The 144,179-nt window shown below is 38.5% G+C and overlaps 1 protein-coding gene across 2 annotated transcripts; it reads right to left on the minus strand.

The window, feature by feature from the left end:
• Window positions 1-47,165: 47,165 nt before the first annotated feature.
• LOC124721255 (alpha-soluble NSF attachment protein) lies at window positions 47,166-112,105 on the minus strand. Of its 2 annotated transcripts, XR_007006305.1 has the most exons (7): window positions 111,945-112,105; window positions 111,599-111,795; window positions 80,016-80,281; window positions 75,234-75,407; window positions 71,789-71,911; window positions 49,021-49,171; window positions 47,166-47,296 (listed from the first exon to the last, which is right to left on the minus strand). XR_007006305.1 is itself a non-coding variant. In XM_047246127.1 (5 exons), exons 1-5 carry the CDS (start codon window positions 112,034-112,036, stop codon window positions 71,762-71,764), a joined length of 879 nt encoding a protein of 292 aa, XP_047102083.1. In that variant the 5' UTR covers window positions 112,037-112,105; the 3' UTR covers window positions 65,472-71,761. The 2 variants fall into 2 exon arrangements, 1 of the variants encoding a protein (XP_047102083.1); XM_047246127.1 differs by lacking the exons at window positions 47,166-47,296; window positions 49,021-49,171 and having other exon boundaries at window positions 65,472-71,911.
• Window positions 112,106-144,179: the final 32,074 nt, after the last annotated feature.

The following is a 144,179-nucleotide window of genomic DNA, read 5'->3' on the forward strand; positions in this document are numbered from 1 at the left end:
TAAAAGAGGGCAGACAAGTGTAGTGTAGGCAGTCTCTCTAGTAGATATGTTACATTTTCTAAGTGTCCTGTCAATAAAACACAGTCTTTGGCTAGCCTTGCCCACAACATTTTCTCTGTGTTTCTTCCAATTTGGAGTTGTTTGTAATTCCTGGATATTTTGTTGAATTTATGGCCTTTAGATTTGACTGATTTATCATGTAACTGAAGTTTAATGGATTCCTTTTAGCAATAATGTTACGTTTTAGAACATATATTACTGCAAGTGAAATATAGCTAAAAACATGTAATAGTTATTTAATTGGTAGTGGCACTTCTTTCAAAAGTCAATGATTTGGATTCTCTGCCCATCCTGAGTATTAATTTGGATGAGAAGTCAGGGGTACTCAGGTTTTGTTAGCATAGTCTTAATCTGTTCCCGCAGAGCGTGCCACTGATGCTGCAGGCACATCACGTGGGCCTGTCAACTGATTTGAGAGCACCAGTAAATACCATGGCCCTGCACTTGGCACTCAGTTCCTCGCTATTCTCTGTTCCTCGCTATTCTCTGAAGCTGTCAGTATGTAGTATTGATTGTAGAATGATTGACCTTGCCTTTGGCTACTTTTCATGATTCAGATTGCTCCCTGGGCTGTTTAGTGCATGCTCACAACTAATTCCACTACTCTATGGACTGCTTTTGGCTAGCCTGTCACTTTGTAAATTCTGCCATCATTGGGCACAGCAACCGACTGTTTGTCCATCAGACTCTTTTTTTGTCACTCTGTACCACCACCAGTGCAAGTGATCATGAACTGTGTTCTACTGATGCATAGTAGGGCAGAAAAGTGATGATAATGGCTTCCTCACATTGCAAATATTCAGTTAGAAACATGAAGCCCAAGTTTTTGAGGTTGTGGAGGTGGCAGTGGCAGTGGCAGCAGCACGAAAAACAGTCACAATTCCAATGACAAAACAGGAATTTCTGTTACAATTACCACAAAACTGCTGTCACAGCATGACTGCCTCCCCCTCAGCCATTTGCTTGGTTTGACAAGCGTGGGGAGGTTTATTTACATTGTTATGTTCTTCACTGAATGGTAAGTCAAATAACTGACCCTGAACAAAAGTCTGCTCTTTCACTATCTACTAGTAATAAATTGTACAAAGTCATGCAAAAACTATGCCCACATTCACTCTCCATAAGTTTGAGTTTTTCTGAACTGACTATTACAGTCACCAAGCCCACATTATTGGGACTAGGCTCAAATTTAATCAATGCCTTCATCAACATAAGCAAACATAGACAGCATGGGCTACGGATGTACAAGGCTTAGCACCCAAGTGTGTTTTTTCCTGCAGTGACATATCATATGTGGAGCCATTAATTCATAATGTTGATGCATTGCTGTTTGTTTACATGCCGATTGTGGAACATGACTACCAAATTAATTAGTACAATGTGAATGAGTGCACATTTATTGCAACACACACAACTGTAACATCCAGTTCATGTTAAACACAAAATGGATGTACCTTGGCAGAGACTAAGTCCAATACACTATATACTTTCTCAAAATAAACACTGTCCAGAGCTAAGTCTGTTACCAACATCAGTGGGTGATAGTGGTAGCGGTAGCTGCTACCCTCGTGAACTGTTTAGTCTGGACTGCTGATTCCAGACTGGCTGCTGCCGATTAGCACCCAAACTTGATGCAAACTGCATATGAACTCCATATGAGCTAGCACTAATTTGATGGGGTGCAAGTTAAATATCCAAGCGGACTAATGGTGACAATCCATGTGATTGGCTGTAGCCATACATCTACATCTACATCTACATTGATACTCCGCAAGCCACCCAACGGTGTGTGGCGGAGGGCACTTTACGTGCCACTGTCATTACCTCCCTTTCCTGTTCCAGTCGCGTATGGTTCGCGGGAAGAACGACTGTCTGAAAGCCTCCGTGCGCGCTCTAATCTCTCTAATTTTACTTTCGTGATCTCCTCGAGAGTCATAAGTAGGAGGAAGCAATATATTCGATACCTCATCCAGAAACGCACCCTCTCGAAACCTGGACAGCAAGCTACACCGCGATGCAGAGCACCTCTCTTGCAGAGTCTGCCACTTGAGTTTATTAAACATCTCCGTAACGCTATCACGGTTACCAAATAACCCTGTGACGAAACACGCCGCTATTCTTTGGATCTTCTCTATCTCCTCCGTCAACCCGATCTGGTACAGATCCCACACTGATGAGCAATACTCAAGTATAGGTTGAACGAGTGTTTTGTAAGCCACCTCCTTTGTTGATGGACTACATTTTCTAAGGGCTCTCCCAATGAATCTCAACCTGGTACCCACCTTACCAACAATTAATTTTATATGATCATTCCACTTCAAATCATTCCGCACGCATACTCCCAGATATTTTACAGAAGTAACTGCTACCAGTGTTTGTTCCGCTATCATATAATCATACAATAAAGGATCCTTCTTTCTATGTATTCGCAATACATTACATTTGTCTATGTTAAGGGTCAGTTGCCACTCCCTGCACCAAGTGCCTATCCGCTGCAGATCTTCCTGCATTTCGCTACAATTTTCTAACGCTGCAACTTCTCTGTATACTACAGCATCATCCGCGAAAAGCCGCATGGAACTTCCGACACTATCTACTAGGACATTTATATATATTGTGAAAAGCAATGGTCCCATAACACTCCCCTGTGGCACGCCAGAGGTTACTTTAACGTCTGTAGACGTCTCTCCATTGATAACAACTTGCTGTGTTCGGTTTGCTAAAAACTCTTCAATCCAGCCACACAGCTGGTCTGATATTCCGTAGGCTCTTACTTTGTTTATCAGGCGACAGTGCGGAACTGTATCGAACGCCTTCCGGAAGTCAAGAAAAATAGCATCTACCTGGGAGCCTGTATCTAATATTTTCTGGGTCTCATGAACAAATAAAGCGAGTTGGGTCTCACACGATCGCTGTTTCCGGAATCCATGTTGATTCCTACATAGTAGATTCTGGGTTTCCAAAAACGACATGATACTCGAGCAAAAAACATGTTCTAAAATTCTACAACAGATCGACGTCAGAGATATAGGTCTAAAGTTTTGCGCATCTGCTCGACGACCCTTCTTGAAGACTGGGACTACCTGTGCTCTTTTCCAATCATTTGGAACCTTCCGTTCCTCTAGAGACTTGCGGTACACGGCTGTTAGAAGGGGGGCAAGTTCTTTCGCGTACTCTGTGTAGAATCGAATTGGTATCCCGTCAGGTCCAGTGGACTTTCCTCTTTTGAGTGATTCCAGTTGCTTTTCTATTCCTTGGACACTTATTTCGATGTCAGCCATTTTTTCGTTTGTGCGAGGATTTAGAGAAGGAACTGCAGTGCGGTCTTCCTCTGTGAAACAGCTTTGGAAAAGGGTGTTTAGTATTTCAGCTTTACGCGTGTCATCCTCTGTTTCAATGCCATCATCATCCCAGAGTGTCCGGATATGCTGTTTCGAGCCACTTACTGATTTAACGTAAGACCAGAACTTCCTAGAATTTTCTGTCAAGTCGGTACATAGAATTTTACTTTCGAATTCACTGACCGCTTCACGCATAGCCCTCCTTACGCTAACTTTGACATCGTTTAGCTTCTGTTTGTCTGAGAGGTTTTGGCTGCGTTTAAACTTGGAGTGAAGCTCTCTTTGCTTTCGCAGTAGTTTCCTAACTTTGTTGTTGTACCACGGCGGGTTTTTCCCGTCCCTCACAGTTTTACTCGGCACGTACCTGTCTAAAACGCATTTTACGATTGCCTTGAACTTTCTCCATAAACACTCAACATTGTCAGTGTCGAAACAGAAATTTTCGTTTTGATCTGTTAGGTAGTCTGAAATCTGCCTTCTATTACTCTTGCTAAACAGATAAACCTTCCTCCCTTTTTTTATATTCCTATTAACTTCCATATTCAGGGATGCTGCAACGGCCTTATGACCACTGATTCCCTGTTCTGCACTTACAGAGTCGAAAAGTTCGGGTCTGTTTGTTATCAGTAGGTCCAAGATGTTATCTCCATGAGTCGGTTCTCTGTTTAATTGCTCGAGGTAATTTTCGGATAGTGCACTCAGTATAATGTCACTTGATGCTCTGTCCCTACCACCCGTCCTAAACATCTGAGTGTCCCAGTCTATATCTGGTAAATTGATATCTCCACCTAACACTATAACATGCTGAGAAAATTTATGTGAAATGTATTCCAAATTTTCTCTCAGTTGTTCTGCCACTAATGCTGCTGAGTCGGGAGGTCGGTAAAAGGAGCCAATTATTAACCCAGCTCGGTTGTTGAGTGTAACCTCCACCCATAATAATTCACAGGAACTATCCACTTCTACTTCACTACAGGATAAACTACTACTAACAGCGACGAACACTCCACCACCGTTTGCATGCAATCTATCCTTTCTAAACACCGTCTGTACCTTTGTAAAAATTTCGGCAGAATTTATCTCTGGCTTCAGCCAGCTTTCTGTACTATAACGATTTCAGCTTCAGTGCTTTCTATCAGCGCTTGAAGTTCCAGTACTTTACCAACGCAGCTTCGACAGTTTACAATTACAATACCGATTGCTGCTTGGTCCCCGCATGTCCTGACTTTGCCCCGCACCCGTTGAGGCTGTTGCCCTTTCTGTACTTGCCCAAGGCCATCTAACCTAAAAAACCGCCCAGCCCACGCCACACAACCCCTGCTACCCGTGTAGCCGCTTGTTGCGTGTAGTGGACTCCTGACCTATCCAGCAGAACCCGAAACCCCACCACCCTATGGCGCAAGTCGAGGAATCTGCAGCCCACACGGTCGCAGAACCGTCTCAGCCTCTGTTTCAGACCCTCCACTCGGCTCTGTACCAAAGGTCCACAGTCAGTCCTGTCGACGATGCTTCAGATGGTGAGCTCTGCTTTCATCCCGCTAGCGAGACTGGCAGTCTTCACCAAATCAGATAGCCGCCGGAAGCCAGAGAGGATTTCCTCCGATCCATAGCGACACACATCATTGGTGCCGACATGAGCAACCACCTGCAGATGGGTGCACCCTGTGCCCTTCATGGCATCCGGAAGGACCCTTTCCACATCTGGAATGACTCCCCCCCGGTATGGACACGGAGTGCACATTGGTTTTCTTCCCCTCTCTTGCTGCCATATCCCTAAGGGGCCCCATTACGCGCCTGACATTGGAGCTCCCAACTACCAGTAAGCCCACCCTCTGCGACCGCCCAGATCTTGCAGACTGAGGGAACAGGACAAGCAGCCATGTCAGGCCGAAGATCAGTATCAGCCTGAGACAGAGCCTGAAACCAGTTCGTCAGACAAACAGGAGAGGCCTTCTGTTCAGCCCTCCGGAATGTCTTTCGCCCCCTGCCACACCTTGAGACGACCTCCCACTCTACCACAGGTGAGGGATCAGCCTCAATGCGGGCAGTATCCCGGGCAACTAGAGTCGTAGTCCGATCGGGGGATGCGTGGGACGAGCTGGCCATCCCCGACAAACCCCCATCCGGACCCGCACAGTGATGTCCATTGGCAACAGCTTCAAGCTGTGTAACTGAAGCCAACACTGCCTGAAGCCGGGAGCGAAGGGATGCCAACTCAGCCTGTATCTGAACACAGCAGTTGCAGTCCCTATCCATGCTAAAAACTGTTGTGCAAAGAACGTCTGAACTAATCTACAGAGAGCGCAAACAAATCGCACAAAATTTAAACGGTTATTAAAATACAAGATTGCCTAGTAACTGCAGTAATGCTGCTACTTGCGCACTGCTGACACACTGCTCGGCGGCGGAAGGAGACTACGCGATTTTACATTATTCAGGTACTAAAACGCGATGCTACAACTCTCAAATACTACAATACGCCCGAAATTTATAAATTAGACAATGAAAGTACCAAAAACACGCAAAGAAATTAAGAATTAAACTATGTAACAAATGAGTGAGCTAGGAGTATACGACTTGCTGCTGCAGCTGCTTATCCAATGGCGGCAGGGAGCACACTGACTGACCAACCGACACTGGCCGTTCAAAACAAAAACAGAAGACAAACGACTAGGCGAATTTACACTATTCAGGTACTAAAACGCGATGCTACAACTCTCAAATACTATAATACGCCCGAAATTTATGAATTAAACAATGCAAGTACCAAAAACACGCAAAGAAATTAAGAATTAAACTATGTAACAAATGAGTGAGCTAGGAGTATACGACTACACATAGAGTAACAACACACATAACTGGATTCCCAGAAGGAGTGATATCATCCCTCTCCCCAAATGGTGCACATAGCAAGGCATGCAAAGTAGTATGGTCACTGCTGGTGGCCTATGTGGAAGACCACAGAAGTACTTGCTGCACTAGTTTTGCCTTGACATAGGCCGAGCTCACACACAACCACAACGGAAGGGCAGACTATACAGCAGCAGCAGCAGCAGTAGTAGTGTGGGACCCGACATACCCGTCCACCCCCCCCCCCCCAAAAAAGAAGAGGCAAATACTCTTCTTCTTCAGCTGATACTATGGTTAGTGGATAATTTCCATCTCCATCCTGGCCTCCATGCTGTTGCTGCTGAGCTCTGTGTGTAGTTTTGTAGTTCCCTCCTCCTCACCCCTACCAGGGGAGCAGCACTGTCATCAACTGGAAAAGGGCTGCTATTCCTGGAAAGAAGAATGTATCAACTCATGGGTGGAGCTGATCTAGAAGTTAGTATTGCATAGCCATGCCAGCCATCAGTATGACATACATTGTGCAGCCCACGTGACATACCATTAAGCCAGGATACTTCCTTCTTGCCATGCCATAACCCAGAATGGGAGATCTTGGTATAAGGTCATTGGTCCCATGATCGAGGATGGTGGAAATCAGGGGAGGAACAACACAAACAGCAAAGTCCAGTCAAAGGGAAGGGATAACATGCAAACAAAGAGGGAAAAGGGATGTCATGGCAACAGGAAGAGGACAGAACAAGAGGGAGGTGGGTGGGAACAGGGAGAGCAGAGGTGTCCCAAAAATGTTATGACAGTGAAGCACCAGCTCTGCCACTGAACAGTCCCAACACCCACACCATAACATTAGCATGATTCAAAGGGGACAAACAAAATGTCAGGAGAAGGCAGGGGCAGGCGAGATCAAGGCTTCCACAACCAATCCTCATGCTAACTGAGGGTCACAAATGCCAGAGGAAAATTCAGAGACGTCAATCAGACGATACAAACCACTTTCGCAAAGAATACTGAGGGCAGACATAAACAAACAAGGGTTGTACTAATACCTGAGACAAGGAAGGTGGGAGGGCATATTTAGCGTGAAGGACCAAAAGGCAGGGACACACTAGCAAAATAGGGATCACGGTGAGTGGAGCCCCACAACCACAAAGAGGTGGGCATCTCACTGCGGAGTGAAAAACCATGAATGAACCTAGTTTGGTCAATGCAAAGATGGCAGAGGATTGTAGATTCCTGCAGGGAGAGGCACAAGGAAGAATGTCACATGGTGGCAGTCTCCTTGATGGCATGAAGTTTATTAGACAGAGTCACCCTACGATTGCAAAAAAGGTTGTAGTCAGCAAGTTCATTACCCAGAATACCTACTTGTCCAGGAAATCAACTGAACAAGTGAAATCACAAAGATCAGTGAGAAGTTCACATTCAATAAACTGTTCACACAGGAGAATCATACAAACATACCATCATTTGGCCATTGGACTGACTGCCATATGGGTGACATAGTAATAAGCATGCCTGGCATAGAAAAACAACTGAATAATTTGGAAGCAAATAAATCACCATGTCCAGATGGAATCCCAGTGTGATTTTACAGTGGCATTGGACCCTTGCATAGCTTGCATGTAACATGAATCACTCACCCAGCGCCAACTCCCAAGAGACTACAGAAAAGTGCAGGTGACTCCAGTATAAGAGAAAGGTAAAAGAACGGACCCACAAAAGTACAGACCAATATCCCTAACTTCTGTTTGCTGTAGAATTCTTGAACATATTCTCAGTTCTTGAGACTGAGAAACTTATGTGCATGAATCAGCAGGGTTTTAGAAAGCATCACTCATGCGAAACTCAGTTTGCTCTTTCCTCACATGATATATTAAGAAGTATAGGTGAAGAGCAACAGGCAGATTCCATATTTCTAGATTTCTAGAAATCATTTGACATGGTGCCCCATTGTAGGCTGTTAACAAAACTATGAACATATGGAATTAGACTGCAGATATTGGAGTGGCTCCAAGACTTCTTAAATAATAGAACCCAGAATGTTGCCCTTGACTGCGAGTGTTCACCAGAGATGAGGATATCATCAGGAGTACCCCAGGGAAGTATGATAGGACCACTATCGTTCTCTAACACAAATTATTTGGTGGACAGGGTGGGCAGCAATCTCCAGTTGCTACATACATACGTACATTAATACTTGTTCCATAGAGCATGAATACGACATTTCATAATGATGTAAAAGGTGTCATTTTAACATATGTTTTCTTTACACAAAATAACTATTTGTTTTTCAGTTAGTACTTTATGTATAAGAATTCATCTATTGAGTAGAAGGAGTTGTCATTCAGAAATTCTTTTAATTTGTTTTTAAATGTTGGTTGGCTATCTGTCAGATTTTTAATACCATTTGACAAATGACCAAAGACTTTTGTGTCAGCATAACTGAACCCTTTCTGTGCCAGAGTCAGATTTAATCCAGAATAGTAAAGATCATACTTTCTTCTAATGTTGTAGCTATGCACTTTGTTGTTATTTTTGAAATGGGATGGGTTATTAATAACAAATTTCATAAGTGAACATATTTATTGTGAGGGTACTGTGAATATCTCGAGTTCCTTAAATAAATGTCTGCAAGGCAATCTTAGATAAGCTCCAGCTATTATTCTGATTACACACTTTTGTGCAATGAATACTTTTTCTCTCAATGATGAATTACCCCAAAATATGATGCCATATGAAAGCAGTGAATGAAAATAGGCAAAGTAGGCTAATTTACTGATATGTTTATCACCAAACTTTGCAATAACCCTAATAGTATAAGTAGCTGAACGTAACAGTTTCACCAGATCATCAAAGTGTTCCTTCCAGTTCAATTCCTCATCAGTGCACACACTCAGAATTTTTCAATATTCTGCCTTAGCAACAGACTTCTGTTCATAGTCTTCATTTATCAATAGTGTTACACCATTTACTGTAGATAATTGCATACTCTGTGTTTTCTCAAAATTTAGTAAGAGTCAGTTTTCACAGAACTACTTAATAATTTTCTGAAAAACATTATTTACAATTTCCTCAGCTGATTTTTGTTTGTTGGCATGATTACTATACTTCTATCATCAGCAAAATGAACTAGATTTGCATCTTCATGAATATAGACTGGAAAGTCCATTAATATATGAGGGTTGGAACAGTAACTGTGCCAACTATTTATTTACAGCTCGTACAAAATAGATACATGTTTCATAGTTTTACTGACCTTCAAAGCAGTCACCAGCATTGTGTATAACCCATTGCCAGCGATGTGGAAGTCACAGGATACTATTAGCAGTGCCAGTTGTGTTGACAGTTCGAGCAAAGTCGTCTATTGCCCGACGAATTTGTATAAGTTCTGAAGTGAATTCCATGAAGTGTTTCCATCAGTTTAGAAATCGAGTTGAACTTACAAGAGCTTAAATCAGGGGTCTGCTGTAAGTGGTATAGCATTTAGCAGCCCCATCAGTCAAACAAATCAGTAACAGCTTGCACTGCACATACTTGAGCATTGTCCTGCAAAATGATGATCAGGTCCTGCAGACAGCATCGTTACTTCTATCTCTATGCTGTTCATTTTTGGAACACAACCTATGACCAGCTTAGAGACAGAAGAGATGACACTTTCTGCAGGACCTGACCATCATTTTGCAGGACAATGCTCAAGCATGTACAGTGCACGCTGTTACTGATTTGTTTGACTGATGGGGCTGCTAAATGCTGTACCACCTAGTGCACTCCCCTAACTTAAGCCCTCGTGAGTTCAACTCGATTTCTAAACTGAAGGAAAAACTTCACGCCATTAGCTTCAGAACTGCTACAAATTTGTCGGGCAGTAGACCACACTGCTCGAACTGTCAACACAACTGCCACTCCTAAAAGTATCCTATGACTTTCACATCACTGGCAACGGGTTATACACAATGCTGGTGACTACTTTCAAGGTCAGTAAAACTTTGAAACACGTATCTATTTTATATGAGCTGTAAATAATAAATAATTGCCACTATTAAATTTCCAACCCTCGTATATTAAGAACAATAAGGGACCCAAGACTGAACCCAGTGGGACACCATTGTTGATACCTCCCCAGTTAGAGGACTCTGCTGATTTTGCAGACTATCTGTATTGTTAATTTCAACCTTCTGTACTCTTCCAGTCAAATGAGAAATAAATCATTTGTGCACTGTCCCACTCATACCACAATACTTAAGGTTATCTAGAAGAATTTCATTATTCACAAAATCAAAAGCCTTTGAGAGACCACAAAATATCCCAATGGGTGATATTCAGTTACTCAATGCATTTAATATTTGATCAGTGAAAGCATATATAGCATTTTCTGTGGAAATGCCTATCTGAAAAACAACTTGACATTTTGTTAATACGTAATTTTTTTCAAATATGTTGTGTTACTGTTGAATACACTACTTTTTCAAGAATTTTGGATTAAGCTGTCAGAAGTTAGATTGGGTGGTAGTTGTTAGCATCAGACTTATCCCCTTTTTTTATGCAGTGGTTTAACAATTTCAGTCTATCTGGTAAAATGCCCTGTTTCAGTGAGCAACTACACATGTGGCTGAGAATCCTAGTTATCTGTTGGGAAAAAGCTTTTAGCACTCTGTTGGAAATGCCATCAATACCATGTGAGCTTTTACTTTGGAGTGAATTTATTATTTTCCAAATTTCAGTAGACGAGGTGGGGTGAATTTCAGTTTTATCAAATTGCATGGGTAGTGACTGTTCCATATACTGCCTTGCATTTTCTAATGAATAACTGGATCCTATTTTCTCCACAACACTTAAAAATGATTATTAAAAATGTTTTCTATTTCTGACTTCTTGTTAACAAACTTTGCATTGAGTTTGATAGAAATACAGTCTTCCTGTACTCTCGGTTGCCCTGTTTCCCTTTTAAGAATAGTCCAAATCATTTTAATTTTATTATCAGATGTGCTAATCTCAGACATAATGCACATACTTCTGGGCTCTTTTATAACTTTCATAATACAGTACAGCAGTTTTTTAATGTTTCACTGTTTCTGGATCATTACTTCCCCTAGGTATAAGATATATTTCCCTTTTCTGTTTACAAGACATGGCTTTTTAAATGGTTTCTCACAATTACATTTCACCATTTTCTTAGGGAAACTGTTTTCTAATATACTCACAAGGATATCATGAAATAGGTTAAATTTTAAATTAGCATCAGGTTCCCTGTGTACCTCATCCCAGTCTAACTGTTACAGGCTTTCCCCAGAATTTTCAATTGTTAAATCATTAACTGAATGCACTATTTTGGAGGGCTGTTTTGCATTAACATATGGAGCTATGTCATATACTGTAAATAGCTGTGCATCATCATCAGACAGACAATTCTTAACGGGAAAAGTTTTTATTTGACTACATTTATCTTTGTCTATAAAAGCATTATCTATTAGTGTGGTGCTTTCCTGTACCACCCGAGTAGGAAAAATCAATAACTGATGACAAATTGAAAGAACCAAGTAATACCTCAAGGTCAAGCTTTCTATTGGACTCTTTCAAAAAGTTTCCCAGTGGGGACCTATACATGGCTACAACTATAAAAGTACCACTACTTAGTTTAAACTCACATGCACATGCTTCTGTATGTTTTGTTGTTGTTGTGGTCTTCAGTCCTGAGACTGGTTTGATGCAGCTCTCCATGCTACTCTATCCTGTGCAAGCTCCTTCATCTCCCAGTACCTACTGCAACCTACATCCTTCTGAATCTGCTTAGTGTATTCATCTCTTGGTCTCCCTCTACCATTTTTACCCTCCACGGTGCCCTCCAATGCTAAATTTGTGATCCCTTGATGCCTCAAAACATGTCCTACCAACCGATCCCTTCTTCTAGTCAAGTTGTGCCACAAACTTCTCTTCTCCCCAATTCTATTCAATACCTCCTCATTAGTTACGTGATCTACCCACCTTATCTTCAGCATTCTTCTGTAGCACCACATTTCGAAAGCTTCTATTCTCTTCTTGTCCAAACTAGTTATCGTCCATGTTTCACTTCCATACATGGCTACACTCCACACAAATACTTTCAGAAACGACTTCCTGACGCTTAAATCTATACTCGATGTTAACAAATTTCTCTTCTTCAGAAACGCTTTCCTTCCCATTGCCAGTCTACATTTTATATCCTCTCTACTTCGACCATCATCAGTTATTTTGCTCCCTAAATAGCAAAACTCCTTTACTACTTTAAGTGTCTCATTTCCTAATCTAATTCCCTCAGCGTCACCTGATTTAGTTTGACTACATTCCATTATCCTCGTTTTGCTTTTGTTGATGTTCATCTTATATCCTCCTTTCAAGACACTGTCCATTCCGTTCAACTGCTCTTCCAAGTCCTTTGCTGTCTCTGACAGAATTACAATGTCATCGGCGAACCTCAAAGTTTTTACTTCTTCTCCATGAATTTTAATAACTACTCCAAATTTTTCTTTTGTTTCCTTTACTGCTTGCTCAATATACAGATTGAATAACATCAGGGAGAGGCTACAACCCTGTCTCACTCCTTTCCCAACCACTGCTTCCCTTTCATGCCCGTGATCAAATGTATCTGGACACCTGGCTGAAAATGACTTAAAAGTTCATGGGGCCCTCCACTGGTAACGCTGGAGTTCAATATGGTATTGGTCCACCCTTAGGATTAATGATAGCTTCCACTCTTGCAGCCATACACTGAATCAGGTGCTGGAGGGTTTCTTGGGGAATGGCAGCCCATTTTTCATAGAGTGCTGCACTGAGGACAGGTATCAGTGTCAGTCGATGAGACCTGGCATGAAGTCGGCATTCCAAAACATCCCAAAGGTGTTCTACAGGATTCAGGTCTAGACTCTGTGTAGGCCAGTCCATCACAAGGATGTTATTATCATGTAACCACTCCACCAAAGGCTGTGCATTGTGAACAGGTGGTCAATTGTGTTGAAAGATGCACTGGCAACACTGAATCGCTCTTCGACAATCGGAAGCAACAAGGTGCTTAAAACATCAATGTAGGCCTGTGCTGCGATAGTACCATGCAAAACAACAATGGGTGCAAGCCCCCTCCATGAAAAACACAACCACACCATAACACCATCACCTCTGAATTTTACTGTTGGCACTACACACGCTAGCATATGACATTCACCAGGCATTTGCCATTCCCACACCCTGCTACTGGATTTCCACATTGTGTACCATGATTAATCACTTGACACAACGTTTTTCCACTGTTCAAGCATCCAATGTTTATGCTCCTTGCACCAGGCGAGTCTTCATTTGGCATTTACCGACATGATGTGTGGCTTACGAGCAGCCACTCAACCATGAAATCCAAGTTTTCTCACCTGCCGCCTAACTGTCATAGTACTTGCAGTGGATCCTGATGCAGTTTGGAATTCCTGTGTGATGATCTGGATAGATGTATGCCTATTACACATTACAACCCTCTTCAACTGTCGGCTGTCTCTGTCAGTCGACAGACAAGGTCAGCCTGTACGCTTTTGTGCAGTACGTGTCCCTTCACATTTCCGCTTCACTATCACATCGTAAACAGTGGACCTAGGGATGTTTATGAGTGTGGAAATCTTGCATACAGATGTATGACACAAGTGACACCCAATCACCTGATCACGTTGGAATTTGGTGAGTTCCACAGAGCACACCAGTCTGCTCTCTCATAATGTCTAATGACTACTGAGGCCACTGATGCGGGATACCTGGCAGTAGGTGGCAGCACAATGCACCTTATATGAAAAATGTATGTTTTTTGGCGTGTGCGGATACTTTTGATCACACAGTGTATATGGCAACTCCTCCTCTCTCCATAGTGTCTCTACTTACATGTGCTGAAAGCTTATATCCACCTACATTTACCATTTCTATACCTGTGACTACATGATGATCAGACAGGATAGTACATCTATTCCACTCTCAGTTTCTAAATCTTCTAAACAAACATGTTTTTTCATCCCCTGATATTCTGATGCAATACACTAACATTATTTTTCACTGAGCTTTTGTGAGAATCTTGTGACATTCTAACATTATTTTTCACTATACTGTTGTGAGATATTTGAACATCTCTAGTACCTGCCTGTCTGAGCATCTCATTAAGCTTAATTTCAATCAATGCTTGATGATTGGACAATGATATTAGCCTAAAAAAGAGGTACTTCCATGAGATGCAGTGCTCCCCATTAAAGATTTTCCTATCATCCCAGCCAATTTACCCTTCCCTTACCTACTGAGATGCAGTCCATGTCTTGTGAAGTACCCCCTACTAATGCCATCAACAGGAATCAAACCTACGCCTGACAAAGTAGCCGCCAGAAGCAGCTAATCTAGCCCCATACTGACCATCCTGACAGAACTGTTCAATTGGGGCTGATCATAGCACATGAGAGCAGGAACCAAGCCAACATTTTTATGGTTCTTTGCAGATGCTATTTTTACTAGGTCACACTCAATATTGTTTGTAAAACTGTTACACAATGATCCTACATCCTCTATCACTTGGCTAAGACATGCACTGGGCTTGAAAATAATTGTTACCTAGTACCTGTCACCCTATTTTTTCTACAAGATCTGGCCCACACCTCTTCCATGGCTACTACCTAAAAACTCAAGTTTCCTCCTACTTTCTACTTTTTTGAAGCAGTTGGTTTCCTAGTGAAAGCATGTTTAGAGTTGACTACACTTACATCCACTTGAGCCCTTTCCTTAGTTGACTGAGGTAGCAAGGCAAATCTATTGTTTGTGCAAATGATGAAACTGTCAGATATTGATCTCTTTCTGTGGCCCCTGTTCCTTGCTACCACTTCCCACCTGTCTTCACCCTTCTCTCCCCTTAACCTCATCAGTTACTGACTAGCACTATCCATTTCAGCCTTAAGGGCTCTAATCTTCCCTCCCTGTCCAGCTATTTTCCTATCCCTTGAACATACTCTGCAATACCATGGAAGAGACCCATTTACTTCCCCAATTCCCATGCCACTAAATTTCCCCCACTGTAACTATCTGTCACAACAACTGCACAGAACCCCAGAACTAACTTTCCTACAACAGCTCAAACACTTCTCGCTCATGGTTGTTTACAATAGTTTTACAAAATTTATCTAGGCAATAACAGTAATATTCTATTAACTACAGATCACAAGAGTCACTAAAGTTATGTGGAACACTAATATACATATATACTACTAATATAGTAATATAATGCGATTAAACTAATGTTAAAAATCAGAACCTGTGTACCTGAAAAATTAGGCCTAAGATCGCGTATGCGCGATATGTACTTCACATGTTTTGAAAGGAAATAAAAGATAAAACTTAAAACCTTAATTCCCCAAGTAGACACAGCTCTACTAAATACATGTGTAATGAAAACAACCTAAATTCTTCACTTAATACTAGTTGATGATGCCTTGGTGTACGGTAAGGTGACAAAGTTGAGTGACTGTAGGAAGATACAGGACAACTTACACAAAATTTCCGGTTGATGTGATTAATGACAGCTAGGCCTAAGTGTGGAAAAATCTAAGTTAATGCAGATGAGTCAGAAGATCAAACCTTTAATGTTCGGATACAACATTACTAGTATCCTGCTTGACACAGTCAAGTCATTTAAATATCTGGGCATAATGTTGCAAAGCGATAGGAGCTAGAACGAGCATGTGAAAACTGTGATAGGGAAGGCAAATGGTCAACTTTGGTTGATTGGGAGAATTTTAGGAAAGAGTGGTTCACCTGTAAAGGAGACCACATAGAGGATGCTGATGCAACCTATTCTTGAGTGCTGCTTGAGTGTTTTGGATCCATACCAGGTCAGATTGAAGGAAGATGTCAAAGTAATTCAGAGACTGGCTGCTAGATATGTTAGCGGTAGGTTTGAACAACACGTAAGTGTTACGCAGATGCTATGGAAACTTAAATGGGAATCCCTGAAGGTAAGGCGACCTTCTTTTCGAGAAACACTATTGAGAAAATTTCGAGAACCGGCATTTGAAGCTGAATGCAGAATGATTCTACTGCTGTCAACATACATTGCACGTAAGGACTACGAAGATAAGAAACGAGAAATCAGGGATCATACAGAGGCATACAGACAGTCAATTTTCCCTCACCCTATTTGCAAAAGGAACAGTACAGGAAACGACAAGTAATGGTACAGGGTACCCTCCACCATGCACCGTAAGGTGGCTTGTGGAGTATCTATGTAGATGAAGATGGCAGAGACAAAGGTGTGATGGGAAAAACACAGAGAGATACACTGAAGGCCACTCATTCAGTCCATACATAACAAAATTCAGGTGATGGGGGACCATTTGTTATAACAGAGGGCCCGATAGACGGCCATCAATTCTGCAGTAAACACTCCACATACAGGAGACATGAGATGGTGTTCTGTGCCTACAGAAGATATGGAGGCATATCCCATATGATCAGTGGATTTAGAGCCATCAATGTAAAATAAAAACAATGACATCCTGAAACTGCTGTGAGAGTGTTCGGAACAAACCACAGAACACTACTGGGGTGATTGAGGCTTTTGGTCCCTGGAAGAGATCCATCCAAATCTGTCACCAAGGAACTAACAAAAGAAGAGGGGGGGGGCACTATTTGGGAGGTAATGTGGGTAAGAAGGCAAGGAGGAGAAATGGAAGTCATGGTGGAGAGAAGGGAAGTGTAACCCAATCGGTAAACCCACCTGGGGGCAGACAGTAGGTGGGCAATGGCCTGAAGATGTGAAAAGGATAAAATAGGAAGGGTGAGCAGGGCAAGAGCAGATAGTGATGGCATATCCCAGGAGCTGGGACCACTGAATCGAAAGGGAAGGGAGCCCAGCATCAATCAGAAGACTATCAACAGGGCTAGTGCAAAAGGCACCAATGGCAACATGGATACCACAATGGTGAACCAGGTCCAAGAGGAACAGTATGGAAGGGGAACCTGGTCCATAAAATTGGCAACCATAGTCGAGACAGGACAGAACTAATGCCCAGTAAAGAGGCAGAAGGGTCGAATGATCTGCACCCCAAGAGATGTGGGCAAGGAAGCAAAGAACATTGAGTTTATGAAAACAGCCAAACTTCAGATGAGGGATTTGGGACATCCAAGTAAGCTTGTTGTCAAAAAGCAGACCTAAGAAATGGAACTGGGGGACCATGGTCAAGTGTTAGGCATTGAAGCAGAGCTCCAGATCAGGATGGGCTGTAGTACAGAGACAGAAATGAAAGGGGAGAGAACTGAAAACAGTGTTAGAGTGTCCACATCGAAGCACACCAGAGGGCAACATGGAGCTGCAGCTCCAGAGGCCACCAAGTGGGAGCTAGCCCAAATACAGGAATCATCCACAAACAGAGCAGGGGTGACCAACGGTCCAGCAGAGGCCACAAGTCCATTAATGGTGGTTAGTAAAAGGAGGACACTTAACATGGAGCGAATGCCATTCTCCTGGGTCTGTGAAGAGCTGAGAACAGTGCCTACCTGGACTCTGGACGACCATTGGGACAGGAACTGGCGAATAAGAATTGGGAAGGGTCCTGAAGACCCCACCCATGGAGTGTAAGGAGTATGTGATGGTGCCAACATGTGTCGCAGGCCTTATGAAGACCAAACAAAACTGCAACAAGATGGCAGTGATGAGAAAAGGCCTATTGAACAGTGGTTTCTAATCACAGCAGATGCTCAATCAGAGACCGACCATCTCGAAAACCATGCAGGCAAGGAGATAAAAGTCTCCAAGGTTCAAGGACTCAATGGAACTGACAAGCCACCATCCATTCTATTAACTTGAAGGGGACATTTGTCAGGCTGATGGGTTGGTAACTATCAAGGGATGACAAATCCTTGCCACGCTTAAGGACAGAAACCACAATATTGTCTCTCCATTGAGATGGGAAAATGCCTTGTACATAAATATGGTTAAACACCTTGGAGGACATATTGCCGTTGTGGAGGACTGAAGGGTTGAAGCAATTGGTTATGGATGGAGTCAGTGCCAGGAGCTGAATCATGAGAAGAAGAGAGGGCCAGAAGCAGCTCCCATTAGGTAAAAAGTCCACTGTAGGATTCCACCTGACAAAGGGTAAAACATAAGCCAGGAGAGGGAGACAGATGGATAGGAGGCTGTCACCGATGCCATTGTAAAATGGGTTGAATGGGTTGTGAAGTGTTCCATAAGAACTGATGGATCTGTACAAAGGCCACTTGGAAGATCAAGTCCCAGAATGGAAGACTGTCACTGACAACCTTGGAGGGTGTGGAGTGTAGCCCACACCCATGAGAAAGGGACAGAAGCACCTAGAGAGGATACAAAGTGATCCCAACTCACCTGTTTGCTCTGTCTGATAAAGTAACAGACTTTGGCACGAAAATGTTTAAAGGTAACATGACCAGCAAAGGACAGGTGCCACTTAAGATGTTGCGAGGCGCGACAGTAGTCACAGATAGTAGTAGCAATAGCAGTGCTCCACCGTCGAACTGGCTGACGTTGAACGGGGCCTGTCATGCGCAGAACGGCAATGCTTGCAGCGCAGATTATCTTATCGGACAGATCACAGATGACTTCATCAATAGCCGGCCGTAGTGGCCGAATGGTTCTAGGCACTACAGTCTGGAACCGTGCGACCGCTATGGTTGCAGGTTTGAATCCTGCCTCAGGCAGGGATGTGTGTGATGTCCTTAGGTTAGTTAGGTTTAAGTAGCTTTAAGTTCTAGGGGACTGATGACCTCAGAAGTTAAGTCCCATAGTGCTCAGAGCCATTTTTTGTACTTCATCAATACAATCTGACAAAGAATGTGGAAACACGGGAACATGACCTTGAAGGTATAAATAATAGCTGGATCCTTTTACCAGCTTCTCAACTCAGGCGATATAATTGCTGAAAGGTTAAAAGATAACTTGAGTTTAATTTCAAACATGTACCTGACTCACACAGTATAGGTTGATGGTGATTATAATTTACCCTCGATATGTTGGCGAAAATACATGTTTAAATCCAGAGGTACGCATAAAATATCATCCAAAATTATGCTAAACGCATTCTCTGAAAATTATTTCAAGCAGTTAGTTCATGAGCCCACGTGAATAGTAAACCACGAATTAACAACGAGCATCAAAACGGCTACAGAGATTAGCGACCACAGTGTTGTCGTAGAGTAATTCAATGCTGTAACCCTTGAATCCTCCAAAAATAAACGAAAAAACACCTACTCAACACAGCACATAAAAATTCACTTGGCGCCTTCCTGAGAGACAATCTCCATTCCTTCCAAATTAACAATGTAATTGTAGACCAGATGGGGCCAGTATTCAAAGTAATAGTGTGATAGCAGTTGAGAGATTTATACCAAATAAATTAACAAACGACGGAGATGATCCCGATGTTGCAGAAACAACGAAAAAAGCGTGCCAAATTTAAATGAATGCAAAATCTCCATGATTGGCGATATTTTGCAGAAGCTCGAAATTTAGCGCGGACTTCAATTCGAGATGCTTATAACAGTTTCCACAACAGAACTTTGTCTCGAAACTTGGCAGAAAATCCAAAGAGATTCTGGTCGTATGTAAACTATTCTAGCGGCCAGATACCATCAATGCCTTCTCCGCGCGATAGCAACGGAAATACTATTGGCCACAGTGCTGCCAAAGCGGAGTTACAAAACACAGTCTTCCAAAATTCCTTCACCAAATAAGGCGAAGTAAATATTACAGAACTCGAATCAAGAACAGCTACCAACATGAGTAACTTAGAAATAGATATCTTCGGAGTAGTGAAGCAACTTAAATCACTTAATTAAAGCAAGTCTTCCGGTCCAAACTGTATACCAATTAGGGTCCTTCCAGAGTAAGCTGATGCAATACCTCCATATTTGACAATCATATACAAGCGCTCGGTCGACGAAAGATCAATACTCAAAGGCGGGAAAGTTGGAAAGGTAGCACCAATATTCAAGAAAAGTAATAGGAGTAGTCCACTTACAGGCCCATATCACTGATGTCGAAATGCAGTAGGATTTTAGAACATAATTGTGTTCGAATATTATGAATTACCTCGACAGGAATGGTCTATTGACACACAGTCAACACGGATTTAGAAAACATCGTTCTTGTGAAACACAACTAGCTGTTTTCACACAAGAAGCGTTGACTGCTATTGACGAGGGATTTCAAATTAATTCCGTATTCCTAGATTTCTAGAAGGCTTTTGACACTGTACCTCACTAGCGGCTTGTAGTACAGGTCGCAGTTAATATTAACTGATGGAAGGTCATCGAGTAAAACAAAAGTGATTTCTGGCGTTCCCCAAGGCAGCTTTACGGGCCCTCTGCTGTTCCTTATCGATATAAACGATTTACGAGACAATCTGAAGAGCCGTCTTAGGTTGTTTGGAGATGATGCTGTCATTTATCGTCTAGTAAAGTCATCAGAGGATCAAAACAAATTACAAAACTATACAGAAAATACATCTGTATTGTGCGAAAATTGGCAATTGATCTTCAATAATGAAACGTGTGAGGTCATACACATGAGTGCTAAAACGAACCTGGTAAACTTCAGTTAGACGATAAATCAGTCAAATACAAAGGCTGTAAATTCAACTACATACCTGGGAATTACAATTCCGAACAAGTTAAATTGGAAAGAACACATAGAAAATGTTGTGGGGAAGACACCCAGAGTAGAGGGCATGGGAACTGCAGGGGAGTGGGAGCGGAGAGGAGAGGAGAGGAGAGGAGAGGAGAAGAGGACAGGATTGGAGTAAGGAAGAGGGAGAATGGGGTAAGAACGTCATTCAGAGGTTAAAGTGGAAGTCATCGACACAGGGTGGAGTCGGTCATATTTTTGATGAGCCTTAGTGTAAGACAGATGATCTAGAAACTTATACACTTTTATCTTCTTTTCTTTCTTGTAAGATGGGCAATCTGGTGAACATGAAACCTCTCATGGAGGTGGGTGTCCACATTCACCTTACAGAGGGTCTCCCGGCCATCAGCAAGACATGTGCCCAAAATGCAAGCACCGAGAATACCTCATGGGTGGAGGGATGTATGGCTTCACATCACACTGTTAACACATAACCTTGACTTTCTCTGGGAGGGTATCTGACTCAAACGCCAGAATAAAGGCACTGCACATCAGCCAGTTGTTCTTAGGATCTTTCTGCACATGTCAAATAAAATGAAAGCCCCTTCATTCCAGATTAGCCCAGAGTTCCTCATCAGTTTGAAGGATGAAATCCCGATGAAATGTGACTCCCTGGACCATATTCAGAGACTTGTGAGATGTAATAGACACCAGGACGTCGCCAAGACGATCACAAACATGAAGAGCTGCAGATTGTGCAGCAGATGAAGCTTTGATGAGCAGGGAACCCAACCACATCTTAATGAAACTTGTCTTCGATATTTTTCACAAAAAATAGTGGCTTTGTGGCATTAAAAGTTCCCCTATCAATCTTAGTACAGACCACGTAGGAGGGAAAGTGTTTCACTCCAAGCTGGCGAGCCTGGCCCTCCTCCCAAGGTGCAGCCAGAGTAGGGAAAACTGTAGGGCCATAAGAGACAGCATTCAATGATCCGTTACAACTGGAAGAGATGGATGCAGGACAATGGCCAGATTGTTCGAGTTTGATATGCTTCATGCATGAAGCATCCACCCTGATGCCACCTACTCCAATTAGGGGCTCCCCCCATGGGTGCCACCCACCAACAGCAAGGGCAGCCTTCAAGGAGGAGAGGAATCCATGCCGTAGACACTAGGGATGGAGTTCTTCACCAAATGGCTCACACTACAGACAGAAAATTTAGAAATGGAAGTCAAATACCAAAGAGAGACCAAAGTGCCAAAAAGGATGAAAGAGAAAAGCAAAGGGAAATAAAACCACAAGTAATACAGGAAACCATGTGAACAGTCAGGTGGACGTAAATAAGAACTGTAGTACCTCCCGCCGCGGAGGTCGAACACGCGCCAGAACAAATGGACGTGGTCAGCCCATAGAGGGCTCCGCATCCACAGCGGCTATTCCGCGCAGCGGCTATTCCGCACAGTGGCTCTTGCACAGAGAGTGCGCCACCGCTACGCCACGTGCAGACAGTGGCCAATAGCCGCTCCCTCCCGTTTCGTATATAGGGACCCGCTCTGCCCTAGTCCAATCAGTCTGGTACTCGCTCTGGATTGCGTTTCTATCTCAGCGGTACTCCGTTCTGGTCGTTGCTCGTTGTTGACATTTGCCTGGCTCTGGTTCCGAGTGGATATACTGTTGGCGTTTGGTGTTGTGGTTTCTACAAGCCTCCGCTGTTTATCTCTTCCTTGTTGTGTCGGTCATAGTCGGTCATGGTCGGTTGTCGTCGGCTGTCATTGGTCTGTCGCCGACTCGTCCTTGTGTTTACCCGGTGGTGAGTGCTTCCCCGCCTGGTGGCTCCGATCCGCAGCCCAAGGCATTCCCACTGTTGGTTTTGGTTACTACAAGAACACTGAAAGGTGGGGAGAGGTGGGAAGGGGGGGCGCAGCCCAGGAAGGAAGAATGCACTGCAATAGCTTAGGGCCCCGTGAGCGCCACAGACAAACTCACGAAAGAACTGAGAGCCCCTGGGGATGTCAGAATGTTCCTCATCCTTCCATCGTGCAGCATCTCTGTAAGAGATATATCCTTGTGGGGAGAGCCTCTGTAAGACGCGAGAAACATTATCAAGTCATCCTCTGATGCATAATCAGAAGTGAGACTTTTCATTTGGGCCTCAGATGTCTGAATGGAAGGTCCTGCAACCCCGTTTGACTCCAGATGAAACGGCGCTCTGTGAAAGTGCCATATCCCACGAGTTGTGCAGAAAGACTCAAATTATTGACTTGTGAACTTTGTGGCAACAGCCATGATAATAGCCACTGGGGGACCCTCCACAGACAAAATCTGTTTCAGAGTACAGACTGTTTGGAGTGCCCTTGTATTGCACATCTTGATGACATACCGATAGCTTGTGTGATAAGTATTATCCAATTAGCCTCCAGGAAAATTCTGGCATCATCAAGGTAGAGCTGACTCCCAGATTCCAAGCCAGGGAAAGCACGATTTTGGGGTACTGCTTGGTACTTGGCACAGAGTTGCCTTGAACACATTCGACATTCCCATCCTGGATTTGTTTGGCTGAACCCTGAACTATGAATCCAATCTGCTGAAAAAGATCCAGTTCCATGATGGTGGCAGATGTTTCTGACTGTCACCAACAGTGGTACTAGCACCTGTTTGTGTTCATACCTAGTAGCCACAACAAAATGACCTTCGATTTGGATTGGCTGATCAGTACAACTCTTTAGAGTGGCTTGAAATTTGGAAAAGGGTGGAGACTCAAGAAAATCATACATACCACTGTTTATGAACTTGTATTGTATATTTTGACCACTGAGCCCAACACCCACTAAAACAGCGCTGTCACCTAGAAAAAGAATAACACAAACACTATTTTCAAAGCCACCCTCCTTGTGTTCAGCATCACATGTGCAGTTACGGCACTAGACAGTGTGACACTGTTTCTGTAAACAATCCTCTGCCTTAGCTCCCTCTTTTTGACAGTATAAGCATTTCATGTTTTTGTAACATCATATCTATTTATCATATGTAACAAAGCATTGAGCAAAAGATTTATCTTTAGAGGTCTGATTTCCAATTAATTTAGACTTACACCCATTTGATGGGGTATGAATACCCCCAGGATTTCCATGGGTGTTACCATTCCATTTACCCCTGTGATTGACAGATTTGTCACCATTATTAAAGTCCTTCTTAAAAATCATGGTTTCTCCATGATCAAGACCTCACACTGTTTGATTTTTTTGTTCAGAAACTTGAATAACAGATAAACAGTCTTCCAATGAGGGATTATTTACACGACTAAGATCATTACACAGTCCTGAGTCTGGTGCATGAATGGTAAGCATGTACCTGACTGCTATATCAGCTTAAAAAACATTACAGTCCTGACTTTCTCACTTGAATTTACAGTCTCAGATGAGACACAAGAACATGGCTACCTATTTCTTAAAAGATTGTCCATTTTTATAATATGCCCTATTGAAGTTATGCCATGGAGCCACCACTAGAATCTTACATTAAAAATATTCAGTTGCAGCATTGAATAATAAGAACAAATGTTTGGCAATTCACCTACTGTCTTGTGTGCTGTGAAGTGTTAGTAGTGAACTCTGGATGACAACAAACATTTTTGGCTTTGATGCTTTTGAGCATTTTGGTTTCCAAATTCAAGACGAAGTGAATCTAATTACAACCACAATTCCATTCAAAGAACTTGATATTTTATGTATGCAATATAAGCAGCTATTTGAACCTGCTGTAGGTTGTGCAACAAGGTTTCAAGCCCATGTACAAGGGCCACTCCAAAAGAAATGCACACTATTTTTTTTAATCTATCTTTTATTCTACATGTTTGAAAGTTTTACAGTGTTTAGATACATCCTTTAGGAACAATATTTTCATTTCTCCACATAATTTCCATCCCTCTCAACTGCATTATGCCATCTTGGAACCAGCACCTGTATGCCTGCACGGTAAAATTTTGGACCAACCTGTTGGAGCCACTGTTTGGCAGCGTGCACAAGGGAGTCATCATCTTCAAACCTTGTTCCACGAAGGGTGTCTTTCAGTTTCCCAAAGAGATGATAGTCACATGGAGCCAGGTCAGCATTATACAGCAGGTTGTTTCAGTGCTGTCCATCCGAGTTTTGTGATCGGTTCCATCGTTTTTAGACTGACATGTAGCTGTGCATTGTCATGCAACAGCAAAACATCCTGCTTTTGCTGATATGGTCGAACATGACTCAGTCGAGCTTGAATTTTTTTCAATGTCGTCACATATACATCAGAATTAGTGGTTGCACTTGGCATGATGTCCACAAGCAAGAGTCTTTCGGAATCGAAAAACACCGTAGCCAGAACTTTTCCAGCAGAAGGTATGGTTTTGAATTTTTTTTTCTTGGGTGAATTTGCATGATGCCACTCCATTGATTGCCTCTTCGTCTCTGGTGAAAAATGATGGAGCCATGTTTCATCACCTGTCACAATTCTTCCAAGAAATTCATCTCCATCATTCTCGGACTGTTCCAAAAGTTCACTGCATACCATTTTTCTTGTTTCTTTGTGAGCCACTGTCAACATCCTGGGAACCCACCTGGCACAAACCTTTTTTAACGTCAACACTTTCAGTATTCTGCAAACACTTCCTTCCCCTATCCCAACGTAGCGTGACAATTCGTTCACTATGATGTGTCTGTCATCAGTCACCAATTCGTTAATTCTTTGCACATTGTCTGGAGTGTGTGCAGTACGAGGCCTGCCACTGCGAGGACAATCCTCAATATTGCCATGCCCGCTTTCACCACGTAACCTGCTTGCCCACCGACTAATTGTATTGCGATCGACAGCAGCATCTCCATACTCCTTTTTCAACCTCTTGTGGATGTTTCCCTCTGTCTCGTTTTCACAGCACAGGAATTCTGTGGCAGCACGTTGCTTCTGACGAACGTTAAGTGTAGCAGCCATCTTGAAGACATGCTGTGATGGCGCCACTCACGAGAACAGGTTGAACTAAAATTGAAAACAAGTGGGAAGGATGTATATACACACTGTAAAACTTTCACACACACAGAATGAAAACTGTATTTTTACAAAAATAGTGTGCATTTCTTTTGCAGTGACCCTCATATCTGTAAAGCAACCTGCAATGCCTAAGTTTTGTAGAGCATGCCCATGTGTGATTGGGTTTAAGTATAACAAAATGATTTATAAAGTATGGGAACAATATCCCCAATATCATCTACTCAGTGGCCCATGCTATTAGTAAAGATACCAAATGAATCACTTAGAATACCATTATGTGACAGTTTTAAGTCTGTCATTAATGCTCAAGCTAACACAGATTTGCGTAAAATTCTTTGGTGAAATGTGTAACGTGTTTTATTCATCTCATAACGTACATAATTTCAGAACATTTGTCTGAAGTACAGGAGACATGTCAAGGTTACAATTTGCTAATTTAAAATTTTGTCACACTTACAATAATACGTTGCGAAGAATTTACTTACTTAAAATATGTCAAACTTACAGTATTTTAATCTACTGTAACTCTCATAAATTTTTATTCCATTTTAGGGATCCAGCTTAAAGTATCACTTCATCCTTCTTGAAATCTTCCAGAGTATTATCATCGTTTAATTAGAAAATCATGTAACTTGATTTTTAAACTATTTACCTTCATATTCATTACGTCATAACCTTTTATTGTGTTGTGAATTTTCATGGCTACATACTGAGGAGTCTGAGCATGCAGTTTTAAGTGATGAGAGGTGAGCATAAAGTTTTCTTTATGTCTTGTGTTGTATGAGCGTTCAAAATGATTTTTTTTTAATAGATCAGCTCTGCAGCATAGGAAAAGCTGTATAAAGAGGGAACAGTTAATATTTTTAGGTCTTTCAATAATGTTCAACATAATGCCCTCGACCATGCTGACATGTTGTGAATGATCTTTTTTGCAACTTTAAAATTCGTGTAATGCTTCCCAAGTTTACCCAAAAAATTATGCCATATTGAATAACTGATTCAAAGTAGCTATAATATGCTATTTTCCTGGTTGCCCTGTCAGTGGCACAGGCTAAAATTTCCATTGCAAATGCAAGGCTGTTTAATTTATTTGCTAGATATTCTACATGAGAATTCCAACTCAAAGTTCTGTCTAAGTTTGGTCCCAGGAACCTGACTGAGTCAAGTTCTTCCAGTTTTTGATTGTTGTGAGTGATACAGATTTCTTCAGTTGTTGCCTGTTTGGTTTTAAAACTCATCATATGAGTTTTTTAAATGTTTAGCCTTAAGCCACTTGACTGAACCATGTTTCCAGGTTACTTAAAGTATTCATGACACACTGTGGTATATTGTAAGAGTTTTTGTTTTCTATTATGGCAGAAGCATCATCCGCAAACAAAGCTAAATGAGTATTTATATTGAGAGGCAAGTCATTTACATAAACAGGAATAAAATGGTTCCAAGGATTGAGCCTTGAGGAACAACTTGTCTCACAGTTTTCCACTCTGAGAAATAATTTGCTCCATTTTCTGTGATTACTACCCTTTGTTTCATCTCCGAGAAATATGACTCAAACCATTTAAAAGCAATATCACTTATTCCATACCCGTTGAATTTGAAAAGCATCAGGGCACGGATTACAGAGTCGAATGTTTTTGTAAGATCACAGAATATTCCTGTAACCTTAGCTTTCCTATCTAGTGAAGAAGCAATTTTCTCAATAAACTCATTTATCACATCTACTGTGTTTTTGACTTGTAGGAAGCCAAATTGGTTTTGTGAAATGATATCATTCTGCATGATGAAGCTTTGTATCTGTAAAGTAGCAATTTTTTCAAATATTTTGGATATGGCAAGGAGTATAGAGATGGAGCGATAATTTCCCATATGACCTACTGATAACAAACAGACCCGAACTTTTCGACTCTGTATGTACAGAACAGGGAATCAGTGATCATAAGGCCGTTGCAGCATCCCTGAATATGGAAGTTAATAGGAATATAAAAAAAGGGAGGAAGGTTTATCCGTTTAGCAAGAGTAATAGAAGGCAGATTTCAGACTACCTAACAGATCAAAACGAAAATTTCTGTTCCGACACTGACAATGTTGAGTGTATATGGAAAAAGTTCAAGGCAATCGTAAAATGCGTTTTAGACAGGTACGTGCCGAGTAAAACTGTGAGGGACGGGAAAAACCCACCGTGGTACAACAACAAAGTTAGGAAACTACTGCGAAAGCAAAGAGAGCTCCACTCCAAGTTTAAACGCAGCCAAAACCTCTCAGACAAACAGAAGCTAAACGATGTCAAAGTTAGCGTAAGGAGGGCTATGCGTGAAGTGTTCATTGAATTCGAAAGTGAAGTTCTATGTAACGACTTGACAGAAAATCCTAGGAAGTTCTGGTCTTACGTTAAATCAGTAAGTGGCTCGAAACAGCATATCCAGACACTACGGGATGATGATGGCATTGAAACAGAGGATGACACGCGTAAAGCTGAAATACTAAACACCCTTTTCCAAAGCTGTTTCACAGAGGAAGACCGCACTGCAGTTCCTTCTCTAAATCCTCGCACAAACGAAAAAATGGCTGACATCGAAATAAGTGTCCAAGGAATAGAAAAGCAACTGGAATCACTCAATAGAGGAAAGTCCACTGGACCTGATGGGATACCAATTCGATTCTACACAGAGTACGCGAAAGAACTTGCACCCCTTCTAACAGCCGTGTACCGCAAGTCTCTAGAGGAACGGAGGGTTCCAAATGATTGGAAAAGAGCACAGGTAGTCCCAGTCTTCAAGAAGAGTCGTCGAGCAGATGCGCAAAACTATAGACCTATATTTCTTACGTCGATCTCTTGTAGAATTTTAGAACATGTTTTTTGCTCGCGTATCATGTCATTTCTGGAAACCCAGAATCTACTATGTAGGAATCAACATGGATTCTGGAAACAGCGATCGTGTGAGACCCAACTCGCCTTATTTGTTCATGAGACCCAGAAAATATTAGATACAGGCTCCCAGGTAGATGCTATTTTTCTTGACTTCCGGAAGGCGTTCGATACAGTTCCGCACTGTCACCTGATAAACAAAGTAAGAGCCTACGGAATATCAGACCAGCTGTGTGGCTGGATTGAAGAGTTTTTAGCAAACAGAACACAGCATGTTGTTATCAATGGAGAGACATCTACAGACGTTAAAGTAACCTCTGGCGTGCCACAGGGGAGTGTTATGGGACCATTGCTTTTCACAATATATATAAATGACTTAGTAGATAGTGTCGGAAGTTCCATGCAGCTTTTCGCGGATGAGGCTGTAGTATACAGAGAAGTTGCAGCATTAGAAAATTGTAGCGAAATGCAGGAAGATCTGCAGCGGATAGGCACTTGGTGCAGGGAGTGGCAACTGACCCTTAACATAGACAAATGTAATGTATTGCGAATACATAGAAAGAAGGATCCTTTATTGTATGATTATATGATAGTGGAACAAACACTGGTAGCAGTTACTTCTGTAAAATATCTGGGAGTATGCGTGCGGAACGATTTGAAGTGGAATGATCATATAAAATTAATTGTTGGTAAGGCGGGTACCAGGTTGAGATTCATTGGGAGAGTGCTTAGAAAATGTAGTCCATCAACAAAGGAGGTGGCTTACAAAACACTCGTTCGACCTATACTTGAGTATTGCTCATCAGTGTGGGATCCGTACCAGATCGGTCTGACGGAGGAGATAGAGAAGATCCAAAGAAGAGCGGCGCGTTTCGTCACAAGGTTATTTGGTAATCGTGATAGCGTTACGGAGATGTTTAATAAACTCAAGTGGCAGACTCTGCAAGAGAGGCGCTCTGCATCGCGGTGTAGCTTGCTCGCCAGGTTACGAGAGGGTGCGTTTCTGGATGAGGTATCGAATATATTGCTTCCCCCTACTTATACCTCCCGAGGAGATCACGAATGTAAAATTAGAGAGATTAGAGCGCGCACGGAGGCTTTCAGACAGTCGTTCTTCCCGCGAACCATACGCGACTGGAACAGGAAAGGGAGGTAATGACAGTGGCACGTAAAGTGCCCTCCGCCACACACCGTTGGGTGGCTTGCGGAGTATCAATGTAGATGTAGATGTAGATGATCTTTTTAACCTTTTTTAAACAATGATTTTACTTCTGCATATTTCAGGAGATCAGGGAAGTAACCTTCTTCAAAGGATTTGTTTATTATGAGAGAGAGAGAGAGAGAGAGAGAGGAGGAGCTATTATGTTGTAAACTTTTTTAATTATTTTGGTGCGTATCCCAGACAGCAGAGTTTTTGTCTTTTAAGGAGAGTATGACATTTTCAACAAATTTTGCTGAGACTGTGTTGAATGTTTTAAGACATTCAGTGGCACTGTCTTTTAATCCAAAACTATTTATTTTCTGCTCATAATTTGCTATGTCTAAATCAGATTTTGCTACATTTATGAAGTACTCATTGAAGCACTCAGATATTTGAGCTGAATTTACAACTGATTTTTCCTTAAGTTTGCCTTTTGACATGTCTTCTTTGTGATTTTGGACACCTAAATCAGACTTAACTACAGATCATACTGCCCATGTTTTATTTTTCTGCCCTAGGATGAATTTGTTATTTGCCATTTGTTTTGCAGCTTTCACAACTTTTGAAAAAATAGTTTTATAGTTTCTAACATATTTTACAAAATCAGGATCTGTGCTGTATTTCAGCTGATTGTGTAGCTTCCTTTTCTCTCACTGGATATTTTTATTCCTGATGTGATCCATCTTATCTTACTTGATGTTTTGTTGCAATATGGTCTTGATGGGAAATTTTAATTAAATACTTCAAGAAAACTGTTTAAGAATATATTACAGTTTTCATTTGTTGAATCACCATCCCCGAAACACCACTTAACTTTACTTAGTTTCTCATAGAATATTTGTTTTATTGAAACTTCTTTTGATAAAAATTTTCCTTATATTATGTTCATCAGTTTTTGGCAGTGAGGGAAACAAGGCTGAGTGATCAGTCCCAAATCTTGACAGAATTTATATACATTATCAAAGTATTAATTTGTTACAATTTTGTCGATGCATGTTGCTGAGTGAACATTTTCTCTGGTGAACTCCAAAAAATTTATTTTAAAACCAGACTTTTTAATTGAAACAATAAATTTTGTTGACTTTCTGTTGTCATTTGCAGTGTTTATATTAAAATCTGTTGCTATTACAATTTTTTTCTTCTCTTCATTCTTTAGTTTATCTAGCAAGCACTGGAATTTAGAGAGGAATGGTGTGGCTAAAGCCCTTTCTGGAATTCTATAAATTGAAATGATTAACATATTACGGTCTTTAAGCTCTACACAACAACTTTCAAATATGCAATCTTCATTTAAACAATTAAAATCTCTTTTCACTTCATAGCTTATGGAAGATTCCAGGAGTATGCAGCAACCTCCATGAGATTTTTTCCTCCATGCAATAGCCACTTGCAACATTGAAATTTTCAATTTTATTTAAAATATTTATTGTATTAGAGCTAAGCCAATGTTCATTTAAACAAATAATTTTTATGTTTTTACATTCTGAGAGAAGAATTTGTAACTCACCGAGTTTGTAGCTTAGGCTCCTGGAAGATTTTGTATTTAAGCCATTTATATAACAGTGCATCAAATAAGAATTTTCATTTGTTTTAATGGTATTAAGCACACACTTTCATTGACACTCTTCAACAGGTTTTTTTTTTTTTTTTGTTTTTTCAACAGGCATTTTTCTTTTATATCCCCTCCAGTAAACATTAATTTCCCTTAGTTTTAATGATTTTACAAACATCCGTAAACATCGATCCTAGTCTGTTTGGATGCAGTCCATCCTTGGCCAAAAGCTTATCTGAGTATATAAATATAGCACCTAGTCTGTCAAAATTAATTCTGCAGTTAATTCAATTGATATAACTGTCACTCACTGACCTCCTGTTTACGATTTCACTGATTACTATTCTGGAAGTGGGGTAAATTTTTCTGGCAGATCGGATTATATTTTTTGATTCGTTAATAATGACCTCTTTGCTGTATCCTCAGAGGGAATTTGTCCCAACATGGGTGAAAACGGATTTGTAATTTTTGTTCACTTCTTTTTTGATGTTTTCTCTTGAATTTGTATTGTTTTAAAATAGGTACTAAGCTGATGGGACCTAATTCCTGGGTGCACTTCAGCTTCACAGGTTGGTACTATAACATTTTTCAACATATTGCCAATTATGAGAAATTCCTTTTCAGCTACACTTTTATTACTATGACGTCTTTTGTTCTCGAACTTTTCACTTGTCCATTTATATGTAGTGTTTATACCTATTGAGTCTGCACTTTGTTTTAATTCACGTGACGTGAAGCACTCGTCTTGCAGGGAGCTCATATCTGCATCCCTCCACAAATGGCGTACTTCATTGTTTGCATCGATCATGTTTTTGGAGTTGTTTGGGTCACAGTTTTCTTCATGAATGAGATCCACATATTCATTTCTAGGTGTCAATAATTCTGAGGGATTGTTAGCAAAATTGGCTGGGGGCTTTATTTTCCTAAAAAAATTTGCTGATTTCTACTTTCAATTACGTGGAGATGATTGAACTATTTTTAGTAATTGATACACCATTTGGCATGAAATGTTATAACAAATTATCATTTGGGGGTTGCAAGTAGTCCCACAGTTTTTCAGAGGCACCTCGAGTAACTCATCCAATGTATCCTCAATTGTGCCAGTTATTCTAATGACCTGATAATTAGCAGTGCCACATGAAAGCAGCACATGCAAAACTTACAGATGATGTTTGAGTGGCTTCAAGCCAATGGTTTGTGTTACTGGCTTGACAAGTGTAGTTCCCTTGAGCCAAGTGTAAAATACCTAGGACATATACAGCATGCAGAAAAACAAAATGATCAAAACTGTAGGGCAGAAAGAAGACATTAAACAAAAGAATTTGAGCATACGAACTACAGGTTGCAGCTGAATGTTTACGGTGCTACATCGGTGTGAAAACAGTCGTCAGTTTGAACAGTTGTGATGGCACACTTATGTTGGTTAAGTGGTGGCAAGTCTGTGTACAAGAGCATATTCACTTTCATTTACTTTGACTGTTTTTGGACATACTGAAATATGGAACATGGACATGTGATTGTTTTCCTTTCCAAAGAAATGCTGTATAGTACGTCAGCTAAGTATGAAACACGTGTGTGATACTTTAAGTTTTTCTTGTTCTCATCATGGGACTTGGTTAGTGCAAACATTTTGTTTATGTATACATTTTCTGTGAATTATATTTCATTTGGAGTAAAGCTGTCCATATGTCAAATTTCAATTATGTTCCTGTAGTGCCAAAATATACAACTTCGACCCCTAGTTCCTATACTCAAATTCCTTTGTTTGATTCCTTCTTTCTGCCCTACACTTTTGGCCAAATTGTTTTTCCACAACCTGTATAGAGTACAGAAGGAATTATGCCCACAAAGAATCGTGAATGAAGTCAGTAACTTACCAGCTCCCAAGAACCTCAAAGAACTGCAGTTATTCTTGGACAAAGTTAATTATTATGCCAAATTCATTTCCAATGTACATAAATTTCCTACCTGATTAATCAATTCCATAAAAAATGAGTTAAATTCATGTAATTGGAGGCATTCCATACAGCACAGCCCATTGCATTTGAATTTAAAACATTAAATGCGGCACAGAAAACATACACACATATAGAGAAAGACATGTTGGCTATCATATATGACATCAAGAAGTTTCATATAAATCTCTGCAGTAGAGTGTTTCATCTGATCATTGATCCCTGGCCCCTCATTTTGCTATTCATTTCCCCTTTAAACTTCCCAATAAGACAGCACAGTGGCTGCAAGAGTGGGAATGGTTCCTTAGTAATTATAGCTATGAGATCCAATTCAGGCCTGCCATGCAATACTCAAACATGGGTCCTCTTTGTTACTTGGTATGCAGCTCAGATACAAAGTTTGACAGGCACAAAGCAAACTGTTTTGACTTGTACTCCAATCAGCAACAGGCCCTTGATGAATCCCCAATTACAGCACATAAAGTAGCAGTAGGAACAGTTCATGAACCACTATACACGTGTTTGAGGGCATAGACCTAACACGGCAAACCTAATTTTTGTTATGAGAGTAATGGTGTCATATTATTAGCCACAACAATCTGTGTCCTCTTCATCATATTTGCTACAGAGGGGGCACCATCCACCTTGGTTTTTGCCTATTCATGGCATCTGTGTTTCAGAGTTCTTGTTATCATAACAGCACTGAGCACCTGACCACCATGTCATTTCATCCAGCCTCTAATTCTGAGAATGAGTTGACTGTCAGGACCTTCAAAATGCAAGTCAGCAAGATAAGGGCAGCCAACTCCAGGGAAGCAATCACCAAGTTCCTTGCAACATACTGGTCCATCCCTTTGTCTGGATGTAGTCCAGCTGAAATTTTACACGTGTAGACCCAGTGCCCTCTTTGACCTGCTGTGCCCGACTGAGCAAACACACTGAACATGCACATAGCCTTATTACCACATGAGCTCCCATACCTGGGCTCATTTTCAAACAGAATCCCAGGCAGACACAAAGCTCCACTGACAGCTATAGGGAGCACCAAATGTTTGAGGTTGCAGCTGGATAGGAGCAAATAGCCAGACGTCAAATTCAGTGCCAGCCACAACCAGAGCGAGAAATAATGCCTCCTTTCTGCCCCCCTTCCGCAGTCAACTGGGTGTGACTGATGCAACTAGGTGTGAGACAAGCCTGACTAATAGACTGTCTGCCATTGCTACCACCTCTGACTTTGTTTTAGGTGCCCACAGGGGGTCAACAATGACACCAATTCCACAGACCCCCACACTAAACTATTGGTGGAAGTTGAACATATCCAGACTGAAGTGCACATGGAAGCTGAACCATTGTTACAATCTGGACCATTACCAGCACCCACTCCCCTGCAGGAAAAACCAAACAGCATCCCAGAAACTGTTGATTGGCCAGGCATTCCAAAGACAGTACCAAAATTCAACCCATCTGAACATGATGAGGTAATGCCACAGGAGATTTCAACAGGAATTACAGCACCATTCTCTCTCCATCCTCAATGAAGTCAGTACAGACCAAGCCATTTCTGGTAATATATGCCAATTAAGGGGGGATGGGTCTAGTACCCAACACTGATACAGATTTCCCACCCAGCCTGAGTACCAATTTGGAGGAATAGTCAGAGATACTCAGGCATCTTGGTAGCAAGGAGGGTGTCACCACCACACACACAGCCTCTGGTTTGAAGAGGGTAGCTTTGGCTGAGACTGGTTAGTACAATTAATTAATAAATTGTTTTGCAATTTGGACTGGCTGTTTCTGTTATTCTGTCATTTCACTATGACATCAAAAATTATTAGCTTATTGCCTAGTCAGACATTTGGAAGATTTAAGAAGTTTGTTTTGCTAATAATTCAGTCTATCAACAATTTCCATCTTCAGAATCCAGTATACTAAATAACGACAGTCATCACTGACTACCAAATAATTACTTGATTACTAAAGTTTTCTGGTCCATTAATGTATTTACAGTAAAATAAATATTTCCTGGTTTTATGTGGAATCTTACTGCAAATATGTAGCAATTTATGGATTTAAGAAATTTCTGTGGGCAGGGAAAATAATAAAGCATAATATGAAAAGTAGCAAACAATGTCTTGCAGTAAATGTTATTCCAAGATATGCAAGAGTTAACATTAATGTTAATTCACCTGCAGCCACATTTGTTCAACAGAGGAGCAGTTTGCATTGACTTAAAAGCAAACTTAGGTAAGCACATTATTTAAAAGAATATTTAAATAGGGAAAGTAGGGATTGCATTTACTCTTTAGTAGTCAACTATCATCTTTGACTTCTTCAAAGCAAAAGCAAATCAAAACTCTGCACTGATCACCATGTCATCCTCTTCCAATGACATCATTTGGATGTGATATGAAGGAGCATGAGATCAACAAACCACTCTCCAAGTCATTGTCACATTTCTTGACCTTGGAGCCACAACCTCTCTTTCAACTAGGTCCTCAACTGGCATCAAGAGGCCGAGTCCACCCCGTTCTGGTCCTCCCACCAAGGACAAATCCCTGACAGTAATGGATATAACCCAGGTTCTCTGTGTAATACTGATCACAAAGTTATGGAGGTGTACTTGATTTTTGTCAGTGGTGCTCAATTTCATAGATATTAAGATATATAAAATTCAGGACTTCAAAGAGATAAGCATCTTAAGAAAATTAATTCCTTGATTAGTAGTGATGATAAAAAGCACAGGTTGAGGCGTGGCACCATATAATGATCCTGCCTTGGAGGTGGTTAAGTGGGAGATGTGTCTCAGAGCTGGATAGTGACAGATGGTGATGCGAGACTGGACGTGTACGTAGTTTCTGTGTCAGCCAATAGAGGACGATACTGGATAGGGGGACTGTGATTTTAGTTTCAATTGTGCCCACTAGAGTGCACTAAAGTAATAGAATGTTTTTCATAAACTGTTCTAGTATTTTAATAAAGTGTTGTTATGTCTTTTTGTGTATGGTTACAATTTTACTGATAATTAAAAAACATCCTGTGGTGACAAAGGTCTACAGACAAGACATATTATTGCCATATTACACTGATAAGCAAAATTTCCTAATACAACAAAGTACTCTCTTTTATCTTTATAATGGTACAGGCTTGGCATGTCACAAAATCTGCATAATGCTAAGCAACTGCACTGGTCCAACACTGCTCAATCTCTGCATCATGTTTGTCAATGGACAGCTGTCAAGAACATTTCCAAAGACAAACAAACATGAGAACACACACTATTAGCAGGTCCCTAATACTAATTCCTTGTGAAAAAATGGGATAGATGAAATGAGAGCTCCAACTCTTATTGTATAAATGTTCTGCAGATAAAGATTTGATCATCAATCTGAACTGTCCCCAACAATGTAACATGTACTAGTCTGGTTAGATAATAGAGGAGAAATTAGATTACTTGCTGAGTTGTAAACTTCAACATGATTTACACATATGAATGGAACAAATCATAGTACTCAAATGCTAAATTTCAAAGGATGGTTTCCATTAATTTAATTTTTTTGTCCATTCTTCACTAAACAATGCAAAAACCAAGATTAAATACAAGGAGATGAAGAGGCAGTTGTTTGACCTCAGTCTTGGTAGAAATACACAGGATAACAGAGTAATAATTATTAACTTACACATATCTTAAAATTAAATTTCGCATGCAGAAAAGTTATGTGAACCTATCTCTCTCTCTCTCTCTCTCTCTCTCTCTCTCTAGAAATCGGATAATAAGGTGGACTGTGTAGCAATAAAAGAAAATAACAGTTTATTCAAAAGAAAATAACAGTTTATTCTTCAGCTTCAATTTGCAAAGTTGAAAACATGGTTGGAATATTTATAAGAAATTGTCCTGCACTATTAAGCAGAATCATGTTGCATTTAATGTAAAAGCTCACTGCAGGAAGCATTATATGTAACCAGAACGGCAGGTGTTAAAATCCTTTCAGTTTTTAAAATTTGTAACTTTTCTTAAAGAAAAGGTAAATAATAAGTTACACATGATCTTATACAGACAAGTAGTTCTTTTTTTCTTTTCATGCTGTTTTAAAAGTAAATTCTTATTCTTTCTGCGTGCATTATGACAAAAATCACAATGATTGTATTATAATATTACAGAACATTTTAATAGTTATAGTACCAGCATTAGATATCTGTAAAATATCCTGAATTTGTAATGTCTCAATTGTAGTAGATACAACAGGCAAATGGAATCATATTCACCAGCAAGAGAGAAGCTATCATAAACACAAAACTGCATAGTGTTAAACTGACTAGACTACTACAGGCTGATGTACACAACTTGCTAGTCATTTTTCTGCTGTGTTTGCTGGCTATGCCTGTAACTAGCACACTGCATAAAATCTGTTACACAATTGCGATACATATCTATATGAGCATTGGAGGGGTAGGGGGTGGCAGGTAGGTAGATAGATAGATAGATAGATAGATAGATAGGGAGAGAGAGAGAAAGAGAGAGAGAGAGAGAGAGAGAGAGAGAGAGAGAGAGACAAAATCTGAGATCTCCCAGCAAGCTGTCAGGTACTGGGCCACTAATCACATCACAAGCATAGATTTTTGTCAGCACTTTTTGTAGCTCTATCTGAACAGATATGAGAAAATTCAATTTTTGTGGTCATTCTGCAATTGAAAATATGGCAGAGATGCATCCGGCCATATAAACTAAGAAATCTCTTGATAAAGAAGCCAGACTTTGTATGTTGAGCAAACACTATTGAGTGACTGAAATATGGTGTGTATAAATGATGAAGTTGTTCTTTCACTTTTTTGTATTTTACACTATGTGGAATATTTGCAAAAGGAAAAACACAATTTTAATTTGTCACAAAGACCACAATACAAAGAAGTCTAAAGATTTTATTTGTGATGAAGATGAGTCTTTGAGATTTATTTGTAAGGTGTAACATGTTGAGCATATTTGTGCATCGATTCAAATGGTAACAAAGTACAGGGCAAGGATGGTGAACTCCTGATACTTTGCCAATTGGTACACTCCACATGTCACTAAAAGTGCTAAAAAGTGTTTCAGTACAGTGAGAAAAACTGTAACTCACAAAAGACATGGACTTCAGTTCAGTTCTGTGGCTGCACTGATGGACACAAATAACTACCTAACAACTAGGTGAAATGCCACTGTGTTGCGAGCCGTGGGGCATGCAGTGTGGTGCAGTAGTTAGCATTGCTGGAAGGCATGCTGCAAGTCACCATTTCAAACCTGAGCACCAGCAGTTATTTTTTATTTAGTATTTATCATTATTGGAAGGTTCTTGAAAGATCTTATGTTTGTAATGTGAGTATATCCTGGAATATTTTATGTTTTATGAATACTAACTTTCTGGGTTATCCTACGTTCATACAAATTGCTTCACTCGCTGTCCAGGAGTTCAGTTCTCTTCTGTCAGTGTGTTGGTGTCAGTAGTAAGTGTGCTTTCAGCGCTAAGTGTTATATCTCATTGATAAGCCAGGCTTGGGATTTGGATTTGATTCTGATTATGATGTTATACTGTTTGGTGGAGACAATAGATATTTCAAAAGATATACATCACTGTGGCTCCAATTAAGTAATGTAAAAGCCATCACCTGCATGTAAAAGCACCAGAATATAAACAGTACACCACTCTTAAGATTTATACACTCAGGCAACCAATGGATTCCAAAACAGCAGTAAGTCAGCTGTACATCAGGCATCCATAAGTGTTTTCCAGAGATGGTGGTCAGGATCTGATGAAATCGCTGAAAGGATTTGACCAAGTCACAAAATACAACAGGAGGAATGACATGATATTTTTGGAAAGTGTGACTTTCTTGGAGGGTACAGCCCAGCGTTGGTTCGAGAACAACAAAGAGAAGCTCAGTAGGTGAGAGAACACCTAGCTCCTACCTAAACTAAGGAAAACTTTTGGCAACAATCAGCAGCAAGTCCACTTAGCAGACAAACAATTGAGGAACACTGACTAATGTCATGGTGAAATGAGACACTCATACATACTGAATGTTTTGGCTCTATATCACATCCTGAATATGACAGAAGGTGACAAAATCTCACACTTGATGAAAGAAATCATAGAAGATATGTATGAAGCTCTTCTGGTAAAGGATGTCACTACAAAAGAGGAATTTATCAAATGATGCCAGAAAATTGAGCAAATGCAACAGAAAAGTGTTGGACAAAAGAAGTATGACTGACTGCCGAAATTTGTCCCTATAGCAACTGTAGAACTACCATGGGCTTTGTTTCAGCGTAAAAGTCAAGTTCCAGCATGACGGTCAGGAATGGCAGAGCAGAGAGGGCTGTGAAGACAATGTCAGCCAATAGTATGCTGACCGAGCCCTCTCTAGGACGACACCGAGGCAGCAGCAGCTTCCAGGCAAAGAGAACATAAGTGCTGCACTGGCTGGCTATGGCCCAGTTGAATACTAGCCGTTCTACGAGCTCTACAGCAGTGACTTAATAACTGTATCCCTTCTCTTGTATTATGAGTTGTATATACTGAAGAGATTTCTTATTTGTCCATCACCATTTGCTTGCGACTCATCTTCACAAATCCTCAAAGTTAAGTGTTGTCATTTAATTTTCTGAAATAAAACAATTTGCTTGAACTGTTGTCTAGCAATCTGAGAAAGCAGTTTTCCTAGGTGCCCTATATTAGACAAGTGGGCAGGACACAACAAACTTGCCTCTCTCATAGCCCAAATAGTAAACAAAAAGGTACAATAGTGTACGGCCGCCTGAAATGTCAAACCGTGTACCCAAGAGATAGCAGTCATGAATGTCAATCCCATACTACAGGAGGTAGTAGCGAATGTCAGAGACAGGTGTATTGATCTTTCACATCAACCTCCACCACAGTTAAACATGCCATGAAGAATAGACTCTGCCAACTTGGACTTATACTGACTAACTACGAAACAACCACCCAGCATAGGACCAACACAGGTACAATCAACTCCTCCATCAAGAATAACACCTAGTGGAAAAACAGACATCTGGATGCAGGAGAACAACACACCAGTATGTTTTCACTGTGAATGTCCTAAACATGTGCTCTACTCCAGAGAGAGAAGACAACTGTATCACGACTATTGCACTACAAAAGTCAACCATCATAATAGTTCTACCACTGCCACTCAACTGCAGACAATTGTAGTCAACCTGTAGGACAAAGCAGATCACTGCACCCTCAATGAGGTTGTTCCTCAACACACACTAGCCATTCCCCTGTCTCCCTAAAGAGGCACTAGCTGCTCACCCAGTCACTGAATTTAGGAAAACTACATGAGGAGACTATCTATAGAGGTGTGGCCACTACAGATGAAAATTCTCCATGGATGACAGTCACCAAGACATCACAATCTCACTGATGGCCAACCTGTCTGGACACTAATCAACTCAGTGGATTCTTTTTCTGTTAGGTCCAATGCTTGTTGACGTGAGCTAAAGACTGTGTTCTGTGATACAAAAATGATTGTGCTGAATACTGCAAATGGGAAATTTGCTTAACTGACATGAACATGTATAACAAGAATAACTGTCAATGACAGAATATAGCCCTTCAAGTTTGTTATCTTAGTATAATGTAGTCATAATGTACTCAAATGGGACTCTTTGGAAGCATCACAAGAAACCATAGACTGCGAAGATCAGAGCTCCAGACTGATACAGTTATTCCAACTAGCACACACAACGCAGATTGCACTGGGAGGCTGCTTGCCATTGAAGATGATGTTATCTAGCCATCATCAATGAGATAAGGGTCAGCCATTATTTGAGATGCTCAGTTACACTGTGAAGATTTTGTTGAGTGCAAAAAGCTGCTGAGGCTTACAAAAGAAATTTAGACACCTGTGATTATAATAAGTTCTGTAGGTGGGCAAGGAGAACTTTAGTTTACTAATTTTCATGAGCAGCCAAAACTCATCCCTAAAGGTATGTGCATATGGACAACTGAACCAGTCCAGGAAGTGTTGCTTAGGGCCATGGATAAAGAATTGTGCTCTACTATTGATGCAAGGGAGCAAGCTACAATTGAATTGTCAATAGGTTCTGGACTGACGAAGAAACATCAACATATTACAGTCATTCTGTGTCAATTTTCAGAAGCTCTCAAATCCAGAGTGGAGAAAGGACAGATCAAGCAAGCAATGTTAAAGCACCAGACTAACATCATCCACTAATTAGCAGTGCTCATATAGAGTGTTGCCGGCGAACAACAGGCAATGCAGGAGGAAGTGGAGAAGATGCTGCAAGATGACAGCATTGAATCTTTAGAGTGTCCTTGGCTCTCTCCTGTGGTCCTAGGGGAGAAGAAGGATTGCACATGGCATTTCTGAGTCAACTACTGATGAGTCAACCAAATTAGGAAGAAAGATTTCTATCCATTGTCATACGTAGATAACACCCTAGAAAATTATAAAGGAGCAAACTATTTCTCAACTATGGTCATGTAGGGAGGCTAATGGGAAATTGACGTAGATGAGTCCGACTGGGAAATGACTGCCTTCATGACTCCTGTTCCCCTCTGTGAGTTTAAAGTCATGCCATTTGGACTGTGCAATTTTCCAGACAGCTTCAAATGATTGATGGACAATTTGTCTCTGCACTCTGGCTGACACAATCATTTTTTTTAAGATGTTTGAAAAATGTGTAAAGCCACTTGAGAATCATGTTAACGTGTGTTCAGACTGCAGGCTTTCACCTAAATGTGAAAAAGTGCCCCGTTGCTGCTCAAGAAATAAAAATCTTGGATCATCTAGTGAATGGCATTGTAGTCCACCCCAGTCCAGAGAAAATAAGGGAATTACACATTTTCCAACTCCTCCACACATTTGTGATGTGAGAAGTTTTCTTGGAATATGTTCATACTACCAGCAGTTCATAAAGAACTTCTGCACCAAGGCACATCCTTTCAAAGAATTCCTGCAAGGACAGGCCAAATTTTCCTGGAAGAAAGTGCAGGGAAGGTCTTTCTTTGCCCTTAGAGATGCCCTCCCACCCTAGCATTGTACAACAAGAATGATGAGACAGAACTGCACACTGGTGCTAGAGGTGATGGGATAGGTACAACTCTAGTGCAAATTTAGAAAAGCACCGAAAAAGTGATAGCTTATGCCTCCAGAGTATTCTCCAAATCTGAGAGGAGCTATCCTACAACTGAGAATAAGTGCCTTGCAGTTTTTTGGGCCAAAACACAGTACATACAGTTCCACACAGTAAATGGAATGACACCATTAATAAAAATAGACTTCGATCAGAAATGGGTAGCTAAGGTAGAACATTCAAAATTTCTAGATGTACGCATTGATGAGGGGTTGAATTGGAAAAAAACACACTGAAGATCTGCTGAAACGTTTGAGTTCAGCTACTTATGCTATTAGGGTCATTGCTAATTTTTGAGATATACATCTCAGTAAATTAGCTTACTACGCCTATTTTCATTCTCTGCTTTTGTATGGCAACATATTCTGAGGTAACTCCGCATTGAGTAAAAGAGAGTTCATTGCACAAAAGTGTGTAATCAGAATAATTGCAAGAGCTCATCCAAGATCATCCTGCAGACACTTATTTAAAGAGCTAGAGCGCTTCACTGTAGCCTCACAATATATATATTCACTTATGAAATTTTTTTTTAACAATCCGAACAAATTCAAAAGTAATAGCAGTGTCTATGGCTACAACACTAGGAGAAAGGATGATCTTCACTACTCAAGCTTAAATCTAACTTTGGCTCAGAAGGGGGGTAAATGATGCTGCCACAAAAGTCTTTGGTCACTTACCTAATAGCATCAAAAGTCTGACAGATAGCCATATAGCATTAAAAGGAAATTAAAAGAATTTCTTAATGGCAACTCCTTCTACTCATTCGATGAATTTTTGGATATAGTAAGTGGGTAATTTCCGCAATCCCCACAAAAAAAAATTAAAAATATTCAGTGTCATGTAATATTTTGTGTAATGTAATATCTTGTATAGACACTTTAATTAACCTGACACATTCCACATTATTAGGAAGTGTCGTACTCATGATCTATGGAACAAGTACTAATCTAATCTAATCTAATCTAATCAACAGGTTTCAACCATATTTATTCAGAAAACCATTCACTGTTGTGATGGATCACAATTCGCTATGGTGGTTGGCTAGCTTAAAGGATCCATCAGGTCTAATGGTGAGATGAGCACCAAGGCTTCAGGGATATGAGATCACAATGGTATACAAATGCAAGGATACTGTCTGTCTTTCAACAAATCTTTTGGCAGAACACAGCAGTATGGATGAAATCTCTGTCATTACTGCATTAAATAACATTGCTAATGAACAGAGGAAAGATACAGCACTGCTGTAAACCATATAAATCTTGAAGGAGGAGGAACAAACGAAAGAAGAAGTCTAATTAATAACTGGAACATTGTGTAAGAGGAACTAGGATTCAATGAGGTGGAAATCGTCACAAGTTATACCAGCTCATCTGCAGCCAGCTATTCTAAACTATTTCCATGACACTCCAGCATCTGGTCACATGGAATTCATGAAGACTGTAAACAGAATAATACGCAGGCATCGCTGACCAGGTCTCTTCTGATCCATTAGACACTGTGAGCCAATGTGACGAATTCCAATGACAGTAGCAGATGCCACAGTTACCACCAGAACATTTGATAACAATTCCATCTGAAGCAGTGCCATTCCACCAGATGTGAATCAACCTCTTTGGGAGATTCCCAGAGCCAATAAATGGAGTCCATGGATAACAATCTGCAATGACAGCCTCACCTGCTAGACTCTAAATCTGTGTCAAGAGATGATGCCCCAGAAATTGCGAAGTTCCTTGCAGAAAACGTCATTTTCAAGTATGAAGCACCCAGTGGGAAGATCTCTGATCATATAAAAGTTTTCCAGCGAAGATTAAAGTGCGCGTCATTTACGACAGCAGCCGAGTTTAGGTTCATTCTGCACATCTGGCATCACAAAACACAATCAGCCAATGAACAGAGAACGACGTTGCCAGAGCTCGACTGCAGTGCAGAGCATGGATGAGTGTCGTCAGTTTTAGAAACGTTCAGTCATAAATAAAGTAATTGAACAAAAGCAATGTCTTGATAGCAGACTTTCTTTTATAGAAAGTTTGGAAAAAGCATTTTTTATACCAATTGCTTCATATTCTGTTAATTAATTAACCCAAACAAGCAATAAGCCTCCTAATCCAGGTGATACCAAGGAAACGTGTTTGTATCATTCTCACTAACCGCTTTTTAGCAATAAAGAACAGCGGTAATTGTTTCTTTCCTATTGTACTTCAACGAAACGTGAGTAAATCATAATCATATCAACAGTGTTTGCCGGTATTTTGCGTGCTCTTTTAAAGTCCTTCGAATGGTTCATTGATTGACGAGATGTGTTTGCGTAATGGTTAAAATGATTTGCTGGAAAGCGAATGGTTCGGAGTTCAAACCTTGTTAAGTGCTTAATATTTTCTTTATTTAAAAACAATATTGAAGTGTCTTATTTCATGAATTTTATTCATTTGAATGTAATTTTTTGAAATTTCTACTGGCAACTAAAATCGACCATACGGAAAGTATACACTATGGACTTTTACCTCTGCAAACTCTTCAAAATTTCATGCAATTGTTTACTACAACTAATGCTGCACAATAACTGTGTTGAACATCGAAACAAAATTAAGTCATTTATGGGTGGAAGGTATCAGTCAAGAAGATGTGTAAAAATCAAATTATTGGGCCAAATAGTTTTTGTGAAATTGAATGATAAAGTGTGTCAAAGCAGTCGAAACACCATGTGTCTGCACAGGCGAGCAGTGCAGTGATGACAAAATCGTGCACAGCGCGGAATGCGGGGAGCACGTCTCTGTAGCAGCGAAAGGGTTAATGCGGCCCTGGTGGATTTAAATCATAAACTGCGCGCTCCCCCCCTAAACGTAAATTTGCAAACTGTACTATGGCGCTGCTTCTCTTGGTGCGTGCAACTGGCAACGCAGCAATCTCCCGCGTCTGGGCGGGCATGCGTGAACCGCCAAGATAAAAGAATTGAACTATAGTATTAGAGGTAATTTCATATTTCAACATCACACACAGGATCATAACTGCCTACCACTCATAGACAAATGGCCTTACAGAATGCTTTAATAAGACAATGGAAAGATGTTCTTAATGTGTGTTGATGTAGAACAGAAACAATGAGATATAATACTGCCTGTTATAACATTTGCATACAACAGAGAGAAGCAAGTCACTACAAGAATCACTCTGTTCTTTGTGCTCGATGGTCATAAGACTGACATGACCATGGATATGCTGTCTGTGTTTCAGTGGGATGATACTTGAGATGACTGTGTGAAACACCTCATCACCAGGATCACAGAACGAAGGCAGCTGGGCTCCATACGGATACCAGATACCCAGAAGAAAGACTGAGAGCACTGCAATGGCAAGCACCAGCCAGTGAGATACAGCTTGGGAGTGGAAAACTAACTACTGGAAAAGTTACTAAAGCAGTACTTCATGCTGTATCATGCCCTTCATCACTTGTCAGATTTCACATATGAATAATAATAATAATAATAATAATAATAATAATAATAATAATAATAATAATGAACCTTTGTCAAGAATACAAAATCACACAGAAGTTGTCCATGTACTCCGTAAGAAGCCCTACTACAGTCCAGAGTTGCTGATTAACAATGGAAAGTTCCAGGAAACTGAAGACCCATTCAGTGATCATGAAGCTTAAACAAGAAGGGCTATCTCTGATACTGATCACAGTTGCTGATTAACAATGGGAAGTTCAGGGAAACTCAAGACCCATTTAATGGTCATGAAGTGTTGACAGGAAGAGCTATCCTTGATGCTGACCACAGTGAAGAGGATGCAACAAGACAACCTGAACATAAGGATCCATAAGTGTCACTGTACACAGGACGACTGACAAGATCCAGATCCAGGATGCTGTAGTTGGCTTTGATAAGAGCCTCTCAAACAGTAGGCTGCTGTTTCTCCACAAGAGGGAGCAATGTCATAAGATGTGGTGCATACAGTGTGGCATAATGGTTAGCATTACTGGTAGGCATGCTGTGAGTCACTAGTTCAAACCCGACCACAGTTAATTATTTGTTACTTAACATTTATCATTTCTGGGAGGTTCTTAAAAAGTTGTATGTTTGTATCGTGTGTATATTTTGCAGTGTACAATGTTTGTATAAATACCAGCATTCTGGAATATTTGATGTACATATAAATAGTTGTAATATCCATCCAGGAGTTCACTTCTGTCCTGGTTTTACATTGGTGTCAGTAATAAACATGATTTCAATTCTAAGTGGTGTACTTCACTAATAATGCTGCCTTCGTATTTGGCTTGCTTCTGTTTACAATCCGACAGTATATTTCCAATTGATCATATCAACTGATTACTTATTAAGAAATTTAAGATGCTTTACTTTATTGTTACAAATATCAGAGGCAAAAGTGCAATGATTCATGATGTGAATATGACACCAATGAATACTAATGTTTTTCTCTGTTTTACACAAATTTATTATTTACAAACAAACGAAATAGTACCTGTACGTAAATTTTGTACATTGTCAATGCCCTTAAATTGCACTATTAAGCTGTGAACCCTCAAATCTCCTTTGTAGTTTGCTCCCATTCAACTTGCTCTCATTTGTTCAATTCAAAATGACAATTTAGGCCGGCAAAGTCCAAAGTATCTTCGGAGCCATTCAACACCTCCTGTAACAAGACTTTCAACTGAGTGCATTTTACCATTAACAAAGCTGATGATCAGGAGATCACATATGTATTGAACATTTTAGTGGGATCCTTTACTGTAAAACAAGTAATACCCATGATTTTTTTTTCTTTTTGTTCCTAAAATAAACAATGACATTACGATGCAAAGTTTCGGTAGCATAGACTCACAGCAAAAAAAAATTGCGACACCAAGATGGAGTTGTGCGACATAAACAAAAGTTGGTACACATGTTTCTACATCTGAAAGACGATGTATATTCAAATTTCACATTAGTCGCATAAAAGTGGCGTTAGCAGTGCCACTATGAGGAAGCAAATCAACTTTGCTTTAAATACACACTGTAATGGTCATGAGTGTCAGTTACCTTTGAGACTGGAAGTAGTGAGTTTCAATAATGCCTTTAAGGTGAAAAAGGTGCCACTGAGTTTGAACGAGGTTGTGGAATAGAGCTACAAGAAGCTTAATATTCCTTCTGCTGTACTGGAAAAAGACTTTGCACGAATCAGTGTACATTATTGCTGGTAGCAGTGGTCACAAGAATGTACGGTTGCAAGAAGACCAGACTCGGGATGGCCACGTTGCACCATAATGTTTGGCGTATACCTCTGGCACATCATACTGCATCTGCAGCACCAAATTGAGCAACAGCTGGCACAAGAGCACCACAACGAACTGTTACACATTGGTTACTTCAAGGACAGCTCCGAGCCAGAGGCCCTGTAGTATGCATTCCATTGACCCCAAACCACCACCATTTGCAATTTCAGTGGTGTCCAGCAAGAGCTCAATGGAGGCAGGGTGGAGGTCTGTTGTTTTCCAATGAAAGTTGGTTCTTCCTTGGTGCCGGTGATAGCTGTGTGTTGGTTAGGAGGTGGTCAGTTAAAGCTCTGCAACCAACCTATCTGCATGCTAAATACACTGGACCTACACCTTGAGTTATCATCTGGGACAGCAGGAGCACTCTCATGGTTACCCCTGCCCCCTGAATGCAAATTTGGTCATCAGCTTGACGATTTGACCTGCTGCCATTCATGAACAGCATTCCAGGGGGTGTTTTTCAACAGGTAACACTTGCCCACATACCGCTGTTGTAACCCAACATACTCTAAAGGATGTTGACATGTTGCCTTGGCCTGCTTGATCACCTGATCTGTCCCCAATCGAGCACATATGGGACCTCATTAGACAACAACTCCAACGTCATCCACAAACAGCACTAACCATCCCTGTATTGACCAACCACATGCAACACCCATGGACCTTCATCCAACAAACTGATAACTGCCACCTGTAAAACACAATGCATGCACATTTGCATGCTTGCGCTCAACATTCTGGCAGTTACACCAGTTACTAATATACCAGCATTTCACATTTGCAATGGCTTATCTTGTGCTTACATTAACCTGTGATCTTGCAATGTTAATCACTTACATATGTTACCTAGACAAATGTATTCCCAAAATTTCATTACCCTAAATTAATTATTTTTGGTGTTGCAATTTTTTTCCACCACCGTATATTGTGTACTGGGAGTTGATGGAATGAACTATGACTGAATAGGGCTATTGCTTGTAGTCTAAACATATGACATGGCACAAATGTTTTTGGACCTAAAGTCAATGAGCTGTAACTTAGAAAAAGTGACTTGAATTATGCATGTCTTGCATTGCATTTTTGAGGCATTAAAATGAATACTCACATGTAAATGAATTAATATCTTGGTGCATTGAAGGAAAAAGCTTCAAATAAGCTCTTGCCAGAACACAAAATTTACAGGGTTTACTTTCCCAGATTCTCCTAACAGCACCTCAAAATGGAATACTCAGCTGCTGTTACAAACTCTCCAAAAGCTGTAAAAAAATTACAAGATACTTAGCAGGTAAAAAGGAACAAAAAATGAACTTGACTAACAACACAGCCATGACAAAATTGAGGATGTGAAAGAATCTCAGTATCCTACATTGACCAATGTCAATGAAGCGCTGACAAGAATTGAAAAACTTAGGCTCAAGCAAAGTTCAGTCAATAACATCAGCACATAGGCCATTACAATAAACAAATACTGAAATTATAATTCAGAAAAAGAACATTCAGTCTTATGTTTACTGATGTGGAACATTACATTATTCCTTCCCTATTAGTAAATACAAAGCTGGCCATTAAAATTGCAACAAAGGTCATAGCAGCATAAAATGATCTACATGCTTGTATATGCAAATGATTAGCATTTCAGGACAAGTGCACAAAGTAGAAAGGGAGAATGGTATTAACGTTCTGTATATAACAAAAGATCACACAGCAGGTTTCTCATTCAGAAGTCACATTTGTATGTAGTTGTTTGTGAGAAGATTATATTATGCCTCAGGTACAGGAAAATGTCTACCAGCATGTGTCAGAAATACGACAGTGACAGGATCATGGCCAATAAGACTGCTGTTTAGCATTCAGTGAGACAGCTGCTCTCATTGATTGGAATCATATGATTGTTTTGCAAGTACATATTGGCAAGTTCAGGAGGATGATAGTGTCATGCAGGATCTCAATAGACCCACATGATTACTGCCTAAGAGGAGAGAGATAATGGTTGCCCCAGCCATGCAGGGTAGCAGAGCCACAGCATGTACCTTCAGTCAGGAAATGGACATATTTGCAGCTGCTCAGTCTATATGCCGCAAGCCACCGTATTGTACATGGCAGAGGGTACCCTGTACCACTACTAGCCATTTTCTTTCCTGTTCTACTGACAAAGCATGGGAAAAATGGACTTTCTACATGCCTCTCCTATCTTATCCTTACACGAAATGTATGCTGGCAGCAGTAGAATCATTCTGAAGTCAGCTTTAAATGCCAGTTCTCTAAATTTTCTCAATAGGATTCCTCAAAAAGATTATCGTCTTCCCTCCAGAGATTCCCATTTGAGTTCACACAGCATCGCCATAATACTTGCATGTCGTTCAGACCTAGAAACCTGCGTCTGAATTGCTTCATTGTCTTCCTCTAATCCAACCTGGTGTGGATCCCAAACAATCAAATAGTACTCAAGAACAGGTTGCACCAGCATCCTATATGTGATCTCCGTTACAGATGAACCACACTTTCTTAAAATTCTCCCAGTAAACTGGAGTTGACTATTCCCTTCCCAACTGCAGTCCTCACATGTTCATTCCATTTCATATAGCTTTTCAACATCATGCCCAGATATTTAAATGACATGATAGTGTTGAGCAGGACACCACTAACACTGTATCCAAATATTATGGGTTTGTTTTCCTTCCCTGCATTAACTTACATTTTGCTACATTTAGAGATAGCTGCCATTCATGTATGATCCTACAGTTTCTCAACTTCAACACCTTCCCGTACACCACAGTATCGTCAGCGATCAGTCACAGATTGCTGCCCACCCTGTCCACCAGATCATTTACGTATACAGAAAATAACAGTGATCCTATCATGTTTCTCTTGGGCATTTCTGATGATACCCTTGTCTCTGATGAACACTCGTCATCAAGAACAACATACTAGATTCTATTACTTAAGAAGTCTTTGAGCCACTCACATATCTAATAACCTATTCCATATGCTGATACCTTTGTTTGAGGATGTTGCTGAAGGAAAATGTTTAACATCTGCTCCATTTCCCTTAGTGCCATACAAGCCCAACAGCAAATGCACAGAGCAGAGAAAATGATTCAGGGCTGACTGTCCCTTCAACACCAAGGGAAACAAGTATGGTTCTACTGGATTTCCTGGACATGTAAAAATTCAGAGGGATGAGACAGCAGATGTAGCAGCAAAGCAAGCCTCCAGGAAACTTAATGTGGCTCTATTTACCCAACCCCTGCAGGCTATCATCTCACTGTTAGGTCAAAAAGTCATGCAACGATGGAAGAAGGAGTGATAACACATGTGGGACAATAACCTGAGATCGGTGACATCAACCATTTCTGACACACCTCATACTGGTCACTCCAATGGGATGAACTCACCGTGACAGACCTCTGAATAACTTCCTTCTTTGGCAAGGATATCCTCCAGTCTGTCATATCTGTGGTGTAAAACTGACTGTAACTTATTTTGTAATAAAATGTATTTTATATTCAGACAACAGGGCAGCAGATATTTCAAGTCCAAACCTGCTCTCTGTTTTAGCTACAAGATGTGTGTTACAAAGATTTTGACATTTTGTGCACTGTCCAGAATGCAGCCTAAGGTCTCAGGTAAAACATTGATAAAACATTGTGTGCTGTTGATTAAAGGAGTCTGTAACTGCCTCCTGCACATCCTTGTCTGACACAAATCGCGAACCCTTCGAGGCCTTTTTTAAGGGACTGGAAGCATGATAGTTACCAGGGGAGGGATCAGGACTACTGGGCGTGTGCTCTAGTCTCTCCCACTTGACTTGGCCTAAGTTCTGCATTACGACATTTGCAATATGGGGACATTGATAATCATGAAGCAACAGCACTCCTAGTCACAGTTTTCCTGGACGTTTCATCTTAATTTCACACATTCTCTGATGCACATACACCAGTGTTTGTCTTTCAACAGCCAAGAAAAGAGTAACAGCACATATGTCCTGTATGAATGCATTTGTCAATGTCACCATAGTTCATGTTTTCGCATTTACTGCACATTAGAAAGACATGAATGCCACGCATTCCTTGTCTACACGCCTGTGCTTATGTAACCGCATTGGAGTCACAGTACATTGCATATATGCTGCAACAATGCCCTCAAATGGGAACTTTTTGACTGCCCCTTATAGATCATGACTCAGTATGTATCACTTTGCAAGAACAGGTACTCTGTTTCAAGAAAAATGGAAGTGAGTGAGTGCTGTTGATTATATCAAGATCTGTGGCTGAGTACAGACCACATTTAACACCCTACAAGAGCCACAGAAAAGGTTATCTCTATATACATATCACGGCCCAGTAAAATGTGTCATTCTACTAGAATGTTTGTCATACACCATCTCCTGCAACATCTCATTTGACCAGTGAACAGGCCCCAGAATATGATGAATTTCCGTGGAAAATAAATTCTCTCTAATCCACAAGAAGGTGAAACAGATCAGATGCATACCATCACACTAATCTGACAGTCTCCAAACAGTCTCTGTATACACCCAGGAAATCTTTGATATTCCATTCCATTCTCTGCTGGCCTTGGTAGACTGTCATTGTCTCTACAACATATGCTATGGCTCAGATTTCTTGTCTTCCATGTCACTGTTGCTTTTTTTCCTACTGCAGTGTTCATGTTAGGTGCCAATATAATTGCATCTGCTTTGGTTGAAATGGACACTTCATGGAGTAGAGCATACAGCATCCCTTGCAGCTACAGTCAATTTTCTTACTGGTCTGACGTGGCCTGACTCAAATGCCTCTCCTGCGCAAAGCTTTTTCATCAAGAAGCAGCACTTGCAACTTACACCAGTTACTTACTGGATGTTTTCCAATCTTTCTTCCCTTACAGCTTTTACCCTCTACAGTTCACTTGAATGTGTACATTTCCTGCCATCAAGTCCCTTCTTCTTGTCAGTGTTTTTCATATATTCCTTTCCTCACAGATTTTATAGACTATCTCCTCATTTGTTACCATATCAGTCCACCTAATTTCCATCACTCTTATGTAGCATCACTTCTCAAATGCTTCAATTCTCTTCTGTTCCTGTTTTCACTACCATACAAAGCTGTTCTCCAAACACACATTCTTGGCAATGAACACGGATAACAACACAGATTAGCATTAATACTCAACTTCTGGTTTAAAGCTCAGAGAAAGCAAACATCACACCACCAAGAACTCTCATTAGATGTGTATCAAAGGCAATGCATAATTACAATGCTCACTTTTTACCACAAATTTAGAAAAAAGGTTGCAATATTTTAGATAATACAATAAGCAAATGATGTGAAAGTTATGCACGCTATTACCCCAACAGTGCTGTGGGGGGAAAAAAAAGCTTATCACGCACAAACCAAAGCCACAGCAGTAAGTTTGCATCACTTTTTCATACACAACTAAATGTTTTAACATGTTGACAACCATAAAGACGCTCATGGCCAGTCATACAACATGCAGGATACAATGTGATTACATTCTGTGCATATTTAGACAGATGTTGAAAGTAACTTTGCCAGGAGGTACGATTCAACGAAATATAGCACCAACGTGTGAACTGTTCTCACAATTACTTTCAATGCTGCAACCTCACCTTCAACATGTGCAATGGTGTGCCTCTAGATGCTTGAAACCTCCAACTGTAGCACACCACAAAAATAACCAGCTAATATTTTGAAAGCTGGCTGTCTCTAAACTAGCTGGTTACCTACAAATTCCTAAATTAACCCAGACATGCCCTCTATTCCATAAAAACAATTGCCTATTCACATATACACAGGTTACTAAAAAAGTTACATGGAATGCACAAAATGTAATGAACTCTGCAAAACACGACACGCACAATAGTACAGCTTATGTATTAATTTCACAGAAATGTTTCACTTACTATAGAGAGTTGAAAAGTATTATCGCATACTATGAATCGCTATTGTCTAATACTAGCTGGAACATCAGTTAGTGAAAAACATTTACCAACAACTTAAAAACGTATATGTGCTAACTGTTCTGAAGACACACTGCACACGTGCAGTAAACTATATCGTTTTCACTGTATCAATACAGAAATAGAATGCAAATTCACATATGTACCCTCACTGCAATAACATTGCTGTCTGCTCAAACTGTATAGAATATTTATGACAATTAAGGTGGAACTACTCTGATGTTATGTCATGAATAAGCAAAAGAAAAGCACCTGCTAGTATGTCATTTGTAATCAGAGTATAACTTCATTGTGTTACCATGGCATAATTTCTTCCAAACAACTGCGAGGCACCTCGCTGACTACGTACCTAATATTTTTCAATCTATTCCGGTGGGCATAATGGTTTGAAAGTGTCGGTGAATATTCAGTGTGTGTCTTGTTGGAGCATAAACAAATTAGTGCCTCTAACAGATGGATGGCTTTTTATGGGGAATGCATTGTTAGAGCATTTCTGTACTGACTCCAGAAACACATGATACAAAAGTACACACATTCACAAGGAACCACTTGACTGGAATACATGAAATTTCCCACTTACTGTGAGTGGTTGTCTTACTATTTGGCTCACGGTCAGGCCCAAACTCCCATATGTTGACAACCATGTGTCTACAACCTGCACTCGTACATCCATTATGTATAATCCTTTACATGGGAGACATTTTACTTGACACTCGCTTGCCCGGTGTCAGCAGATAAATATGATATTGCAGTGCGCGTGTTATTTCGAATTACGAATTCACAATCATACAGATACTTTAGTATCATACTTTAGTATCATACTTGAGTGCAAGGTTGCAAAAGGCAATGATGTTTATTGTATTCAGTGTCCCACATGTTGTCTAACACACAACCACAATATTGACTGCTAATGGTAACAGGGGCTGGAACTGGAGGTATCCAATGGTGACTGCAGTATGAGGCTACGGAGTGTACTTGCACTCCTTAGTTGACAAGGGACTCTTAACAGCTCTACAGTGGTGTCGATACAAAGCAGAGCGACAGCAACGATAAACAAAGCAAATCTTGCATTATATTTACAACGGGTGCCAAAGTTGAAGTTTCATCAGTAAGTAACCCAAGGAATATCGCAGAGTGAGAAAGAAGTGGCAGACAAAATCAACATTACAGTAAAATGAGTCAGTGGAGTGTGTTGTGTCATATGAGCACAACTGTGCGGACAATGTACGTGAGGAGTACAATGACTACACACACTTACAAAGTGAAGGTGATTTTGGAACAGGTGTTGAATCACGTAGTCCATCATCCTCGTCAGACAGGGAGAGAGAAATCCCCGTTTCCAGTGAAAGGTAGTAAAGGACAATCATCATCCAAAGAGCGGGTACAAAACATAATTAGGAACATCAAAGATCATCCACAGCATAGTAAAAAATTATGAACAGATTTTGAATAATTCCACAGAAATACGGCTATGTAAAACATAATAAAAACTAAGGATACTCAAGGGGGACAAGGCGCACTGGTTACAAAAACGTGTTTCAAGGATGCTCTACAAAATATATAGGACATACATGACAGTGGTCTTCTACCTTATGCACATCAAATAGCGTGTGACATAGGTTACAGTGATTTCCAGGGAAACAGTGGATGGTTGCGTAACTTCAAAGAGTGCTACAGAATTGTAAGACTTAGGATATCAGAATTTCAGACAAAGCAATCAATCTGATGATGCACAGAAAACTACAGAATGTGTCCAAAAATTTGTAAATGGGATAAACAAACTTATCCCATTGTCCAGTAAGGAATTTGTTTTCAACTCCAAAAAAATTGGGATTTGAAAAGGAAATGCATATGAAAGGGAACCTCAAGAGATTCTTCCTCATGTGTGAGATATAGCAAGGGCATTAGAAAATATTTACATCACAGGAAGCAAGAGTGGGTAAATGGGTGTAACAGAACTACAACTATAGTATGAGTACTGCTTTTGGCCAAAGAAATGGTCAAAATAACTTCCTTTTGCTCAGTTCCTGGTCTGCGTGTAAAAATCTTACTCCTTTAGAGCAAACTACACCTCCTGAAAAGCGTGTTACATTGCATTTCTTACCACCTGGAAGCACTGGACAAATTCAGCATATGGGTGTTTGTTTTTCACTGCACATAAAACATATTGTCGCAGAAGAAGCTGAATAGCACTGTAGTGCAGTGGTTATGAAACTGTTGCATGGAGGGTCGTGAGTTCAAAACTCACCTGGACTGTACAATTTTAATTTCTATTTTCGGCTCGAGTACATTCTAGAAGTATCCACGAATGTCAAGAATCATTGTACTGGAATGTTCTGTAGGTGTGTGTGTGTATATATATACTGTATGTGTTCTGGCCGGAGGCAGTTCGCCCCGTGCACTTGTATGTGCAAGTGCTGAATAAACCTTCGTTAAATGAAGTTAGTGTTTGTTATTCATCCAAGTACACCTTCTTCTACGTGACATTATTATGGTGGAGGCACCAGGTACTGGAACTTGTGATAGTGCACATTATCGATGACACAGTGGCTCCCACCACGCCACGACAGAGCCGCCGTTTACGTGGCGAGAAACCCGAGTTCAAGCCATATTCAACAGATCACAATCTATCGGAGACAGAAGAAGAGGATGTTATGATGACAGCAACTGTGTGCCATCACATGAGACATCCTTCCAAGTTTTCTGGTAACAATGGCCAAGATCCAAACAAGTGGCTGAAGGTATATGATGGGTATAGCCAAATTTAACAAATGGTATGACACCGTGTGTTTGGCTAATATATTTTTCTACTTGGAGGGCACTGCCTGGCAATGGTATGAGAGCAACGAGGAGAAGTTCACACACTGGGAAGTATTCCAGGCAGAACTACGCAAGTATTTTGGCGACCCACAACAACTGATGTGCAAGGCTGAAGATACATTCAAGTGCAGGGCACAGTGTCCAGGAGAAACTACAGCATCGTGCTTTCAAGATGTCTTGGAGCTGTGTAAAATAGTGGATACTAGAATGAAGGAGGCAGATAAGGTTGCACATCTCAGGTAGGGTGTTGCTGAGGACATGTATCAAGCCCTACTCTCGAAGGAGGTTTCGACAGCAGACGACTTCACAAAATGGTGCCAGTATACCGAAACAATGCACCAAAGAAGAATTACATGCAAGAAGTTTGAACAGTTTCCAAACGTAGTATCGATGTCTGTGATGGAGGAAGCAACTGATTTCACGAGTGGTGTTCCTCAGATAGTGAGAGAGGAAGTTCCGAAGGCACTAGGATTGCACGGCGAGCAAAAAACTGAGACGCTTCAAGAGGTCATAAGGGAGGAAGTGGAACAAACATTGAACCCAATCTCTCATCCATCACTTCCCTTTAAAATCGTGAAAAAGTCAAGACCCAGGTGGAGTTACGTTCCTACAATGCCGCATGAGGAACCTGTTTGGGCACCAAGGAAGACTGACGTCTGGAGGACACAGGATAACCAACCAGTATGTTTCCACAGTGGACGACCAGGACACGTTGTGCACTATTGTCAAGAAAGGCAGCGGATATTTGATGATGCCTGCGCCAGAAGACGGCAGACAGCAGACCGATTTTAGCTGACGCCAACTCCGGAACGACGAAGATGAACAAGATGTGGGTGCAGGACAATGTAGGTCACCAGCGTCGCAAGCTAGCTGCTGGAAAGGATGCTCCGCAACATGCTGATCAAGGTCTCCATCACCGTTTAGAAGCTAGAGCCGATCACCTAGCCACTGCAACCTGGAAAACTTCCTTGGAGGTGAGGCTGCCGAAGAGAAAAATCCTCCACCGTCTATCACTACAAAAATGATAGGAAACTACGTTGATATTCTCATGGATGGCCAACCAGCCCAAGCTCTTGTGGACTCTGGAGCATCATATTCAGTCATTTCAGAGAAGTACCACCGCCAGTTGCAGAAACCGTACTCGTCGACAACAAAACATGTCTGCTGAAGATAGTTAATTGGAAATATGTAAAAGCTACAGGAAGATGTACCATTCATGTGGGTATAAGTGGCCATACACGGCCCTTAGAATTCGCCGTGTTACATGAGTGTAGTCATGACGTCATTCACGGATGGGACTTTTTGAAAGCTTCTCAGGCAATTCTAGATTGTGGTCGCTCGAAGATTATGCTAGACGAGATGAGATACTGTGGACAGGAAGATGTGCATGCAAGCATGTGGAGACTATGTGTGCTGGATGAAGTGATCATTCCTGCAGTGAGCACTAGAAAGGTAACTGTCACGTGTCATGCCATGCATCAACCCATGGATCTTGTAGTGGAATGTAAGAGAAGCATACCACTGAAGAATAATTTGGTCATCCCAGCCTCTGTCATCTCGTTTAAGAACGGATTCGGTGAATTGTGGATAGTTAACTGTCACCGAGAACCGCAGATCTTTCCAAGATGCATGTGCATAGCAAACGCTGAGCCATTAATTGAAGAACAGCTGAGCATCATAGAAACCACCTATGCCGAGTCTGTGGGTGAAATTAGTGCTACCACAACGAGACAAGATCTTCTCAGAAGAAGCTACTTGCCATTCTTCAAGAGTTCTCTGAATGCTTTAGTCCATAGGTGAAGAGCAAATTAGACAAATCGAGAGTGAAGCACCAGATTAGCACTGGAGACCATCAACCAACTAGCCAGAGACCATACCGTGTGTCAGCAATGTAACATCAAATCGTTCGCGATGAGGTAGAGAAAATGAGGAATAGCAACATCACTCAGCCTTCACAGAGCCCATGGTTGTCACCAGTGGTCATTGTCAGGAAGAAGGATGGCAGTCAAGCGCTTTTGTGTTGATTATAGGAAGCTTAATAAGATAACTAAAAAGGACATTTACCGTCTTCCACGAATTGATAAGACACTAGATTGTCTGAAGTGGGCTAAGTTTTTCTCAACCACGGACATGTACTCCGGATACTGGCAAATCGAAGTGGATGAGGCTGATTGTGAGAAACCTGCATTCATCACCCCTGAGGGCCTGTATGAGTTTAAGGTGATGCCCTTTTTGTTTGTGTAATGCACCAGCAACTTTTGAATGGATGATGGATAATCTTCTAAGGCATCTGAAGTGGACAATGTGTCTTTGAGAACACTGTAATGTCATCTAAATAACAGAGACATTTGATGAACATATAAAAAGACTGAGGGCCATTCTGAAGTGTCTCCAACAAGGCGGACTGAAACTTAATCCAAGAAAGTGTCTCTTTGGAGCAAAAGAAGTCAAAATACTTGGACACCTTGTGTCAAACAAAGGCGTGCGGCCACATGCAGCAAAGGTGATATCTATAATGGAATTTCCTATTCCTATAAGCATTGGAGATGTGAGAAGCTTCCTCGGATTATGTTATTATTACTGTTGTTTTACCAAACACCTATGTATCAAAGCCAGGCCACTCCAAGAGTTGTTAAAAAGCTGATGCTAAATTTATCTGGGGTGGTGCTCAACAAGTTTCTTTCGATGTGCTGTGAAAAGCTCTGGCAACTGACCCTGTACTTAGTCTGTATGATGAGAGAGCAGCTACAGAACTACATACAGATGTCAGCGGGTATGGGACCCGTGCTGTTCTGGTGCAAATTTTGGATGGAAAAGAGGTTATAGCCTATGCCTCTAGGACACTTACAAAAGCTGATAGAAACTACTCAACTACAGAAAGAGAACGTCTTGCTGTGATCTGGGCCATGTGCAGATTTTGACAGTATCTCCACGGAAGGCCATTCACAGTTTTTACAGACCATCATTCACTTTGTCGGTTGAGAGGTCTTAAGGATCCAACAGGACGACTCGCCAGGTGGGCACTGCGTCTTCAAGAGTATGACATTATCATAGTGTACAAAAGTGGAAGAAAACACCAAGATGTTGACTCTCTCTCAAGAAACCCTGTGCAAGACAATCAATACTTTGAATAATATATTGACTGTCTCGCTGCACTCCAAGGTCTCTCTGCTGAGCCGAAGGAGGACGCCAAGGTGTCTCAAATTATTCTTGCCTTAAATCGGTCAGAGGATGTGAAAGGACAATTTAAGGTAGTTAATGGATTACTTTGCAAGAAAAACTTCGATCCGTTTGGGAAGAGGTGGCTACCAGTGATTCCTTAACACATGAGCTTGGTTGTTTTACAGAAATCCCACGACACACCTGAGGCCGGACTTTTAGGATTTATTAAGATATATGATAGAATCCGCAAGAGATTTTTCTGGTCAGGTTTATTTATGAATGTCCATCACGATGTGTAGCACTGTTGAGAGTGCCAGAGGAGAAAGGCAGTCCCTCATAAACTACCTGGCCAACTCATGCCAATCCCACCAGCTGAAACACCTTTCCAGCACGTTGGGATTGACCTCCTCGGATGATTTCCAACATCTGCTAGTGGCAGTAGATGGATTATTGTTTGCACTGATTATCTGACACACTATGCCATTAAAAAAGCCATGAAAACAGCCCAAGCACCCGAGGTTGCCAAATTCATCATGATAGACATTGTATTAAAACACAGTGCCCCAAGGCCATTAATTACAGATTGAAGGAAAGTTTTTTCGTTCAAATCTTGTGACAGAGATAAACCGTCGGTGCAACATTACTTATCACATGACAACTGCCTACCATCCACAAACTAACAGGCTTACTGAACGCCTTAATAAGACCTTGGCTAACATGCCATCAATGTTGGTCAATGTTGAGCAGAGGAACTGGGATGATGTGCTACCTTTCATGACATTTGCCTGCAACACCGCCAAACAAGGCACCAAATGATTTACGCCATTATTTCTGGTGCATGGGCGTGACGGGACGACGCTGGACACTGTGTTTCCATTACATCCTGATGACTTGGGCGACAACTACATTGGCCAGATGTTAACCAGACCTGAGGAAGCTCGGCAGTCAGTTCAACTCCACACACCGCAGGCTCAAGAAAACGATTGCCGAAGGTATGACGTGAGCGACCGCCCTGTTGTCTACCAGCCTGGTTACCTCTTCTGGATCTTAAACTCCTGTTCGGAAGGTTGGCCTCCCTGAGAAGCTCCTCATGCGCTACTTTGGACCTTGTAAGGTTGTAAGACAGTTGTCTGATGTTACTTATGAAGTTGAAGATATTGACCCCGACACAAGACGACGAAAGATCAAAGATACGGTCCATGTCCTTCGAATGAAGCCCTATAAGGATGCTGCAACCCAAGGTAAATTCAAAGCTCCAGTGACAGGCAACTAGCGGACAGGTGGCAAAGAGCGAAGTGGCAAAAGAAGTTCTAAGAAGATCACCGCCAGGGCAAGAATCAGTAATCGGGAGTTGGAGTATGCAAGACCGATGACTCGTTCCCGGACTAGGAGGACATAACACTGAGACGCTATTGTCTTAAGGAGGGAGCAATGTTGCAGAAGAAGTTGAGCAGCACTGTGGTGTAGTGGTTACGATACTAAACTGTTGTATGGTGGGTCATGAGTTCAACACTCACCTTGGCTGTACAAATTTGATTTCTATATTCAGTTCGAGTTCATTCTATGAGTATCCACAAATGTCAAGAATCATTGTGCTGGAATGTTCTGTAGCTGTATATATGCTGTATGTGTTCTGGCCGGACGCAGTTTGCTACATGCTCTTGTATGTGCAAGTGCAGAATAAACCTTTGTTAAGTGAAGTTAGTGTTCATCATTCATGTAAGTACACCTTCTTATACATGACAATATTATCACACTACGCCTTAAAGAATAGCCAGTTCACAATAAGAACCACAACAGACTGTTTCACATTCAGTTGCGAGCCATCACATTCCATCAGTTTTCATCACCCCATTACACCAGTATAATTCTAACATGCTTTCTTGAAGAGTGGATACCTAGCTGGATATCCCACACAGTTTCTAACACCCCAGGAGTTCATCTACAATCTGTGTGGTGCAAATATTTTTGATCACTGTGCGCACCATTTTCACTCAGTGTTCACAGTGCAAGTTCATCATTTGTTTTGAACATTTCTCGACTGTTATATACCACAGAAAGTATCTCCATACATTTTCTGCTGCCCTCCAGATGCACATGGTGAGGCATGAGCATCTAATATATTTCCTGCTGTAACTGCTAATGCAACACTTTCAAGTGAGCCCTACTGATGCACTCAAGGGGCTCCTTGTCAGATTGCTGTGGTAGTATTGGCAACTTGTTTATGTTTGAGGCATTACACAATTGTAAAATAATATTTTAAAACTACAACATATTGTACCCAAATGTTCGCTATCTCTTTAACCTCACCAGACATTTATGAGTTAAGCAACTGCCTTGACTACACAAAACATTAAATCCAGCTTACCTTTCATACAAAGATGTGCTTCGGGCATCAGTTGAAGAAAAGATTCAACATAATAAAGTCAAGTGCAGGTAAGTGGCTGAGGAGCACACAGTGAAAGGTTTATGTTTATTTCCCCTAATTCATTATAAGCTCATTATGATAGTATCCACATGGTTTTGGTTACAGATTACAGATGGCATTATGTGAACACATACTTTTATAAATCATGTAAATTACCAGTGTTAAAATTCCAACACACAATAAATTGTGTGTGTTCACCAAAATCCCTCCAACCACTTTGATACATTTTTATAAGGATTCATAATGTAAGACCTGGTACAACAGGACCACATATTGATGAGATTGTGACAGAATGGGCTGTTACTGATACCTGAAGAAGTCAAATAAGTGAGTCTTGGTAAAAACACGACGACATCCATAACTATACAGGAATACCACAGGAAAAATAAAATCTAATCCATTTTAGATGTTGACCCTCTTAAAAACACGTCTGACTTGCCAATGTCAGGCGACAATTATCACTTCAGGAATTCTACTTCCCTTTTAACACCTTTCAACCAATTTTAGGACAGACTGGTTCTCGTGTCAGGACTATTCATGTCATCATTTTGTAATCACACAGTATGGTACACAGTCCTTTCTTTTGATTTTAAGCTATTATTCATAACACAGAGCAAACTCAAATTACCAAACCTTAGCAAATACTACAGTGTTCTCATTTTTAATATGGAAAATCTAAGTTACAAGTTCACTTTCTTTTGCTTATCACTGGTGAATTTTTCATGCTCCATGCTCTACTGATAAATATATTTATACTCCGTAAGTGGAGTGTATACAGTGCTTTACCAGTCACACAGGGTAATAAAAGTGAACCACAGTGTATACTCCACTTGCAGAGTATAAATATACAGGTCAGTAGAGCACATGGCATGAAAATTCTCCAGTGATAAGCAAACGATAGTAAACTTGTAACTTACATTGTCAGGATTAAAAATAAAATTGCATAAACTCAACTTCTGAATTTATCACTTTTGTCATTATGTTGAGATCTAAACGAGTGGATGTTGCTTGAATCCTCTTTGAAAGGGCACTCTAAAAATTGGAACATTAACCCTCTAATCACGTGCAATTTTTCAATTTATTCACACGAAATTGTGGGCGTTGTTATTTCATAATTAGAAAAGCTGGAAGGATAAAACTGAAGGAATTTAACAATACCAAAAAATTAATTTACAATTACTTTTTACCTGACATTTAATGTAAATAATACGTGAAATGCAAAAATCGTGTTCAGCATTACAAAAATACATTACACTTTGTCATTAATTTTTCTGAATGTTGTAATTGTTGAAACAACATTCCATACAGAATATGGTTGCAAAGTTGCTGGTGCAAGAACATATACTTGTAAGTATGTGAATGACAAAGGAGAATTACACAAACGCGACTCCCAATGTTTTAGAACAAAAGAAAAAGATCTGATGGGAAAACTGCAATCTCCAATGTTCTGGAGTAGCACAAATATATTTGAGGGGACAATAGCATCCTATGATGCTCCAGAGCAACAGAAAAGTACTCCCTATGCAAATCATGACTTCTGACATGAAAACAATAGAGAAATTATGTCTGACGCAAAAACAATGGAGTCCATGAAATTTTCCGGAAAGAGCTGAACTCAAACGTTCACACTTCCCATGATTGGAAGGTGAAGTCTCTCCATATGCAAACAGTGTTATGTGTACTATCTGCCAATGAAATTGGGTGAGTATGTCTGTTACACAATTACATAGTTTACATCATCCTGCACTTTTTTCACTAATCAAGAAACTTTGTTCCTCCTCAAACTACAATAAATGTTAGATGTAAGGGTAGTAGGTACGTTCTTTTGTATAATTTATATATTATTAAATCAGCACTAAATCAGTCCCATTTGTCTTTCCTCTTTTGCATGACTTTATGGGGGGGCAGAGGGGGGGCAGTGGGGGAGAGGAGAGAGGGGGGAGGGGGGAGGGGGGAGGGGGGAGGGGGGAGAGGGGGGAGGGGGTAGGGGGGGAGGGGGATAGGGGGTAGGGGGGTAGGGGGTAGGGGGGAGGGGGGGGAGGAGGGGAGTGGGTTCAACTTAGCATTTCATTCTCATTCCTCTCAACTTTGTGTGGCACATATCTTTGTTGTACAATGTTATTGAATGCCTTCCATTCATACATCACATTTGCAGGCCCGAAGATAGAATGTTTGCTGCTTAATTAACCAACTATCATTTGATGTTGCACTTGCCAAACATGTTTTCTGTCATATTTAAATATCTGTCTCAACTCACATAGCCAATGACAACTGCGGTAGCTGTGTTTTACTAATTCCCTTTGATATCTAATGTGTTATCTTAAAACTGAATTTCTCAAACCAACTGTTCAAGGCAATATATGATTATGTATTTTCTATTGCTGGTAAATGCAAAACCATTACCATAACACAACCAACAAATTTATGCCCAAGTTCCTCCATATTTTTCCTGAAACAGCTCAACAACTGCACCTAAGGCATATGGGCCTACATAAGCAGCAATGCGCTACAATGTTTGACCCCATTTATCACCATCTCTACTACATGACATGTTATTTCTGACAATGCAACATTATCCTATGTGCTATGATGTGAACACCTACACACTGTAGCATGTGATCAGTAAGGACCTACGTATATTCCTCGCGAATCACCCCTATAATTTTTATGCAAGTCCACAGAACAAAATGTGGTTGCTAGATTACGACAAATGGCTTTACCACATTCCTGACATATTTGATGGATAACATGGTGAGCAAACATGCATGCTAGGGAAGCTCGGGTACGGAAAAGAATTGCATATTCTCCACCACATGCAACGACCTTCTGGAATATAGTATGTGGTATTGCCAAAAGGAGTAGTAGTTTCACAGAAACCAGTGGTTTCATTCAAATAACCTATCCAATTATGTTTCAAGTACCAGCCTAAGAAATCCTTCAGACAACTGCTGCTTTCAGCCCAAAATCACAAAAGTGTATGAATTCTTCACAAAAATAAAACAGGAGCACTGTCATCATGGGTACCTAAAAGATATTACTGCATCACCATTACTATATGTAATTACCTTTGGAGGCAGACCAGGAATGTGTGCCTAAGCCTGACGAAAAATATTGTTTTGCATGTATCTGTCATTTTTATATTTCATGAGAACACTGACAATGTCCATAAGATTTCACAAAGTATTTAATTTTAAAGGCATTATGATACAGTACCACATTGTAAAATAAATATTTCTCCTCATTAAATCAAAAATTCTACAAGCATAAATAAATACAAAATGCTAAGCTTATACATCATCTAATATTTCACAATATTCACAGTATCTACATTGTCTCACAGTCTTCAATGACACTTTAACAATTTGCAATAACAAATACATTGTTACATTATTATAAATAAGTGTCAAATAACCTACATTATATGTGCATATCAATATAGGCTGAAAAAATTCTTATCACTTGGTTTTTTTTTTTTTCAGGAAACCTGTAAACTGTATTATATGTTATTTGCTTTAAATCTTTGTCAGAGATCTGAGAAATGGTCACAAAATTTCATTACATGGCAATCACACACCAGAAGCTGCACTGAATCTCACATGCTAATTTAAAGGTTATCAGTACATAAAGCATGTAATTCATGAAGACAGTATAAAAATTAACAACGAAAAATCAGTCCACCAAAGTGTAATTTTTCAGTCGTGCCTTAACTATACTGAAATGTGCTTTGCGATTAGATTTATAAATGTCAAAAAGAACAAAGATATGATTTCAGCAACAGTTTACAAAACATGTATAATCTCATGTTTATGGAAAAAATACAATGGAACAGAAATGCAGCCTTTTGCTAGACTATATTTTTACGAAACCCATAGGATCGTGATGACCAACTGCCATGCTGGATACACAACAGCAAAGAGAGAAAGTAAAATAAAAAATCCTCCCACTCATGTGTCCTATCAAATTTCATAATTTACCATGTCACTATGTGCTCAACTTAAAATAAGAATATGACAGTTAATTCTAACTTACAATGTTTTAAAATTTTTAATTTTAGCATATCCTGGGTGTATTTTGAACTCTACCACACTTTTTCAGTGGTTAGATCTCCCTTTTTCTATCCTCACTGAAGACACTTACTCAGAAAATTCTTTCCTTAATTACAGAAGCACAACAAAAATACTGCAGGTGACAATACTTTTGTGCAAGATAATGGACATTCAAGGCACAAAGGTTCATGGAGAATTTCATGTAACTACATTAAGTGAACACAGGCTCATGAAGGATTTCATAAAACTACAATACGTGAACACTTAAGTGTGTGAACTTCGCAGCACACTGACAAAATTGCTTTCTATGAATTAAGTATATGATGAGTCCAAAACAAACATTCTGGCAGTGAAATTGCTAACAGATCTGTAACAGCACCTACAGCAGTCTATGAAATATTGTCCTCTGACATCTAAAAAAGGGGAGACAAAAACCAAACATTGATACAGTTTCCCCAAAATATCTACCAACTATGCACTGCTCTGCATAGAAATGGGAAACGAAACTGCTTAAGTTCTAAGGAAGTATTTCAGGATACATAAGGAATGTTAAAGTTATTCACTCAACATTAAAAATATGGCTTAAGATATACAGTACTGAAAAATTAAAAAAATATACATCGAGTTTGGGCATTAAGCATTGAATGAACAATGAAAATGCAAGACCAGCTTAATAATTTGAATTACAAATGGAGGACAGGACAAAAATTGGATGTGGTTAGGGAAAGATTATTTAATGGATTCTCTGCAAGGACCACAGAAATATGTAAAATTTGACAGTTATCTCTGTGCACCTGAATGCAATGCTCATGCTCATGACTGATTAGCTAACCATCATGAATGCTACTTTACCCATACTTTTAAGAGCTCTTAAAGGTAGCAATATACTCTTATAAAATGTCTGCTACCTGGATTATTATCCAACGTCAATATGTCCAACTACTAGAAACAATGAAGTTTATATATTTAACACGATAGCAGCTTAATACCATCAACCCAAAAAAAAAAAAAGGTTTGTTTTTCCAATAAAATAAAACACTAGCTACATGACCGGTTCCTCCAATTATGCTTCATATAAAACAGAACTAAGATACCCCATTACGAAAACTTACGTACAGATGGAAAACACACATAGGATGTTATATAAACATCCATCTTTTAGAGTCTTGTGTTTAATGGTGAAGTAAAGTGTTTGAGAGCTAGAACACACTACAGTAAATAATGCATTGCTGAAGAATACAGTCCAATATAAATGTTGATAAACACTTCCCCCATACACAATATGTAAAGACAACACCCAACATCTATCCCGACACCAAATTAAAAAACCACACACACAGTTTAACTATTTCTGAGCAGAAAGTAACTGCAAACACTGCCCAGACCAACATATTTGCAATATCAAATAGTTCACACTCTTTGAAGTTTTATCAGTGCCATAGTACAAGTGGCAGAATTTCCGAATGTTTAATGTGTGCCATAAATTAAAATTATTCTCAATTTGCATTGCTTCCTTAAAATACAAATCATACTGGTATGCAAATATGAAAGAAATAAAGCAATGAGATATCAAAATCTGCTTGGTCTAAATACAAGAAACCCTTCTAGTCATAGTTGTAGGAAGAGAGCAATCATTTTAAAATGTTTCTAACTGCATAGGAAGAAATCAGAAAGAGAGAAATTACATTTGTAAATTTCATCGTTAGTGACTCTTGTGCCTTCCAAGAATGAAAACTGAATATGCTTGAGTAGTGACTGAAGTGCTAGGAAGGTCACAATCAATCTTATATTGTGTGACAAACTAGGAATTTCTTTAGTGGTTATCCATCAAGACTACATCTTAACAGTTAAGAGAGGAAAAGTGATGCCGAGAAATCTAAAAAACAGCAATGAGAAACACTAATCCTCCTACCTCACACAATCATTTATGTGGCCATGTACCAGATAGTAAAAACATAAAATGAATCATTGTAAAAGTAACCTTACTTTGGAAGCTGTTCTCACGACATGAAGTCTTATCATTCTAACAGCTCAGTATAATTTCAAATTCCATTACATGTTCTGAAAGGGAGATGGAAAAGGGATCATGACTTGTGCACTCACACTTCTTACAAGTCAGTAGCCCAAATCGCGTGTGCATTGGGTTGGTTAGGGGAAGTTATTTAGTACCCCTCCAAGATCAGGAGTTACAGGGGAAAATGCTGTAACTGTTTTCCCAAAACTCAATGGTCACATTCATTTGGAGAAACATCTGTGCTACATTTATGTGCACTGCAATTTTCAACATTTTAAAGTCAAAATAATAGTTAACTACCTCTGTAATGCTAGAAGTTTATAAGGTAAAGCACATGGTCTAGATATTCAAGGTAATAATCATGGTGATCGTTTCCCTTCTGCCACAAATTACACATTCTGACAATTCTCCACATCTAGTCAAATCTTTGTGTGGTGCAACTTATGTGATAAACTTCCCCCACAATGAATTAAAAGAACCAATACCTAAATAATATAATCTTAAAATAACATTCAGTTTGTAAGATACTTGATGAGACTTCAATAATACTAAATTATCATATGAGGATTAAGAATCTTCTATTTTCAAAGATGTTTTTTCCAAGCATAATTATTTTTTTTTATAGAACCATTCATTTCCACAATGGTGGTTAATATAAAAGAGCTTTGCATCAAATATGTGCACAAAAAAGAGAATCTCATTACAGTAATAAACACTGTCAACCAACTTTTCCTGAATAATAGGCACAATCAACATAAATGGCAACAATATTATTATTATTATTATTATTATTATTATTAAATCTATTTACACTGATACAGGAGTAAACAGATGATCAGACAGTGCTACTTTGGTGCATAATAATCACATCCTTCTCATTCCACAATGTGTGTTCACAGTCATGGATTCTTATAATGGAACTGCTATTTAAAGAATCACATAACACCTTCTGTCTACATACACAATATAAACTTAATTTTCAGAAAGAAACAGTGGGATTACTGTTGCAGACTACATAGGAACAAAGAAATATTCTGCCTGTATTGTATACAGCTGAGGAACAACGAGCCGTGCAGGGTAGCCGTGCAGTCTAAGGCACCTCGCCACAGTTCGCGCTGCCCCCATCGGAGGCTCAAGTCCTCCCTCGGGCGTGTGTGTGTGTGTGTGTGTGTGTGTGTGTGTGTGTGTGTGTGTGTGTGTGTGTTGTCCTTAGCGTAAGTCAGTTTAAGTTAGATTAAGTAGTGTGTAAGCCTAGGGACCGGTGACCTCAGTAGTTTGGTCCCATAGAACTTACTACAAATTTCCAATTTTTGAGGAACAACTCACAATAAGAGTAAATATAATGAACAAGTAATAGAATACATGCAGAGAACAAGAAGCTCTTCCCAAATGAAGAGAGAGAGAGAGAGAGAGAGAGAGAGAGAGAGAGAGAGAGAGAGAGAGAGAGAAAGAACACAAATCTAAAACTATAAATAAGATGTAACAAGGAGGAAGACACTGGGTTGCAATACAAAGAATGATTAATTTCTGCCATTCGTTTTACTTCAGAAATCTTTCCTCATATACCATACCACATACTCTGTTGTGTGTTTACTATCATGCTTCTATAGAATTATCTGATTTTCCTGAACTGTGTATCTGGGTTCCCCCCTCCCAAATTTTCCCCTCCCTCTTCTGTGATCTGTGATCATGTCCCCCATCTATGCACTCATTGGTTTGGATCCAGTTATCCTTTATATTTTATAAATTATACACCTCTGCAGCTTCCTATACCAAACTCTAAAATCCAACTCCAAAATATAATTATGTGACTAGTGAACTGTGGAGAGCCATGGGTTCAAACCTTTGAATGCCACAAACAAAACTTGTGTTATGAAAACACAAGTACACCACCACCATCATTAGTGTAAGGAAGAGATGTGGCACCCCAAGCCAGTAACTAGTGATGAATGGGCACTTTACATAATTATTGCTTCCAAAAGTAGGTGACTGCAAGTGACATTACCGATGCACTAACCCAAAACTACAGTCTGCACACATTACTAAAAATTATCTAAAAAAAAAAAAACAAAAAATAATAAGTAACTGTGCCTCCATCTCACATAAAACATCCACATAAATACATTTTATCAAAATATTACAGAATAACAACATGATAATTTAGAAAAAGGAAAAAAATACATGATCAGATTTTTCAATGAACTTTGGAAATGTATGTGAGCACACATTTGTCACAATGCATGTAGAAAACAATCAGTGATGACTATCAATAAAATGATAATACCTGTCAGTATTACAACTCCACTACAAAAAGAAATTAACATACACAATATGCTTTCCAATCAATGTCTACTTCAGCATTTGCCACCTTGTATATATTATGCAAAAAGATCTAATATTCTGGGAATCTAACCACTGCAGGCTCAATTTACAACATTTATAAAGACTAAAAACATTAATAGACAATGCTTGTTTAATTCAGCACAGTGCTCAGTCAGAACATGTACTGAATACACTTCTTTTCTTATACTTAAATTATTGATTGTGAAGTGTTAATTTGTTGATCACTGGTTCTTTGTGGCAGTAATAGTACAAGGCCATTTTTCTATGAATTCATTAACAATAAAAGTGCAAAAAACCAACTTCACTACTAGACAATATTTTATATTATTTTCACCTGCAACATTCAACAACTTTCTCAAAGCCAACATCATAGTAGTACACAAAGTGTAGTTTCACTACAAGCTTTCCAGAAATGTATCAATAATTAATATTAGAAACAAAAACTACTGCTTTACGGGTATGGAGAAGGATCAACCATAGTTAAAATGAAATTAAGATACTACACATGCACTGTTTAACTACAGTAAACTTTTGACAGAAACCTCTGCCCTTACTGGAATAAAAATGAAGGAATGGTACTAGCTACAAGAAACTAACAAACACAGGCAGGTAGTGTGTGTGTGTGTGTGTGTGTGTGTGTGTGTGTGTGTGTGTGTGTGTGTGTTTTATTAAACTGCTTCTGGAAAGCTTGTGACACCTCTACAGTTTATCATACATGAATTCATGTATCAAGATAAATGTGTTTCGGAAAAATATTGTCTGTTTATTGCATGGTGTAAAAAGTGGCCATCCATTATTTTAGAACAAAAGATTTCCTTTGTCTATAGTGTCTTTGGTATTCTGAAATTTCATTAAAAATGAGGAGAAATAAGACATGCTTAACTGTACTTGTAAATAAAGTTCAGTTAATACCAACTCCATAAAACAGCAGCTCTTTCTGGCTTTTTAATAGTCTCTTCTATATTTAAGTTGTTTGCACCCTAAAAAATTACTGTGGGAAGTGCCAAAAGACAGTTCAAGTACAAAGGATGCACACAAATAGAAAGCTCTGACTCAGCGAAGATCTGGGTTGTCATTAACCTGTTTCTTTATGCGTAGCAGAATAGTGGTGTACCACTGATCAAGTCGTGAAATTGAATCATAATCTTTCACTGCTTCTGTGAAACCATCAACATTCTGCTCCTCCATGTGATCAATTAAAACCTGAAATTTAAAAATTTCTGGCATTAATGATCAATTTAAACCACACTTATTAATAGTCTACAAATAAAAAGCCCCACTTTTTCTCGGACATACATCTATACTCAGGAAGTTGGACTATCCAGAATTAATTATTCCCTTGGGCACAAAATGCAAGGTAAGGAAAATAAACATGCAGAGAAAGTATTTACAGGAAGACACAAACATTGTTTTCTGGCATGCAAACTCTTTTACGAGAGTTACAGTTTTTATTCCCTATAGAGCACATTTTACACCATTTTGTCGCTAAGTTTTGCATTGCTGACTTCGCTGCAGATTCAGCCAAATCACTTCCAGTCCTTAACTCTTGCACAAACAGGTCTGTACACGTTTTCCACAAACTGAGCTTCGTGTACCACTGGACAATGAAGATGCACTGTTTTACTGTGAGCACGAATTTATGTTGCCTTCAACTGGTCACTAAACATGTCTGCTCCTCTCAATTGCTTAAACCTAATGACACGTCAAAGTATTCTATACAGAGCGTGCGGCCGACGTGCGCATGCAGACATGTGATAGCCGACTGGTGAATTGAATCAACGGTTTCCAGCATTATCTAGGATGGGCAGCTCTGTTTATTAACAAGGGTCAATTCCATATCTTTCTTATAAATATTCTCCAGGCCAGCGTTATTTTGCCCACCCTGTATACAGAAGTAGCAAGGGTAAAGTCACACACAATTCCTGAATCATTTTCCAAATGTGATTACTGCATCTAAGATAATACATGGAAGATAAAGAAGAAGCGACAAGAACGTATGGCACAGAGTCATGAATACTCTCAATCAAAAACAACTTTTCCTGGCTCAATGATTTGTACATTATATGAAACACCTTTGAAACCTGAACTGCTGAATTAATTTCTAAAACTTTCTTAAACATAAAAGCTGGGTTGTTAATGTGTAGACAAAGCATTTAGAGATGTCCAACATTGAAGTACATGTCATTCATTTAATAAAGCAGGGAAGTTATTAGAAGACAGCAAGCTTCCAAAATTTAATAGTTTTGCTGAACAATGCCAAGAAACACATTTAAATTATGTAGCATTCCCCACAGTTCATTGTAACAGTAACAAAATAAAGAAAAGTGTCTGTAAGAATGGCTGACATGCAAATGGGATGTCTTTTAAAACAATCTCTTTCTTAGCAAAAACTCCACATCCATTATTTAAGAATTTTTTATAGCCTGACATCATGATGTACTTTTAGTTAACACTTTGGCATCTAAGTATGGGCACAGCACAGGCCACAGCATTTGGTTAATAGGTCTACGCCCGAGTATATCTTGCAATGCAATGTTTTCCGATATGCAAGGCCTCTATAGTTTTAAAACTGCAATGGCTTTGTATGAGAACATTATACTGACATCTCACATGCTGTACCTTGACAGGTGCTGCCCTCTGTTGTCAGCTTATAAAATTCCTCTGATAGAAACAGTGCAAACATAAGAATGCCTGCCACAATGGAGTCAATGCGTGCTAGTGGAGTCGTGAGATTTTTGCATGTATTTATTAGAATTTTAAGCTTGCTGTAATTTTGCGACAAATAAGTCAGATTTACTTAACATATAAGAAATTCTGGAAACTGCAGAGAAAGAATCAAACGATTCTGCACTGGAAGGAGAAATATATGCGTGGGAACAGTCTGAAGAACCTGGTGAAGGACTCTTCCACAAAGGCACAACAATGGCTCCAGAAATTGTTCCTAGTGCAACTATCAGCTGGTTGGATGACACTTCCCTCATAAAATTCTTGGAACTGAGATGAAGTAACATCCGACATGGATTTGCAAGAATTGTTCACAGAAGAATGAACAGTCTGCTGGCCAATCAAGCAGGAAAGAAAGAAGCTGGTACTGCCCTGACTGCGACATACTTCTCTGCACACTAGAATGTTTCTGTCTCTTCCATACAAAAGTCAACTGTGTGTGGAATTTCTCAACAACTCACCTCACACTATTCTTTTTATCTGAAGTTTAGTTATACAGTAGTTTAATCATTACCATAAAATTTGTAATCTACCATTGATCCAAAATAAAAGATAAAAAATAAACCTTGCAACTGTCTTTAGTATTATTACCCTTAAATATACCTCAAAAATAGATGTGCCAGTAACATTTTAAGTAAGGGCATAAATGGCTGGTTTTCTGGGCCCCAAATGTTTCAAGCGATTAGACTCAAAAACAAACTAGCTCTGTCCGAACAGGCCATGAAGGCCCAACGGTACAGACAGGCCACTGGATGTAGATATGGAGGGGCATGTGGTCAGCACACCGCTCTCATGGCTGTATGTTGGTTTATGAGACCAAACCCACTACTTCTCCAGCTCCTCAGTTTGCCTCACAATGGCTGAATGTACCCTGCTTGCCAACAGCGCTAGACAGACCGGATTGTCACCCATCCAAGTGCTGGCCAAACCTGAAAGCACTTAACTTCGTTGATCTGACAGGAACCGGTGTTACCACTGCGGCAAGGCTGTTGGCAATTAGACTCAAAATGTTAACAAAAATTTAGAAACCTTATTTCTACACTCCTCCAGCACCACTTAATTAGAGAAGCTGAATTGTGAAGATTACTTATAAGGTTTTTTTTAGTACCACACTTAGACATCAACTTAGATTATGTATCCCATAGTATCACCAACACTCACCCATTTAGAGATTTTTTATTCACACAATTGTGTTACAAGAGGAACTGTGAAACACAGGAAAACCTACAGAAATTACATATGTAAATAGCTATTTCAGCTTATAAAAACTAAATTATGTTAATGACCAATATAAAGGTCTGGGTTTTCAAGTGTGATTCAATAAGAGGTTCTAAGACTGACTGCAAATTTTTGATAATTGGCAGTCTCGAGTTCTAGCTATGTGACATGTACCGTGGGGAGCTAAATTAGTACGCAGAATGTCTATTAAGTGTCCACTACTGAAATGTGAAGAGTTCATTCAGTATGGAAGCAACCTTTGCATTTGTTCAGCCTGATTTATTCATGTCAGACAGACCATATAGAATTAAATGAGAGAAGTGTGTTGGACAAACAACTAATGAGTCTGCGAAAGAGTGTCACTGATACATAAAATGAATTTCAATGGGGAAAATTCTTGTAAAAAAGATGACACTAAATATTCCTTACAAATACTTGTGTAAAGCCCAAAGGAAGCATAAAAAATACTTAAAGAATGCATAAGGCAGCATTATACTAAAAATATTGCTGACACGTTAAGTATTTTTTTTAAACAGAAAAAGTTTTCGTACTTTTATTATAAAGATTAATCTGGGGTGCCTACCTTGATAAGTTTATATTCCCTAGAATCCTGGAAGCCCGGATACATGGACTGGTAACGTTCCAAAGCATGCTGTGCATTGAGCACATCAACACAGAGATGACAAAGTGCAGCACGGAAAAAGTATTCTTTTGCACTGTATTTCAGCAGTGAACTATCGAGTGATGTGGCTGCAACCTATACAGAAACATACAAAACAATCCACATGCACAAAATAAAACTTAAGGATATGTACAGGAACAAATACAGGAACAAATACAGGAACAAAAACTCACATAGCACCAATTTTATGATACCCCACTGATTGAATACTCTTATATTAGTTTGCTTTTTCAACTAGCGAAACGGCAACTATTCTCACCATGTTGAGGCCATAGAGATAATTAAATCAAAATATGGTTGAAACATGAGGTAGTACAGAGTAGTTACAATGTAACTTTTCCTATTTAACAAATTATAACACTGCAATTAATTACCGTATGAGTACCAAACTTGGTAGCATTAATGTCAAAGACACGGGAAAGAGAAATAATGCAGAATCAATTCAACTGAAACATTTTTAATGTACTGCTATAATGCATCATACCATTACACACAGGCACCATTACTGCTCCAAAAGGCACTAATATGGTGCCCATCAGCGTCCAAGGGAGTCTGAAAGAGCACAATTGAATTCTTCACATCAGAATGAAGAATGTCTGTAGGTATGCTGGCTACCTCTCTTGATCTGCTGCACTTCAGATCAGCACATGTGTGAATGTTTCCCTGGTAAACCCTGTCCTTCATGTAGCCCCACAACAAAAAACCACAGGGAGTGGGATCAGGTGACCTTGCCAACCAAGCATTTGGACTTGATTGGCTGATAATTTGACGTTTCCAAACGTGTTTCATAGAAAAGGGTGAACTTCACATGCGATGTGCAGTAGGGTGCCGTCTTGCATGAAAAATGTTGAGTTCAATTCTTCTCTCTCCTGTAGGGCAGGTATGACATGCTGGAGAACCGTATCACAGTAACAATGACCAGTCACACTGCACTTCTTTGATCCTTGAGTGCCAAAAAAGAGTGGGCCAATGATGAATTTAACCATGAAGCCACATCATACAGTGCCACATTCACCATGCAGAAGAACTTTATGCACAGTGACTGGTGGTGAAGATCTACATGCTCAGCAATTCTGTGTGTTCACCTCACCCCTCGGAGAAAAAAAGAGCTTCGTCTGTCCATAAAATGATCCAGGGCCAGCCCTCGTCAATTTCAATCCTTGTGAGAAAGTGGAGAGAGAAGTCAACACGTTGTCATGTGCCCTGGGGTGCAAGCTGCTGTACAATATGGATCTTGTACGGATACCATTTAAGAATGGTTCGAAGCACCTTCCATGCAGGGGACCACGGGATGTTCAACTGTCATGAAACAGCGAGCACACTGCCTGACAATTGGAAATTGCATGTAGCATTGTCCACCATAGCAACAGCGGTTTCATCACTCATCTGTGGTGCAACTTGTCAACCGCCTCTTCCTGGAGCGACACCCAGTTCCCCATTTGATTCAAACTGCTCCATAATGCTCCGCACAGCAGGTGGAGAAAGAGGACCCTTCCGTAAGCCCTTCAGTTGACGAGATTCTCGAACTGCAGCTGCAGCATTACTCTTGTTTTAGTAATAGAGCTTTACCAATAATGCCCTGGTCCTTTTGTCCATGTTCATGTTGACAAGTCAACAAGTAAACAGCGGCTGGTCAGGTGTGTGAGACCATGAATCACGATGACTGATCACGCACCCGGTGGCCATAATTGGAACTGGATGGAGGGGGCTAGAATGCATGGAAATCATGCACCCTATACTCTGGACATAAATGCTACCAAGTTTGGTACTCTTACAGTAAGTACTTTCCAAGTTATAACATGTTAAATAGGGAAAGTTTAATTACAACCACTCGGTACTTGATCACAGCAAGTTACACTGCACATTTACTCCCTTTTCAACTAACATCATATTTTTAAAAACCTGTATGAGTTATTTTCAATTATGACATGCTTTGCTCTGCTTCCTCTTATAATCAGACTGGAGAAGAAATTATCGAACATTTCTAAATCTGTGCCAAATCATTTTTCATTTCATGCACAATTTCACACAACTGCTGACACTATACAACCTATATTCCAGGAATTTGGATTCAGAAACAATGGAATGATGCGCATAGGTTATCATCATTGATATATACAGGGTGTTTCAAAAATGACCGGTATATTTGAAACGGCAATAAAAACTAAACGAGCAGCGATAGAAATACACCGTTTGTTGCAATATGCTTGGGACAACAGTACATTTTCAGGCGGACAAACTTTCGAAACCACAGTAGTTACAATTTTCAACAACAGATGGCGCTGCAAGTGATGTGAAAGATATAGAAGACAACGCAGTCTGTGGGTGCGCCATTCAGTACGTCGTCTTTCTGCTGTAAGCATGTGCTGTTCACAACGTGCAAGTGTGCTGTAGACAACATGGTTTATTCCTTAGAACAGAGGATTTTTCTGGTGTTGGAATTCCACCGCCTAGAACACAGTGTTGTTGCAACAAGACGAAGTTTTCAACGGAGGTTTAATGTAACCAAAGGACCGAAAAGCGATACAATAAAGGATCTGTTTGAAAAATTTCAACGGACTGGGAACGTGACGGATGAACGTGCTGGAAAGGTAGGGCGACCGCGTACGGCAACCACAGAGGGCAACGCGCAGCTAGTGCAGCAGGTGATCCAACAGTGGCCTCGGGTTTCCGTTCGCCATGTTGCAGCTGCAGTCCAAATGACGCCAACGTCCACGTATCGTCTCATGCGCCAGAGTTTACACCTCTATCCATACAAAATTCAAACACGGCAACCCCTCAGCGCCGCTACCATTGCTGCACGAGAGACATTCGCTAACGATATAGTGCACAGGATTGATGACGGCAATATGCATGTGGGCAGCATTTGGTTTACTGACGAAGCTTATTTTTACCTGGACGGCTTCGTCAATAAACAGAACTGGCGCATATGGCGAACCAAAAAGCCCCATGTTGCAGTCCCATCGTCCCTGCATCCTCAAAAAGTACTGGTCTGGGCCGCCATTTCTTCCAAAGGAATTATTGGCCCATTTTTCAGATCCGAAACGATTACTGCATCACGCTATCTGGACATTCTTCGTGAATTTGTGGCGGTACAAACTGCCTTAGACGACACTGCGAACACCTCGTGGTTTATGCAAGATGGTGCCCGGCCACATCGCACGGCCGACGTCTTTAATTTCCTGAATGAATATTTCGATGCTCGTGTGATTGCTTTGGGCTATCCGAAACATACAGGAGGCGGCGTGGATTGGCCTCCCTATTCGCCAGACATGAACCCCTGCGACTTCTTTCTGTGGGGACACTTGAAAGACCAGGTGTACCGCCAGAATCCAGAAACAATTGAACAGCTGAAGCAGTACATCTCATCTGCATGTGAAGCCATTCCGCCAGACACGTTGTCAAAGGTTTGGGGTAATTTCATTCAGAGACTACGCCATATTATTGCTACGCATGGTGGATATGTGGAAAATATCGTACTATAGAGTTTCCCAGACCGCAGCGCCATCTGTTGTTGAAAATTGTAACTACTGTAATTTCGAAAGTTTGTCTGCCTGAAAATGTACTGTTGTCCCAAGTATATTGCAACAAACAGTGTATTTCTATCGCTGCTTGTTTAGTTTTTATTGCCTTTTCAAATATACCGGTCATTTTTGAAACACCCTGTATGTTCCAGTAACTGATGTAACACTGGTACTGACAATGTGGTAGCATTCATACTTCTCCAAGCTGCCACATAGTTCTTGAATGGGAACTGATGCTTTTTGCAAATTTTGCAAATTTTGCAAGTAGCACAGATAAAGGTGGGTGATAGCAGATTAATGCACACTTCTATTTTGCAGCTAACAATGGAAGGATACAAAAGGATCACAAACGGCTCTTCGTGGTGGGAAAGAAACCAAGCAGCATGAGACTTCTCCAACACATCTGAACAACAGAATAAACTGAATATTAATGCATAACAGGATCAAATTAACTGCAACAATATGCTCAAAGAATGAAAACTTGTAGTCACAAATTATGAAGAAGTCCATTATGTTCATTTATGCAACACACAAATGAAATGACTGTCTGGTGTGACAGCATTGATTAGGATGACAAACATTTTGCTGGAAGTTAGAACTGTGATTCCAACTAACTACACAATAACTACCTAACTATACAAAAAATTGAAAGACAAATTGCAAACTGGAAATCAGTAAATATTCTTTACATATCCAGCAGCATCTTTCGGCTCATTGATAGCTAAATTTTGTATTTCATGTGTAATCTGCTTTACTTTCCCACAGTTGTCATAAAAAAATTAAATACTTTCCCAAGAATTTAACAGGAAGTTTATGAATGGCTATTTTGGTACTTTAAATTAATGTCTGATTATTAAACTTTACACTTACAAGTGCGCACGTGCACATAAGCATGCGGTTACTAGTCTTAAATTAAATAACTTAGGTATAATTTAGTATTTTCAGTATGAGAAACACTATGCTTTTAAAATTGATTATTCCACTTCAGTGGCAATCTAAGTTGAAACTGGATATTTCTAATCATCATATTTCCCCTGGTGATTGATGATGTGAACTACGGAAGACACAGGAACACAAAGATAGATAGCTGGATGGATGGATGGATGGATGAAAAGAAGAGAGAGTATATAATACATTGGCAGTGGGTGTCAAGTATTACCTGTTCATATATTTTAATTGCTTTTTCATAATCTTCTAACTGGGCTGCATAATGAGCAACTTTCAAGAGGCATTTGTTGGCTGAAGAGTTACTTTCTTCTCCTTTGAAATAGTCTGCAGCTTGTTCATAGTGTTGTACAGCACGTTCCAGGTCAACATTTTCTGTTTCATATAATTCTGCAATTGACTGATGGTGTTTTGCAGCCATTGTAAATCGTCCCATATCAGTGTAAATTTCAATGGCCCTCAATAGACTTGCAACAGCACCTGCGTACAAAATCATATACAATGCATGTGTTACGCTGTTCATATACAACAAATCATTTCCCACACATTTTCTACAAGTATTTTTTGTGTCTATAGAGTTTGGAGGCAGTAAGCAGCTTAATGAAACACAATAAAGTTTTAGATGGCACCAGTATTCACACAAATCTCTGCAAGAAACATTATTAATAAGTCCTTCTGTCAAATAATTAACACACACAAATTCAGTTTCCCATGAAAGGTACAGACTATCTACACAGGATGATTCCGAAATGGTGGTTGGAGAAATGAACAAAACATATTATCCACTTTCAACTAACTAGGCACTTCAAAATTTTCCCCTACAGATGATGTTCCATACAAAAATTATTCGTACATATTGTAGCTACTGATTTATATGGTAATAAAAGACCAACTGTACAGCATATAATTCAACATACAATATTTTTGCTGGGTAATTACAGATCTCAGTTTCTCTCAACTATACAATGGGCAGAATGTTTCTATTCTTTACAGTTAACGTACAACAAAAACAAACTTTGCATTATACCTTTACAACAGTCACACATTCTGCTGCACTTCATGTGATAAATTGTGTGACTAATGAGCCTAACAGAGAACAACAACAGTTAGATGGTTGAGTGTGTTCTCATCAATGAAAGTGAATTACAATACTCACAAACTCTGTTCGCCCAAATTTTATGGAAGGAGCAAACAATTGCCAAGCTCACTTCCAATTACTTTCAAACTGTGTTATGCTACTTATAACAGTGCCAAAACTGAGTTCAAAAGAGCCAAACTAATAAGACACAGATTTCTTAATGTAATATTTACACTGATCGGCCAGAACATTATGATCACCAAACTACTACAGATATAAACCAGACCAGGCAATAGCGTGTCACCTGGCAAGAAATGACTGCTAGTCTCTCTCTCTCTCTCTCTCTCTCTCTCTCTCTCTCTCTCTCTCTCTCTCTCTCTCCCCCCCCCCCCCCCCCCCCCACACACACACACACACACACACACACACACACACACACACACACACACACACACGGCGCATGTAGTATCAGTGAGCTTTCTGTCCAAGTGTAGAATGGAAAAGCTGCGAAATATATCCAAGTTTGACCAATGACAGATTTTACAGGTGTTCAAGAAGTGCTGTGGCAAGTGTCTTCAACACATGGCGAAACCAAGGTGAAACCACATCCAGACGTCATGGGGTTGGGCGGCCACACCTCATTACAGTGGTTGGACATCACAGGCTGGGCAGACTGGTAGAACAGGACAGGTGTCGAACTGTGGTGGAACTAGCCTCAGACTTTAATACTGGGCAGAGTTCGAGTGTGTCTAAGCATACAGTGCACCAAACACTTCTGACGAATGGCCTCCACAGTCAACGACCAATGCATGTGCCACTGTTAATGGCAACTATGACTGAAATGGACACATGACCATCGGCGTTGGACACTGACACAGTGGATAGCATTCCATGGTCTGATGTAATACCAATACCCTCCTCATCGTGCCAATGGGACTGCGCAAATCCGTCGTCTGCCAGGGTAACAATTCCTTGACACCCGTACCGCAGGATGGAGACAAGAAGGAGACAAGATGGCGGCAGCTCCATTATGCTCTGGGGAACATTCACGTGGACACCTATGGGTCCAGTGGAGCTTGTGTAAGGCACCATGATGGACAAGGAGTATTGTACACTGGTGGCAGACCACATACACCCCTTTGTGATGATCCTGTTCCCCGACAGCAGTGGCATTCTTTAACAAGATAAAGCATCATGTCACGAGGCCAGGAGTTGATGGAGTGCTTCATGGAACACACTGGCAAGTTCCAATTGATGTGATGCCGCCCCCCCCCCCCCCCCCAAACTCAAGATCTGAATGAACCTGACTGAACACATCTGAGATGTGACTGAACATGGCGTCAGAGCTAATTACCCCCCCAACCCCCTTCCCAGAATTTCAGAATTTACAAGAATTTGGTTACGCGCGCGCACGTGTGTGATTTGGAAAAAGATGGTATCAGTGCGGAGTTTTGGAAGAACAGGCTTATAGTTTACATACTTATGCTGTACACATAAGATAAAAGTCAGTCTACTTGCAATTACTTTTAAATACTCAATGAACAATATAACTGCTTCGAAATGTGTGAAGAGGTGGATTTAATGAGCTCTGGTTGTGTACTACACAGAGTTGTAATATGCCGTTGTGAGGCACAATGGTGGCACTAAATAAGATTTGGCTAGTTTTTGAACTCAACAGGGTGAAGAGTTTGTAAGTTTTGTTTCTACGCATGATTTTTAAGCACTTCACTGTTGGTAGTTATTAGAGTAGATAATGTACTCCGTTTGTTCCACAGACCCACAGAGAGTAGGTCCTTGGGGAGGTGGAACATGATAAAAACAAAATTACAAAACATCCACAGATCAGAAGTGAAATGTTACTGTAACACGTGAAATAAAAATGTTTTCCTTCTGTACAGGAGTTACCCCACAGTACTTTGGAGTCCCATATTACTGCCTATTATTTATTGTATACACTACTTTAAATGTTTCTGTGTTTCTTTTAGTTCTTATATTCTTCTGTAGAGCATTTTAAATTTTCTTATCACCTTTCTGTGACTTATTTAATGACTCGTTCAATTACAAAGTGGCCTTGGCTCACACTGTTCCACTGAACCTGATGAATTGTAACTAAAATTTACAAATTAATATTAAAATTGTCATAATTCCTAAGCTATTGTGGCCAAACATTATTAAATAAGACCATGGATGGATGGATGGATGGATGGATGGATGCTTACACAGATCTCACTACTTTGATGATGAAACTGGAGTCAGGTATTACATGTAACTCATGCTTTGTGATACAAGTAACATACGCCCCAATTGGTTTTGCTACGAAAATTGTCACTGGAGCAGGAGTTGCCATAAACAAATCATTTAGCTTATCTTGGAATTGGGCTTTAACAGTGACCTAAATTTCTTACAGTTGCTAACAAATAATTGAAAACTGGTGTTCCCAAGTAGGTGACACCTTTATCGACAAAAGAAAGAGGTTTTTGTCTTTATTTAGGTTGTTTTTATCTATAGTATCGATCTGTGAAGTGAGTAGTTTATTTTAAAAGACAAATTTCATTAAATAATAAATGTACTGAGAAGCAGTAGTAAGTTAAGCACACCCAGTTCATTAAACAAGCTTCCACAGAATGTTCTTTGATTCATACCGTGACACACACTTTGAACATCTGGGTTTAAAACTTTGGTTTGGTCTGGTGGATAACGACAAAATTTTATACCACATGGCATAATTAAATGACAGTAAGCAAATTATGTCATCCATAGTGTTTCAGTATCTATCACCTATGTCTGCCAACATTCAGTCCATATTATTTGCTTTGACATTTCAAGAATTCTGTACTATTCTTGTGCTTACAAAATCTATGAACATGCAATCACAATAATTCACCATTCTCGACCTCTTCTGTATGCAATTCCTCATTTTGTGCATATGCCGGGTGAAAACATCTTGAGTGTTCTGAACTGCATGTAGTGAGTTTTTAGGTGTGTAACAACAACAAACTGACTAAAAAATAATTATTAATTTATATGAAAATTAATTACTAGTTCTTTCTACAACTACACTTGATTGAATACAAACCACAATGTCTATATTATCTTCAAACAAGACAAACCTGGCATCAGATGACATTGCAGATGTCAGGTTGTTAAATATACACAAGGAAAAGCAAAGACCCCAGTATAGAACCTTGTGGATACTACATGTAATTGGTTTTTTTCATGAATACCAATAATTTGCCACAGAACTTGCCCTCATTACACCTTTTGTTTCCTTGTTGAGAGGTGATTTTAATCATTTCAAAGAATTTGTCACACCTAAATAGTCTCATTTACTTAAAAGAGAGTTGCGACATACACAGTCAAATTTCCTTGATGAATCTTAGAATATTTATTAACTACCAAATTAAATATACACTCACTGCATGCATAAACAGCCTCCTGAACATCAAAAATCTTTATAGAACCCAACTTTGACAATATGTCATTTGCAGAACTGTTCCTGGCTGGCAAGTATGGGTTCCTCTTAAGTTATAAGACATTTCATTTATTGAGTAATCCAGTACTGTTTGTAGACATCAGTCTAAATTGAGTTACATCTGGAGGAATGCAATTTCCATACAATGTGATGTCTTATTAATGTATGAATTGTATAGTTCATTAATTTCATAAGGACCATCATGAATTCACATGTTTTAAATTTTTATCCTGATAAGCACCAGTACTTATCACAAGGAACATCATGTCAGGGTCTGAGGTGCCACTTGATTTTCTAACATGATTTTGTTCGTAAGACCTGTCCAGAAATCCACAACCAAGAAGAAAAGAGAGAAATACCAATAAACTTCAGTTTACTTTCATGTCAGGCAGCATTCACAAAATTTTAGAAATGGTAACATACAATCAGCTTCTTAACCACCCGACAGCAAATAATGTATTGTCGAAGTCACACTTTGGATTTCTAAATCTACATACATACTCTGCAATCCACCATACGGTGCGTGGCGGAGGGTACCTCGTACCACAACTAGCATCTTCTCTCCCTGTTCCACTCCCAAACAGAATGAGGGGAAAAATGACTGCCTATATGCCTCTGTACGAGCCCTAATCTCTCTTATCTCATCTTTGTGGTCTTTCCGCGAAACGTAAGTTAGCGGCAGTAAAATTGTACTGCAGTCAGCATCAAGTGCTGGTTCTCTAAATTTTCTCAGTAGCGATTCACAAAAAGAATGTCTCCTTTCCTCCAGAGACTCCTACCTGAGTTCCTGAGGCATTTCCTTAACACTCGCGTAATGATCAAACCTACCAGTAACAAATCTAGCAGCCCGCCTCTGAATTGCTTCTATGTCCTCCCTCAATCCGACCTGATAGGGATCCCAAATGCTCGAGCAGTACTCAAGAATAGGTCATTAGTGTTTTATAAGTGGTCTCCTTTACACATAAACCACATCTTCCTAAAATTCTACCCATGAACCGCCTTCCCCACAACTGCCATTACATGCTTGTCCCACTTCATATCGACGTGACTGTGTCAAGCACTACACTACTAATGGAGTATTCAAACATTACAGGATTCTTTTTCCTATTCATCTGCATTAATTTACATTTATCTATATTTAGAGTTAGCTGCAATTCCTTACACCAATCACAAATCCTGTCCAAGTCATCTTGTATCCTCCTACACCACAGCATCACCAGCAAACAGCCGCACATTGCTATCCACCCTACCCAAAAGATCATTTATGTAGATAGAAAACTACAGCGGACCTACCACACTTCCCTGTGTGACTCCAGATGATACCCTCACCTCCAATGAACACTCAACATCGAGGACAAGATACTGGCTTCTATTACTTAAGAAGTCTTCAAGCCACTCACATACTTAGGAACCAACCCCATATGCTCGTACCTTAGTTAGGAGTCTGCAGTGGGGCATCGAGTCAAACGCTTTCCGGAAGTCAAGGAATATGGCATCCATCTGATACCCTTCATCCATGGTTCGCAAGATATCATGTGAAAATATGGTGAGTTGCGTTTCGCAGGAGTGATGCTTTCTAAAGCCATGCTGATGCATGGACAGTAACTTCTCTGTCTCAAGGAAATTCATCCCACAAGATTTCTAAAGGGTTCTGACACTGAGAAGGCTATCTACATACACAGTGAAAAAGTACTTCACTCATCAAACAATGAATTACAGGCTAATGATATATTTTGTAATCTGTTGAAGGCATCTGACACTGTAAATCACAATAGCCTTTTAAATAAATTAATTATTGTGGTGCATCAACAGGAAAGCTACAAAATGGTTTAAATCCTGTACCTGACAGGAACCAAAGAGTGTTGTTAGGAAATAGACATGTATTAAGTTACAAGGCATCATTAATCTGAGAACTAATTACATGTGGTGTCCCACAAGATCTTAATATCCTTAGTTTTTCTTGTGTGTCAATGACCTTTCATCAATAACATTACAAGATGGCAAGTTTGTTTTGTTTGCAGACAATACAAACATTGCAATAAATAGCAAATCAAGTGTAGTCTTCAAAAGATCAGGTGATGGTTGCTAGCCAATTCTTCATCACTGAACTTTGGAAAGACATACTACATGTAGTTCAGAGTTTTCAAGAGGTTTCCCACCACTATACGCCTAAAATACGATAAACATATAGAGAAAGTGGGGACAGTGTTAAATTCTTGGAATTACAGCCTGACAATAGATCCAAATGGGAGGAATATGCGAAAGCACCTACACCAATCCCCATTTCCATGTTGTCAGCTATAGGGGTTATTAAAATAAAAAGTTGGCATACTGTGCTTACTTTTATTCCATACTGTCTCACAGGTTTTTTTTTTTTTTTTGGTGGCTCACCAAGCCCAGTTTAAGTTTTCTGTGTACAATAACATGTAATAAGAATTATTTGTGGTGAGACTCAAGAAGATGCTGCACAGGCCTGTTTAGGGAACTAGATAGTAACTACTGCTTCCCAATATATTTATTTCTAAACGAAATTTGTCATTAAAAGTATCTCCTTTTCAAACTGATAGCTTAGAATCAAGGCTACAAATAAGAAAAACCTTCACAAATATTTAAAGTCAGTCGCTTTGATCCAGAAAGCCATCACCTATTCAGGAACACATTTCTAATAACTTGCCAGAAACCGTAAGAAGTTTTACTGCCAGCAAGACTTAAGAGGAGCCTTAAGGATTTATTGGTGTCCAACTCCTGCATGGGCGTGTGTGTCAAATACTGCAAGTATTAGTACAATCAGACTTTTCGAATTCAGTAATGTGTGTTAAAACAACAAGCAACCGCTACTTTCTTCTGTTAAATATGCAAAGTTATCTTTACGGTGTTTTATAAATGGGCTAAAATTGCCAATAGGTGCTCTGTCTGTGAAGAATTTATTAAATTATACTTATGTGACACATGCTTCTAGATGTGGCTCTGAGCTGAAGTTTTAAATATTCAGAGAAAAATTCTCTTAAGACTCTACCTAGAGTAATAGACGCATTAATTGAGTATACTACACTTATATTGTTTAGCTACTTTCTCAAATTGTGTGTTTCAGTACTAACCCCACTTAAAATATAGTTTTTCCTGTCATTCCTATTCAAGTATTAAACTGCTTGTGATGGTTCCTACCACCATCAATGTTCTTAAATCAGCTTTCCTGTTGGGGCAAAGCTGTAGTGTAATATGTTCCCTGCTGATGATAGAAAACACAGGAAATGCACCAACATGTTGACTACACATCCGATATAAGCAGCCATTCTAACTTTGCTGAGGAAGGAGCTCAAATGAAGTAAACCATGGTGGCTCAAAATGAATACTAACCCAATAGTGGTATGCCTCAACACCAGCACCATATTTACCAAATCATGTTGTATAGAATATTACAAATCATCCAGTATTTTTGTCAGAGTTTCCCACTGTAAGTACACTGTCTTTGAAAATCTTTATATTGTGACCCTACCTTCTCCTATCACCTCACCTAGAGCAGCACCATGTTTATGAATATAAAAACTAACCCTTGCACAGAGAGCAGATATATCAATCAGCTGTATACTCAGTTTTTATGATTTTTGGTGTGAGACATCACATACAAACTGATATTTTAGAGTTTACTGAGTACCCACAAACAAAATATCTGAAAGAAGCAGGCGGGCAGTGATAGTGAAAATATGTGAGAATGAAACCAGTAAGAGTCACAATACCACACCATATGCTAATAGCGATGAGATGTCAAGTTGTATCTAATTAGCTCTCGTATTTGGTGTCAGGAAAGGATGCTAGACAATATCTTTGACTAATGCCACTGTAATATGAAACATCTTTTTATTGCTGACCAACAGCTGCTCATTGTCACAGAAGACGTATGAGGTAAAAAGTCTCTAAGAAGACAGCAGAATGTGTTGCAAAAATTCAGCATTGTAGACATGTGAAAACTTCTTACATCTTCCAACAAAATTTACTTTTTGGTTTTGACACTGACGAAGGAATATATTTGAATATCTGACTGCAGAAAAGCATTGAGAATAACTTTTTTTGGTTACTGTGTACCTTGCAAAATTGTTACTCTCAGTGCCTGTGGCACCTTGAGAACAGGCTGAATATTCCAGTTCATCATAACAAGCACCTCAGCTTAGATTAAGAACACGGTTTCTGATAGGACACACGTCATTTACTCCAGTAACCAACAGGGAAAAAAGTGATACAACACAGATCCAAAGTGCCGGCTGGTATCAGGAATTTAAAACCTTGTATTGCCCACTTGCCTGTAGGCTTCACCAAAATACTTTGGTAAGTTTTCATTTTTAGTATAAAAAATTCCATAAATACTTCCACAGCAATTGGGTGCATCCAATAGTGCAATCAATGACTTGATATTTTCCCCTCGAGCCTTTTGTAACCATTCAGAACTACAAAACTGAAGTTGGAGAAGCCAGTGCTGGTTGATATTGTGTAAGCTCCTTGAAAATAACCGATTTAAATATAATCTTCTCAGCTTCATGTTATTCCCCTGAGATTAATATAATTTCATTTCGCATGACAGGGAAAGACTCTGGGACGAACTGAAGAAGATAGATATACAAGATGGATACATTAATGTTATAAAGACGATGTACAGAGGCCACAATTCTAGAATTAGAAAACCCTTGGGGAACTCTGAATACTTCGAAATAAGACAAGGACTTAAGCAAGGAAGTATTCTATCTCCTGCACTTTTTAATGTTGTGATGGAGGGAATGAATAGGGCAGTTAAAGATATAGTAAAAGAAAAAGACAAAAAGATGATTTTTGCAGATGATATGGTAATATGGGGTGATAAAGAGGTAGATGTACAGTTACAGCTTGATGCGTGGAAGGAAATAATGACAAGGTATGGATTAAAAATAAATAAAGATAAGAGTGAAGTAATGGTATTTGGAAGGGAGAAAGGAATCAACGGAAATATTACCTTGAATGGAGAACCCCTCAAAGTGGTAGAAAGTTTCACTTATTTAGGGAGTGAAATATCTAGGGATGGAAGAATAACTAACGAAATTAATAGGAGGTTACAGAAGAGAGGCAATTTCTACCAAACAATAAAACATCTGATTTGGAATAATGAAGTTTCAGAAAGAGCAAAACTCCCTATGTATAAGAATTATTACATCCTTATTGTCACCTATGGTGGAGAAACATGGACAATGACAGAAAGGGACTGGAGCAGACTGCAAGCAGGGACTGGAGCAGACTGCAAGCAGGGGAAATGAAATTTCTCAGAGCAGTTAAGGGAAAAACAAGAATGGACAGAGTAAGGAATGTAGAGATTAGAAAGGACCTCAAACAAAAAAGTATGAGAGAAGAAATTGAAAGAAAGAGATTAAGATGGTATGGGCATGTTAAGACGATGCATGGGCAGAGACTCCCCAAAATTATGGAAGAACTAAAGATGGATGGGAAAAGACCTAGAGGGCGCCCAAGAACACGGTGGAAAATGGGAGTGAGAATGTCTGTTGAAAGGAGAGGTGTGACCTGGCAGCAAGTGGAGGAAGAAAAGTGGTGGGAGGACCGAGCCAAATGCAGAGGACTCGTCAGCACCCAGACCCAACAGTGGCTGGAGCGATATTCGGATATAGATAGACTACACATGAACCAATAGATAAACCAGATTCCATATTCTAACTAAATGCCATTCCTTGGGAGTATTCACTTCATATCTTTCAAACTCCCTATACAGTGCAAAGCAATATCTATATGCATCCTCACCATGTGATTTAACACTTCTGTGTTATGAGAAAGAAGGACCATATGCTCTTTGAGTGGGAAGGTGTATAATCATTAGAAGACATTGTCCTTTTTCTTAAAACAGGAGTCTATCACACAATTTCAGTCGTACACATTGACTTAAAGAATTTAGAAAGCACCATCTACCGACAACCTGATTTTACTACTATGTGCAACAGCAGTCATAGTTGTGTACTCAGTGAATAACCTGAATTCCATCAACGTCCATCATCTCAGGTAAGTTACTGTAATTTTAATACCACCAGATTCAATGCCACAGAACTCAGTGAACAAAATGTTTCACAATTCTATTCAATGGCGATTTTATGTCAAAAAAATTATGATTACACAACAGTTTATACATTTCTTTTCCATCCTGTTACCTGGAGAGGCAAAGGTTTACATCAGTTCTGATTCTGTACAACTTGAAGATACGAACAACATTTAATTGTACCCTTAGAATTCTTGGACTCTAAATCTGTCCTGTTTGCCACCTTAATAACTGCTTTTAAAGAAAAATGCCACTATTATGTTAATTAGAAACATTAATACTAATCAGGGATTAATTAATTGTGCAAGATTAGTGTAAACTCCCTTAGACAAGTACATCAACACTGTCAAAATTCACTGACTCCAAAGAAGCTGTGCTCATACTCCGCATTAACCTCACCCATTCTGATCCAACCAAGTCTTTCCAAATGATAAGAAAACAATTCTCAGTAGAAGTTGTCATTGCTCTGACAATTAATAAAGCACAGGGCCCACACTTCAGGATTGTATTCACCAGAACCTGTTTCACATGTCCCCACCCCCCACATGGACCATTCTACATGGCTTTTTTATGAGTTCATACATTCAGTTATATTTAAGTTGGTGCTAAAACCACATACAGCCAAAACAATGATCAAATGCTAGCTGCTAACATTGTTTTTGAAGAATGTTTCATAAAATAAAAAAGTTTTGAGAAATAAAATTAAACAGACAAAGATGGTATCTCCTTTTTAATTTTTTTGCAATTAATCATACTGTATATAATGATATTGATTTTTTACAGAGACACATCTGTTACTACTATTCGAAATATAACACCTTTTATTAATAAATGCTTGTATTTACTTATTTCTGCATTATTATGTTATCTATTGGTGATTTATCATGACAGTGTGTGAATTATTCACACAGGTCAACTAGTCAGAAATAAATGACATTTATCCGACACATGACACAGGAAAAGTAATGTACAAACAAAAACAAAAATTCCACAAATCGTAATTGGTGACCTGACAGCGTGTCTCATACCTCATAAAATGAAACCAAAAAATCTGAACATAAATTGCTGATTGTTTCAAGTATTATCCACAATCACCTGTGCTGTCTTCTGAGTAGCGAAAGGAGCACACTAATGGTCACCAGGTAAAAGTCTTATGAACGATCTCCATTTAGTGAGAAGTCATGAAAAACTTTGTGTCTATCGATAGTACATAGTTTTGCCCTGTGACCAGGCACAAAATTCTAAGGACATACAACACACGCTCTAAAAGCTCAGCAACGGCTACAGCACATCGTTTGCTGCCTTGATTGCTGTCTACCTGCTGTAACGAAACCTGCGACCCTCAAATTGGCGACACTGGACTATACCCAAACCAGCTTTTGTAGTGAAGTTAGAATGCAACAAACATTTTGAGGGAATGTTTCGCTGCTCACAAAAGTTGGCAGCAGAAGGGGTCAAGGACAACAATGAACAATGGACCGTAAAAATGAAGAGGAACTATTAGTTATCTCAAATGTGATGAACTTGTTGAACAAAATCCCTGTTCCAATGGCAATGGGCCTCTGAGACAAGGATAATGTGGAAGTAGCCACCAACCTTGCTCTCAGCTAAAACCTGTGATATGTAATGTCTTATCAGAAAATCAGGAAATGCATGGTACCACTCCCAACCAAAATTTCTGACAGTGCAGTCACTGGTTTTAGAAACTGTAGCGTCTCATGATACCCAATAGCACTACAAAGCATCATTATAGGTGTTATGTGAGGGATGCCATTCAACCCTGTAACTTTCCCACATTCTCCAACACTGAAGTCTACATTAGAAGAGCCTGAACACATACAGCATTTGTGCTGTACAGACAGTCTGTACTGGGAAGCTCACAGTACCTGGTGTCCATCTTTGTTTTACTGTCAGGGGCATCCCACGCAAAAGAATATGAATACGCAGTTAATAGTACAGTAGACACTGGCAAATCATGGACACAAACAACACCACTGTAGCAGTAACATGCAACATCCCATAAAGGATCACTAACAGCACTGTGCACCTCACAACCACCTCTTTCAAGACGCAGTATACACAAATGTGAAGTCCCTCTCAAAACTACAATTTGGTCATATGTGTGCCCTGTGACAATGACAACAAATATTAGCCCATTACAAAAACGATGACTTTCGGGAAGAAGTGACACATATCAAACAACTTACACAATGCTCATTCAATTGTATAACAGATTTTGAAGTTAAGATCCAATGAAGGGCAGTTAGTGTGATGTCTGGAGGTAGGAAACCCCATCACCACCTCACAGAGGTCCTTTAGCAGCAGGACCATTAAAAAGCTAGATCCACTTTTGGAAGCTGCACAGTCCATTATCACATCTCTCTCCAAATGAGATTTCACTGATATTTTCATCATGTTGCAAGGGGAAGGGATGAATTTCACCATTACTACTTTATTAGTACACCAAAGTTTGTCTGTAGGCCAAAACCTCACAGTGATTGCAATGTAACAGGAATTCACAATCTGAGACTATATTCAAGTGTCATTGATAACAGTATGAGTGATTTAAACATATGTAACTGTTGGAGGTTTCGCATTACAGTTTTGAAATTCACTGACTTTAATCAAAACAGAAGAACTAAAAATGTAGCACAATACCACAAACCGCTAGATGATGTGAATCCTGCTTACTGCAGCATACAATGGTTGCAACCCATGTATGGCATTATGTTTTTCCATAACAATACAATGCTGAAGATGGGTCACACAAGTGGTTGAAAACTGAGTGAAATTCACTTGACACCTGTTGATCTAACATAGTTTTCAATCTCAACTTATCTGCACACAGTATTCAAATGCTTGGGCCTCATTCTAGAGTTGGAAAAGCTAGGCACAGAGTGCCCCTCTTCCTGTTTTGTTGAGAGATCAAGAAGCTACTTATTTGGCATTTCCGTAGGAAAAAATGAATGAGGAACTGTGTTACTTTTGCAATTTTAATTCTCATCATCAGTAAACTTCCGCAAAAAAATATGGTTTACATTTCAATGACCCTAAGAGTCACAATTTTGAGCAGACCATAGCAAATTGCTAAATACATGGCCATTATCAGAATACTTCTTTCAAGGAAAAATTAGGGCTGTAACTGGATCCTGACCCATACTCCAACTTAGTCAAAATTTCTGGGAAATTCTTTTTTTAGTATGTGGAAATATATCACTTGCATAATTTTAACTTTCATAACAGGGCTCACTGATTCAATTATCAGTTGTATAATGATACTTGATCTCAGGTTTCAAAGAAAATATGAAAAATTTGAATTCAAAAAATTGTATGCTGCATGACATTTTTGCATAACCAGCGATTTGCCCACACATGTATGTCCTCATTAAAAATTGGCCACTAGTGTCCGTCAGTAATAATCTTGTGCTGAGGAACATCTGAGGAGACAGCCTCTTGTTTAAGGACATGATTACAGACAGTGTAGAAAGGATAGATCACTACTCACCTCATGGAGGAAGCGATGAGTCACAGGCAAGCATTACAAAAAACAATGCTAGAAATATTTCAACTTTTGGACAAAGACCTTCCTCAGAAGTAGGAAAACACACACACACACACACACACACACACACACACACACACACACACACACACACACACACACACACACACACACACAGGCCAATGTTCCTAGGCACAAAGACCCGACTCGACTGGCATTTGGGTCTTAGTGCCGTAAGACAATGAGATGATCCAGAAATCAGGAAGGAAATACAAGTTGTTACGTAGCATCTAAGCCCGAGATAATGGTTGGTGGAAATAAAAATTCTGGTGAATTCCACAAGGTCTTGTTACTTTCCAGATTTTTTTTTCTTTTCAGTTAAAAGAGGTACATGCTGTCCGCAAATCAAATCCCCCTGGAATTTAGCATCTTGTCTGTTCATGTTACTTAGGATCACAATCTGGTCATTATTAGAAGACTCTTTCAAAATTTGGTACCATATTTTACAGACTATAAGACGAATATTGATTTTCAAGCATTTAAAAAAAAAATGCATTTTTACTGTTTTCATTGCCTGGTTGCAAAGCAAGACTAAAAATACCTTTCTTTATAAAACAAAACTGACCTTTAAAATCCCTGAAAATAATCATCATCATCATCTAGTTTTGTCCATTTTGCATTCAGTCTTCTATTTGCACATTCAATCGTCCTCATTTTTTTCAGTTCTTCTTTAACTGCCCGCCAATCACGAATGGCACTTTCTGTTGGTGGAGGGCCAAAATGCTGCTCAGCTGCTATTTTTCCATGTTGTTCTGCATATTCTATTACTTTCAATTTATAACCCTCATCATATGAATACCTTGATTTTTTTTCCATTACGAAACTAGCTGCTAATAAAAATATTGTACTGCTACCAATAACATAAGTCACTTTCAATTCAAATTCAGTGGCACCACACACTGCAGTGAGGCATTATCGGCTAGACAGTGTTCTGGGTTTTTGATGGTGGGATGGGAGGCAGACAGAATTATCAGTCGTGACTCCCCGCTACTCATGTTCCTTGCATCAGTGTACTGCTGCTGCCAGCCGAATCCATTGTTGCCAGATAGACAGATTTCCCATGGCACTGAATATATGGCCATTTTTATGACTGACAGGAAGTTTAAATCAAACACTGGACATTTTTATATTCATTTCAAGTATAAGGCACACTTCAATTATGGAGGCAATTTTTTGAAGGAAAAAAAGTGTGTCTTATAGTCTGTAAAATATGGTATGAATCACCTTCATATTGCACTCACCAGAGCAACAACATGCATAGCACCTATTTAGTAGCTAACACAATCACCGTGACTCTGCTATTCCATTCACAAAATCTACCTTCCTTTGAAAATTACTTCATCTCCAACTACCAAATACAAACACATGACAATTACTCTTCATTACTGCAATAAACTGACGTTCCCTCAACTCCCCCCACTTTCAATAGCTTTGCTATCACACTAGTTTTTGCTGCTTTAATTAACAGTTGGACTCAACAATCATACCAAGTTAATATCAATTTCAAGTTTCTCTGGTTTTATAATGCTGATGAAATCCAATGTTAGAGTTGGGTCTGTCTCACTCAGTACTTCATAGAAGTACTCAATCAAATCCATGTACTATTTTCACGCAGTGAATATACTCCAGTGAAACATAATCCTCACTTGTCAGTTGCCAAAATAGCTTCCTCATTATACTGCAAAGACAACAACAAAAGTTTATGTGCATTTTTATTTTCACAATTTTATTTCATCTATCCAATTGTTGGAAGTTGAGATATGACAACACTTATTTATAGTGAGAGATGTCAGTACTATAAACAGCTTTGTACTGTAGTGATATTTTACATACGAAATAATGAAATTTCTTGAATACTCTGAATTCATTCTAAAAAATATACATAGCTTTAATCTGTCAAATTATAACAGGTGAAGTGAGAGGTGCTTTATCTTTTTCCACACTTTGGAATTATTTACCTGTGTTAGTTCAATCACCTTAAATTTCTTCCAGATAACCTTGTAGAGGTGTCACTCACAAGTGTTTTAAAATTAGAGGGCATTGGTTATCACAACAATGCCGATTTATCAATTTAAACAGTTTATTCTGTCACATATGGTAAATAATTTGAAATGTCTTCAGATCTTATTGCAACAATTATAAATTTTATTACTCAATGAAATGTACAGAAAATGGGCACAGTGGTTGCAGCCTTATAATTAAATACCATTTAGTGCAGGAAACAAGGACTGAAACTTAATTTTACAAATTTCTGAAGTCTGTCTGTGGCATGGAATTCCCAAAAATATTGCTCAGGAAATGGCAGGCAACAAGTGTTACTTACATGCATCTAATGTCTTCACTAAAAAGATGGCAAATTTATGCAGCTCTGATCATGAAGGTGGGGGATGATGTACATATACACAATGAAATGAAGGATGATGTTCAACGTCAGTGGGCCCCTGTACAGCAATGTTACTTGAACTGGCTACAACACTGACAATGTTGGAAGGGGAATAGCATTCAATATTAGGATTATACAAATTAGCTAACAGTCATGTAAATGGTTTTCTAAAGGAACTCTAAGTAATGTTAGCCACAACTATCCGGGAATTCCCTTACACAATAGTAGCCAGTGATGTAAACATTAACACAGTGAAAGGAAACTGTTATACAATGAGAGTCAATGATCTAATCAACACTTATGAAGTTAACCTTGTAGTAAATAGCACCACGAGGTGCAGTAACAATACTGACATGTTAATAGATAATGTAATTATCAAACTACATGTCTTAAACACAGTCATTGCAGATCACTATGCTGCATTAATTATAGGGCAAATCCAAAGACTAAAGCATCACAAGTCAGATTTGATGACTGACACCTTCAAGATGGTGGATAGCCTATTTCAAGCTCATACAATATGGTGACAATTACATCACTCATTGCACACACACACCCCAAGTGGGAGAGGGGACACTGGTGGGAGAGATACCAACAAAATGGAAAATATTAAATAGCAGAAATAGCATGAACATAATAGGATAACTGTGGGAATTAGAGGGTTTGGGGCATGGTCAAATTAAGTATACGACAATATTGATAATGAAGACATACCAAAATAAATATTAAAACAAAAATAAAACAAGCTATATTCTCAGCAATCAACAAAACCACAATTAAAAAGCTGAACAAAAATTGGAATCTGAAATTTCATTTGACCTACATAGCTCATACAAAAACTGCAATACCATAAAACTCCACACAACTCGACATATTCAAAATCTAACACTTCACTTGACCTATATAACTACAATGAAGTCCACAGTACCACAAAACTGAAATTCCCACATATAATTTATGCAAAAAAATCTATCCTCACCAAAGTAGGTAAAACAAACTGCATGATACTTTCCAATCAAAACCCAACAAGAACAATATGACAAAAAATTCATGGAAAACTGCCTTCATACCAATTTCTGCAAAGAGACGAATATTGGATATTAGTTGTCGACCTTTCCCATTGACATAGGAAACATATGACAAACATCGTAAAAAACATTTACCTCTACACGAGTACTCTGTAATTCACAATTCAGTGATTGGTGGAGGATTTGTCAAACCACCTTCAAGCTATTTCTCTACCTATCCTACTCTCTAGCAGTGCATGGTAAAAATGGAAACTTAATCTTTTCATGTGAGCTCCCATTTCCATTACTACAAAGAGCATTTCTTTCTAAGCAGGTGGATGCCAACATAACATTTTCACATTCAGAGAAGAAATTCAGTGATTGAAATTTCATGAAAAGATCTCACCACAACAAAAAGTACCTTTGTTTTTAAGACTCCCAACCCAATCTGGTTATCATATCTGCAGCACACTTTCCTCTATTTCGTGATAATACAAAATGAACTGCCCTTCTCTTAACTTTTTTGATGTCCTCCATCAATCTTATCTGATGCAGATCCCAACCACACAGCAATACTCCAGAATCGGGCGGACACGTCTAGTGTCAATAGTCTCTTTAGTAGACCTGTTGCATAAGTGTTTTACCAATAAAACACTGTCTTTGGTTTCCCTTCCCCAGAGTATCAACTACGTGATCATTCCTATTTAATTTATGTATTTATTTGAATTTACAGCCTCTAGATTTGTGCCATTTATCATGTAACTGTGATTTAACAGATTCCCTTTAGTACTCGTGGATGAGTTCCCATTTTCATTACTGAGAGTCAATTGCCACTTTTTGGAATATACAGATATCTTTTCTACATCATACGGCAATTGGTTTTGACCATCTGATGACTTTACAAGGCAGTAAAGGACAGCATCATCTGCAGATAATCTAAGAACATCGCTCAGACTGTCTCTTAAATCATTTTTGCAGATCAGGAACAGCAAAGGCCCTACAACACTCCCTTGGGGAATGCCAGATATTACTTCTGTTTTACTCTACGACTTTCCATCAATTATTATGAACTTTAACCTTTCTGACAAGGAATCATGGATCCAGTGCACAATTGAGACAATACTCCATCAGCATGCAATCTGATTGCAAGTCATTTGTGAGAAACTGTGTCAACAGCCTCCCGGAAATCTGAAGATCTAGACTGAATTGGGCATCCCCTGCCGATAGCAACATTACTTCACTAGAATAAAGAGCCTGTTGTGTTTCGCAAGAATGATATTTTCTTAATCCGTTTGTCAATAAATCATTTTCTTTGAGGTAATTTCTAATGTTCAAACACAGTATGTGTGCCAAAATCCTACTGAAAATCTGCATTAATGTTATGGGTTTGTAATTCAATAGATTACGCTTATTTCCTCTCTTGGATATTGGTGTGACTTGTGCAACTTCTGACAAGTGGGTAGTTGTACATTATTGCTGAGTATGGAGCTACTGTATCAGCATACTCTGAAAGGAATCTGACTGCAATACAATCTCGACCAGAGGACTTGCCTTCATTATGTAATTTGAGTTGCTCCACTGCACCAAGGATATCTACTTCTAAGTTACTCATGTTGGAAGTTCTTCTTGATTCAAATTTTGGAATATTTACTTTGTATTCTTTGGTGAAGGAACTTTGGAAACCCATGTTTAGTAACTATGCTTTAGTGGCATTGTCGTGATTTCAGTACCGTTACTGCGCAGTGAAGGTATTGGTTGTGTCTTGCCACTGACGTACTTTACATACAACCAGAAAATGTACAGTTTTTTTGCCAGATTTTGAGACAAAGTTTCACTGTGGAAGCTATTAACAGTACCTCGCATTGAAATTCACGCTAAATTTCGAGCTTCGATAAAACTTTGCCAATATTGTGAGCTTTGAGTTCTTTCAAATTTTGCTTGCTTTCTTCGTTGCTTCTGTAATAGTGTTCTGACATGTTTTGTATACCATGGAGAGATCAGTAGCACCTCCTATTAATTTATTTGGTGTATTTCATTCAACTATCATCAATACTATTTCTTTGACTTTAAATCAGATCTAATCTATTCTTACAAAATCAGATGGATGGAGTGGAGACTGTCTCTTAGGAAGATGTCAATCGAATTTTAACCTGCTTTTTGAAGCAATTTTGCATTTATTTTTGGTGCATTTGGATGTTACAGTATTCAGTCTCGGTACAACAACCTTGTTGACACTAGGTCCTTGTCTCCATGTCATGATGCTCCATATTTGCTCAGGATTATTTGTTACCAGGAGGTGAAGTATGTTTGTGCAACTATTTACACTCTGAGTGGGCTCCTGAACTAATTATTCAAAATAATTTTCTGAGAAAGTAGTAAGTATGATTTTGGAAGATATTTTATGCCTATCATCAACTTTTAACATGTATTTTCACCAACATATCAAGGTTAGATTGAAGTCATCATCCACTGAGTCAGGTACCTATTTGAAATGAGACTCAAGTTTTATTTGAAATGTTCAGTAGTTGCATCATCTGAGTCTGGGAGACAGTAACAGGAATCAATAGTTAATTTATTCCAGAGTTTAAGTATAACCTCTACCCATACCAGTTCACAGGAACTATTTACTTCAGTTTCACTGCATCTGACAGCAATAAATTGTCTACCACCAACTGTATTTAATTAATCTTTTCTGTATTCGCACTTGTTGGATTCACCAACTAGTAACCCAACTGTGAATATACACCAAAAGGTGACATCACAACAGTTGTCAACATTACATCACAGGTCAAAGCTCATGTCCAGCAGAATTAAAAAAAAAAAATAAATAAATAAAAAATAAAACACACTTCTCAACCAAAATCAGCCAATGCATAAATATAGCAATCTAGCGACTGCAAAAATAGCATGTCATTGACACAATCACAAATGGCCAGCTTAGACATCTCAAACCAGGAACCCCTCCAGTTAAAGAGGCATACTGGTCACTGGTCTGAAATGCAGCTCCTTTGTTCAGTCTCACACTTGCTCAACAAATTTAACACTTCACATACTCAGCAATTGAACTGCATTACTGTAGGAATTCAGCTGTGGTCAACATCATGTCCCCTATTGCAGCATGCAGGGACCTACTCATTGGTTGGTTGGTTTTTGGGGGAGGAGACTAGACAGCGAGGTCATCGGTCTCATCAGATTAGGGGCGGATGGGGAAGGAAGTCGGCCGTGCCCTTTGAAAGGAACCATCCCGGCATTTGCCTGGAGCGATTTAGGGAAATCACGGAAAACCTAAATCAGGATGGCCGAACGCGGGATTGAACCATCGTCCTCCCGAATGCGAGTCCAATGTGCTAACCACTGCACCACCTCACTCGGTAGGGACCTACTCGTGAACTTCATTGTAATCTCCGTAATAAACACAAAATAAAAATAACACAAAGTACCAGCTATTCCAAACCCAAAAATGAGAGTATTGCCCATAACTGACAACATCAAAATGATTCACTAACAAACTGGCTCCAACTCTTCCAATACTGTTCTCACAAAGAGCACTCGAGAAGTCCACTGAATCACTAACAGAATAACGAACATTTTAGAAACAAAGATCCCCATTAGAAAATGCCACAGCATACTCCAGCTTACCCCTCTTCTATACAACATGCCACCATAATGACACACAACACAGTTACATCACAGGTCAAAGCAGATGGTGGGACTGCAAACTTTAGTTGACCCAATTATAGTATCAGACAATATAGCAAAAGTCTTATATCTTTAAAGAACTGTGACAGCCAAAAACTTAGGCAGGCTACAAAGGTTACTACAATCTGAGGAGTGGAAAAAGTTCACTACCTGTCGAAAGTCTTCGATCACCCATGACAAAAACTATATACTTTATTTGAATGTACAAACTAAATAGATGAAGAAAATAAATGTTCTCTCTCTCTCTCTCTCTCTCTCTCTCTCTCTCATTACGTACAGTATCATTCACCCTTTGCCCTCAGAACTGCAGAATAAACTCTTGGCATTCTGGAGATAAGATTCTTTAGTGTTTTTGCAGTTCAACATGTCTGTAAATTATTTCACAGATCTTCAACATTAGATAAGCTCAATTATCTGTCCTCCCTGTCAAGTTGACCCTACAAGATTTCAATGAAATTTAAGTCTGGTGACACTCTGCTGAATCAGTCTTCAGCTCCCTACACTTCTCATTTTTAATGGCATATGCTCTGCACAATGTAGAAGCATGTTTGGGATCACTGTCCTACTGCATACTCATGATCAGTAAGTCTCTTGTCAGGTGAAACAGAACTGTTTATCAATATCCTGTGATAGCCTTTCTTCTTTAATGTTCTATGAATTCTCACTAGATCACCAACCATCACTCACAAAACATCCCCACACCATGATCAATCCTCCACTGTGGTCATCATATACTGACTCTCCATATGTTCTGCACAAAGTCGACAAGCAAATATTCAACAATTGCTTCAAAATACATCAAACTTAGATTCATTCTTGAATAACACCCAGGGCCACTGTAGTAGACTACAGTTTTTATGTTGCTGTGCTGACCGCCATCTTTTCACTTTATTTTGTTTGAAAAAAAAAATGAAGGTTTTTTCCACCTCTATTTATGTGTTTAAACCTCATTCACAAAGACTGGATTACACTGTTGAGACAGAGATTGTAGCACCTCACATACTATTTACTCCCTTGCAAATTTCAAGTGCAATACATGTCCTCTGTTGTTTGCTTTGTACACACACAAACTGATATTCCCTGCATGGTGTTACTTGGGGTCTTAAAGAATGTGAAACACTTCCACTGGCACTAGCTTGCTTGAACTGCTGCAATGTGTAAACCACTGTAGATTGGGCTATGCCAACTTTTATTACTACTGTCCTGCCAGAATAGCCTTTGTGATGCAGAGCTACAATTGCAGCAAATTTTCAATTCCAATCTCCTCCTTCCATCCAATTACGACATAATGTAGTACGAACTTGATCAGGTATACAAACACAGTGCTAGACACACACATTGTAGTGTAAACTAATGCAAACTGGTTGCTACACAGACAGCTGAAGGAATGAGGCCTATTTGAATAGAACTATCTCGCCTTTACATTTTTATGTGTGTCTTACTATCAGAATGGGGATATGATTGAATATTCAAAATGGAATACCTGTTTTATCTACAACTGCGATAGGTGGTCGAAAATATTTAGCCAGAAATGTTTGCATAATGGGATACATAAATAAGGGATGGGAATCATTTTGCAAAACATTAGCCTACAACCTAAATCTTGCATGTCAAATAGTATGTAGACATACAAATGGTAAGTACAAAAAAAGTTGGGTCACAACAGGTGTAATAAGGACAAGAGAAATGGCAAAAACTATGCACAAAGTGTCAGTTTAAACCAACTGAAGTAAATTCTTGTGCCTATAGGGTTAATAAGAGGTTACACAACAAACTATTAAAAGAAACCAAGTCCATTAACCACAAAAACAAAACGGCAGCTTCTACTAATATCACAAAGACCATAACATCCTACATGATGAAATAGAGGGAAGGTGTAAACACATACACAGGAGGAATTTAACTGTCTAGAAGAAAGGAAAGGAAATTCTGAACCCTCAAGAAGTCAGTACTATTTACAGAAACATTAAGTTGAGGAAATGGTCAAATTAAATAAAGCAAAATTTTTGTCATGAAATGCAAACAAAGTACTACTCATAAGACAAGATATTTATTGCTTTTCCCAACAAAGGACTGATTAAGAAAGAATAATATGCAGTTTACAAAAACACTAAGGACCACACAGTATTACTAATTGAATGCTGCCTGTAGTGGGTAGCACAGCCTTTGACTTTTCTTACAACCTTAGCTATGACAGAATGGATAGTTCCAACACGTTTAAAAAGGAGTAAAGTTATCCCAATATGCGAAGGAGGCAGTACAGAAAGTCAGGGAAATTGAAGATCAATAATTATTACAACTGTATCATCTAAAATAACAGGAAGTGTCATTAAAGATAGAATATTGAACTTTATATGAACAAAATATTTTTAACAAGGCACAGCATGGGTAAGATGTGGTAGATCTACTAAAACTGCAATAGCTGAGTTTGTTAGTGTTAATAACTACATGAAAAGAAGGAAGTTTGTTGTATGTTTCTTGACCTTTCATGTTGTGTGCCATAACATTATTAGAGAAGCTCAGTGCTATGATACGAGGAGGAAAGCAGTTGATATTACGAAATCATTCATGGGAAATAGAGAACAGCATTTAGAAATAAAACAAAGTAAACAATAATATTACAGATGTCTATTGAAATTCTGAATTTGTTAAATATGCTGTGCTTTTATTAGAAGTGCTAGGACCACTGCTTTTCTTGTTATACATAAATAAACACTCAAAACAGTAGGTGGAAATGCTGTCATGTACACAGACGATACTTCATTTGCCATTAACAGCATTTCAACGGGAAACTTCCAAAAGAAAGCTTCTCTAAATATGAAAAATGGAAACTAATTACTTCAGTGAAAATAATCGTTCTATAAAATGTTCCCAAAACCACATACATGCAAACATAACACACAAAGAATGACATTACTGTCAAGCTTGGAGACTTGGATCGAAGAGAGAGAAAGTTATACACTTCTGGGAGTGTGGATAGGTATTCAAAATGAATCATAAAAATATCTTCAAGAAATACAAAGGTCTTGATCGTACAATTCTTTATTAAGCGTTATGCACTTCAAAATTTCATCTGAAGCTGTGGAATTAAGTGTACAAGAAATTAATGACAGAAAATATACATAAGTGTGCATGTAAGTATTGTATATTTTCTATTATTAATTTCTTGTACACTTCATTCTGCAGCTTCAATCTGACAATGAAATTTTGGAATGCGTAACACTTAATAAAGAATTGTGCACACCTTTCTCTATTTCAAAGATGTGCCAAATCTGAATGGTCACCTTCCTCTACTATGGAAGTATTTCTACATCAAATACAGGATAAAAACAACTGTTGCACAATAAATTCAAGCATATTTTTCATGAAAAAATGTTGAGAACAATAAACACACAAACTCTAGTATGAATGCTCTATGGACTAATTCAGTCACACCTATAATACGGTATTCTTGTCTAGAGAAGTGCTAAAATTGTGCACATATGAAGACAAAGTTACAAAAGGAAATTTTAGGATATATATAGGAAAAGTCCCTCCTAAAGATTCTTGGTTAAATAAGCTCAGGGAACTAAACATATTAATAGTATGATCACTAAAAACATATGAAACAAATATATATGTAAAACCTAACTATGCTCCATTGTTCAACATAAATAAGCAAGATTGTAACAAGTAAAAATGATGATAATATTGGAAGAAATCAGCTCAAATTAACTGACGAAGAGCTTGTAAATGCCAGACGCTTCCCATGCAACAGTTCGTCATATTAAATATAGATGTGTAGAATTATTTCAGATAGCTTCATCTAAGTTTAACGAATGATAACTACATCTGTATGTATTCTCCATTTCTAAGCAGTTATTTGAAGATAAATAAGGATTCCATCTACCAATATGTACTCCTAACTCCATGTAACACACTAAAAAAACTTGTGTTTTTTGATACTTATATTATGATAATCATTCATTTTATCAATATATTCACGTCACTTATAAACTCCTTGTAAATGTGATAGGCCCAATACCATTGCACATAATGGTCGACAGACAAACAAAAAATGTTACTATCAGGATATGTTCCCAATTTTTATCTTACCCCTTCACGTCATGTGGTTCATCACACCTGTGCCTCTAGACAAACCCACCGCCTTACTGTAATCTGATCAGATTACACACTGTGCAGAAAAATTCTTTTGATTCACCAACAATTATTGGAGCTGGCAAAAAATTTTCAGTACTGCCATATATGAACTTCGGAAAGAAGTTGCACTGCAGATAGCCACTCCCCACTTATGTGAAAAATGTTATTTGCAAAAGTTACTTCACTTACTCAATTCAAGAAAGACTTACCATTTCTTCCTCGTGTAAATGATATGCTTAAATGTACATTCCACATATGACTGAAGATACTCATTACTTACTGATTCAGGCATGGCTCATTATGCCCTGCTGGAAGAATACTACTACTCGTGTGTCATACTGATTTTGAAGATTAAATAAAATTTGTACTCCAGAATGTTGCCATTACTTAATGCCAGTCTAATAAACAAATTTCACATCATAAAGTACTGGTCTCACCATCAGAATCAAAAAAGTAATGGATGGCCCACTGAATACATTAGTAACTTTCCCAATTAATTCTTGCCGATTCTATTGGTATGACCAATGTGTTCAATACATGCTATACTACCAACAAAATATTTAATACAGCCAGAAAGACAAACACCTTGAAACCACAACATATTTAAAATTATGATTGGATCGTATGCTCAAACAACAGGCTAAGCTTTCTGATACTTTAGTATGAAAATACCCACTGAAAATTATGTCTATACAGGGTGGTCCATTGATAGTGACCGGGCCAAAAATCTCCCGAAATAAGCACCAAACGAAAAAACTACAAAGAACTAAACTCATCTTGCTTGAAAGGGGAAACCAGATGACGCTATGGTTGGCCCGCTAGATGGCTCTGCCATAGGTCAAACGGATATCAACTGAGTTTTTTTTAATAGGAACCCCCATTTTTTATTACATATTCGTGTAGTACGCTTTGTGATAGATGGTGCTGCAATAGTCACAAACATGTAAGTACGTGGTATCACTTAACTTTCCGCAGTGCGGACGGTATTTGCTTCGTGATACATTACCCGTGTTAAAATGGATCGTTCACCAACTGCGGAAAAGATCGATATTAAGTTGATGTATGGCTATTGTGACCAAAATGCCCAACGGGAATATGCTATGTATGCTGCTCGGTATCCTGGATGTGATCGTCCAATTGTCGGAACCGTTTGCCGGATAGTTACGTTATTTAAGGAAACAGGAAATGTTCAGCCACACGTGAAACGTCAACCACGACCTGCAACAAATGATGATGCCTAAGTAGGTGTTTTAGCTGCTGTTGCGACTAATCCACACATCAGTAGCAGACAAATTGCGCGAGAATCTCAAAAATGTCGATGTTGAGAATGCCACATCAACATCAACTGCACCCGCACCAGCAATTACATGGCGACGACTTTTAACTTCATGTACAGTTCTGCAACTGGGCACAAGAGAAATTACAGGATGATGACAGATTTTCTGCACACATTCTATTTAGCAACCAAGCATCACTCACCAACAGCAGTAACGCAAACCGGCACAGTATGCACTATTGGACAATGGGAAATCCACGATGGGTGTGACAAGGGGAACATCAGCGACCTTGGTGGGTTAATGTATGGTGCGGCATTATGGGAGGAAGAATAACTGGTCCCCATTTTATCGATGGCAATATAGATGGTGCAATGTATGCTGATTTCCTACGTAATGTTCTACCAATGTTACTACAAGATGTTTCACTGCATGACAGAATGGCAATGTACTTCCCACATGATGGATGTCCGGCACATAGCTCGTGTGCAGTTGAAGCCGTATTGAATAGCATATTTCATGACAGGTGGATTGGTCGTCGAAGTACCATACCATGGCCCACACGTTCACTGGATCTCAAGTCCCCAGATTTCTTTCCGTAAAGAAAGTTGAAGGATATTTGCTATCGTGATCCACCAACAATGCCTGACAACATGTGTTAGCGCATTGTGCGAACATTACGGAAGGCGAACTACTCGCTGTTGAGAGGAATGTCGTTACACGTATTGCCAAATGCACTGAGGTTGACGGACATCATTTTGAACATTTATTGCATTAATGTGGTATCTACAGGTAATCACACTGTAACAGCATGCGTTCTCAGAAATGATAACTTCACAAAGGTACATGTATCACATTGGAACAACCAAAATAAAATGTTCAAATGTACCTACATTCTGTATACTAATTTAAAAACCTACCTGTTACCAACTGTCTGTCTAAAATTATGAGCTATATGTTTGTGACTATTACAGCGCCATCTATCACAAAGCGAAAAAAGTGGTCCAACTAAAACATTCATATTATTTTATGTAGTACACGAATATGTAATGAAAATGGGGGTTCCTACTTAAAAAAATTCAGTTGATATCCGTCTGACCTATGGCAGCGCCATCTAGCGGGCCAACCATAGCGCCATCTGGTTTCCCCCTTCAAGCTAGACAAGTTTTGTTCTTTGTAGTTCTTTTGTTTGAGGCTTATTTCATAAGATATTTGGCCCGGTCACGATCAATGGACCACCCTGTATACGTACTCCACAAACCACTGTACAATCTCCATCAGCACGTACATAATCATACATGCCTCTGTAGATGCCTTAATCTCTCTTCGGCCACTATCGCTTTTTTTGACATGAATAATAGAGGCAGCAGAATTGTTGCCCTCTTCATCAAACAGTTCTCTTAATTTACCCAAAAGATTTAAAAAGAATCCTGTTGCACCTCTTCCACAATGATTGCCAACTCAAGTTTCCTGATTAACTAAACTGATCTCTCCAGTGAGCTATACTTATCAGCTGAAGTATCAGAAGCATACTTTTCAATTTACTTCACATCTACTGTCATGCCTACTTGATCAGGATTCGAGACACTGGAACAATACTCTAGAATACGTTGCATTACCGTGTTTTATGACATTTCTTTTAGATTAGTATTTGGTTCATTTTCTTACTGAGGGGTGTTATCCTGCATTTTTACAAATTTGGAGGGGGGCTGTAATTTAAAATATGAAGTGGACATCATTCTGCACCCCCTCATATTCACCCCGCAACAACACTCATGTGTAAAACAGCACAAACAATTTGAGTACAGCTGACCACATTTGAAAACAGTTGATTTGTACCTATGGCCTAATAATTACGTACACAGTCCTATTATGCTTCCATGGGAAATAACCAATGCTACTTTCAGCTTTTTCCTTTATTATCGTCATTGAAGAATCACCATCCAGTGTAACTTCGTTTCATCAGTCAAAATTTGAGCCAACTGCATTATTTGTCAGCATCTTCCAAGTCTGATTGTCTATCTATCTGCAGATCACTCTGTGTAGCAACAATCAGATACCACCACTACTTTTTCAATAAACTTACTTTGGTATATTCTTTGCCACCTTTCCCATTCATAAAACTGACAAAATGCTACAGAAATTGCAAAATGTTTCTGAATCATAACAGTAAAGTGATGTCTGTCCCTTCAACAATGCATGCAAATTTATCATTCTTAATGTTAACTACACCAAATTTTCCTGTATCTTGCCCCCTCCAAATACAGTTCCTTCTACAAAGCCTCTAGCAAACAAAGAATACATGTCTTTCCAGCCTGTTTCCTTACAGTACACAATGCTCATGCTGTTTCAGTCATTCCTGTAACCAACAGTGTAAAGATATTGTTTTCAAGTTGGTTTGACACTCAGCATCAGACAAGTCAAAAGGTTTGAGGTACAACCCACAGTAAGTCCTAAGACTTTTTCAATCACTTACAACTTCATTTTCCTGAATGACCTAAGCTCTGATTATGGTGTAACAGTGGAATGCAAGAACCGGATGAGCATCACCCGAAAGTGTGCATATTCTCTGTACATTGTATACAAAATAATCGTGAGAAACAAGGAGTATAAAGCTCATGGATATTGTTGACTTTTTTTCCCCCCCACACAGAGATGATGAGAGAAATTTGAGATGAGGAAGATGAAGGCGGAGGAGGATGGATCACCAGAACTATGAAAACATTCACGATACTGAATTTCCTGATTTGGCATTTTATTTCACAACACGATGTCAGTCACTTTACCGATTCCTCCACTCTTACAAATACACATTGCCTTTTCTTTCTTGTTGTGACGAAAATTGGGACAGAAAGGAGTATTTAATGTGAGTCATTAGCTTGATCAGTGATGTGCAGAAAGGCAGAACAAAATATATGATATGAACAGAAACTTCCTTATTACCCAGAATCAGTATGATCTTACTTTCCTTCACCCCATTGTGGGTGTGCTGGCAATAAACTTCACTCACAACAAAATCTTAAGTTTAACACCAAGGAATTTTACTTCCAGCAGTAACCACTGCTATCTTCCATAAAGAGTGTCACCTCCTCTCTAACTACATTAACCTGAATTTAGACCCAATTGACCTGTAGAAAATTTCAATATTAAAACAAGCTAATGAAGTCTGCAAATTTGTATGAGGAGAAAGAGGAACTCCTAATTCTTTTGAAATTTTCAAAATACCACACAATTAATGAAGTTAATCATGCAACAAATTACATCCTTCACTATTCAATGAACTCTCATTCAAGTCATCGTTGTCTTGACAAATTCAGATTAATGTTTCACATCAGTTTCACAAAAGAATCGCACAATTTATTGATTGGTGTATGACCAACTAACTATGTGTAGTATAGATGGAAAGTCTTACTGGCAGAAAACATTACAATGTAATCAATATAGGAACATTTACAATTCAGATACGGTAGCTAGAGAAAGTAAATTGTCCTGAAGTGACAATGACACTATTGAACCAAGTGCTGCAGCATTATCCGTACAGTTAGTTATGCAGAACAAACAACAGTATGTGTGGAAGACTGGAGGTGAGAGAATGTGCACTTAACTCTGTCTCATATTCTTATCTATCTTTCTGAACAAAGTAAAATTATACCTACCGCTCTAATGCCTACTAGTACCACCACCCAATACGCCCCCTCTTTCTCATATAGCATCACAACAAAGTTACAATGCTGCCATCACTGCCATGCACACACTTCACTTTGTGAAACTATACAAAATTGGTGAAATGTTAACTTTCATTTAGAAACAAAATGTAACAATTGTTAAGAATATTATATTTTACACCCACAAGGTTTTCAAAATTGCTTGCAAGCAATATGTTACAATGTCTTAGATGAAAACTTCAGTACTAATGTGTGGCTTCTGACACACAGAATCCCTCCAGAAGACACAACTTGTACCACCAGTGAACAAGGTGGGTGAACAATTACAAAATGTTATCTCCACTAGGATATCACCATGTAATATTCCAGAAACTTTGTAACCGCGCGCGCGTGTGTGCGTGTGTGTGTGTGTGTGTGTGTGTGTGTGTGTGTGTGTGTGTGTGTGTGTGTGTGTGTGTGTGGGCGCGGGGGGGGGGGGGGGGAGGTTGTGTTTGCACACTCATCCTTGGTTTGTGTTGAAGTCACAGTTGCAACAGCAGAACTCCTGGTGATCAGGACAAAGGAAGTCCATTCACCAGTGAAAAATGAAAACATACCGTAAATGCCCATGCACTACAATATTATGCCTCACAAAACATTTTTTATAAAAATTTTTATATCACCCTCATCAAGAATATTTATAATGAACTAGTGGACTACTGGGTACAGAACACTTCTTACCGTCCACATCATATTACAGCTGACTGTTACAATAATTAACTGTGATTTATGTACGTTACAAAATTATCATCAGGAAAATTTGTACCAGCCATAGTAATTATACTGTATTTCCCTGACTTTCCAACTATTGCTATATACATGTAAATAAACATCCATTTTTGCATTACACTACATGAGCTTGCATTGTACATGTACCGGTAATAAGGATACTCTTTACGCAGAAAGGCCCAAATTTCAGTACAGTTCCACAAACATATACTGCACACAGGGCTCGGATACACACCATCAAGAACTACGTTATTTTCAAAACAACTATACGGATTCTCCAAAACATTCTGCTTCCCACTTTGCGGAATACGGCGCGGCCAGTTTATAAACAACCCCGATGGATGGATTAATAACATAGAATCCTATCATAACTGAGTGATCCGAAAGTAAACATTCGTTAAAGTTAAGCAGTCTTTGAAAGAATTTAAGCAGTTCTTATACAGACGTTCATGCTGTAAGTTTAAAGCATTTGAAAAATTACACACGATGTCCAGCACAATATGCATATTGGTTTTAATTTTTGATTATTTGCGGAAATCCTAAAATATGACATTAGCGAGGCTGAATATTAACAATGAGAAGGTAAAAATCATGTAAACATGAATTGCTATGGAAACATTCTGACCAGAAACTTAAGGCCTAACACTATTTTACAACCCTACATCACAAATACCTCTATACTTACGTTCTGGCTCCGACTTTTTGTAGCAATTGGCAGCATCAACAAAGTTAGTGGCTGCATCATGCCGACTGCCCGACTTTGCATGAAGATTCGCAGCTTCACAAAACGCATTTCCCGCTTGCCCCCACTTCTTTGCCATTTTGAACATATTAGCAGCTCTTTGATAACACTCAACTGCCTCTTCTAATTTCGACGAGCCTCTGCAGAACAATGAAAACGAAAGAATTATGTACACAATCCTAAAATGACATTTGGCAGCTGATTCAGACAGTGGGCTATACTCGCAACATAAGCAACTTTGACGTAACTCCCGTACGTAAAATTCATGTACGGACAGAACTGTACTAACCCAAACAACGATCCGAAAAATCCTTTCGAAGAATTAAGCTTCTTTTCGGCTTCAGCCATCAGCTGCATCGCTTTCTGTTCGTTGTCTGCCATTTTTCACAGAAAATTATTCACAAACCCACCACACACACACCTTCACTTATTGACTAAATGAATTCATGATCTTCCACTAGATGGAACTGCTATACGAAAAACCAAAGCAGTTGCACACAGATAGCCCACTCACAATTAAGAAATAGCGCTATCACACACATTAAACTACGAAAACTGAACCAAATAGATCGAACAAAATAGAAATTAATTATTGATTAGCTAATTTTGTATAATCAGCCAAAATTGTGAGCAATCAAAACTGTCAAATTACTTTTGCGTGAATAGCATTGTTCCTAGAGATAGGAAATCTGTCATTATTCGCGGAGTGAAGTGTAATTTGGTTATACAGAAAAATATCGCTCTTACAAGAACGTCGGCGAAATCACTGGTCGCAGTTAATGTCATACACATTTTGTTTCATTTGCGGACTGGTCTGGTAAACCAGGGATACTTTACCCCCAGGGGAGTAACATTGCTTCGTCTATGAAAAGAGATTCAGTCTTACCTAGTAACTATCTTAATAAACAATTCCAAACATCGTTCATTTTGTCCAACAGCTGACAGTTTCTAAAAGCGCATGTGTTTGAGTTATTCTGCCACTCGCTATCTTGGATATTTTCTGATAACCAAATCTGCACTACTGTATTATTGAGGTAATTTTTGATAAGAAAAAATGCTTTTTTGCTACCAGAAAACTACTTATACAGAAGGCAAGTGACATTAATTTATGTTTAGAAATTAGTTATTATCTAAATTTCATTCACAAACTTGTAATCAGTGTGTTCTTTAGCACTGCACGGTAGAAAGGAGCCGTGGAGATTGTTTTCTGGGAATACTGGAGACGACTTTGCATCACTGACAAAGTGGATCAAAGTAGCTCCATAGTGTTGTCATTACTTTGTTTAGGCCATGATTCATGTTGCGATGACTCTTATTATCTTGAAAATGAGCGCTGCTAGGAGATTAATGGTGTTATAGTATGGTAAGAGTGTAAACAGGAGCTAGGATCTCGTCAGTATGCAGTTTACAGCACGTTTTATCGGAAACAATGCCTGGAATCCATAAGAAATGGAACACGTATGTGAAATGTCACAAATGCTTCAGCCAAAGCAAACAGCTTAAGAAGAGGAGTCTTCAGACACTGTTTGATTATTCTATTGATTAAGCTCTATTACAAGAACAAATTATTGACCAAAGTTGGGACGAAATCATACCGGAGATATCAAATGGAAGTGTGATTACACAGTATGAAAATAAACATTACCCTGCTGGTATCAAAGGATTTATCGAAGATGGATGCAACGATAAATACCATGATGCCGTCTCTTGTTAACTGGAAATGGGCTTACAATAAAGATGTACTTTTTCACAACTGTGAAGATACAGCAGAAGATAAAACACCTTCAAAACAGTTAAGCGAAAGACGCATTTTCTCGGTACCAGAGTTTGTTGATGGCGATGAATTTGTGTAAAATATTTTACTGGTATAGTCGCTAACATACCTAATGAAACACTGACCTATTCGTTGAAACAAAACACCAGGACATTTCGATCATATTTATTAATTTCTATACGTCTTTATTTTTATAAAAATTACCCAAATTTTTATTATTTTTGCGCTTTTAATACCAAGAAGTACTTAAATGTTTGTTTACTATGGTTCTAAAGGTAAAACAAGAAATTTTAGAGAGGATAACACTGTCCCAAGTTATTATATTGTCTTGAAATAACGTTTAAGTGGAACAAACAGGCCCCAGTCTACAAGAAGCTCAAATATAACATGTTAGAAAACAATTATGTCACTATAAGGTTGACTTAGAGGGTTATGGCACTGTAGGTTTATAACATACCTGCAAATAATGACATGAAATCTAAGTACATACACACATACATGTACAACATCGGTAAATTTACACTATAAACAATTACTTCAATCCACCACAGACACTGTATAGGAATGGTGAGGAAATGTATTATATTTTAAACAAAGTAAAAAAATTAGTAGTGTTATCACACATGTGTCCAAGCTGCCAGCTTAGTGATCACTGTCACTGCTGCTGCTTCTCATATAGTAGCACCAACAGACCCTAGAGAACTACAATCAGATACCGTCCACCCACAGCTGAATTCCGAAAGCCTTTTCTTGCAAACATCATATGCCTTGGCCACCAGCAATGGGATGAAGCATCCCACACAACTGGAGAGCAAGAGAGAAAGAAAATAGTTGGTCTTTTTCTTGCATCTGATATGGCCAACAATCAAGATAGCACTCCTGGCAAAAGTCAATACTTTTCTGCCTTGTCTGGGATGCCAGCGACTTTGCTTCTAAGGAGGTGTCCATGCACAGGGTAATGTGTATGCATATCACTCACTCGCCAGCAGAAGCGGTGGATATCTCTGGGGAGATGTGCAGATATTGCATTCTATTTTCTACTTGTTTAAGCACCAAATACACCACTGGGAAGAGGCTCTAATAATTGTTTAATAATTTGGCTATTAGTCATCTGGAATATATCCATAAATAAATTGCTATAAATTTTCCACATATTAGCAAACCAAAAATTTTATAACGTCGATTGTATAAAAAAACTCGTTATAAATTCTACAGTGAACTGTACAGAGATGATTAAACCATGTGAGTATCCTTGTTTTGGATGATGCAAATTCTTGGACGTCCATACACATTATTTTCTGAGTGTTCATTTCATTATTACTCGTCGATAACAATTCTGACATCCTCAACTCTACCATTTCCACAGACCTGTAATTTTCTGATAGCCTATTGTTTGGTGTTTGGATCTGTCAACCACATTGCAGTGCTGGCAGTATGGATGACATGTTAGTTTTATTTTTTGGTGTTGCAATGCTTTTAGGATTAGATCATTTATAAATACACTCCTGGAAATTGAAATAAGAACACCGTGAATTCATTGTCCCAGGAAGGGGAAACTTTATTGACACATTCCTGGGGTCAGATACATCACATGATCACACTGACAGAACCACAGGCACATAGACACAGGCAACAGAGCATGCACAATGTCGGCACTAGTACAGTGTATATCCACCTTTCGCAGCAATGCAGGCTGCTATTCTCCCATGGAGACGATCGTAGAGATGCTGGATGTAGTCTTGTGGAACGGCTTGCCATGCCATTTCCACCTGGCGCCTCAGTTGGACCAGCGTTCGTGCTGGACGTGCAGACCGCGTGAGACGACGCTTCATCCAGTCCCAAACATGCTCAATGGGGGACGGATCCGGAGATCTTGCTGGCCAGGGTAGTTGACTTACACCTTCTAGAGCACGTTGGGTGGCACGGGATACATGCGGACGTGCATTGTCCTGTTGGAACAGCAAGTTCCCTTGCCAGTCTAGGACTGGTAGAACGATGGGTTCGATGACGGTTTGGATGTACCGTGCACTATTCAGTGTCCCCTCGACGATCACCAGTGGTGTACGCTCAGTGTAGGAGATCGCACCCCACACCATGATGCCGGGCGTTGGCCCTGTGTGCCTCGGTCGTATGCAGTCCTGATTGTGGCGCTCACCTGCACGGCGTCAAACACGCATACGACCATCATTGGCACCAAGGCAGAAGCGACTCTCATCGCTGAAGACGACACGTCTCCATTCGTCCCTCCATTCACGCCTGTCGCGACACCACTGGAGGCGGGCTGCACGATGTTGGGGCGTGAGCGGAAGACGGCCTAACGGTGTGCGGGACCGTAGCCCAGCTTCATGGAGACGGTTGCAAATGGTCCTCGCCGATACCCCAGGAGCAACAGTGTCCCTAATTTGCTGGGAAGTGGCGGTGCGGTCCCCTACGGCACTGCGTAGGATCCTACGGTCTTGGCGTGCATCCGTGCATCGCTGCGGTCCGGTCCCAGGTCGACGGGCACGTGCACCTTCCGCCGACCACTGGCGACAACATCGATGTACTGTGGAGACCTCACGCCCCACGTGTTGAGCAATTCGGCGGTACGTCCACCCAGCCTCCCGCATGCCCACTATACGCCCTCGCTCAAAGTCCGTCAACCGCACATACAGTTCACGTCCACGCTGTCGCGGCATGCTACCAGTGTTAAAGACTGCGATGGAGCTCCGTATGCCACGGCAAACTGGCTGACACTGACGGCGGCGGTGCACAAATGCTGCGCAGCTAGCGCCATTCGACGGCCAACACCGCGGTTCCTGGTGTGTCTGCTGTGCCGGGCGTGTGATCATTGCTTGTACAGCCCTCTCGCAGTGTCCGGAGCAAGTATGGTGGGTCTGACACACCGATGTCAATGTGTTCTTTTTTCCATTTCAAGGAGTGTATATATGCCACTGAGTGTATGTGAGCTGATGTATTTATCGCTGAGATCCATCCATACTGTCTTCTAGTTCAAGACTTTGTGTTTAATCTTGCATGGACTTTTCTTCTGAATGTTTCTGTTGTGTCAGCTACTGTGGGAGTCAGCACCAACACAAACAAGGAAGGAGAGAAGTTGCGATGGCCTGTGGCAAGAATCCAAAAACATAACACTTGGAGGTTAATAGAACACTTTATTTCTAAAAAGGAAAGAAACATAATGTTACTTCTTGTTATGAGGTGGCTTGATGTGCTTCCTCTGCCTTCTACATACAATTACTTTTACTCGCTATTACTACTCTCAAATGCAAGCCAGGTATCGTCTTCCTATTACTAAGTGCTGATGAACTCAAAGTCTGCAACCGAACAGGGCCAGACCAGCGATGGGCGGCTGTTTAAGTTGATGCTGACGCAGAACACTGAACTCTGTCTTCCTCAAGGTGTGGTGCTCCCCACTTTTTCCCCTGGCACATAGGTCAGCGCTTCCTTGATGTTGTTTTGTGGCGCTGTGCTGATCGGTGTGTAGTCGATGCCTTAGGACTGCAGTTTCTGATTATTGTCTTTGTTGTATAATACCTTTCATCAGGAATCTTCTCTAATACGAATTATGCTCCAGCTATAAGATCCCAGATATAGTTCCCAGTGTCTGTCTGTAACCTATGTTTTTTCTGCCACTGCAGTCTTCAGTACATCCAACAGACTTGCAGGCAGTTACAGTGTATTTATTATGTATTTAAGAAGAAGGGCTGAACATTTTGTATCACAACTTGTTAAATCTAGGCCGTCTACTGTAGGCGATTTCGTCAGCTGATCCCTGGCTACACAAAACGACACACCTTTTCATATGAACCAAGTTGGGTGTTTCTTATTTGTGCTGCGTGTTTTCTCTTAATGGGTATGGCTTATGCAATACATGACATTTTAGGCTGGTCTAGTGTGCTGATGTGTTCTGTCCTTTGAATGACATTCAATTCCTTTATACTATTTCCTATTAGAGCATCTCTTACTTTCATCTAAAGTACAAACATACCCCACTAGCCACCATAGGTGCGTGGTGGAAGATACTATGTACCACTACAAGTCATTTCCATTCCTGCTCCACTGGCAAATAGAGCGAAGGAAAAACAACTATGTATAAGCCTCAGTATGAGCCCCAATTTCTCTCATCCCCACGACAAACATGTGTTGACAACAGTAGAACAGTTCTGCAGTCGGTCTCAAATGTCAGTTCTCTAAATTTCTGCATAGTTCCTCATGAAAAGAGCACAGACTTCCTTCCAGGGATTTCCATTTGAGTTAACGAAGCATCTCTTTAACACACATGTACTGATCGAGCCTACTGGTAGTATATCTAGCAGTGTATCCCATGCTTCGAGGTTTTCCTTTAGTCTGATATGGTGTGTATCCAAACACTTGAGGAATGCTCAAGAATTAGTCCCACTAGTGTTAAATATTCCATCTCCTTTATAGGAGAACTAAATTTCCTCAAATTCTCTCAATAAAACTTTAATCAGTATCATTGTGTCAAGCAGTGCACTATTGGTGCTGTATTCAGTGCTACATAATGAGTTTTCCTACTCATCACCATCAACTTACATTTTTGTACATTTAAAGGAAGCTGCCATTCAGCACACCAACCTGAAATTAGTAGGGGTAATGGAGGTTCTGCAGCATTTTTTTAGTGCATGTAGCATATATTCAGAGAAAGCATACATTCATGGGCGAATCTATTGCTATTCTAATTCATTTATGACCACCTGTGGATAATCCATCCTTCTGAGAAACCCTCAACCCTCATCCTTCTCCTCCTCCCCCCCAACCGTCCCCTTCACCCTCTCTGATATAGGGGAACTTTTTATATCAAATTAATTGACTAATTAATTAAATCGATCAATTAATTATCCCATCTCCCTCTAGAAAATCACCCAACCCTCTCCTCCCCTCCTCCATTCCCTTCCCTCCCACATCTGGAGTTAAAAGGCTTTTGCTGTGCTGAGCTGCTGGAGAGGAAGGATGTAGGTTAGTTTGTTTTCTTTATTTTGGGTGCTACTATGTTGGAAATTGGCAGGAAAAGACCAGCCCCCCTCCTCTGTCCTCCACTCCCCTCCCCCCACAAGGAGAGATGGTGGGAATGACTTGCTCTGTGCTGAGCTGTTGGACTGGTAGGTGCAAACATTACATTGCCCAGCAACTACATGTCCTAATTACATAATTACACTGCTGCAGATTGCAGGTACCGTCTTCTTGGAAAATTTTTTGTGTGTACCCACCTTGATCGACTGAGCTAGTGCACAATGCCATCACCAGAGTACACCACACTCCACTCCTCATCCCCTCCCTCCTCACCACCACCAGAAAAAGTTGATGAGAAAAATCGCTCAATCGCTGGTGGACTGGAAGCATAACACGAGAGGAAATTGAACTTCATTGGAGAAGGAATAATAACATATTCCTTATTTATAAAATTCAGTTTTGATACCAATTTGCAGGGGTTGGATTTCTTTATTTGACGAGAAAAGATCATCATTCTCTGCTGTTTATTTACTTTAGGAAAACCTAGGTCTCGTAAAATACATAGAAAAAGTTAATTAAATACATGAATAGTCCGTTTTTTTTCAGATCAGACAAGGAATACTGATATGAAAATGGTGTCAATATAAAATACGCACCCCACATTGTTATATATCATGTTAAACATACGTGGCAGAAACCTCCCAAATGAGTCACCATGCACTGCACAGCACACAACATGGGCCGGATCACAGGGGACCCCTTGAGTCCAGATCACTGGACTGGTGGCGCCTGTCGCCTGCCGATGAATGTGTGATAAAAGACGTTGACTTTCTTTGAAATTTCATGCCAGACTCACCTCCTGTTTTGTTCCCAGACACACAGCCTCCATGTCAGGTTATTGGAACTTTCTACCCTTTGTGCTCTCCCTGCTATGCAGATACTGACAGAGTTAGTTCACACTACTACTAGCAGAGGACGTTGGGAGAAGCAACCTCCCCCACCTTCCTTGATCCAATCCCCTCCTCCCCACCCCCTAGCACCTCCAGGTATTTCCTGTCAGACAGAGCATCAGGTGGTGGCAATACTTTGATATTGATACTGAGGAAATTTCTGTCGAAACACATGCTCACTATCTCTCTGTCTCTATCTCTTGCTCCCTCTCTTTCAAGTGTCTACTTCCGTTGTGGTCCTGTTTAAAATGGCAGTTATAATCTCAAATTTCGGCTGGAATTTATGCCGCAAAGGTTGTGTAATTCCGGACCAACTACACGTCTGCTATCTGTATTTTTAAGAACACTGTAGAATTCCCATGTTGTTTCTGTCTGCTACACCAGGAAGAAGATGGAGGGATTAATTCTGTTGTTGCTGTTGCAGTTAGACATCGGAGATCGCAGCAACTTCTGTATGCTACCGCCATGCCTAGGCCATGTCGGTAGCTGCACACTCGGCACGTGGAATACCATGGCAGTCGTTGCAGACGTTCAGAGGTCAGAGAGAGTACCATCATGAATTCCCAGCCGCCAACCGATCAACAGACATTGGAGATAAGAATCGTCCAGCGCAAACACTTGCCAAATTGAATCTTCTCAAATTTACCCGTAAAAATGGGAAAATTCTCACAACACACGTGAATGTGATGGCTCCCCAACAAGTACTGATTATTAACATTATTCATCCGCCCATAGGGCGACACAGTGAGGTCAACTACTTCCTTCTATCTAATCTGATTGGTTCAGGAGGCTCAAATGGCGTCTTGTGCCTTAAGCCAGAAATGCCCATTCGTTCCACCCACCAGCTATATCTGCTACATACATGGAAACCAAGGCATTGCGTCCCAGGAAGCAAGCCACATATTTATCACTGTTATTACAATTAAGTATTACGACTGCAGCACCAATCTGTTGACATTCAACAATGAGCAAAGTATCGGAAAGGCCTCCTCTTGACAACTGTAGCTCTGGAATATCAATTTCCCCCGTAAATTTGTTTCCTCCCCATGAGTGGACATAGTTTTCCACATAAGATCTTTCATACCCTTTACGATTATCGATGAGATGAAATCGCAGTTTTCCACATCAGATCTATACCCCCCTTAAGATTAGACATAGTCCCACCCACGCCATTTTCTTTGTACATGTTGGAACACTGACCACAATAACTTTACATTCCAACACATACACATTTCGGACAAGTAATCCAATTATCAAAAAATGGTTCAAATTGCTCTGAGCACTATGGGACTTAACTTCTGAGGTCATCAGTCCCCTAGAACTTAGAACTACTTAAACCTAACTAACCTAAGGACATCACACGCATCCATGCCCGAGGCAGGATTCGAACCTGCGACCGTAGCGGTCGCCCAGTTCCAGACTGTAGCGCCTAGAACCGCTCAGCCACCCCGCCGGCAATCGAGTTATCGTTAATTTGCGTGTAGCGTCCGAAAAAATTATGATATGTCCACACTCATACCAACTAGATTTCCTGATTCTCCTCAGCTTTAGGAAATTGTTTAACATTTAGATCTACCAGCCAATCAGATTCGAGAACAGATTGCAGGTATTTTCAGTCAGCACTTCTGTAAGGTACTGCATCCTACCAAGACTCTCTCAAACAAACGTTGTATAGCACAGGCGTCCCATACTATGTGATAATCAACAGCACTCCTGTCAACTGAAGGGTTGGAAAGATATAATCGATATTGGTTTATGTACTGTAATAAATATCGCTGTCGATAGCACGACAAAGAACATGAAAGGATCTGCTTAGGAAAGCTGATGAGAACACGCTGTGTGTATTCATGATATTACAGTTGTATTTTGTCTGCTATAGCAGATACACTTGAACCGTTGCACAGGTGTATTGTGCATATAATTAAGAAATGAATGTATCGTCCCTTACAGTCTGATATGCTCGTCAATGCGTTGAAATCACAATACCCCACATCGGACCTATCCTGTCCTTATGGCTAGACATACATAACTTTTTTCGGGTATAGCGATCTGACCACTTCCCACACACATGTTGTGATATGTCAGAACGCTATCGACAGTAACTTTACTTTCCAACAGCATAACATTCACGATAATTAGCTTGATTATCATTTATAGGCGTATAACGTCCGAAAAATTATGGAATGTCCACACTCGTGTCAGCTGGGTGTCGTTTAGCACGGCCTGCCATAGCTCCCCACTATCAAAACCCTGACACCATATCATCATCACATATTTCTCGCGGAATAATAGGGGTAATTACAATTAAAATTCCTTAGCGCCTTTGATTTATGTTACATACGTTCTTTCACGATAGTCGGTGTATGCTAGAGCAGGAACAACTGGCACACTTAAGGTAGAAGAGAAACTTAGAAGGATCCAGCTAATTTCTACGAAATTATTAGTTCAGATGTCTCACTTCCACGAGATGTGTCGATTTCGTGACTTCCACTAAATGTTTTTACAGATAGGTCTTCCAGTCAGTCACAATCGAAAACAGGATCCAGGTGCTCTGTTCTTGGGATCTCAGAAAGAAATGAATCGGTCTCCAGATTTCACCCTGAGTGCTGCGTCATCATAAAGTTATGTGGTAGATAATGGCTATTGGTATATTCTCCATCCACACTCTGTCCTTGCGGTATCGCTGGAATGAACCAGTGTTCAACAGATGGTGCATATATTGGAGTTCACTACTGGCCTGCACTGTGCTGTTTGAAACAGTCAGTGCACTTCTGTTGCTCAGAGCCACCACAACTGAGAGAGGAATGGAATGGAATGATTTTCATATATCCAAATGAAGACCTAGCTACTCTCATTTCTGTCCTACCTCTCCTCAGTTTTACATAATTCCATCAATTTTACAATTTTACCACGTTTTTCAGTAATGTCAGTGCATTTTATCCAATTACTCGAGTTCAAAACCATGGCTCTTGACGACTTCTCGGATCAACGAAACGCATCATCGTTTCGATCTCTCGATGTAATCAGCCAATGAGATTGCAGCAAGGTTCTCAATTTCTGTATCATTGCCAAACCACCTCCATTACTTTATGAATGCTGTATATACGTGCACATATCGTGAACCCAGTTACACTGCCTACATTACATGACACAAATACTGTTTCTTAGTGTGGGACATAGCCAGCAGTAGAGATGAGGTGAAAAAACTACATCCTTTAGCCGAAACACTTTATAAATTCGTTAAGATTTTATTATTATTCACCACCTACCCCTATGTTAATGGAAGCCACGAAGTATTCTAGCATTTATAGGATGAAGTCGGTGATTGAAAGAGCTCACCAACAACTTTTATGATTACCATCCCAATAAATGAATCATATCCATAACAGGGCTGTGTCCTGTATTTCAAAACGAGCTATCTCTTTGTTGAAGCTAACGCCTAAGGGTCCTGAGCAAAACTCTTGATGATCTCTTTCTATGTATCTCGAAACTGTTCCTCTGTCTTTAACCAACCCCTCTGAAAGAATTGCCCCGACTTAATTTGGAGCTGACTAGAAGTAAGAGTGTACTATACCCACTACATTTGATGTCTCGTGAAGGAAAAGAATGAGCTTAGTTCCATGTAATCAAATCACTTCGATATTTCGCTTTTGGAAAGAGCATAACACATGTTCCAGACTTGTACAACTGACCAAAGCTAGTGATACAGACCGGTATTCTCATTTCAGTACTGTAACTGCCATTCCATGAAGACTGTTCACTACCAATCTTACTCACATCACTCATCCAGTTACACGGAATCTCTCAGGAATCTAGATGTATGCGTACTGAGGAGGTTAGCACTACCTATCGTTTTATGAGCGTATAGCAGACAAGAGTATAATATGTTTCAGAGGGTTGTGGTAATATAACAAACGATTAAGAAGAAGAAGAAACGTATGGTTTTTGCATGATGGAGCTTCAGATAGAAGTTTGAAACATTTTACAGAAATCACTTGTGCTCTCATTTCTGCAGTGTTGTTGAAGTGTTTGAATTCAATACCAAGAAGGTACTGGAAAGAGAGAAATTATTGGAGAACATAAACACACACTCTTAGGACAACCCAATTCTGCATTTAAGCATGCAATAATGTTAAAGCAGTATAGTTTTCGATATATTAGGTGTGTGGAACGAAGTACTGGTAGGAAATATATTTCCAACACCTTCCATACACTCACCCTGCGAGCTTTCTAGCACTCTCACTATGGTGAGAAACTTTACGATGATAAAACTACTACATTCTACACCAAAGAAAAAAATATATAAATTAATTGTGATACATGCCCTATATATATTTCTGGAGGTGTATAGAGCACACTTTTAATTTACAGTTAAGGTTTAGAAGTTATGCTATGCATACATCAGCTATAAAGTGATCATCAGCAATACAAAATGCATGAAACCATGGCATCTAATGAGTAAATAGAGAAGTGCATACCAGTGGAGATTGACATGTGAAATTACATGCTGCTGGGACATAGCGTTACTGTGGACAGTTTTCCAACATGTTACCAGATACGTGTGGGAAGTGATCAGACCGTTCAAAAAATTCAAATGGCTCCGAGCACTATGGGACTTAACATCTATGGTCATCAGTCCCCTAGAACTTAGAACTACTTAAACCTAACTAACCTAAGGACAGCACACAACACCCAGCCATCACGAGGCAGAGAAAATCCCTGACCCCGCCGGGAATCGAACCCGGGAACCCGGGAGTGGGAAGCGAGAACGCTACCGCACGACCACGAGATGCGGGCTCAGACCGTTATTCCTGTAAAAATTTCTTATATCTAGCCATAAGGGGAGGATAGGTTTGAAGTGGGAATTGTGATTTCGACGCATTGAAGAGTATATCAGACTGTAAGGGATGATAGATTCATTTCGTAAATACTTGCACAATACACCAATGCAAGGGTTCAAGAGGATCTGCTATAGTGGACAAAATTCAGCAGTAATATTATGGATATGCGTTTCATCTGCTCCCCTAAGCAGATCCTAACACATTCTTTGTCATAATATCGACGGCGATGTTTATTACAGTACAAAAACAGATATCGGTGGTGTCTTTCTAACCCTTCATTCATAGAAGCGCTGTTGATTATTGCATAGTGTAGGACACCTGTGCTATACAACGCTTGTTTGAGAGAGTCATGGTAGGATGGAGCACCTTACAGAAGTGCTGACTGAAAATGCCTACAGTCTCTTCTCGAATCTGATTGGCTGGTAGATCTAAATGTTATATAATATCCTAGAACTGAGGAGTATCGAAACACCTAGTTGGTGTGAGTGTGGACATACGATAATTTTTCAGACACCTTACACATATAATCGATATTTGCATTACTTGTCCGAAATGTGTATGTGTTGGAGTGTAAAGCTATCGCAGTCAGTTTTCTGTCATGTACAAAGAAAATGACAAGGATGGGACTATGTCCAGTCTTAAGAGGGAGGGTATAATTTTCATGTGGAAAATTGTGATTTCATCACATTGATAGTCGTAAGGGATATGAAAGATTTTCTGTGGAAAATTATGTCCAGTCATAAGGAGGAACAGTTTTACGTGGTAAACTGATATTTCCAGAGCTAGAATTGTCAAGAGGAGGTGCTTCCAATATTTTGCCTATTGTCGAATGTTAACAGATTGGTGCTGGGATGGTAATATTTAATTGTAATTACATTGATAAATATGTGACTGATTTCCTGGAATGACTCCCCTTAGTTTCCAGGCATGTTTCAGAGGTAGCTGCTGGGTGGAACAAATGGGCATTTCTGACCTAAATCACGAGATGCCACATGAGCCTTCACAGTTAGTCAGAGGAAATCGCCCACTGGGCAGGTGAATAATTATAATACTCAGTATGTGTTGGGGAGCTTGGGGAGCCTTCGCAGTCACGTGTGTTGCGAGTATTTTCCGATTTTTACGTGGAGATTTGAGAAGATTCAATATGGCAAGTGTTTGCACTGGACGATTCTTCTCTCCAATGTCAATTGATCAGTTGGCGGCTGAGCAGTCATGATGGTACTCTCTCAGAGCTCTGAAGTCTATACAAAAAGCAGATTCTGGCTCAGCTCTGGCTCACCAGCTCACTCATATAGTTGCATTGCTTTCGAGCTAAAACTTGTCAAGAATCTACATTTTGTATTTATTATAATGTAATTTTCGCATGTAACTCACTTTTTTCTCAGAAAAGGTGAACGTAAGAAAATGAATTTTAATATTATTCTAGAAAAGGTGAATGAAAGAAAATAAAATTTAATATTGTTTTATAAAAGATGAATGTAATAAAAATCAATAAAATAAATTGTGGTGAATTACCCAAAATTTTTAACTTTTGATTTTGTCTCTCATTCCGAAAATACTTAAAAATGAGATGCAAACAAGCTGTAAAGGTTTCTTAACTTTTTCTAATTTTTGGTTCATCGTAAGACAAATTTTTCTTATCATACATCATTGTATGAGCTAAAGTATCTGTAGGACTTTTTTCATTTGAAGTTGCACAAAGCTTCATAGTCTTTTTCTGTGAAGATACAATATTCTTTCTACGAATTATGTTAATTACAAAGATAGGATAGTTCATTATGAAATTATATGGAGATATGTCAGTGTCTGATTTGAGTAGTGTAACTCGTTTAAAAACGAGAAATGCGTCATATACTTTGAGAAAATTATTTGGAGGCTTAATATTCCACATTTCCTGTGGAAACATTTAGTTTCTCCCATTTTTCTAGTATAAGTGCTGTAGATTAACATGGCGGAATAATGAAGAGTCAAGTAACGGATCATGTTCACGATTTGTCTGAAATGTAACAAATACGAAATATGGCATACCAAACTCCATCGAGTTATAGTAATTCGCGATATCTAGTTTGGAATTTTTCTTACCACTCAATCCTGCAACTTTTACAGTTTGTAGTTAAAAAAATGATTTTTTTGGAATTTATTGATTTTTCAGAATATTTTCTCTTTGTTATAACTAGTAATTGGGTTCATATTTAACAACTGGTACACGGATTTCCATCGATTCTATTACAGTTTTTCCTTCCTTAGGAAGTGTATCTTTAACATCAACTCCAGCATCATTATAATCAACCCATATAAGATGTGCATCTCCAGAACTAGAAGATGTAGAAAGAGTTGCTATTAAATCTCCTTCCCACATAATTTCCTTCTAATCCTTAAAAAATCCTCCAAGCATTGATAATGGAGAAAGACTTTCATTTATCTTACTCTTTTTTTCTATTATTAAGAATGTGTCCTTCTAAGCTTATTTTATCAGTAACAGATGAAGGCAAATATAACACAGCTGTTGATGGAATAAAAGGATGTTCGATCTTAGAAAATGTATTATTCCCTTTCTTTATGCTCACAAAGTTAAATAGTCTTAACACATAATTATCAATTAACTTTTTCCAGAATGAAATTTCCACTCTGCAGCTGAGTGTGTGCTGATATGAAACTTCCTGGCAGATTAAAAGTGCGTGCCAGACCGAGACTCGAACTGAAGACCTTTGCCTTAGGTGGGCAAGTGCTCTACAATCTGAGCTACCCAAACACGACCCACGACCCATCCTCACTTGGTAGAGCACTTGCCTGCGAAAGGCAAAGGTCCTGAGTTCGAGTTTCCGTCCAGCACACAGATTTAATCAGCCAGGAAGTTTCAATTAATTTTTTGTTAGATTTTCTGTAATATGTTGGATAATATGATTGTGATCCATCTGGATTAGCTACAACAGTTCTAAAGTTCATGTACAACTGTGCATGATTCAGATAAAGCCATACAGCATCAATATTTATTTCAATTTCTGTAGCCTTGTTGGGTGCATTTGAAATTTTTTCGTTTCCTCGTTCACAAGGAATGAGAAAAAGTGATAACTCTCGATTTTGTTAGTGATTTACTGAAGATAAAATGTATTTAGACATTTTTAAAACAACTGTTGCACATGGATCATTAAAGTCAATCAGATTATCATTTTCATTAGTTATAGTAATTTCTAAATCTTGAATAGGATCAAAAAGAGGAATATCTACAGCATATGTGGTTCATAAATTATTGGTCTTCCAAATTCGGCACTTGGTTTAAATGAAGCAATAATGTCAGTTTCACTATGATAATGTTTAACAAACATTCCATCATCCAGATTAAACTTTACATTAATTTTAGTAACATCTTTAGCAACAGTTTTTTACTATGTTCAATAATTTGATTATTAAATGCTGAAACACTTGCAATATTATTTTATTTTATATCCACGCATAATTGTACATTAGTTTCAATAACAACTCTATTTAAAATTCCCTCTGCTTTAATATTTTTCGAGTGAGGAAGTTTTTCATAAATTTTCAAACTATACTGACCAATAGGAATTTCTTTCGTTTCCGTCAGACGACAGGTTGGAGCCTGCTTGTTCTGGTGCACAGTATAATATATTGTTTTTCGATTTAATATTTGGAGTTAAAAAAGTTGAATAAAAACCAACATTACTGAAGCTATCTTGTATAGGTACAGTCAATCTTTTCTTGAGAACAGGTGGCTCATCACTCAATTGAAACAATCTACTTATTTAACATTAAAAAATTATAAAAAAATGACAAATTGGGTAACAAAAATAAACATTCCAGAAAGGAAATTAAAAAGCAAATGTGGTAAATTTTACCAAATTCAATTCAATTTCAATTATTGGACCAAGGGGTTGTGGAAAAACAACATTGTTAATTGACAATTATATTCTAGTTCCAGTATGGTTCAAGTGGAATAAAATTAATCATTTGTATGTTTATTCAAAAACTTTAGGCCAACCAAAATATCAAGAACTTATAAAAAGATATGAGAAATTGAAGATAAACACAATGAAAAATTACTGATTTTATTGAAAATAATGAAGAAATTATTCCATTAAATCAATGTCTAGATAATTGTGTAGTAGTATTTTATTCTTGAAACTCAAGATACAGTTAGAGAATATTTATCTACGGGAACACATAAGAGAATAGATGGTTTTTATTTAGCTCAAACTTATTCAAAAATGCTAATGCGTTTAATCAGAGACACCTTAACTTTTAAAAATATTTTCAGAGAATATGACACAAAATTTAAATCATGTTTACCATGACTTCGTTTCATGTGATTTAAAGTTTGATGATTTTAAAGAAACATGTAGAGATTGTTGGACGAACAATCCAGATTTTTTACGATAGAAATGACTAGAAAACCGAATGAAGGTGTGTTCAGAAATAAAATACAGAATTTCATAACAACATAAAGGATAAACACAAGTATTAAACATTAACATTAAATATAAACATAAACATTGGATGTTAAAAATCTTTAATGAATGTTTTTCATCTCTAATAAGTGTTTGCAAAATACGACATAGAAGTTGTTATAAAAGCTAAACAAAATAGAAAGAAAGCTAAGGAATTGAAAGAACAATTCGAGCTTTGGAAAAAACAACAACAAACAGGATATGAGAAATATAAAAAAGAGAGTCAGCCAGTTATATATACAATTGAAAAGGTTAACCAAGGAGTTGAAGGATTAGGAGGAAAAGTGTTAAAAGCAATTGACAAAAAAAATAATTGAAATTATTTGGATGATTTTAATGATATTCTACTATATGAATCGATTGCTGATTATCTTGCAAAGTACGGCTACACATGAAGTGAATCACAAATAAATTATGTGTAAGAGAATTATGAAAAAGAAAGAACAAAATGAAAAGAAAAAGATGCTAAAAAAATAAGTGAAAGAATTTTAGAAATCATCAATCATGGAAAACATCCTGTTTTTAGATTAAGACCTGTTGGTCTTTATAAATATATTTGTACATTACCACTAGAATTCAATAATGATAAATTGAAAAATGGTGTACAAGAATATGAAGGAACAGATGGACTAATGAAACTTTTAACTAGAAAAAAATGGCTATGGATGTTTTAGGAACAGAATATGATTCTATTGAATTAATAAATTATGCAAGGATGTTATTCCATTCAAATGCAGTATACAATGAAAGTAATCAAATATAATAAACCCAAGTAGAGGAAATAAATACAATTATTTGATGTAAACAATTGTTGAGGAATACTTTTCTTGTTTTTCAGAAAGAAACCTTAATGATTCACTAGAAAAAGTTGGTGAAAATATTCCGAAAAACCACTTAAATATATTTGAATCAATGATGTTAGAGATTTAACTGATAGATTGATGGTTAATTCATGGTGAAAAATGATCTGGAAATAAAGACTGTCATATTGGAAATGTTGGAATAATAGAAATGTTAAGAAACAAATTTAGTGGTTTTATAATTAAGGAGTCAAAGGAATTCCATATTTAATTAGATTTTTTAATAATTTACCACATACATTTTGGAAAAGTGAAAATCATGGTAAAGGATTAGTGAATTGGGCTTTAAATAACTTATCAATGCCAGAGATGCATCTAACAGGATATTTGTACTGTGGACCTTTTACTAAACTAGAAGAACGTTCCACACACGCAGATCCAGGAAAAAATAAACTATATGACGCTTTTAAAAAAGACGATATTGACTATTGTGATCATTATGATTTAGAATCCAGACACCAAGCTGATGAAGAACTTCAATCAGCTGCAAAAGACGGAATGCATGTAAGTGATACTTCATTAAGAAGAAAATAGCTCCAACTGCAGTTAGAGGAACTATGTACGAAAAATGAAATTAGAAATGGTCTTAGATTTGTGCTAGGTGAAGAAGGCGTAAGCCTGCGACTTGGTGAAAATGGCTGGGATTATAAAATTAATTTTTTTCTTCTAATGAATGTAATGCATGGCACAATACACAAGATTACAAACAACATTGACAATAAACTGTTACACGGAAGAATGACTATTCATCGAGCTGGTGCTAGAACAGGAAATCAATAAACAATTTTAGCTCACATGAGAAAGTTAGGAGTTGAGAATTTTAGAACTGAAGCTATAAGATCTGTTGTAGTTTCATCAAAGAAAGAACTTAGAAATGAAGAGCAGAATAAAATAGATAAACACGATATGTCACATTTATTGAATGTGCATTTCGCGTATTCTTACAATTATGAAATACGAGAGATCAAGAGGAAAGACACTAATCTAGAAGAGATTATTATCACAGACATATGCAAGTACCAGAATGGCGTGAAAATGAAAAAAATGAAATAAACTGAGAATGCAAATAAAACTTAGTAAGGAAAAACTATTTAATGCACCTTTTATGGAGTTATGTAGAATAGAATCATAAAATTATGAATAACTTTGGATTTGGTTATACTTTGTTTCCAAGTGTCAACACTAAACCAAAATCAATTACAATTACATTAAACAAAGAGCAATTACATAGTATTGAACTATTTAGAACTGATGCACAAAGAAGAAAGAAAGAGAAAAAACTGGTGGAGATATATTTCTTACATTAACTATTCCTGTTGTGAAAAAGATTATTGAATATCTAACAAAAAAGAAAGAAGGAAAAGGACTAACATAACAAGAGGGTGATTTTCGTCCTTGACTGTTAGCTGCATTACATTATTTTGCAACAATTTCTTCACTTGGAACTGCAGCAATTGCAAATGCAGTCATAAATAAGAAGACAGATGTTAAAAAATTAGAAGAACAAAAAAGATAATTGGAATTGGAACAGGAAGCTGGTGCTGGAGTAAAAAAGTAAAAAAAAAAGTTTTGAAGTAATAATTAAAAATTTTAATAATCCTTTCTAAAATTTTGACGTGCAAAATTTTGTAAAACTATTAAAAATTAAATTTTTTGTGTCAGTTTTGTGATTGACAGATTATTTAATGAACCAAGAAAATTCGAATGTGGAATAGTTAATTTAGATACATCATTCTGATCATCCTTATACTTATTGGATTTGCTATTATAAAAATAATGAAAAAAATTTAGTATTTGATTCATTTGGTGGAACTATTCCGAAAGAATTGGTTAAATAACTCGGTTCAAGTGAGTTTTGCTATAATGGACGATGAATTCAGAAATTTGATGTAGTAATATATGGATATTTGTGTCTATTTGTTTTAAAATTATTATGCATGAATTACAAGTTTCATGAAATTTTGACTTTAATAACTGGACGTTTTTGGAAATAAGGTGCAGCCTAAAGGTACAAGAAATAGACAAATAAATTCAGAAGTAAAAAGGGGAAATTTAATTAAACAATTCCATAAAGAATTACCTGTTATTTTTAAAGTGTCTAGAGGGTATATTGATTTAAAGGCAGAAGAACTGCGAATATAAATGATCCAGTAAATGGTTATGATTCTGTTACTAAACAATATTTAAGAAAATTGTATGTTACAAAATCTGCATATCCAAGTATTTTAACTCAGTTCAGTGATTATTTTAATGATAAGCAACTAACTGAAAAAATAATCAACTTATTAAAAACGACCTGCCATATACTTTGCAAAAAAGGAAATAAAAAATCTTTTGCAGATTATTTCACAAAATCAGATTTAACTCTATACTTCAACGGTTTAACCAATCTTAAAGATATAATAAAAAAAATAATGTACAAATTATCGAAGTTATTTTTGGACTGGAGGCGAACAAAATTTTCACAATTTCAATGAATATGCTTTTCTCTTAAAAAACTTATTGTTGTTGGTGAAAACATAAACAGAGATTTAAAGTTTAATGATTTTGGTATTTCAGTGAGTGTTCTTGACAAAGTTTACAAAATAACTTCTGACATCCAGTCAATCAAAATAGTGTGCAAATAAAGTTTTCTAAATATAAGCTTAAAAGATTCTGTTAAAAGTGCTTCAGTTGATTTAAAATTAATTATATTTGGTGACATAATATAAATCTTATTAAATTTTTAATCTATATAAATGGAAAATCACACATACTAATTGAAGTGTACAAAGTTTACTGAAATACATAATCCTCACAGAGTAACAACTAAGAATGGGAGACAAAGAATTGAAGGTCTTTGTACAGCATGCACAAGTAAAAAGAGTAAACTCATTAAAAAGATTTTATCGGTGAAGGTATAAATACGCACATCGAAGATATGCTTAGTCCTTCAGGACGTACATGCAAAGAAATTTTTAATGAAATACATGAACCAATTTATTTATTTATTTTATTTATTTATGTTAGAAGCATTTACAATGTATAAAATAATGTACAATATTTACATGTCGTGTGTATATATATTTACAAGACAGTTATTTACAATTTAGCCGCCCAGAAGTTAGTGATCTATATTGCATTTGGCGTTGCATGTAGCAGGTGTTCTGTTGTGCATTTTGCTGGACATAGGGTACACTAGAGCAGGTGGAAGGTCGTCTGCATTGCTCCACACTCACAGAATGGCGGATCCTCTAGGAAACTCCATTTAGTCAAATTGCTCTTACATTTTGTGACACCCAAGTGCAGTCTGTTGAGGGATCTCCATGTGCGCCAATCCTCTGTGTAGCCGAGTGGTAGTTTTTCACTTGGTGTAATCCATTCCACAGTACTGGTAAGCCTTGCACGCCATAGTTAGTTTCGGTAGATCTGAGGAAGCTCTTTCTGCATTTTAGTCATGGGTTTGCTGGTTGATAGCCATATATGGAGTAAGCTTCAGAAGTTTCTGATTTTTTCTTCTCACTTTTTGTTGCTACCTCTCAGTGGATGTTGGGGAGGGGGGCGGGGGGGGGGGAGTGCAATTCCCGCGAGGCTGTACAGTTTATCAAGAGGAGTAGGCTTCAGGCACCTGGTGACGATACAACAAGTATAATTAAGAGAGACATCTACTGTTTTCGCATGGCAAGAATTGTACCACACTGGGCTTGCATATTCTCCGACAGAGTAACACAATGCAAGGGAAGAGGTTCTTACCATGTTGGCGTGTGCTCCCCACATTGTGCCTGTTAGCTTTCTGATGATATTCTTCCTGGCTCCCACTTTTTGCTTGGTATCTAGGCAGTGCCACTTATATGTTAATGCACGGTCACGGGCGACCCCTAGGTATTTGGGATACATACAGTGTTCTAGTGATGTTTCTTCCCTGGTGATTTTGAGGGCTCTAGCTGTCTGCCAATTTTTAAGATGGAAAGTGCAAATCTGTTTCCCCAGGATTTGGTCTCAACTGATTTTCCCTGTAGTAAGCTGACAGTTCTCTCAGTGCTTTGGACACATTCTCTTCAACAGTTACAAAGCAGTGGGCTTGGGAGGTGATAGGACACTCATCTGCGTAGATAAGCTCTGTGTTCCTTCAGGTAGTGGTAGACCATTTGTGTAGATGTTAAACAAACCTGCAGCAGGCACACTTCCTTGGGGTAATCGGTTTTTCCGTGATGTCCATCTGCTTCTATTGCCCTGGAATTTAACAAGAAACTTTGTATTTTCAAGGAGATTCCTTATGAAACAGGTTAGCTGGTGGTCTCTAGTAGCATTATACAGCTTCATAAGAAGTCCTCTTTGATTAACTGTGTCATAAGCTGCTGTTAGATCTATAAATACAGCTCCTGCGATCTCTTCCCTTTCAAAACCATCTTCGATGTGCTGTATTAGTTTCAACACATGAGATGTGCCGCTCTTTCCCTGTCTGAATCCAGCCTGCTGTGGAATGTATATTGTCTCTAGCTTCTCCGTTATTTGGTGTAGGATGAGTCTTTCAAGAAGTTTATACAGATGACATAGGAGAGATATAGTGTGGTAGCTTTTAGGATCATTTTGGTCCTTGCCTGGCTTGTGGATACCTATAACTTTGGCTTTCGTCCAGAGTTTAGGAATCTTGCAGGATTGGACACAGCTGTTCATTAGGTCTCTTAACCATTCTTTTGTTATTGGCCCAAAGTTCTTTATCTGCTCCACTCTTATATCATTAAGGTCTGCCGCTTTTCGATTTTTGCACTTACCCAGAGCGAGATCCAGCTCAGTCTGGGTAAATGTTTGAAGCAGAGTATTGGTTTCTTGGTCAGGTCGTCTCTCACATGTCTTCTTACCAGGCCTGGTTTGTTTCCCATTTTGTATAAGCTGGCGTGCAATTTGATCAGCTTGGACATTCACAGGCGTATTCGTCTGTGAAGGGTCATTATTCTAGCGTTTTAGAAGCCTCCAGGCCTCGTGACCTCTTCTACTCATATCACAGTCTTTCATCAGTTTCTCCCACTGTGTTCTCTTTGCCTCGGAGATTTGCAGCATGAAGACGATTCCTGTCTGTGGTGCCTCTGAAATAGGTACTAAACTTAACATCAGCATTCCAGAAGCACATATGAGTACAAACAAGATACATTTAAATAAACAGTTCTTTTTAGAACCTGTTCTGACAGTTATTTCAGTAAATATTGAACGCGTGTCACAACTTAAGGAACAGCTGCTTCAAAAACTGTGCCATGAACAGGTGTGTGATGTACTGTACATAAACCAATGAGAGAATACTTTAAAAGCAGAAATATAATATCTTTTGGAATTGATGATTTATGGCAAGCAGATTTAGTTGAAATTGATTCTGGAAAGTTGGAAGTTATTCCGAAAATAATTAAAGGATATCAATATTTATCAAGTGTAATTGATGTTTTTTCAAAATTTGCAGTAAAAGATAAAACATGTAAAAATATAGTTGATTCTTTCAAAAAAATATTCAAGTCGAGAAAACCAAAAAATTTATAAACAGATAATGACAAAGAATTTTATAATAAATAATTTCAAGAATTAACAAAAAAATTATCATTAATCATTATTCAGCTGTTAGTGTATTAAAGGATTGTACTATTGAACTATTGAACAATTCAATAGAACACTGAAAAAAAAATGTGGAAAAAGTTTGCTCTGAAAGAAAATTATAGATGGATTGACGTAGTTTCGAAATTAGGTGACGAATATAATGACACAAAACATTCAACTATAAAAATGGCTCCAAAAAATGTAAATAGGGAAACTGAAAATATCTTATTGAAAACTGTTTATGTAACAAATTTGCTAGATACTGACATAGTCTCAGCCTTAAGTCTGCATCAGCAGACTAAATATAAAATTGGTGACAAAGTAAGAATAATTAAACTTAAGGATTTTTGAGAAAGGATATACAGCAAATTGGACAACAGAAACTTTTGAAATTGAAGATGTCGTAATATTACGATGTAATAAGTGTCGTACTCATCAGATCTTGTGGGACTCTCACTGTCAAAAGGCTGCATTTTGACGATGACATGTACTCATGTAAGATAGTTTTATATTCTGACAGAATGTAACTATGCAGTGTTACTTGAAAATGGTCATAAGGCCGAAATAGCAATAGTAACAATAAATATTTTATACAGTCAATGGCGACTATGATGTCTTTTAAGAAATATTATATGACTGTGAATCCCAACCATGAGAAGTTAAGAAAATTAGTTATTTAATTTTTTTCTAGGCGTATGTTATACAGATGAATATGCATCTAAAATCGTAAGTTAAGTAACTGTTGATAAATTGAATTACTTATGCAATCTGAATGGAGAATAACTTTGTATTGATTGTGAATACTTTAAAAAGCAATTGTGAGTTACTTATATTAATACTTTAATCTTATTTTTAAATTTGGATTAGATTTTATTATAACCTTCTTTGACTCTTTCTATATAGTTTTGTATCCTTTTGATTCAAGACGATTTTCTATTTTGTCTACCTATATTATTTTTAGCAGGATATTCTTCGTAGATTTGCAAAATAATTAGTGTTACTTCCTCTCTAGTCGAACCGTTTAACACAATTTTATCAATTATCTTGTTATTTACTTTAGTTGTGAGTTCATTCAAAGACAAGTCACTCTCTCTATCAATGAAAATGTCTAAATAATATTTATGTCACTGAAATTCATGTTAAACAATTCTGTACTTTCTTCTTTTCAGTGTGATTTAAAAGCTGATTTAAACATTTCTTCAGATGGTTCACATGGCTCTGAGCACTATGGGGCTTAACATCTGAGGTCATCAGTCCCCTAGAACTTAGAACTACTTAAACCTAACCAACCTAAGGACAACACACACATCCATGCCCAAGGCCGGATTCGAAACTGTGACTGTAGCAGTCGCACAGTTCCACACTGAAGTACCTAGAACCACTTGGCCAATTGTATGATAATATAGACATTCTCTTAAATAGTAGTATTCAAATTTATTATCTGGATGTTCGAAGTATTGTATGGAGATAATCTAGATTTGATTAATTTGAGTGTTGTTCCACCAACTTTATAGAAATTATCTTCATGTTGTTTTGTAGCCACTACATACATTATATCATTCTTTTTTGTTTTTGGTATGTTTCTATTTATTTGTTTTAATTTAATATGTTTGGATTTTTCTTCTTCTGGTTGTATAGCAAGTATGTTGTTTTCCCTGTTCTTCAATTTTTAATTTATATTAAAAATTTATATCAAGTTGTTTAGATTTATCTTTTTCAACAGATGCTGCGTAGTTTAAAAATTTACTAATATATCCTCGACTGTTGTGTAATAATCTTTAATTTCATCAGCAATTTTAAATCTTAAACTCATTATAAGGTTTTTAAAGTTTCTAGCAGATAGTAAACTCCAGGTTGTTTTACATAAATTACTTGGCGTTATATTTCTGATTTCCCTTAGAATATAATCATTTTCTGAAGCAAGGGAATTACTACATTTCATGTCAATATAATCTAAGTTAGTCACTATACTCTTGGTAATCTGGCCCTCAGTACTCTGGTCTCTCAGTAATCCATTGCACATCCAAAAACATGTCAACAATGAATTATTTGTGTCCATCAATGCTTTATATGCTGTATTTGTAGTTGTACCTTTCTTCATAGTTCGGAATCATGTCTTCTTAAAGGAAACACAAACACTAGACCTCAAGCACAAACTCGAAATTTTAGATAAGTTAAATAGAGCTTCTTTGCAGAAAGCCATTGTTGCTGAGTTCAGTGTTGGACGAGCAGCTATTTATGACATAAAAAAAGATTGTATTCGGCAGTACTCAACACAAATGGATAGTGAGTTGGGAAAATGGAAAGTTATGTGAAAGAGTGAGAATGAAGAACTGGACATAGCTGTTTATAGATGCAAAATTTTTAAAAACACAACCCTCAGTCACGACTGAGTGCTGTGTTTTTCAAAATTTTGTATTATACAACAGTTGCTGATTGACAGCCATGTTAAAAACCTTGTTTATAGATGGTTCATACATTAACATTAATGGCGTGTTGTAATGCAAATGGGATGAATAAAATACCTGTTATGGTGACTGAAAATCACCAACATCCACGTTGTTTTCAACACACTGACATAAATACTCTTATAGTTCAGGATTGCACTCAGAAGAAAGCGTGGATGGCCAGACAAATATTCTCTCGGTGGTTCCATGAAACGTTTGTACCAGCAGTGAGAAAAAGGGCTAAAGAAGATAAAGCTTCCACTGAAAGCTATCCTTATAACTGACAATGCTCCTTGTCATCCTGCAGATGTTTCTCTAAAGTTTGATAGTATACAAGCACTCTTGCTCCCACCCAGTGTGACAGCCCTAATTCAGCCCATGGAGGAGGGAATTTTGGAATCAAATAAACGTGATTACCGACATTCACTTCTCGTCTTCTTGCTGAACGAAAGTGAAAATGACTCTGTGGAAACTATGCTGAAGGTGTCGAAAGCAATTAACATACATGGTGTTGTTTTCCAAGCAGCGAAAGCATGGGATAAAGTGGAGAGCCTACCATAATGGAAAGCTGGAGAAAATTGTGGCCATCCATTCTTGATGAACTGAATCTAGTAGTGAGTGACAACGATGAACCAGTCAATTCGGAATTATCAATTACATTACTTTGTACACTGACATGTTCCACAACCTTCCAGGAGGAGAATAACTTGATGAAGATGTTACTAAGTGGCTGAATGAGGAAAACTGTGATACAGATTAAACTTTATCAAATGAAGAAATAATCTAAAGCGTGCAAGAAATTAACGACGAAAGTGATGAAGAAGAGGAAACAGGAGGAGAGAGCGTGAAGATTTCTCACTCTGCTTGTGCTGAATCTTCCAAGGTTTTCCTGGTGTATATTATGCAACAACCAGATACATGCAGTAGCTATGTAATGTTTGTAAAGCAGTTGCATGATAAAGCATACAACCATTGCATATCATCACTGCAGCAGTTACAATTAGGGACATGTTTCACAGTGATTGATATGACTGTATAATTATTTACATTGTATTTCACGCTCAAGGACTAAGTTTTCATTGAAAATTAATGTATTTTTGGATTTGATAAAGTATGTTCTCTGTGTTTTAAAATCGTATATTTCGGTTCAATAAAGTACAGTACACTATATCCCCGTTGTTTTCAAAATAAAAAAAATAATTGAATAAAATAAATTTCAGACGCCCATTAATATGGCACTTCTATAATTCAGCACCCATATGTGCCATGAATAGCCAGATTAGCGAGAGTCTAGTGGTATGTGTTTAAAGATTCAACAACAATCTTTTTAGAATTCTAATTTTTTAGGTGGTGCTGTCACGACCTCTAATATTCTAGTTTAATAAAACACAACATATCATTTGTTAATAAAATACTTTTTGATTAAACAGTGGAACCCAAATATCTTTAAACCAAGAACATAATTCTTTTGAATAAATTCAATGATACTGACGCAGACTGCTGAAGCAGTCGCTTCATCACATGTGTTTCTGAATTGTTGGCAACTTCATTAGAAGTACACGAAACTGGTTCCATTTATTAAAAATTATTTTTATTAGGCTTTTTTACTTTTTCAATAAAGTTATGGTTCTTCTAATTCTTATATTCAGTGGTCGTTATCTCTGAGCACTGTCTATTTGGTGTTTTTTTTGTAATATTGAAAATATATATTATTCCAGGTCCGTAAAGTTTTACATACTTCAAGATCTTTTAATTTTACAGAGAGGTAGACGCTACTCACTGAAATTCCATCATGAATAAAGTATAAAAAATTATTTGCAATTAAGATTGGATTAATTTTTGAACCTTAATTTTTTTATAAATCTAATAAAAATCGTTTCTAATAAATGGCGAGCCTAAATAATATGAAAGTGAATGAACTGAAAGGCAGAGGAAAAGAATTATTACTTAGAAATTATTCTAAAGTGAGAAAACAACAATTTATTGAATTTATTAATAATAAAATTTGCAAGCCTAGCAAGAACTCTCCCTGGTACAATGAACTGAATAAATTTAAAACTAAACAACGATAGCTTATTCGAATGATTTATTTCATGCTTAAAAATTAAATTTTTCGAGAATTACACGAATTGTATTTAACAAATGTAACATATGGTGAAACAGTTGTTGGTTATATTAAAAAGGAAAATCGACTTAGCGTATATGAATGGAAAGAAGTAATTCCCAGAATTTTTAATTTATACAAAATCTTTACTAGTGAATTTCAATATAAAGTGAATTGGAAAGCTACATCAACACATCAAATATTATCAGAGAATATTATGAGAGAATATCAGTAGAAAATTAACTTGGGTAGAAATATCGAGGGAACAAAAATTTTCTGAAGATTTTATAAATGAATTTCAATACAAATTAAAATGGAGAATTTATCATACAGAGAAAAATTATCAGAGAATTTCATAAGTGAATTTCAAGATAAATTGAATTGGGGTTATATATCAGGTAGAGAAAAATTGTCTAAAGATTTTATGAGAGAATTTCAAGATAAATTATACTGGAAGAGTTTATCATATGCATAACAAACGTTTCAAGATTTTATAATGGGGTTTGAAGATTAAGTTAAATGGGCAATAATTTTAAAATATCAAGAACTATCTGAATCTTTTATCCAAAAACTATTCAAACCATATAAAATAGTGGAACAGTTTCAAGGTTGTAAATTTCCTATATCCTTAAGTAATGAAATCATTTATAAAAACAAGCTGTAATCATATTTTTCATAAAGAGTGTACTGATGAGTGGTTAAAAGAACAAATTAAATGTCCAATATCAAGTCAATTAGCTAATGATGACATTTCTTTGTGTGATGATCGTGATAGTGGGCCTGATGATGGTTGAGAATAGATTAATCTTATAATAATTTAATTGTATATAAATGAAAATAGCTCTGCTAATGTTGATTTTGAAAACATCAGTAGTGTCAGCTGTAGGCCAACACCTAGATGAAAGAATAAAGCAATTAAATATTTGCATGATTTTGGTTACTTAGATATAGAGACAGAAGAAACAATACTTACTCTAGTAAATGATCATTTATTAAAGGATCAATAGCGTTATTTCAGCTAACACAACATCTTCAGATAACTGGTGAGTTAAGTGAAGAAACTTAGGATTTTTTGAACAGTCCTAGATGTGTCCATAGTTATAGAATTAGTATGAATAAATGGAATAAGAAAATTTTAAAATGGAATTATAAAGGAGCAAATAAAAAGAAATAACAGAGGCAACATTTCGTTTATGGGGAAAATTATATTAAAAATTCAGTTTGCTCATGATATTAATAATTCTGATCTTTTGATTAAAAGTGAAATACGAGTCCATTTACATAACATAAAATATCTGGTATTAGTTGTTAAAAAGAACAACAGGAAAAGGAAATGTGTTAGATCACACATTTTTCCAAATAAGAATAATAATCCTATACAGATATGAATAAAGCTGAGAGTTGGTATATGCAAAATCATAAAAATACACCAAAATTTCAAACAAATCTATCTGAAGTTTAGTTCATGAATTCGGACACCCATTAGGTTTATATCGTTCAAATGTTTATGAGTCAATAATGTATTCATTATGTAACAGCTCACATTTAGAATTATTTCAAGATGATATTCAGATGGTATTCAGAGTTTATGTGGTGAAATAATATCGACACAAACTACTGTACAAAAATCTATACCTGTGGTACCAACAGTTCATTCAAATGAATCAGGTAAAGCGATATTTGAAATTAAAAAAATTGATCATTTATTAATTATGAATGGAGTTCTATATATTTTTTATCAGAAGTGGGAATGGATTTGTGATTATATGAATTCACAGTTAATAACTAATTGGTCAAAATCTTTACTTCAAGATTTACAAAAAATGGATGGAATATATTAAAGACCAAGTGGTGAAATCGTATTATTTCTTAACAATACGATATGACAAATTTACAAATATAATTAATTCTGGGAAATGCAAAATCAATGTCTAGTACAGGATTGCATAAAAAATTTTTATTTAATGCTCTAGTCAACACTTATTCAGAAAGAAAATTTTATTATTTAGTGAACTCTTTTGTTTGGAATAAGATAAATGTAATTTTACATATAAATCAGGAGGAGTTATAAATAGAGAATTTCCAGGCTTAGCTGAAAGATTGAATTCCTCATTCAGATACATTAATGGAGTGTTGCATTTTTTCGAGGATGATACTTTTTAAGAATATAATTAATTTACAAAAAAGTTGTTAGAGCTGGTACAGTTGAAATATCTTTATTTGATATTAAATATACAACATTATTGTTTAATGTAATAAATGTGACAAAAGTCAAAATAGAAAAATTTAGGAACTTTATTTTTTCACAAGCTAAAGAAATCTTTTCTCTATAAATGGAGCAGGTTCAACAATGGCAGTCTCAACAACCAGTAAAATTTTAATTTTGTAAATATTGTAATTCTGTAAAACAAACTGATATTTTTAATTCACAGAAATATCTGAAAGAGTGATATAGAACGATGTGTAGACAATGTGTAAATGAATATCGCGTAAAAATTATAATGATAATTGATTCCACATATATGTGGAAAAAATATTTCTAAATATTATTACAGAAATAATGTAAACCAACTTTTGATTGAAGAACATTCGAAAATAATCTTGTCAGTCGAAAATGAAGAAAAACAAGAAACTGATACAGCAGACAAGATATGTAAGGCTTGTGAAGATGTAAGGAGTTTAGATTGTTTTTACAAAAATCCTTGTTACAAAGATAACCATAATAATACATGTATAAAATGTGTTTTGTATTATGTGAAAAATAAGGAGGGACAATCATCTCATACTTAATTTTAATTATGTATTAAATAAGACTTTTCACAGATCACATTTGAAAAATTAGTTTTTTTATTTAATGAATTTTATCTCCTATAAATAGAAAGGCCACACAGAGCGATTCACAGTCGTCCATCTCCATGATTATTCTAAAAGAAATAATTTATGAGGATATAGTAAGTTAAATAAAGCCAGTCTAACTAAATTTGTTAAAAGACATTATGTCACAAATTGGAATCTATGAGTAGGAAGTCTCTGGAACCAATAATCTTAGAGTAAAATTAAAAAAGATGATGATGTTTTCGAAACTAAAGAAGATAAATCGTTTAAAATTTTTTTTAATTTTCTAATTACATCTTTGAGAAACATAAATCTGGAACTAATGAAGAGAAACTATTGAAAAAAATTTCTACCGATGTGTTTGTAAAAAAAATAGAACTAACATAGAAATATGATTTCTCTTTTATATTATTTTCTTTGAGACACCAAGAGAGAGAAAAATAGTTAGAGATCTAGTTGATACGTCATCTCAAAACAGATTTCAAACTAAAAATTTTGAAAATAATATAAATGCAGTTGAACCTAAACATCGTAACTACACTAAACCCATAAATTCTGAAAATTGTAATAGATAATCGAAGAATACATTATGGATTGAAAATAACTTTAAGACTTTTTTGTGAGTACCAAATAGAGACAACCAGAAATATTATGGAATTTCAATTCCAGATAGAAAACCATAGGATCACAAATAAAAGAGGGATGATTAAAAAATTTAATATTGGTAAACAAAATATTTTATCAAGATTAAGTAATTTTCAAGCACATGGATCAGGTTGGCCATAAAACAGAATCATTGGTTTACAACATGGAATTAACAGACACGTTCCTTTGAGAGGACCATCTTACATCGAATTACCAGATACAAAAAAATAAAAAACATTTATTAATGTGAAAAGTAATGATCAAAAATGGTTTCTGTGGGCTGTAAAATCTGCATTATATCCTGTACATAAAAATTCAGAAAGAGTTAGAAATATAAAAATATTGGTCTTCATCTAGTTCCGAAAATTGAAAATTTTGAATGTCCAGTTGTGGTTGGCGATATTCCAGAAAATCAGAGTGGAATTAATGTATCTATCAATGTTTATTCGTTTGATGAAAATTATCAGTTGTACCCATTGAAAGTTACAAAAAGTAAGAATGAGAAATATGTAAATTCCTTTCATTTTAAGAAAGAAAATTATGCACACTGTTGTTACACAAAAAATTGATCTAGACTTGCTTCAAGTCAAATTAATAAACATTAAGAAGTAAAATTTATTTTTGATTTGTATTTACTCCATTTTACTAGTAAAGAAAAAATAGATGATCACACACCAAGCTGTTTACTTAACAATCCATTAAAAGTTGAAATGCTAGAGAAAGGTTCCTATTGAAGTTTTAAAAATTAGCAACATAGACAGAATGTTCCATTTGTTATTTATGCTGATTTTGAAAGTTTACTATTGAGGATCGATAACTGTGAACTGCAACCAGAAAATTCATACACAATAAAATATCAAAACATTAACCAAATGGATTTTGTTATTATATTTAATACGAAAATGGACACTGTAAAGATCCTGCAGTTTATAGAGGACCGAATCATAGAAAAATTATCGAATGTATAATAGAAGAAATTGAAGAAACTGGAAAAATTTATTCTGATGTTGAAATGAAACTATTACCTTCCAAAGAACAATCAGGATATGCAAGACAGAGAAAAATGTTTCTT

Source organism: Schistocerca piceifrons, chromosome X (assembly GCF_021461385.2).
Source record: "Schistocerca piceifrons isolate TAMUIC-IGC-003096 chromosome X, iqSchPice1.1, whole genome shotgun sequence".
Lineage (NCBI taxonomy): Eukaryota > Metazoa > Arthropoda > Insecta > Orthoptera > Acrididae > Schistocerca > Schistocerca piceifrons.

What these genes read in the sequence shown, in the direction of transcription:
- LOC124721255 (XM_047246127.1), bottom strand. Translation starts at nt 112,036, where the DNA reads ATGGCAGACAACGAACAGAAAGCGATGCAGCTGATGGCTGAAGCCGAA. An exon ending in CAAAAAGTCGGAGCCAGAAC is followed by an intron (nt 80,282 to 111,598) that starts GTAAGTATAGAG and finishes TTTTGTACGCAG; the next exon opens with GTGCTGTTGCAAGTCTATTG. An exon ending in GGGAATATAAACTTATCAAG is followed by an intron (nt 71,912 to 75,233) that starts GTAGGCACCCCA and finishes TTTAAATTTCAG; the next exon opens with GTTTTAATTGATCACATGGA.